The 111,325-nt window shown below is 41.1% G+C and overlaps 1 protein-coding gene across 1 annotated transcript; it reads right to left on the bottom strand.

The window, feature by feature from the left end:
* Positions 1-9,123: 9,123 nt before the first annotated feature.
* On the bottom strand, positions 9,124-66,807 carry vipr1b (vasoactive intestinal peptide receptor 1b). The gene is made up of 13 exons (XM_050056672.1): positions 66,589-66,807; positions 55,833-55,923; positions 50,429-50,539; positions 36,006-36,106; positions 32,487-32,584; positions 27,641-27,773; positions 19,401-19,554; positions 19,190-19,250; positions 19,022-19,094; positions 15,012-15,103; positions 13,619-13,748; positions 13,015-13,056; positions 9,124-10,401 (listed from the first exon to the last, which is right to left on the bottom strand). The coding sequence occupies exons 1-13, from the start codon at positions 66,640-66,642 to the stop codon at positions 10,207-10,209; spliced, it is 1,335 nt and encodes a 444-aa protein (XP_049912629.1). The 5' UTR covers positions 66,643-66,807; the 3' UTR covers positions 9,124-10,206.
* Between the last annotated feature and the right edge of the window lie 44,518 nt (positions 66,808-111,325).

The raw sequence follows: 111,325 nt of genomic DNA, 5'->3' as shown, positions 1-111,325 counted from the left end.
CCCATATAGTGTAACTTTTAATATTGTAGCTGTCTGTTTGTGCACAAATAGCTGAATATTGGGCCTGTTTTCCTGCTGTGTTCACTTACAAAAACAAACCACTGACAACATTAGAAAATTGTAATAACTTAGGGCCAAAACACACTGCGAACACTGCATGTCCAAAAAATACGCCCCTATTATTCTCAATGCACAAACCCACACCGGCAGCAGCTAGTTGGCGCTCCTGGATGTGCTGCGCTGCAGCACTTCATGCCACTGTCCTATTTCCAGCCTTGCCGCCCCCAGAGTTAAATGCATTTTCCCCCACTTGCTCTCTGCTTGTACATACCAACTCCCGTAGCAGCTCTTTTTCTCTGCTCCTATGGCTGCTTGACTCCTCTCCTCACCATTGATGTATAAAGAGCACTCGTTGAGGTTGGAGAAATATTCAGAGCTAAACGACCCACGATCCTGTCATTAGACAATGGCCAAAAGATATTTCTTGGTGAGTCATAGCTCTGGAGATCGGCTCTTCAGGTGAGAAATCAAGTTTACTTAGGGGTTGTCCACACATGATTTTAAGCTAATGCAGCGGTGAAGGAAGTACAGATGTTTTAGTAACAGTAGTAATAACTTTGCATGGTCATCTTTTGACAAGCTGCAGTGCAACACGTCCAATGTCAGTTAATTTGTAAGTCAGTCTCATCCTGTGTTTTGAATTTCAGTGGTAGGCGTGTTTGTTTTACATTTCAGATTGTGCCTTTAAATTATAGTTGACATTTTGTGTCAGTGGTGCTTAAATACTGTTGCAGCAAATCAAACTGTGTAGTTTTGGTAGTCGTCATTTTTTATGATTTTATTCATGTTTTACATGCAAAATTTAAATCTGTGAAATAAGAAGTACCATATAACCCTCACAGAGGTGTAGCAGTGGACAATGTAATGTACAATTTATCTCTCTGACATGTATCGAAGTTAAAGCTAAGTACAAGCAAACTATTTTTTTGAAGTATCTAAATAAATATAATAAATTACTGATTTCTGACTAAATTTTTGTATATGATGTTAAATTGATTGAGTTGAGATCTGAAGCCCCTGAAAAAACTTAATAAGGGCACTGTGACCCGTAGCAGCGCACAATGAAGTGGAAAAAGTACAGTCGTTTATTTGGATAACTCCTCTCTGTGAGCTCGAGAAAGTGCTTCGGACCCTTTGAGCTGTCCGTTACAAATATATTGTTTCTTGAAGAACGTTGTGTGCTGCTTTCTGATGATATTACACATTCATATCTGCTGGAACATCATGCTGTCTGCTTGCATATCATTTGATCAAGTCATCTCTGGAGTGCAAGTGAAATATGAATATTTTTAATGAAAAAGACCTGAACATTATTTTTCTTCACAAACAACAACTTGAGCCTTCAGTGAGCATCTCTTGGAGTAAAATAATAAATGCGTCATCTTGAGGTCATGCCCTTGTCAAGTAGCAGGGAGCACAACTTCAGTTACACAGCACTTTGTGTTAAATGAAGCTGGCACGGTGCTGCAGTGGTTAGCATTGTCGCCTCACAGCAAGAGGGTTTCCAGTTCGAACCATGGGTGGGCGTGCCCGTCTGTGCCGTGCTTGCATGTTCTCCCTGTGTCAGCATGGGTTTTACTCCAGCTTCCTCCCACAGTCCAAAGACATGCAGGTTAATTGGTGGTAAATTGCCCGTAGGTGTGAATGTGAGTGTGAATGGTTGTCTGTCTCTATGTGTCAGCCCTGTGATAGTCTGGTGACCTGTCCAGAGTGTACCCTGCCTCTCACCCAGTGTCAGCTGGGATAGGCTCCAGCCCCCCCACGACCCCCAACAGGGTAAGCAGTTACGGAGAATGAACGTATTAATGAATGGTGACACACAGACGGTACAAAAGGTCTTGACCTACTGATGATGAGATGATTGCATTATTACAAAAGGTATAGACACTTAAAGCTGTGCTTCAAAAGACTTTCTAAAATAGAAATATTAATTCATGTACTACCCAGAACTTCAGAGAGCAAACCTTTTATCCAGTATGGACTAAGGGGATGTAATTCATGCACTCTCCTACCTCTACTCTTAAACCTCTCTATGCAGTCGATCACTCTGCTCTTAGCTTCATAATGACGATGGCTTTAGAACGCACCTTTTCTCTGCTATTCTGTTGCTATGGGAACAACTTTGGTTGCTGTTAACTTCCTGTCAGCTACCATGGAAGCTATAATTATTGTAGGTTCCTTGTTAGCTGCTGCATTAACAAACATCTCAACAGGAAATACAAAGGCACTCATTAAGAATGTTTGTGTTGTCAAGTTAGAAAATGCCTATTATTTGAGAAAGCTGGGTGGCAATGAGAAGAGAACGGCACTGCAATGTATATATTTACAGAGCACTTCTTGGCAAACTACCCGGGTATCTTATATCTTTTTAATTACAGACCAGTTTTACGCTGCACGAGGTTGCAAGACTATTTGTTCCTTGAAAATCATCACATTAAAAGAATACTTCAATTCCCAAATGATCATTTGTATATCAATTACTCAGCCCGTGTTACACCCAACTTGTGAAGAAAACTTTGGTTTTGATTGTTTTCACTTCACGTTACTTGCACGAGTTTGAACACTATATTTTGTGTTGATATGCGCCAATAACCTGTTACAATTCAGTCCAGAGAAGGACCCAATATGCAGATCAACAGACAGGTATGCAGGTTTTAACAAAAGGCGAGCTTTAATGAAGGTGGTTGAAAACATCCAGGACCGAGAGGCAACTCAAAGTCCAAAAAAAAAAACAGAACAAAAAAAAAAAACAAAGTGAAAACCAACCAGGGAAAAACACGATGATCAGGAATGGATGCAGGATGAACACAAGAGGAACCAAACCCAGGATGAACACACAGGTATATATCCACAGAAATCTAATCACCAGGACGAGACACAGCTGGAGTAGGAGGACACAGGGAAAAGTAGTGAAACAGGGATTGGCTGACACCACGGGCGGAGCAGACAAGACTAAATACAAAACAGGTGTGAAGGGAAGACTCAGGGAACAGGCAAGACTTAACGACACAGGTGTGACAGAAAACAAGCAGGAAAACAGACAAAGACAGGAAGTAAAAGCAGGCATGACACATGAGACAATCTATGAAATAAAACAGGAAGCAGATAAACCATGAATTGTTAACAGACTAAACGCAGGATCATGACATAACCTGCATCATATGCATGTGAAATTGCTGAATCAATGAATGAACTTCTGCTGGTAAATCCTCAGCGTCATACGTCCCCAGAGGAACTCAGTGCTGATTGGATATTGTGGCATCAATTGGTTGCTGAAGTTCACATTTTTCAACTCTCACGAATAAGCATATGACACGAAATCGCGCTACTTGCTTCACTGGCACAGCTTAATTTGTGTATTTTGCAGAGATGGGACCAAGTCACACATGTGCAAGTCTCAAGTAAGTCTCAAGTCTTAACCTTCAAGTCTCAAGTAAGTCTCAAGTCTTAACCTTCAAGTCTCAAGTAAGTCCCAAGTCATTTTTTCTTGGGCAAGTCAAGTCAAGTCAAGTCAAGTCAAGTCCTGTAATAGGTCAAGTCAAGTCCAAGTCAAGTCACATTATTATTGTAATTTTACCTGCAGAATCTGATCTGAATAAAGTGAAAAGACAAGATATAAGTAACTGTCAGTAAACATTGACTTCATCACTGCAATGTTTACTTTGCAGGGATGACCCCCATGCGTACGCGCGCGCGCGCACACACACACACACACACACTAACCAAGGCAGCGGCCAAAATCACCCATTTAGCTCATTTAACCCTGTGTTGCTCGTTCATAAAACGTATAGCCGGTCTTGTGATGAACCGTCGGAATGTTCGCCCACGTTTTCTGGGGTTAATGTTAGCAAATAAATTAAAAAACAAGTTCCACCAAACCGAACCACCCCCCCACCCCACCCCCATATCATATCAAGCTAATGTTAGCTAACTACCGACTAACCAGATAATATTAGCTAATTGACAAGCACTTACTGGGCAGAATGGCTCTTCAAATGACGAACAAAGTTTGAAGTTGTCGCCTGGCTGTCCGAGATGTTTATGCCGCATGTCTTGCGCTGTGCTGTTCGTCTTTTGCCGTCATAATGGTAATTCCGAAAGCCAAAGACGATGACTCTCGGTACCCCTCCCGCTGACATGTTGATGCCTATCTGATATAAGAGGGCCTGTTTCTCCAATAAACACGTAAGGTACGTAGAGAGGGCATGACTGATTGACAGGGTAGTGATCCAATCATGACAACGCCATTCTCAGCCTGCGCTCCTACCGGGTAATCGACATTATTTTTTAAATTAATTTATTAATTTTATATTCTAACCGAAAACATGATGTGAATAACACTAAAGTCATTGTGTCTCAAGTCAAGTCAAGTCCCGAGTCTTTAACTTCCAAGTCCGAGTCAAGTCTCAAGTTTTTTATTTTTTGTCAAGTCAAGTCACAAGTCATCAAAACAGCGACTCGAGTCGACTTGAGTCCAAGTCACAATGACTCGAGTCCCCATCTCTGGTATTTTGTGCCCATCACATCCATGGCAATGCTCGACGGGAATTTGCATCTAATCCCATCTTCACATTGACTTAACATTTTATTCACTTGTGCGATTTGTTTTATTCGTTCCCGGTGTGCACACAGCATGATAGAGAGATGAGTGGACACACACACACTCACACAGAGACACAGGCAGACAGAGACAGAGCTCTACATGTGATTTAAACATAAGAAACTTACGAAACGCTTGCCGATTGGGGTGTGTTACCGGTGTGAGCAGCCAGGCGACTGCTGACAGGCAGCTGCACGACAATTCACAAATCAGGGTGCTTCCGCGTCCAGTGTTAACACGGCGTTAGCTGCTGCCTTAATTAATAGTTTGTATCATTGTGTGACTTTTCTGAATCTGAACTAACCTTTTAAAACATCAGTCACACAATGACATTAACCTGATCGAGGAAACAGCAGTCCAGCAACTCCGTCTTCAGCAAGGCAAAATTACTGTTAGTATTGTTAGTGGAGTCTGGCTTTGAAGAGAGCATAGATAAGCTGCACCTTTGGTTCAGTTTCCTGTTGTAAAGGAATGTCTGTTTAGAAAAGTACTGAGCACATGACTGGATAAATGAGACTTTGATTTTAGTGCACTAGTTGTGTGAGCGTTTGTGAACAGATGTGTTGACATAGTTTTGCTGTTGTTTAACAGCCTGTTACTTAAGTTCATAACTGATAACTGATATACAGAAGGTAATTTGTTTAACCTTTTGAAACCTGGAGTGACATCACTTTTCTTGTGCTGCTTTCAGGCACTTTTGTGAGTATTTAAACCTTTGAACCCTGAGCAAAAAAAAAGAAAGAAAGAGATTTAAAACATATTAAATTTTTATAATAAAAAAAAATTGGAAAAAAAGAAAAAACTAGAGAAAAGCTATATTTGTAATTATTATGATTACATATTTAAAATTATGGTACAAAATTATTATAATTTGTAAGCACTTTTTCCACGTCATTTCCTTGTTTGTTTTTTCAAACTTTCTTTCTTTTTTTTTTTTTTTTCTTACTAATTTTCTTGTTTTGAATTTTCTCTTTATTGCTAATTTCTTGCAAATGTTTTGGTCATTTCCTCTTTCATTGCTCACTGCCTTCTTCCTGTGTTTTTGAAAACACATTTTTGAAAGAAATCAAGCCAATTTGTTCAGGTTTCAAAGGGTTAATAGTGCTTTTTATATACACTTATTGCTCCATGTGGGTGCAAATGTCTGCAAAAGCTTGTAAAATGAAATAAGCTAATCCTTCTAATTAATTTAAATCCCTTCTGACTGACACAGAGCAGTGTAAAAATGTGTGTTTTCTATGAACTGATGCTGTCTCTCATGTTGATGTCCTTGGCCTGTTTGTTGTATAATTTGTTGACTGTACCTTTCGTGTGCTTTGTTGTTTTGTATGTATTGTAAAAAGGGCATAAAAGACAATTCATTCTCAATGGCCTTGAAAGCATCTTTGTAGCAACATATGATGTGGAGTTCTTTTTCATAATCTCCATGAAAAAGTGAACTTCTTTTTTCTGTATTTCTAAATAATTAATGTTACACAGTTTGAGTGGAACAATGTGAAAATTTTATGGTGAGTTAAATTTCCTGCCAACACAAGTCTTTACATGCGCTGTATAACAAAATTAACTATGATGAAAGTAACAGTAATAATAATATTAATAGACAAAAGAAGTGGTCTTATGTGAGCAGAAATAAAAACTTAAGATAATAAATACTGACAGTACATTTGTAGCTTCACAATTTTATGCAACAGTGTTACACACATTATACCAACAAACAAATCTTAAATATACACAACACTATATCCAGTTTGCAAATAAACAAATCTATATTACACATGCTTCTATACTGAATACTTATTGTAAGTGCACAATTGGATGATTCTTGATTCAATATCACTTCTTAATATTGTCTCACTGGTACAAAACACCATGCCATGTCACCTTAACACGAGAAGATTACTGTATATTCACCTACACCCGTGACTTGAAAACACTGTATATTTAGATTGTTACTTCAATATGTACATATGTATTTACATTCACCATTATGAGAGGTACAAATTCACACAATTACATTGAACTTTACTGACAACAGAAGACAGGCACAAAACAATGTGGGATAATGAGTCTTGAAGGGAATAGCTTGACATTTTGGGAAATACGCCGACTTGCTCTCTTGCCAAGAATCAGATGAAAAGACTGATACCACTGAGAGTGGTATCAGTCTTTTCATCTGTTTACTAGAAAGTGAATATTTCCAAAAACATTGTACTGCTCCCTTAAGCCTTTATCACAAGCAAAACCTCCCATACACTATGAAGGCCTTTGATGTTCATCAACATTTGCGTGTGTTATTTAAAGGGAAAGTTCACCACCTTTTATGTAGATGTCCAGTCAGTGTTGATGGTAATGAAGTCCACTGGAGCAATAAATTCTTCGATGCGTGCTATATTGACCAAGAAAGACGAGTTCTCAGCAGCAAAATCTGTTGTTCTTCCTGCATCTAGCGCCATCATTAGATGTGACAGGGGTATAGTTCAATCAGGAGACAGAAGAATGAAGTATAGATAATATTTAATACAGAATATGAGCGTAAGATTTAACAGAAGTCTTTTATTTGGCACTTGGACCCCAGAGGGAGATATTTTGGGATAAAGGGACATCTGAGCGACAGCAGGATAAATCCACCCATGGACTTAAGACACTGGTGGAGGTGCTGGCCGATGACTCTGAGGCTGATGACTGCTGAGGCATTTGAGGCTGATGAATCTGTAAAAACTAGGTGGTGATGACTACTACAGCGAGAAAGAACTACAGCAGAGGAAGAACCATATTTAAAATGAGGAGCAGTGAGATGATAGGCTGACAGAGAAGGTGTGAACTGGTTGATTGTGAATCAGCTGATGAGTCAATTGACCTACCCAGACAATGACACGTAGAGATAGTGAGTGAGCATGCGTGCAAGGAGTGGAGGAAACTTAGAGCCTGAGCATGAAGAGTATTGTCTTCCTGACTGAACTTTCACTAGAGCTTCATTTGGAGGCAGAGAAGAACTACAGGTTATTCTAGCTTTGATTTCTCCTCTGACTAGCCGGGAGCCGTGCTCTTGACGCCACTCAAATAAAGAACTTCCTTGTTCTCTGTGCTTGTATTGCAAACTAAGTATGTTTCCAAAAGCAAAATTGGCTTTGGATGAGAATATATTTTGAAGTGTTTTGGCTGACTCTGATATTCAGATGTATTTATTTGAACCAGAGAATCTAGTTGAAAAAATGAGGCTGTGGCTGCAGGAGGATCTGGCTGCTGGAGCCCCATCTAGAACCTGAGCTGCAGAGAGCAAACACCGACTGGCGGTGCCTTTGCTCAAATTGCCCTCTGATGCCAACAGAAACTGAATCACTCCGCTACAATGAATTAAAGCGTGAATAGTTTTTGTTGGATGTTGTCGCCAACGCCGACCCTGAGACAGCCCATGTGTGATTTGACAATGATGCGATCTGACCAGCTGAGTTGCAGGTGACACCATCAGCCGGCCAGTTCACACCACTGCAACCTTTCTCTGCAACGTTCTAAAGCGGTTTTATCTCTGCACGAATCACTGGTCTGAACTGGGCTTAAGACAGTCTTCAGGATCCTGAAGATAAGCTGGAAAAGACAATTAAGCCTAGCAGGGCCGAGATGGCATCCAACCATTGACTATTGTTTCACTTAATTCTGTTTTGGCTAACAAAGTAATGGCAATGGGCATCAGAAGTTTGCATGCAGTGCATCCTGGTACATGTTGGGACTGTCTCCATGGCTCTGCAAACAGGTTAGCTCAGCTTTCTCAGTCAGCATAGCACACACTGAGAAATTCATTGCTTCAGTTGACAACATTTACCATCAACACTAACTGGACATCCACATTAAACGCAAAATTTCCCTTTAATTTCACATGGTGGTCTGTGGCAGTCTGACCCTTTATATCAGCTGCAGGTTGGGATTATGTGTTTTTTTTCACCAGGCAAAGCCGGACCTTCCTCTGTTCCCTCTTGCATTAACATGCAAGTGACTTTCAAGTCCAACCTCATAAGCTGAAAAGCTTAACGATAGCATCGCTGTGACAGGACCAGTCATCCTTGTCACCTTGCTTTGCTTTACATAGCGGCTCTACTGACATGTCAGCTTAAACCTGACAAACCAATAGAGGATTCTGGAAGAGATTCTGACAATTTAGGATCTACTGAAGCAGCACCAAGTCAGCTTCTCTGTACAGGTCTGAGGAGTGTTTTAAGTGTAATGCAGTGCCTTTTATTTAGCTGTTAGCATTTAGCCACAGACTGCTACATAAACAAGCTTGTTTAAATATTCCTTTAAATCCCACATGTTGCAATAAACAGCAATAACATTACTGATATCGGAGCCACAATACGATCAGTATGGCACAACAACATGTTTTTCTGTGTGATGTTTAATGACTCCTTCCACATAAATGTAAACATTCAAGGACTGAATTGCTTTAAGGCATTTCCTCTCCAGAGCAGCCGGTGAAGATTCGACTGAAAGTGTCACTTCAAAACACTGAAACCAGCCACTCGTCAGTGATTGGCACAAAACTGCCACAGTGCCTCAAATAACAGAAAACAAACCTACGACAGGCTCAGAATCACACAAGAGGAGGGGCTGTGCTGATAGAAGGGAAGGCAAAGGGCAATCAGTCTCTGGTGAGAGTGATAGTGCAGAGAAGGGCATTTATACTCCAAACCCATCATTGTGAATCAGCATCACACTGGTCACCCGGTCTGAAGCTGCATTCGTTTGGCATTTATGGAAAAAACTTTTTTCTGTGTTCCTACACACAGTTTGGTTATTTTTAGTTGCATAAAAATGCATTAAAATGTGTTTTTTTTCTATCACCACTCACATTCAAACACTCCCCCATAATGCATTTCTGGTAGTTTTCTTTGCCCGTGGTGTCGCTGCACACTGTAACAATGTAAATAATGTGATTCCCTGTTGAAAAGCATCAGCTCCTTTTCTTCAAACGGCTGTGTCTTCGCACCAGCCTTGTTCATTTGGCACTGCAGGAATCCACTAAGTGATTTTTAATCAGCGCGTAATTACATCTAGTGCGGGGCTGCTGGTGCCATTCACATTTAGATTCCCTCACCTAACCCCATTATTATGTGACATTTTGCCTTGCATCGTGTCTGAGCACACGGGGAGCCTAATAACAACTGACCAAACGATCCGTAATGGTAAAACTCACAAATTCACCTGTACATGTGCACTGAATCATGGAATACAAAAAAAGTGAACAGTTCTCATTTAAATGTGCAAAAGCTGTGTCTGCAAAGCAACGCGCTTGTATCTTTGTCACTTCAACCAATTGTTTTCAAGAAGCGTGGAGATTAAAAGCTGCTTAGAAGCCGTCACACTATTTTCTTATATCTTTTTGTCTGTCGTCTCAACACTTTCCTGCGTTCACATCAGACTCAAGCAGCACTTCCTCCAAGAATGCATTTGCTAATGAGGGAGTGCGTATTTCTTTATTCTAGAGCTCACAGTCTGCCTAATGTTTGGCACCACAGTATTTTTTTTACAGCACGTATTGCTGTTTGTGTGAGTCATATGCTAGACAGGTCATCGTGACAGGAGGCTGAAGCCCGGCGTGTTTTTGGGCTGCATCGCGTCAACATGGTGATCTGGGTGCTGAAGTTGTTGCTGCTGCTGCCGATTGATGGATGTTGGTATTTAGTGTCGGAGCCCATGTATCTCTGCAGGTGCCACCTCCGCCACTTCCTCTTGATCTCTCCTTGGACCTGCAATGGATTAAAACAATATCACTTTAATACAGACCACAATTTTACCATGTAGTCTTGTGTAATTGAAAATACACACTGCATGGGAGGTGAATTGGTGAGCGATCTATGATAATATTAAATCAGGATGTGCTGTTATATCAAACCGATTGTAATTCTTTTTGTATGAGTTCTTTTCTGTCAGTGAAGCAGAATGCCACCTTGTTGGGAGGCTTGGCACCTATGGCGAGGTCCATGCACTTAATGCATGCGAGTAAAAGCACCAGGACACGAGTGTAGATTGCACAATTTTGCTGTTAGTATTTCTGTGTTGCACCTGAGGTGAATAGGTGGTGGCACCCCTGCACACCCCTCAGTGTAGTCTGCCTCTCCATGAGTGGCTTCTGCGTACTTCTCCTAGTTTTGTTTAGTTTAGTTTTGTGTTGGACAGAATATTCTATCTAACCGGTGGTTTTAGATTTTGGATCACAACTCTTTTAAGCTAACCGTGATAGAAAAGTGCTTTAATTCCCCCTTACTGGTATTTATGTTGATTCGACTACTAATGTTTTTTTTTTTCCTCCCAGCAGCTCCAGTCCCTGCTATTTGCTCATTTTGGCTAAATTAGATAAAACATTTGGTTTGGTTTGACTTCACGTCTCTGTCCTTGTTTCAGTAACAAGTCTGTGTGCACTTTTTCTAATTTTCAACTCAATTTAAAATTCTTGAAAAAGTATTTCCTGGGGTGGGATTCCCCCAGGTGGCGTTGTTGGTCCTCCCTACTTTTTCCACTTATTGCCCCCCTATGATTTTTGATTAAATTTGAGTTTGTCTTTGAACACAGGCACATTTCTAGGGTGGCAATCTAAATATATCAGAAGGACCCATTTTCTGCCTAACATATAGCTAGAAGGCCCTCATCCCATGGGTCCCAGTGCAACTGCTCTACCTGCACTGTCTATATTTACGTCCCTGCTTAAAAGGTATATTATGCAGGAATTGTCAGATGCTCTTTGTGAACATAGTGTCTCAAGGTCTTGTTCACAAGTGAGGTTAAAATGGAGCGCGTGATTGACAGGCGGATTGGTGCGGCATCAACAGTAATGAGGGCATTGTGCTGGTCCATTATGGTGAAGAAGTAGCTGAGCTGGAGGACAAAGCTCTTGATTTATCAGGCCGTCTATGCTTTGACCCTACACTATGGTTGTGAGATTGGATAGTGACTGAAAGAATGAGATCACAGATACAAGAGGCCGAAATGAGTTTCCTCTGTTGGGTGGCTGGGCTCAGCCTTAGAGATAGGGTAAGGAGCTCAGACATCCAGAGGAGCTCTAGTGGAGCCACTGCTTCTTCGCGTCAAAAGGGGTCATTTGAGGTGGTTCGGGCATCTGATCATGCCTCCTGGGTGCCTCCTGTTAGCGCTTTTCCAGGCACCTCTAACTGTTAGGAGGCCCAAGGGTAGACCCAGAACACACTAGAAGGATCATACACCTCATCTGGCCTGGAAATGCCTCAGGATCCCCAGGGGGAGCTGGTGTTACTGGGGAGAAGGACGTTTGGAACGCCTCGCTCAGCCTGCTGCCCCCACAACCTCATCCCGAACAAGCTGAAGATAATGGATGGATGGATGTTTGTAACCAGTTGTGCAGCTTTGTCCACTTGGCGTTTTGCCTTGCTATATTTGCTTTTTTTGGCGCTGTGTCTGCGATTTTTCATGGTTTCCTCTTGGATGCCTGCTGCGTACAGTCTGGCAGCTGGATGCTACCTTTTTCTAAAGTTCCCACCTCACCTGTGCGCTGCGCCCAGGAACATCCCAAACATAGCAAAATACGAAGACGATAAGAAAATACAGGCAGATGGCAGAGTGAGAGGGATTTCTTTTGTGTGAGTCTGTACATTGTAAGGAAGGAAACATCCTGCACAGTACACTTTTAATAAATAAATAATAATTATTTCTCTGACTTTCTGTCTCCTTGCAGAATACTTGCCATTGTTATTTTTGTGCCATTGTTTTATTGTAGTTTACATGTACGTGAATACAATGCAATTTCTGCCATATGTCGATATTACATGTCCTGTATTTTTGTCGATACCACTAATATGACAAACAATGAGAAATGATTCCAGGCCTGTAAAGCATTCCTGTGGCTCGAGTAATTTTAAAACCCTACACGCTAGGTTTAACACTTCACAAAGGATACCTGAACATTGCACTGGATTAAAATTCCGGCAGCATCGTGTCAATCCTTGCCATCCAGCCCATCACTGTGATTTAATCTGGCCCAGCACTGGGAACATAACTAACACAGAGAGCCTCTGCAGACATCACCGACGAATAGCTCCCTGCCAAAAAGGCTGTGCTTTTTACAGCCTTCCCACCCTGCAGGCAGAGTGCAGAAAATATGCTGCGGGGAGGTCCAAGGGAGGCGTTGAGCGCTTGGTGACTCATCCTCACAGCTCCATCCACCTTTCAGGACTGTGTGTGAATGTAAGTGGTGCACCGAGGGAGTCAGAAAAACTACAGATAAGCTACATTTTCTGAGAATTACTGTAGACTGTCTCTACATGGAAATCTTTTAAAAGTGTGTTTATACAAAAAGTGTTTACATCACTGTGAGGGGGGGGGGCACCTACCTCTCCGTTGAGGAAGCAGTAAAGAACCGCGACCACAAAGCCCTAAATGGAAAGAAAAACACAGATAAGATAACGGCGTGTGTCATGGGGAACTCTCCAGTTGCATCTGTTTATCTTGTCTTTACAACTATTTGCTCACTGAAGCAAAACGTGACATTCATGAGACATATGAATGGAAAAACAATGCAAAGTGTGTGACGGTTAGTTTACAGTCATAATGAGAAGAATGATGGGAGGAATGTGCTGGAAAAGTTTCCTTGGTTTCCAGGCAGTCTGTAATGCAGCTGTGCTGTCTGGCTGCATTCTCCATCATTCCTCATTATGTGATGAACTGAAATAACACTTGGGGTTTAAAATGGTAACACTGCCACTGAATCAGCCAGCAAAACCCCTGGAGACCTGCCATCATTTCCTGCAAGGCTTCCTTCAATAGAAACACTCACAGGTCGGAGCTGACAGGACGCCAAATCGCTACTTTAAGCACTGAGGAAAGTTTAATTTAAAAATGCAAGAAAAATGTGTCTCGGTGTTGAATGACCTTCATGAAAGGCATCAAATACAAATTCCTCAAAGTAAAATTGTTCCCAAAAACTTGACGTTTTACCTGAAACGACCCCAGAATCAGGTCAAAAACCAGGCGCAGCTCAGTCTTCACTTGCTCTGGGATGAATGCAAACACAATAAAATTGATTCCAAACAGAGGAATCAAAAGCAGCGTTGATTTCGCCAGCCTCCTGAAACGAGAGAGAGAGAAAAAAGGGAAATTTCTCCCTCCGGTGAAACCAATTTTGAATCTGTCTCTATATGTGCCAATAATGAAATGCAACTCAAGAGTACTTTTCATTTTACATTTCAGCTTTGAGGACCGGAGATGGGGAAAAAACACCATTAAAAAGAATCAGTGGGAAAATAGCTCATGCATTATGACCGGCTTATGAGACGCTCTCCATCACAGGAGAAAACACTATATCAAGCACTATATCTCTGTGCAAAGCAGCTGTCAGAGAAAGGCTACTGTGATGAGTATCGCATAAGGCAGGCATTGAATTTCTTTTCTGATGTTGAAAAAGGATTGGTCATCCCTGCATTGCTTTGAGCATTGGAAGTTAAAAGGAGCCACAGACAATAAATGGAATTCACAGCAGGCTGGACCAACAGGACATATATGTGTATCTTAATGTCAGCTTCCTGTGTTGATTTGAGATACTCTTTTACTTTTGTGAATGCAGCTAACTTTCACAGAATGTGGACCCAGGACAGAAACTGTTGAAGTGGTGTAGACTTTCCCCAACGTGTGGAGACAATCCATTCTCATCCAAACTCGTCAAATAACCCGACTTTGTCAGTAGACGTAAACGTCAAAATATGATGCCATAGGTACCCTCCTGCATCTGTTTTGGATGTTCAAGAACAGTGGCTCAAATGAAGCTTGTAAATGCTTTGCCTCTTTTGAAAATACACTTCTATTTTCACAGGAAATGTACATGTTCCATGTATACAGCCTGTTCAAAATGAACTTACAATGTACGTTAAACACTTTATTTAGGTTTAGGCAACAAAAGATCATGGTTAGGTTTAGAAAAAAACATCATGGTTTGGCGTAAAGTGAGTAAAGTAAGTAGTGTTGTCGGACTGTCTCACTCTACAATAGTTGCCGACAGCATCAGAAATATCTGCCAGTTGGTTTGTATCATATCGCCGCAAAGAGTATCTCTGTGTTGGTGCCTGATGCTGCCATCCATTGACAAAGCGGCTGAATTTGAGAAGTTTGGTTGTTGCCAGCGGCGTCAGAAATAGCTGCTGCCTGGTGTGTATCGAACCAGCATGAAAGGTGCCTCTGTGCGTCGGTATCTCACGCAGAGATCACAGAAAAAGCAGTGGTAATTGATGAGTTGGGAGTGAGAACGGGCTGATAGGGATCAATAATGTTTCACCCTATCTGACTTAGTCAATAATACAAATTTAAAGCATGGAAAAAACCATGGAATTATACTTACGAGTACTGATTGGACTCATTTCTTCCAATATCTGGGCAGTTGATCTTCTGGCGAAGTATTCGTATGATGCAGATAAATAGAATAAAGTTCATCTGTGGAGGACAGTATAGCAGTATTTTATAATCTAAATGGGATTTAGTGCCGGTGGTACAGGAAATATCAATCAGAAACATAAAATCTTTCCAAAATGAAATTCCTACATGGATAAAAAGCCCATTTTAAGGTCACTTCCACATGTTTTCAGTGTCTAATCTAAAGGATATGAAGCAATGTTTGAGAAATGCCTCTCATAACAGAAGCTTGATGCCGACTTTAATCTCACTCTGACTGGATTGTGGCGCTGCCCTGTGGGGAAAAGAGCATTTCTAAATTGTTAATTTGTGTTGGACCTCTGAACTGGCAACACATCACAGTCAGAGCTGCTGCGGAGAGAAGAGACAGAGGCATCTGACAGCCAGGCTGCTGATCCTGATCCTAATGTGAAAGAACACAATTAAACCTGCTGTGTCTGCTGCCAAGCAAAGACCCACAAAGCAAGGCATCAGCAGACATCAGTAGAAGAGCGTTATCTCAGAAAATGTTTTCTGCATCCCATAATGTCCTCTTAAAACTCTGGTATTTGGTATAGTCTTTATGTAACTCCCCAAAACTGAACTAGTAAGTAAATTCATAGGCAGGTTCCTAGAAAGGACATTTGATATTAACTATGAGGTGAATGGAGACAATGTTAGAAACAGCACAGTCAATTAATTCTAATTATTTTCCAGTGTAAGACACTTTTAGTGGGCTGGTTCTCAGCACTTTTATATTTTACTCTTTGTTGTACCCTGACTTTTTCTTGCGCACCGCCATCTGCGGCTATCACCAGTGCTGATGATGAGAAGACTGGATCTTTAATGTAGCCTCAAGATCCTAACACACCAAGCCGATGGTCAGCCGTTGGTCAATGTCGGCTTGTTGTTTGTCACCCTAGTTTTGGCGGTGTATCCTGCATCGTTGGCACTATACGGCCCTTGTTGGCTTTTTCCGTCAGATTCAGCATGTTGAATTGGCACTGGAGACGTCTGGTTGGTAGTTCAGCTCAGTTCACAAGAGGAGAAACGTTAATGTGGAAAGCAAATGGCGAAAGACAGGAAGGCGATGATTATGTTTTTTTATCATTAAGCTCTTCAGTAAAGATGATATGGAATTGTGTGTCTCATTTTTCACTGCTGCACAGTACATATCCTTTGTTCTTTTAACATCAGGTTGTATTGTTAATGTGCTAACTGGCTAATTAGCGCCTTAAATCCGTCCTGTTGTTCTTCCAGTTTCCCTTTTTTTAAAAGACAAATACAAACTACTGCAGCCTGCTAGTATGGAGAGTTATTTCCTCTCAAGCAGGTGCAGAACGTATGTGCTTGTTGACCATTAGCTGTAGTCTTTGTGATGTGTTCAAGTGCAACTTCTTGGCCAAGACACAGGCGACATGAAGAAATGTAAGAGTTGGCCTTTGTTACTGCTAGTTCTTTGCTATCGGTTTGGTGTGTCTGGGCCTTAATGATTGATATCAATCACCCTCCACTAGCAAACCTACTTGTAAAACTGATCAGACCCTGGCTAATTAAAAAAAAGCTGAAGCTATATAGAAAGGAAAGTGTTCTGTAATAAAGGAATAATGAGGAAACATTTCCTTTGAATGAAATGGAGCAGTTCTTTCAAAGAAATTATTCGAGGAATCAAAAGCTAATTACACACTTATAGCGGCTATTTAAACTCAATGCCGCTCTCTATTGTCAATATAATTAGTGCCAAATTAAATAGTTCTTTCAAGAAATCACAGACCTGGGGAAAAAAAGCATTCAATAAAGCAGTGCAAAAATGTTGGGCAGAGACGCAGTTCATTTACTTTAAGTACTTTTCCTTCTCACCACTTAACATACTCTACTGCGGCTTCTTGAGTCCTACTTGTTGAAATAATCTTAACCCTCCTTCTGACATCTCTTTGAAAGTGTAGGCTATCTCACTCACGGTGACATACACATACAAACACACAAACACAAACACAAACACACTGCCAATGCAGATTGCTGTCTCTTTTTCTTGTGAGATAAGTAGTTCAATCTGCAGTTTAAAGTTCAGGGGAGTTCAACCTTTTCGCTTTCATATCGGGGCACTAAATATGAAGCTACAGCCAGTTAGCATAGCTTTGCACAAAGACTTGAAATAGGGCCAAGCAGCCAACTTGGTTATATTCTACAATAAAAAAAATCCAAGTTTCTCTTACAGTTAACATCTATGCCTGTAAAAACATGGATGATTCGCACACATTTTATCCCCTGGCGGCACAGATCTACACAATCAGCACAGTTTCAAGGTGGACACCAAAGATTAGTGCCACCAGTTCTATATTTGATCAAATGTCTCCCCTTCTGTTCCTGAGATATGACATTAAGTAATGGCCAGAAAAATGTTTTATGCAGAAAATTATGATGTCACAGTGAAGTTGACCTTCGACCTTTTGGATAGAAAATGTCATCACTTCATCATTTTATCCTGTTAGACATTTGTGTGAAAATTTGCCATAATTAGATTATGAATTCTTGAGTTATGGCCAAAAACATATTTTGTGAGGTCACACTGACCTTGACCTTTGACCTACAACTACCAAATTCCAATCAGTTTATTCTTCAGTCAAAGTGAACATTTGTGCCAAATTTGAAGACGTTCTTAAGATATGGCGTTCAGGAAAGTGAGACAGATTCAAGGTCACAGTGACCCTAACCTTTGACCTATGACCACCAAAATGTAATCAGTTTATCGGTGAGACTAAGGGGATGTATGTACCAAATTTGAAGAAATTCCTTCAAAGTGTTCTTGAGATATCGTGTTCATGCGAATGGAATGGACGGACAACCTGAAAACAAAATGCCTCCAGCTATGGCTATCCCCGGCGCAGAGGCATAAAATATATACATATCCTAATAAATAGTGAGCTTTAAAAGGTGCTGGTAGTCAGATTGTTTTTACCTTTGGACAGAACCAGGCTAGCTGTTTTACCCTGTTTCCAGTCTTTGTGCTAAGCTACGCTAACAAGATACTGAGTGTAGCTTCACATTTACTGCACAAAAATGAGAGGTATTGATCTCCTCATAACTTGTGGCATTAGAGCAGTAGGGATATTTCCAAAAAATGCTTAACTATTGCTTGGGGAGCTTGGCAGAAGGCAGCTTAGCTTAGCATTGAGGCTATAAGCAGGCAGAGACAGCTAGCTTGTTTACCAATATTATCTTGAAAGCTCACCAAGTAACACAGTAGGCTATATGTTGCTTGGTTAATTCGTACACAAACAGAAGAGTTACATGCTATTTTTCTTGGCTAACAGCAGCTGAGCTGTTTTCCCCTTCTGCTGGGCATGCTAAGCTAGGTTAACACAGCTCCGTATTTAACGCACAGATATGAGAGGCACGGGTATTGATCTTCTGATATATATCAGAAGATCAATACCACTTTCATATCTGTGCGTTGGATGAGCAAATAAACTTATTTGGAAAAATGTCACACTAATCCTTCAACATCTGAGGAACATCTAAATGTCAGACTATTTTTCAAGGGTAATTCAAGTGCATCTACAAACACTGCTAAACTTATGTCCACAGATGTTGATGCTGATGTTGAAAATGGAAACTGAAGAAAAAACAGCAATGAAGGTGCTGAAAAATGAGGTAAATGATGACAGGCAAGTCAAACTAATCGATGCTGACTATCCTGCCAACTTTCCAAAGTGAAATGAAAACTTTGAGGTCGTAGGCTACCTCTCAGTTGTGTTGACGTACAGCAAGAATACCAAGGAGATGAGTTCAAAGGAAATCAGATAAATTACACTGCAGATAAGCCTGAGGTGGACTGATAATAACTGACAAATATGTTCCTTCTGTCAGTGGCAATTAGTTTTACTTAAGAAATGTCTGGGTTGAGAGTGTGAACAGCTCTAGGTGCATACATGTTAAAAGAGTAATCTGTAAACTTACCAGGATTGACGCCAAAATAGGGGTTTTAATGATCCACCAGAAGACATCAGTGTTCTCGATTATATCCCAGCACCTGGTGAAGAACGAAACAATATTCACATACAAGATGAAATAAAAGCAAAATCAGACCTAGATTTACACTCTTGAGTTTCCTGGTGTTTTTCTTACCCCACATCATTATAGTAGGCTTTAGTAATGCTCCACGCTGTGATGAAAATTGTTGGACCTCCTAGGGACATAAAAAATACATAAAAGTGTGCACCTGAAGTTATTATTGCATCCCAGCGGCACGGGTCACAACCTGTAGCTTGTCTTCAGCTGAGGTCTCACTCCAAAAGGAGCAGAGACGTATCACAGCAATAAAGGAAGGTGATCTCACCCCAGCCGATCAGAATGTAAGCCCAGAAATACTTCCTCTCGGAGAAGAAAGAGACTGCCAACAATGCGTGAAGATAAAGGCCTTCCACCAGCAGCCAGAAGAAACTGGCCATTATGCAGTACTGGAAGAACACAATCACGACTTTGCAGCCAACCTGGCAATGGGCACAAGACACAAAAGCATGAATCTCACAATGATGTCCTTTGTGGAAACACTATACTGAATACGGACAGTAAAGCCATTACAGTGCAGAATGATGGCAAAATTACATGTAGAAAAGAGAAGAATGCACATATTGATTTTCTCTTTCTTTTGCTTAGGCTGCCTGTGTTTAACCTCTGAAATAAGATGATACATTTTTGCACACACAGATCCATTCGTTTCTATTAGTTTCTATCAAACAAGAACAAATTAACCATGAGAGCAAACTGTCGGCAGCACAAGCTGGCTGACGTGCCTGTGAGCAGTCATTTCACATGTTAATCAGACAAATCCACTTCAGAGCTGTCAGTGAATTAGAAGTGATTGCAGGCTAATAGTGAGGTGGTAATAAAGAGGTTATTCTGCATCACAGACCATAGGCGTCATTTAGGTATGGCGAGGTATGGCAGCTGCCATACCTTGGAATCGGGAGAAAAAAAAGAGAGAGGTTCTGTAGTCATCTTACTTGTGAGTGTCCTTCATATTTGTTGCAAGTGATCAGATGTGATATGTTAGATAGTCCGAGGCGCACTGGCTGGTTGTTTTCATTGTATTGCGCTTAAATAGGTCAATAATATGCTCATCAGTGAATACGAGTGTTACTGAATACGAGTGTTATTGAATCAAATTGTTTGCCACTTTGCTCCTCCGCGAGTTATGAGTTATGTGAGTTATCTGTGTGTTGTAAAAGCATTTTGCTCTGCTGCTGTAGACAGCCTGTCTAAATGATGTCTTGAAGCCTGTCTGATTGTATGTGGGGTTTTTTCCTCATGTCGGCATGTTAAGCTTGTATTTTCGGTCTCTGGAGACACTCCAATAAATTCGCCTATACAGTATTGTACCAAATTGGCCTTTGTTTTACTGTGTTTCATACACCGGACCCCTTGGTTAGCTTCTAGAAATGAGCTTGTAATTAATTTATTTTCTTTATTTTCTATGAAGTTAAACACATGACTAATGATAATTAAACACCCGCTCGCTGTCCGTGGTGCTGAAATATGCGCCGAAATAGGTCTGATGTTTTCACTGCTCTCACCAAGTCGTGCATTACATGCAAACATGAGGTATTATGAATGTGAGAAACAGCTTCATGTCCTTTGAAACAGTTTTCAATAGCATAGTATGTACTTCTGACAGGTCAAAGACCAAAGTGAAGGTTTATATAAGTTCATATTTTTGAAACTCCATCATCAGTAGCTCTGTGACGTCATGTCATATTGCCATACCTTAGCTTTTGCTGAAACGACGCCCCTGATCACAAAGGTAATCATTTTAGTCTAATATCAGCAGCTTTATTCCCTTAAAATATGTCTAATGACAGGAGTATCTCCCGGGGGCCATTAAAATGAAGGAGCATGATGTCAGAAAGGACATTGATTTGAACATGTGAAATGTGCTTCAAGCACAATTTGCTTTCTTGAAGTGTGTGACACATTGAGCATGAAAGTCATTCAAGAATTAATCTGTACCAGAGTCCTGCATCGGGTCAGGTACTCAAGGGTTCCAAGCAGGTGACCCACAAAAAAGGTGATTCGCTGCTGGTATTTTGTAAGGATTGAATATGAAATATTCATTCATTCATTCATTTGGGAGTCTATCCCAGCTGACATAGGGCGAGAAGCGGGGTACACCCTGAACAGGTCCCCAGACTATCACAGGGCTGACACATAGAGACAGACAACCATTCACACTCACATTCACACCTACGGACAATTTAGAGTCACCAATTAACCTGCATGTCTTTGGACTGTTGGAGGAAGCCGGAGTACCCATAGAAAACCCATGCTGACATGGGGAGAACATGCAAACTCTGCACAGAAGGGCTCCTCCCCCCCAAGGCTCGCACCAGAAACCCTCTTGCTGCGAGGCTACAGTCCGATGTGAAATATATTAAAATAAAATGACAATATCAATAATTTAATTTAATGTTTTAACATATTATTCCCCCGACTACTAACTTTGTGTCACTTCTCTTTCTTTTTGCGCTAGCTGCCTAACCAAATTATTTAAACAGTGCATGGTTAAAAGGTGATTTGTGGTGACAGGTCAAGTTGTAAAACTATTGGGCGGGTGACAAGGTGGATGCGATATCCCACGTCACAGTTCTGGTTCGGGAGTGGGTCTTGAAAATCAGACCCATGTAGAACTCTGATCTGTACCACTTATTAATAAGGCAACATTTATAAAGAATATATGAACCTATAGTGGCCATATTATTGGTCAATAAGTCCATTGATAAGAACAACTTTTAGGCCCTTTGGTTTGTCCTCCTGCAGGCAGTGTGACACTTGATTTGTAATTTTACAGTAGCCAGAACTAAAAGTCACTTTTTACAGTAAGAACTTAACATTTACAACTGCGACTTTGATTAAAATATTGACCAGACAGCCAGAGACATTTGCCCTGATGCTGTGCTTATTAATGGGTACTAACAAGTGGTGTAGTGGAGGGTATACACTAGTATACACGGTACACCCATCTCCCTTCCTGGCTGTTTACCTATCAGCCTAAAAGCCATTGGAATATGCAGGAGAGTATTCCCACTTCCTCCCTGGTAACCGACCCATCTACTTAGTATTACACTAACCTCATCAACTACCACCACACCACTGGTAAAAACTAATCTATCAAGTATTAATGAACCAGTAAAGCCATTAATTTCTACTTATGTAAACCTCTGTAAAGGGTAACTTATTAGAAAATGGGACCATCGAATCATTTCAAAAATGCAGAACTTTGGTTTCTTTACCAAACTGTGTTTTATGCATCAGATAATTTGCACTGACAGTTGGTACCGAAGAGATATAAGCGATACAGGCAACATATAATACAAAGTGCAGAGATGTTCCGGCAGATATTGCAGGGAGGGAAAGGACAAGAGAGGAATAACTGAAACAACCACGCAGGATAACACACTCAGATCTATTCTGGTTGGCTGAGAGCACAAAACTTCCATCAGGAAGCATGAATTCATTCAGAATTCAGTTTGCTGCTGCTGAACACTGCGCTGCGAGGCTGCTATTAAACTTGTTACACAACAAGAATGGGTATAAAAGGTTCATTTTCCTAATGGTGTGGGTGGGCTGAGCGTGTGGCTCTCTCACAGGTCCAAGGCTGACACACATTTCATAAGCCACATATAAGCTGTTTTGGGATACTAGTGATCCTACAGGGAGGGCATCACGTAGATAAGAAAAATCAATACTGTGCCCATTGAAAATGACTCCGTGAGAGTGAATGCATTTAGCACTTTAGCAGATATACCAAGATGCGAGACAGAGGATGAACTGCGAGGAGGGAGAAAAGAACATAGTGTGATTAGGAACAAAGTGAAGCACATGACAGATATGGCAGTGTGGATAGCAGGGCAGAGAAGTGAAGGCAACACAAATATGATAAAGACACAAAACAGAGTGGATATGAATGAGGCAACAGCAGGAACAATCCACTGACATTAGAACAGAATCAAGGACAAACAAGCCATGATATTACACTGAGAAAGCCCCACCTCTTGTCTCAACCTGAAGTCCTAAGAATGATGAATGAGTAGGGAGGTGTAATGCCTGAGCTCCTGCAGAGGAGTCGTACTGTTCATGGAAACATGAGCACCATTAATCATCAATGAAGATGGAAGACATGGACGTCAAGCTGCTTCTCAAAGTTTAGTGCACTGATACTTCACTAGGTTGTTGAATCTGGGGTGGGCAGTTTTCTTAAAAGGCAAAAAACACCCTTTCACCAGATGAGTACGGGCATATGCACATGCTTCACACAGTAACCCAGTGTTTCCCATACATACACTGACTCATTTAATTTTATTACACTGTAGAGCTCTCTCTGTTTATCAGACCACAAATGAGACAAGAGTTAGCTACCACACAGTGTGATCCATCCACCTATGAACTGCTTGGGGGAGGGCAGGCAGTGGCTCTGGGGACTGACCTTAAGTTGGCGGCTGTAGCAGCTCGAATTTAGTCGTCACAGTGGGCTATTGGCCAGTGGATCTAACCCAGGCATGCCCAAAGTCTGGCCCGGGGGCCAATTTTAATCGGCCCTCGGCTTGACTTTCAAAATATACCATATGTGGCCCTTTACACAAAAATGGTTAATCAAGCAAGATCACTTCGCATTTTTACCCTTCACCTCACAACGATAGGACTATCATACAGTATGTACACAGACATCAAGTAGTAATAGTTCAATAAAAGATAAAAATGGTTGCATTGTCTCACTTTTTTTTTTTTTTTTTTTTTTTAGGGATGCACCGAATATTCAGTAACCGAATATATTCGGCCGAATATTGCAAAAAAAACACATATTCGGTATTCGGTGGAATAAGTGAAAAGCAAGGCTGAATAATAGCGGCATGTTTTGATAACGCAATCAAACAGCGTGCGGTGGAGTAAAATGTCGGCAGTGTGGCGATATTTTACTCTGTCCGTCACCACACTCACATTTGCAACTAAAAATAGTTTTGTTCGAGCAAAAGAAATGCCGCTTTATTCCAGTCATACCCCGGCTGAAATTATGGTGCAGAGATGCTGGGAGTTCAGATGTGGAGGAGCTGGAAACACAGTCAAATAAGAGCAGACAGGGCTTTTTCAGGAGGGGGGCTTAAAGAGACAAGCACTAAAACAGAGCGTCTCAGACGGAGAGTGAATACAGGTGTCCCAGCACGGACAATATAATGAGTTTTAAACACTTAAACATGTTCTAGGAGAAACCCAAAACAGAAGTATGAACCTGAAAATGAGCACAATAGGTTCCCTTTAAAATATAAGATCTGCACACATCTTCTACTGTTATTAGGACGACTTGCTGAAGCAGGTTATCAGTGTAGTGAGACTTCCTGGTATCAGCTCTGCCTCTCATATATAGCGGGTGAGTTTGCTTGTTGGATCTCATACACCTGGGCCACTGGTGGAAATTTACACATATAAATAAAAAAATTACCTTCCTGTGTTTGTTTTCTGAGATCCACTACTTCTACATGGGGGTAAAGTTCCGGAGAGCTCATTAAAGCAGCTGGCAGTGAAACTGACAGGGATTTGGTCGTCTGTACAAATTGATTCCCACTTGGCATCTTGAGAGGAAGAAAATGGACCCAGGTGGGTTGTCTGAAGCTCTCTGCTACTTTTAATGCATGCAAATCAGTACAAATTGTTCGCTGGAGCTCCATTTCAAAGAGCCTGTCATCAGTGGCATGTGAAGGAATGATGCCTCACACACACTCACACACAGTAACAAACACACACGTACCTTAAATAATGCATTTGTCATATTCTTCCCCACAGCGGTTATATCATGAATTAATCTAATGGGTCACTACGGCAAACATCCAACAGTGGAAGAAGGGTAACGAACCAAGCACACCTACATTCACAAACACAACACGCACACCTATACACACACACTGGAAGCGACAGTAACTGAGCCAACAGTTTTAATGGAGGTATTGCCGGGTTATGATGAGCCTTGCAGCACCAAACCTGTCCCTATAATGTCGTTTCCATCTGACCCATGACAGCAGCTGGCTCCCGTCAACCCAGTACTTCCATTAACACAACAGAGAGTGCGTTAATAAATACCCTCAGAGGCTCCTCTTGTCGTGTGGCCACATTATGTAACATAAAGCTCATGGTCTGTGGTTCAGCGGTATGCAGTGAGGTGGTGGGGGAAAGCTGATGGAAACACATCCAAATATTGTGGTTTGATATAAGTCCAAGCATAAATGGCTTGTAACCCTCACATTATTTAAGGGCAGCCTTGTTCCATGTGTTTAACATCTTCAGCTACTGTTTAATGCAGTTTTGTCTGAGACCCCTTAACACCTTGAATCAAAATGCATCTTCTATCCAGACTGTATCTAGATATGATTTAACCTGGTTACATTTACAACTGCTATTAGCACCAGGTTTGTGTCTCCAGTGTCTTTAATGAGATACAATCACTCTGTCTTGCTAAAACAAACAAATGTTTGTAGCCGTTCTCCACCATTTGCTTAGCCATTGCTCCATGTTAAAGGTCCATGTAACTGAGGAATTCAACTGCTTCATTTATGCTGGTTTTAGTCTTTTCCTTATGTGTTTGATGACTGTATTTCCTGTCTGTAGCGTTTTATTTCTTAACTGTAACTGGTGTGCTCTCTTGGCCAGGTCTCCCATGTCTCTCTCCTACATTTCTCTCCCAGGTCTCTCCCAAAAGAGTCATCCATCTAAAGGGACCTCCTGGTTAAATAAAATGTTAATTAAATGGCTCAGTTGTGGCATGAATTGCCAAGTTCTGCTTGTATACTTTCGTCGAACCAAAGTCAAAGCAGCCACTTTATCCAAGAGTGTCTTGGATATTCGTAAGCTTACTTGCTAGCTTTTCGCTAGTAGCTCAATAACTGACAAAGGCTGCAACTGCACTGGTTTGGAACAGTCTGGATTATATATTTCCACCCATGTAGCTGTTGTATGTGAATTGAAAACACAATTGCATTTGCTATTGTGTTTAATGTGGTCACAATGTGTCTCTGTGGTTTTGCCAATCGGATTACAACCTGTCCTTAATATGTTGTGGTTGCATTCACACTTGTATTTTGATGTTGTCGAAAAGTATCAGAGTCTTATATTAGCATTAGTCATTAGTCATTCAGGTAAACAATTCACTCTGTTATATATATATATATATATATATATGCATAGATAGATATAACGAATCCCCTGCTCTCATCCCCATCCCAATGGGGGTTGGTGGTGCGTCTTCCTCAAGCCCAGGACCTCTTGGGAGTTTGATCGTTCTGCACAGTACCTTAGCTGTTCCTAGGACTGCACCCTTCTGGACAAAGACCTCAAATGTTACCTGGAAGAGGGTGAAGCCACTCCCAGTTTGTGGGCCACAGCCCCCAGTGCTCCAATTACCACTGGCATCACTGTTGCCTTTACTCCCCACATCTTTTCTAGCTCCTCTTTCAGCCCTTGGTATTCTTGAGCAAACTACTTATGTTCTTTCTTCCTGATGTTGCTGTCATTGCTGCCACTGCCTTCTTATATTGTTTCTCCATCAACACAATATCTGGTTGCTTGGAATGGTGTTTAGATATTCAGTAATTGTCTTGCTTTTGTTATCCATTACACACGACTTGAGTTCGACAGTTTAAAAAACCTTTAAAAAAAACCTATGAATGTGATTGGCATTACTGGATTAACCTTCTCTGGGCTCCCATTCACCCACCTTTTCTTCCTCTCCTTGCACAGTTTGTCTATGCTGGAATACTAAAATACGGAATATGTATTATACCGGCACAAAACTGAAATAATTACAGTCTTAAAACTAGACGTTGACACAGGGACTCTCTACGACACAGGGCCTCAAATGATAAATTCTACCCTTGTTATATCTGTAGATATTGTACCTAAGTGCTGCGAACTCCCAAACAAAATTTAAGCACAGCAAACCAGGAACTTTAGGAGCCCCTGGAGTTCTGAGGTTGGTAATCCAGTCTCACTGATTGGCCTCAAAAGTCCAGTATTAGTTGGGCTCTAATAAACAATTCCTACTAATGATGCAAGAGAATATCTACTGATGCAACAGAGCAATAAAGCAGACTCAAAGAGTAATTTAATTCATATCCCTTAGCAATAAAATACCTCACTTGACTCAGTTATTTATGGTCAAAGAGGATACTGAGAATTGTCTCCTGCTTGAGGCTCATATTATGTACTGTAAAACTTTTAAATCATAACTAATTGATAACTTGACTTGATTTTGTCCTTGTATTAATGAGAGTGGTCATTTGACAGAAGCACTCAGGTTCCCTCTTTCTCTGCTGTCAAACATCAGCACTACAGCGATCCATCTTTTCATCCCCATCTGAGCTGAGGAGGTCTCTCATTAATGGTGGTTTAATGTGGATAATAAGCCTATCACTGTCATGTTCACTCACTGAGCCTCTTATGGAGTTTGGCTGGGTTCAAGGACAGCAAGAATTCCCGAGTCTTTCATCTCACAACACCCACAGCAAACGACAGCAGCATCTTGGGTTATTAACTCACAGAGCCTGAAGAGCAGTTGTCCACCTCCCCGACCTCGTAGAGGACAACATCCTTGATGAACACAGCGATGGCCTTCAGGATGAATGACACAAAAAGATGCATGTGGATGTAGTTCCTTGTGCAGTGGAGCTTCCTAAGTACAAGAAGAGATACAAGAATACAGGTCAAGACAAAGAGACACACACAATCGACAGAGGGTCGTCATGCTAATTATCCAATGTCCTTGGAGTAAGGGCTTAAAATGACAACAGATCACAGAGTGACATCACTCATAATTGAGCTCATCAGCTCCTTTTATAACTATGTGGGTGGATCTGCTTCAGCGCACGATGAATGCATTTTCCAGTCATTCACACGCCTCGCCAATAAAATCAAGAGAGGTGGATCTCAAAATGGCTAATCACAAACATTTAGAAATCCTCCTTTGAATTTTTTCTGACTTTCTGATTGCATTATCATACTTGAGACGGTAAAAAGATGAGGGAGAGAGATGAGCGCAAATGTCTGCAGTCGTGTCAAAGCTCCCATTAGCTCAGATAATTTGCTAATGCCGGCGATGCTTGTTCTCAGGGTGGTGAAATATTCAGCTGTGACACAGCACATGCCCAATCACTTAAAAATCCCCTCTGGAATCATTAAAGTTTCATGTGAGCTTATCTCACAGCCAGGAGAGCTTGTTAACACTCTGTCACATCCATTTAAAAATGGCAATATGCAAACTGTGACTATTATTTCATTAAATACTTGTTTTCAGCTGCTACTGCAATGTAAACATCAACATTTCCTTAATATTTTAGATATTAAGAACATTTTTGTGGCTGAATGAAATCAGTCTAACTGGCATATACTGAAGCAGTAGAAAGCTCAGCAGAATGAAAGTGATGAAATACAACAGGTTTAATGATTTGTTTGTATTTTGGGGGTGAATGTGAGATCTAATCTCCAACATGATGCTGGTCGCAGACCACGGACCTTTCATCCACATCTTGTATGCTAATTAAGTAATGGCCATAGGGTCGTACCAAATGTCACTTTTTTACATTCAAAGCTTCTTCTGACGTTTTTTGAATGACAGTTTGAAGGTTTGTCATCATAATCCTCCCTCTGAGGAAGGAGGATCGGGCCCATTGTGTGGGAGAACAACAGGGGTCAACAGACATTTGACGAAGAGAGTCCCTTCTTTGAGAAGAAGCTACGTCTGGGCAGTCAGATGGCAGTACTGGCCCGTAAGGTGGCTAAGCTGACAGCCAATAGCAGGAACCCAAGCTCAGACTCCTCCCTCATCTCTACCACTCTAGCTAAGCTGAGTGCCATGGGGCATTTCATCTTTACTTCTCCTCCAGCAACAACAAGGAGATCGTCTCGTGTCTCAGTGATGGCTGTCAAACTTGATAGAGCAGGTTAAACTGAACAGACAAGAAGGTAGCTGATGGATTCAAGCTTCAATCAACTACAACTGAGGTGGAGAAACTTGTGAAAAGACTAGAGAAGTTCAAGTTAGTCCACCACCCTTCACCTCAAACACCAGCAGCACCTTGAAGGTTCCTGGCACAAAGAGTTCCATCTAAAGCTGCCCTGCCCAACACAGGAGGACCTCATCATTGGACCCTGAAGGTGACACCCAGCTTTCCAGCATCTCCATCAAAAGCTGTCCTGCCCAACAGAAAAGGACCTCAACATGGGAAAAGCCACTGTCCCCAAAAGGCTGTCAGAAGCTAAGATGACCTTCAGCCTCTGGTCAGTCCAGGAGAAAGCCTGTCCTCAGATGACTGGTAAGACATCAGCACTACAGAGGTGTAGAGATAGGCATCAAGACCAAGAAAGCCAACATGCTACACTCCCTCTTGGATGACAGATAAGTACGCTACCCCAAGGATCTTCAATGCCCCCTTCATGCCCTCACAAACCTGCCTCATACATTTGGAGCAATCTGTCTGTAGGTCTTGGAACAGATAGTGGCCAAGAGGATCTTCTCAATGGACTCCTACCATCCTGACTCCATCAAAAAACAGGAGAGGGTGAGGTGTTGCTTTTCTGAAAAGCTCATAGTGCAGGGTGTGGCCACCAGGAAACCCCAAGACTTCATGCTCTCAACAAGCAGCAGCTCTGTCAGTGGATGCTCAAGGTCTGGGGGAGTAAGGAGGCAACATCCCAGTTGGCAAGGTGCATGACAGCTGCTTTTATCACGGAGGGAACAGCTCATCAGCTAATGTCATAATCAGATGGAGAAATAAGTTGACTGATTCATACCTAGGAGACTTAAATGAGGTCTTGTGTTGGCAGATTGTTTGCCAAGAATATAAGATACTATGCACTGGGGTGTTTTGTGCCATTTCATGTCAAGGCCACTGGGATCCATGCCCTTACTGTGCATTCACACCAAAAGCGTCATGAGAGTCATAAGTGGCCGGCAGCCATTCATTTTCAATGTACGCTTGCTACGAAGGGCGTCTGGAGTGTCGACAGCAGCGAGCAGCGCGATGCCAGCGACCAGAGCGTCACTGTGAAGTTGAGAGAAGCTCAACTTTATGCAAATGAGCAGCACCGCCGCCGAAGCAGCAGCGAGCAGCAACCAATTGCAGACCGTGAATATTCTCAAGGCGGGACAGTGAAAGAAAGAAAGAAAGAGATCTTCTGCAGCGCAGCTTGAAAGCCCCGTCCCTTGGCAGCCTTCTGCAAGCCCTTCTGCAAGCCCTGCCAGAGGTGCCAGGCAGCGTGATGCCAGCGACCTGAGCGACCGCTGGCGCTCATGACGCTTTTGGTGTGAATGCACAGTTAGTCAGCCAGGAGGAGACGGACAGCAGGGTTATACTCCACTTGCATCATGCCGGGAAGTTGGGCTTCATGTTGGCAGTAGTGAGAACCCTGGACACCAACACCTTCCATTTGATCACTGGTGTCTGGTAAAAATGGGTCTGGCTTTGTATGTTGTCTAGTTCAGGAGTTATGATTATCTGTGCCACTCCTGTGGACATCAGTACAAGATGTCAGCCAAACAAACCCCATGGGCCAATGCAATCTCTCTAAATGAGAGCGTGCAACAGTGGAGGTGATGTCATGCTGTCCATAGTAAAGCTTATATTTCAACATACGGTAAACGGACTCATACTGTTGCTCTGTACCTCTTATCAGTGGTGTCTTTCAGAAACAGGTGGGACTCTCCACATCCCACCAACACTCATTAATCTCCCTCACTGTAACCCCCTCAGCTCCCATCACCTCCCACTGCCCTGTCATAACTCTCCTTCTGGCTCAAACCTGTGGTTTGCCTTGATTTCACACTTTTCCGTTTTTCTTTTTTTTTTTCTGACCTTGGCGTTCCTTGTTGCAAACAAAACTCTCAGGTAGATACACTTTCACACCTACAGTGGGAAAACATGAAACGAAGCTCTGATCAGTGACTAACTCACACCGTGTGGTAGCAGAGAAACTATTTCGGAGATACATGAAATGCTACCCCCAAAAAGCAATTTCCTGTTTCCCTCCCTCTCCTGTGGAGGTGGGTACACAGCAGAGAATGGACGGCATCACATTACTTTGGCTGTGAATTCAGGGAGATGAAGCGAACACAGAGGACTCATGTAACAAGAGGAAGTGTTTTGCAGCTAGTGTACTTGTGGGCATTTGTGCAGCAGAGCAAAATGAATCTTATACAACTGAGATAGATAAATTACGTACAATACAGAGAATTAGCTACAAGTTGTGCACATACACTGTGTATATTGTCTATTTATTGTCCTTTAGAATGAAGTATTTGCAACTGAAATCTGTTATCTCTGTCATCTTTGAGGAGTTTTCAATCAATCCCTGACCTGTCAAATATCAAACATGAGTCTCTTTAATCCCGCTGTACTTTAATCTCCAAACCGCTGCAGAAATATGCCATCAAAAGATCAAGACACTGAAATGCATGATAGTATTTGTATCTTTCTCCTTGCCTTTCATAGTTTAACAAAAGCCTTGAAGCTGCGCTGATTAGAGATGATCAAATCCCACTTCATGGTGTTTGATGTGTGACACTGAAATGTATATAAACTGTCATGTTGTCCATATGCCCAGCAGGCATATAATGTCAGTGTCAGTGTGCTTTATGATAAGCAGCAGTGACTGCTTTTGTTCTTTTTCTTCTTTATTTCATCCTCTTATCCTTCTTCTAAACAACCGACCACACAAGGCAAAGAAACAAGTTTATCTGTCAGGAGTTATCAAAAAAGTTAAAAGTGTGAATTGTAAACAACTGCTGTCAAGAGTTTTCTTTTTCAGACTTTCTCCACAAACCGCCCACTTTGGGTCAAAATTTGTGCTCCTTCTCAGAGTCTTCACTCAGTCAAATTGGAAAACAGAGACATGATAAACATATTTATAGATTCAATGTGACTTACACTTTCTGTGGACATCATTCTTGCTTCCAAACCAAAGAAAAAAAGATGCTTGATAAACTCCAAATCTTACATTTTCCCCATTTTTCCCCAGTGTCGAAGTAATCCAGTGATAGCCATGTGTACATCAGTTAGTAAATTACATATAAGTACTGCTAATACTGTACTGGCATACCTTTAAAGGTCCCAATTTCGAAAAATATATGCTAAAAAGCTGTAGCACACAGCTGACTAACTGACTCCATAGCAACATACTTCCTGTTTATATCCCCCAAAACACTGTGGGAAACAGGTGCAGGTGGTCAACAGTACAAATTGGAAACTGCTGTCAAGAGTGAAAACATTTCTTTTACTTTTTCAAACTTTCTTGCAAAGTTTTATAAATTGAAAATGATGATGTTCCTGGGGAGGACAACAGCTGAGCTCTGTTGTACAATCGGGTACCATGTGACTGTATTTCTACGTACCTGAAGAGGCAGAGGATCACGATGGCTGTGGTCAGAGATATGAGGGAAACACTGTGGCCAACTGTGTAGCCAATCTTCACTTGCCAGAAAAACTTGCCCTGAAGAAAAAAACAAGTCACAGTGAATGAAACTGACACACATGGTTAGAATATTTTGTATTTGTATATCTAAAATACATCAATTTGTTTTAATGGTTAGTTTGAGAAGTCCTTCTGCTTTATACTGGCCTACAAAAAATGGTCATTCAGAATGCTGCTTCTGGGGTTTTCACAAAAACTAAAATGAGAAAGCATATAACTCCTGTTTTATGTAACCTGCACTGGCCCCCTGCATCTTTTAGGATTGATTTTAAAGTCCTTCTCTTAGGCATTAAATGGCCGTTCCTACTTTTATATCACAGACTCCCTGTCGTTTTATGATCCTCCACAGCTGCTCTTTAAACTGTTCCCAAGGTCCTCACAAAAACCTTTTGGGGGGGGGGGGTGCTACTTTTAGGGACTATTCCCCCAAAATATGGAGCACAAAAGTGTAACTTTTTAATACGGCCTTTAACTAACATCTGTCTGTTTTATGGTTTCTCTTGAATCTTTTATGATTTTCTCTTCTTTTTATTTAATGTCTTTTGTATGGTTACATGATTTTAAACTTATGTTTTTGGTGGTTTTGTGTTTGCTGCTGAATTCTGTGTGCTGCATGCTTATATATAAATAGAGTTTGTTCATTTCATTCATTCGTAGTTGCTAATCTTTTTTCTTGATACCGTATTTTACTGGCCTCAAACGACAACTCATAAACATTCACTGTGATAGGGGGGTTGCAAGTTGACATATTACAGAAAGGGAAAGAGCAAAGGAGGGTCAAACGTAACACCAATGCAAAGGACAGCACCACTTATGTCTTTATCTGTAGAAATTATCATAAAAGTAATGGGAAAAAAAACCTCATACTCTTCTGAAAGTGAGCTAATTCCTGACTCCAGTGACCTTCAAGTGTTTAAAATTGAGATTTCTGCCCCCAAAAAGAATCAATACAACTGGCTCTGCTGACGTACTCCAGGCTCATCCAATATAACAGCACACTGGATTGTTCTTAAGCACACATGGAGCCTTTCAGAGTCTTACTGCCATGTCACTTATGTTTGGTGCTTTATGAAAATGAGATTAAGAGCTCTGCATCCTGTGGCACCCCACGGCATTAAGTATGCAGAAATACAGACATCGAATTCCTTTTAGTGTACTCCACCAGCCAGGTCCCTCCTGACTTCCTATGTGGCATACTGATGAGGCGGCTGCTGTGACTCAGAGAGCAGAGTGCCCACCAAGAAAGCTTTTACCACCCTGTAGCGCACATCCACTCTTCACCCTGCTCCACCTCCATCAGCACAGACAAGATTAGATTTCTCTGCATTAAAAGTAAACTAAATAAAAGCAACATCTGATGTATTCATTCAGTTCCTATCCCTGAAGGCAACATGAATAACCTCTAATGGCTCATAATGCTGATAATAGAGGCAGGAACTACGAGCTGACTCGGCCTTGTCAATGACAAGTTTGTTGTTCTTCATAGATGTGCCTGCTTTGGCAAATAATATTAACTTACTGGTCTATTCATTTTAAATGTAATCAGAATATTGTTGCTTTTTAGGTCATGAACTCTATAAAAAACCTAAAGAAGTAATCAAACATTTTTAATAATAATAATCATAATCAATTTTTTTTATAATTACAGTGGGTCAAAGCTCTGTGCAATGTGAAATGAGTCACTCACTGTACCAACCAGCTGATAATTATCACCTTAATCTGCAGTTCCTCTCAGTCTTTCATCCAAGGCACAGTTAGGGACTAAGTGGTGGACAAAGTGGAGCATATAGCTGCTAAAGAGAGATATATTTCCCTCAGGAGTTGGTCTGGAGAGTGAATATTGGCCAGGAACACGACTCCTACTGAATGCTAATGTTGCATTAAATTGCTGGATGTGTAAATAGCCAACTGTTTGTTTACAAGTTTGCCATATTAACTTAAAAGGTGATAATTAATTAATGTTGTGTTGGCGGATTGTTTCCATTACCCCCAGTTGGCTGAAGAAATTAGGTATTGCGGGTTTAAGTATGGTACAGTATACTTTCAGCTTTCTAGTCGTCTGACCACTCAAAGCGCTTTTTACTCTACGTGTCACATTCACTCATTCACGCACACAGTCATACACTGGTGGCTGAGGCTACCATACATGGTGCCACCTACTACTCAGTTGTTTTGTTTTTTTAACACTCTTGCACACCAATGGAACAGCCATCAGCAACCAGTAAGGGTTCGGCATCTTGCTCAAGGATGCTTTGACATGCGGACTGGGGGAGCGGGGGATCAAACTGCTGATCTTCTGTTTAGTTGACGACCCGCTCTACCTTCTTAGCCACAATCAATGAATTAACATTAGTTAATTAATTAATCAACCATACATAAACATAATGTAAAAATTACAAACCAGGAATTGTGCAATAATTTTCTCTTGGTTAACCAGTGGAGGCACTGCACAGACATTTCTAAAGTCTCACCAAAACCAGTGGTCACGTCAGTCAGTCAAAAAATTTCGGGTTTTTTTTGTACCAACACAGAATATAATATGTTTTTTTTGTATTTTTCACTTTCTTTTTTCCAACACAGAACATTAATTTCAACTTTAGAATTACAACAATATTTAGCAAGTAGAACAAGCTGTGGTTTCCGGCCACCAGATGGCGCTATAGAAATTGGGATTGCTGCTGAGGCTGTCAGACGATAGACTTTATTTATTATTTTATCCACTTTGCTTCAACCGATCACCACCAAAATTTTATCATCTGCTCCTTGTCCCATTATCCACCTTTCCTGAAAATTTCATTAAAATCTGTTCATAACTTTTTGAGTTATTTTGCAGACAAACAAACAAACAGACAAACAGACCAACGCCGGCAAAAACATAACCTCCTTGGCAGAGGTAACTAATGTTAATTAATGACCTTTAGAGGTATTGAGAGGTGCATTGATGGGGAGCAGCTGTGGCTCAGGAGGTAGAGCAGGTTGTCCACTAATTTGAAGATCAGCAGTTTGATCCCGGCTCCTTCAGTCCCCATGTTGAGGCATCTTTGAGCAAGATGCCAAACCCCAACTTGTCGGTAGTCGTAGCGGAAAACACGCTTTGAGTGGTCAGACGACGAGAAAGCTATACAAGTGCAGGTCCAAATACACCATTTCCAACTTTGGAAAGAGCCTGCTTCCAGTCTTGCGATGTCTGTGACAGGCTAGCTCGGCTAAGCTAATAACTAGCTAGCTCCAGCCTTGTATTTAACACACAAAGTTGTGAAACCAACAATAACTAGCTCTTATCCTGATGGACCCAACAACACCCCCCCACAGAGAGAAGAAACATTTCCTAATTCAATTCTTCCTGCCCACTGGCTCTCCACATGGTTTCCCACTGTGCTGCTGAGTTCACTCACAATGGGACCATTGGGTCTCTGCACTGCTGCCGTGTCTTACTCACATCATCGCTGGTGCTGTTGAGATTATATCCACAGTTCATTGCGATGTCAATGGGATGCATCTCAGTCCAGCCGTCTGCTGTGCATGTTTTGGAGAGGTTACCTGGAGATGGAGATGACATAAAAAGGTCACAGCCACCCAGACTGTAGATTTCTCTTTTACCTGCTCACCAAGTTCAATTTGGTCCAATGCTTCATGTACTGCTGTGAGACACACTGTGACATTGTCAGTGACCTCATGTGCTCGGTTGTTGGGTCATCTGCAAAGAAACTGCAAAGCCTCGAACTCCACAAACTGCTGTATGACTCTCTCCAGCTGATGTGAGCTGTTACTGACTTGTGCATTATGTGTGCCTGCAGAAAGGCACTTGGCTGTTACAGATATTGACATTCTGATCCTTCCATTGTCACTCATCCAACCGCAAGTGAAGATTAACATGCTCTTGTTAAGGAATTGTGTACATGACATATAAGGAAATGTCAAGTCAGACCATGATGTATTAAAATTCCTAAACACTAATAAATCAGTGTAAATCTGGTTAAAACAAGCCTGTCTCCTACAATAGACATTCACAATTTCAGTTTTATTTCTTCCTTTATTTCTTTAGGCAATAAAACTACTATAGTTAAGTTTAGCACGGTGGTTTTGATTTAAAATGAATACAGTGTTGTGTGCTTTAATCCTCTGCAGCCTTTTTCTGTATCAACCCTTTGAAACCTGGAGCGACATCACTTCTCTTGTGTTGCATTAAGATGCCTTTTGCAGGTTTTTAAACCTTTGAACATTGAGCAAATTGGTGCAAATTCTTTAAAAAATATGGGGAAAAAGGGAATGAGCAACTTGGTGAGAAATGTCCCACAAATTGCAAAACAAAAATAGATTTAGGAAATTTTATTTAAAAAAAATACTACGGAAAAAAGAAAAAAATCAAGGGAAAACTATATTTATAACTATTATAATTATTATTATTACATTTCAAAATTATTTCCTTGTTTGTTTGTGTTTTTAAACTTTAATTTCTGTCTTTTTTTTTTTACTACTTCTTGTTTTTAATTTTCCATTTTTACTAATTTCTTGCAATTTTTTAGGTCATTTCTTCTTTTGCTGTCCATTGCCCTCCTAACATATTTTTAAAGAGAAATCAAGACAATTATCTCAGGTTTCAAAGTAAGAAATGTCCCACAAATTGCAAAAAAAAAAAAAAAAAAAAATAGATTTAGAAAATTATATTTTTTTTTTTAAAAAAAAGGGAAAAAAACAAAAAGCAGTGGAAGACAATATTTATTATATATTTATAACTTTTATTATTATTATTACATTTTAAAATCATGTTACACAATTATTATGATTTTTAAGCACTCTTTGCAGGCCATTTCCTTGTTTTTTTCTGTTGTTTTTTTACTTTCTTTCTTTTTAAAAAAAAAATATTTTTCTTGTTTTTAATTTTCTTCTTCTTTTTACTAATTTCTTGCTAATTTTTTGAGTCTTCTCTTCTTTCGTTGTTCATTGCCTTCCTAACATGTTTTTAAAAGAATTCAAGCCAATTAGCTGTGGCTGGCAAATAACGGTGCTAACGTCTAAACAGCACTAAACAGTGCTGACAGAGGTAACAGTGTTAACCAGGGGGAAACCTGAGGTTGGGCACTGACGCTGTCCTCATAACAGCAGTAACTGCCATATAAGCACAGTGCAAAGAGGGATACACACATACACCTGACCTTAAAGAGAAACTTGCAGGTTGATTCTTCTTTTAATAAATGTATACTTAATGTTTCCTGGAAATGATCAATGTTTGCTTAATGTTTCAGAACACAAAGTGGCAGAAATTCAAAGGAAAAATCAGATGGTTTCAGCAATGCTCTTAAAAATGCTTTTTTTCACCCACACATCAAATTATACCACATTAGGGGTTTCCCTGACCCTGCCTCAGTGCAACATGCAGTGTAGGTGGTAGTGAGTCTGACCCACTGTAATTGAGTGCTGTGTGTGCCTCAGTAGTATGTGGAAGTTAAATCATGCTTGTGTTGCTCTAGCAGCTAAATTTTTCTTTCAGTCTAACATGCTGCTACTTGTCAGATTATGTTAGTTACCAACACTTTATTATGTTGATTAACAGCTTCCTCATGTCATGTCTGGTTTTCACCACCTACTGTCTTTGAGGCCAAACACAAGCAGCAACATATTCAGATGATTCAGAAAGCAGGCTGTATTGTGATTTTGTTTTGTAGCTGGACTGGCTAAGCATTTTGTGTTTTCTGTCATGCTGAGGTGGGATTTTTGTCCTTTTGTCCGTGCTTTTATTTTAATATTTTCTTTCATTTCTATTCTTACCTGTAAATTTCCAGTCTGTTTTTTTTCATAAGTCCTGGCTCTGTGATGATGAAGGATATAAAACAGGGCCATCTAGAGTCGTGACCTCTCTGGTGGTGACGCTTCCTATTACGTCATTTGTATTGATTCCCTATAATTGCGATTGTGTTTATTCTTAGGCGTGTGCTCGTTATTTGTTGTTGCTGGCTTGGTTTTCTTTTGCTTCTTTTGTGCTCTGTTGTCAATGCATAAATTTAATCAAAAGTTGGTCACAAGATATAAAGACATGATTGTTAAAGTGTTGAACACAGATTATCATTTCTTCCTCCTGTATTAGAAATAACCTCCTGTTTCTCTGCCAAAGACATGAACCTCTGTGTGAGAGGAGCACCAGAAATAGTCTGTCATTAGGCTTATTATTGGGGTTCATTAATGGTTTACTCATTTTGGGAGCATTGGGGTTAACTACAATGTGACTGACAGCCCATTTGCTCTGTGTAAGTGATTAAAATGTTGTTTTCCTGTCATCACTGATGTGGCTGAAATTGAGTGTCACCCTGGGATGATGTTTATGAATTTGCCCTCATCTTCTGTTTTATTTCTCCTCAATCTTTTCTTTTATTAAAGGGAACCTATATTGTTTGTACTTATATTCTATCATGTATATATAATGCTACAGTGTCGCATGTTCATATTAAAAGTGGCCAAAGTTTCAAACAATGAGGTAAACGTATGTAAAAGTAATCCCCATGAGCAAAACCTCAGGCTTTAGACCATTCTGAATACCAACATTTTTTACTCCTTTGGCTACAAGATGACGTCAGATTGTGACAAATGTTTTTATATGGTCTCCTCTAGGCATGCTGATGCAAGTGTTTACATTACGTAAACCACACCCCTACATGTAACGACATGAGGGCACTGTACAATCTTGGGTGCTGATGTAAAATGTTTCCCGATTTCTGATCATATTTCCGCTGAAACATGTCTGGTAGTTGAGATTTGTTTGAAGAAGCTTTTATTTGTGATTTTTAACAGTTGAAAGTGCTGCTATTGGGGCATTGGTGGCTTAGTGGATAGAGCAAGCACGCCATGTACAAGGCTGTTGCCACAGCGGCCCTGGTTCGACTCCAACTCGTGGCCCTTTGCTGCATGTCATTCCCCCTCTCTCTCCCCCCTTCAGGCTTAACTGTCCTGTCAATTAAAGGCAAAAATGCCCCCAAAAAATATCTTTAAAAAAAAAGGAGAAAGTGCTACTATTAACCTCATAGTCATTTCCTCGGTTTCAACGACAGAACAGCGATGCCGAGACACGGAGAACTCACAAACACTGACCAATCAGAGCAGACTGAGTACTTTTGAACATTTAAGCATGTAAACATGTTCTAGTAGAAACCCAAGATACAAATATGAACCTGTAAATGAGCATGATAGGTCCCCTTTGACCGCTGTCATGATTGTGTAAGTTACACACACACACGCACGCACACACACACACACACACACACACACACACACAGTGCAGGAAGGCACAGGCTGAGTGTCATTAAAAACCCTGAATGGAAGCACTGACTCAAGTAGATTTGAAGTCATCTGTCAGACTTATTCATTTGTAGTCAGCGGGGTGAGGTTCAGTCTTTTCAACAGCTTTATTGCTGCACTGCAGAACTGCAGAAAGGGGAAGGACGCACAAGCACCTGAAAGCAGAACAATTTCACCTGGACTCAATGTCGTTTCACAGAAAGAATATTCTGGCAGCTTTAGCAGATTTACACATGCACAAGCTGTGAAAGCCTCATGTTTTGTGTGCAGAACACCATCCTGCCTGCCTTCTCATCCAACCTCTTCAGCTCTGTAAGCTAAGAGATCAACCTGTACTGAACTTTTGAGGGCTGTATCAGTTTTCATATTTGACCCTTTGAATGTGGGCTTGAATGTGTCAAATGATATTTTATGAGAGGACAACACAACAGCTGTACGAACATGAAATGTCCCATGCTGGCAGGAGTAGAGGGCTGTTCCTCACAGGTCGTCTCTGACCTTAATCCCATGTTAATTTGCCATAACCCTAATTTGTCAAATGAAAGTTCCACTGCAAATTACCCTATCGTATTTTGCCGAACATAAAGGTCATGTCATAATATTAGTCTTGTGTGAATCAGTATCTTGTGATTTGGTGTCTTATTTACAGTTTTGTGCACCTTTTTTCTGCCCCTTTCCAGATTGGAAATCACAGAGGCTGCGTTGGCAATAATTAAAGTTTTGACAGCATTTTGAATGCAGTAGGCTCGTATAGCTACAAAGCACGGAGACCCGTTCACAGAAAGAGCAAACTAAAATCCATCGGAAGAGCCAGATTTCAAAAGATGATGAGATGGGTAACATGACAGTGTGTTTTCAGTGGAGTTACAAATGACTGTGCTGGCAGTCTTGACTTATTCCGTGTGAAACCACCGCCCGAAACACAGGCATAATTTCTCATTTCTGTGCTAGTCCCTCAAGTCATAGTCAGACTTTAAGTGTCCTCTTAACCTGGAAATGTCAAATAGTAAAAAAGCTCAGCAGACAACCTGCCGTCAGAGTCAGTGTCTGTGCCTGTGTGGCTACGTGTGAAGAAAGTACAAAAGAAAAGTACGAGGGAGCTAAACTTGGGACAGGAAACTTTAGTTTTTGAAGTTGTGGATTTAGAGAGATTTGTGCAGCCTCAGTCTGTGTCTGTTTATCTCTCCGGTGGAGTTTATGTCGAGCTGTTTCTGTCTCATTATAGTTGCCTTGAGTTTGGAGGTACATTCCTGCAGTATTTGCATGCACTGTCATCCTTGTTAGCAGCGCCATCCTCACAGGAGTTAATACCATCAAACCTGCACCAGTTTGCATTTTATTTTTGCAGGTTTCTAGAAATTCACACAGCACTCCTGCAATAACCTGATACTAGTTTCTCACATTCCATGTATGTTTTAATATACTGGATTAGACCTTCAGGACTACTGTTAAACGAACATGTCTGCATGGTTTTATGTTTGAAATAAATAAATGAAAGACAATTTTAGTTAAACCTGAAATTAAGAGTTAAGAAGAAAATGATTTTTATGGATTGTAAAAGTCTGTCAGCATGCCTTTGTACTATCAGACTGAGAGGTGTTTTTATCAAGTTGTGGCTTCGTTTTACTGCAACTTCGATTTTTTTTGTGTATTTGCTGAATGTGCAAAGTTCTTTTCATAAAACGCAGAGGTGAGCTGAATCAAGGCAAAAGCTATTCCTCCTCATTGAGTTTCTTTATTAAAGGTAAAGCAGTCACACAGAGACGTATTAAAAAAGAAAAAGTCCAAATCGTGTTTTAAATCTAAGAGACAGCTGAGATGTGGCTTGTGCGAAAAGGGCTGCAACTCAATAGGAGGAAAAGGTCACAAATACTTTTTACTTTCAGCGTATCAAAGTGAGAAATTTCATTATAAAATGACATTTGCCTTCGACTGAAGACGCCTACACCACCTAGTTTAAAAGAACAAGGTTATGCGCCTTCATTAAAATCTGGTTTTATGCCAAAATCTATTCTTCTTAATTGTTTTGTTTTTTGTAAAAATGGCGATTCACTCATAACAGCTTTGAAAATCTGACGCTGACGCATAAAGACAGACAACCATTCACACCTATGGGTAATTTAAACCTGCATGTCTTTGGACTGTGGGAGGAAGCCGGAGTACCCGGAGAAACCCCACACTGACATGAGGAGAACATGCAAACTCCACACATCCCGGGGTTCGAACCTCCCACCCTGGGTTTGAACCAGAAACCCTCTTGCTTGCTGTGAGGTGACAATGCTAACCACTACATCACCGTGCCGCCCAGGGATATCCTTGCAAATAATGAAACGTAATGCAGAATGAATGATTCTGTAGGAGTGTGTGTGTTGGTGACCTCAGTTCATGTACGTGGCTAATTTACCGTGTCAGCTTTACATGCTTTAACCACAATTGCTTGTGTGATATAGGTAAGGAAATTTAGTAAAGACTAATTTATAATTCTAAATGTTTTGAATTATTTGGCAAAACCATGATAACTAATGTCCACGGATGTTCATGTAAAATGTATATTTGCTGAGACACTGACAAGTGTTATTAGTACTCACAAACAGCACTATAAATGCAAATTCAAACATGTTGCTTGGACCATTTATCACTGTCAGAACTCATGTCATGGGTTGTTCCACTGTATACTTCTACTGATGATAAAAATGACAACAAGGCAGTTGTCCTGTATTCAGTTCTGCCTCAGTGGGAAAACAAAGATTTCAGGACAGGTCATTTATGTCATTTATTCTCAGGCCAACGAGGAATCAGGCAACAAATTATTTCAACAATAACAACAGGAAAAACTGTTTGTCCGGCACAATGTTACGAGGCTCTCATGGCTCCCAATTAGATGAAAGTATGTCTCCATCTCACAAAGAACTTGCTCTTATTAAAGCCCAAATGGCCTATTATACTGATGTATACCCACAATAAATATGCAAGGGGGGATTCTCTGATGTGCTCTACAGAGGACCTACTGATACTGATGTGTGTCTACTGCAAATCACTGTCACAGAGCAGTTTACTAAAAACTTAAAACCTGATAATCAAGCCTACATTAAGTATGATATAAGACATAAAAGAGTTGTTGGCCATTTTCACTATATCCTAAGTAGGGCTGTTAGCGTTAACACAATGCAATGCGCATGCAATTAACATCTGAAAAATAATGCATCATTTTTTAAAATCATGTTAATCCTGAGCTGCAATTTCGCCACTGCGTGTCTTTCAGAGCTAAAGATGGCTGATGATACTGGTATCATGTGAAACTAGAAGACCTAAAAAATCCAGTGGTACCTTTTCAGGAATGGAGCTAAATAATACTCCAAATTTAGGCAAGATTTTGGTGAGGGAAAAACAGCATGGCCATTTTCGCAGAGGTTCCTTGACCTCTGACCTCAAGATATCTCAATAAAAATGGGTTCTGTTGTTACCCATGAGTCTCCCCTATACAGACATGTCCACTTTATGTTAATCCCATATAGTTTGGGGCACAAACTATGCACTTTTTTGCATGCAAAGTTGCACATTAATGACTAGAAAAACCTGACACACAGTGCTGAGCTGAATCTCAAATTAATCTAATTAAAGTAATTAAAGTTTCCAGCTTTCAGGTGATATATACCACTTCTATGCAGCATATACTGTTGACCTGCTATCTCCCTCAAAAGATCCCCTCTCCGCCTGAAAAAATACAAAAATTGGTCTACAGTTTGTGGGTCTCAGAGAGTTGATTGTGTGCTGCAATTTCGTCTCTTCGACCACACTGTTGTAGCAGTGCAGCAGATTTGGAAGAGATAAATCTCAAAGTCGAGATCATAAAGTAAATGTCTTTGCATCCATTTGATTCCTAATCAGAACACACTGGTAAGAACTGCTTCACCTTATTAACGCAGACTTCAAAGCTTCTGAAATTTTAAACCTGCAATCAAAAAGTGCGAATAATCGCGATTAATAATGGAAATTCAACTATTAGTAGTGATTTTTAAAAATGAATCGTTTGACAATCCTAATTCTAAGGTATATTCAGCAATTCTTCTGCTCAATGTCTGTGGCGGTCCATTCAAAGCGTTCTTACCTAACGTTTTTTCCATCAGCTTTAAGCCAAGACACACCAAACCAACATTAAAGAATTAGCAGTGACAAAGGCCGACTCTTGCATCACCTAACATCACCTGAGTTTTGGCCAAAAAGTTGCACTTGAACATCATTCTGCACTTGTGTGAGAGGACTTAACTCTCCATACCAGCAGACAGTGGTAGCCTGTATTTGTCATTCAAAAACACAAACTGGAAGACATACAGGGCGGATTCATGACGCTAGTTAGCCAGTTAGCATATTAACAATACACTCGATGAAGGATATTTACCGTGCACTAGCAAACAATAAACAATTACAAACCCTTTCTGCCAAAGAGAAAGAGTTTGTTTTGATCTTGCCCTCTAGCTGTTTGTTTACTTTCCTCACTTCTTCTCTCATGCACTGAGCTAAACTGACAAACACAGTGATGATCATTCACTGACAGGCTCCAATGTCTCAAACGTAGATTCAACATGCTGAATAGGTTGCAAAACAGCCAACAAAAGTTGACTAGTGCCAACGGTGCAGGACACACCGCAAAAACTAGATCAACAGAGGCTCACAGATGACCTGGCACTGACCAATGGTCAACAGTCAGCTTGGTGTGTCACGGCCCTAAACTCTACCATGCTGCCACCGGTTCACGTAGAGTTTAAAAACTGCATCCTCAATCTTTGAGGTGTCACATTTCACTGTTTTTAATGCCTGTATGAGTGAAGCAGCACTTCAGCATACATTAGGATGCACAACTGTCTTAGGTGAGATAAAGATTTATTCACACCCACGAATATGCAAAGGTACAGTATGTGGAAGGTTTCAGGATCCAAAAGTGGAAAAGACTGTGGAACTGCAGTCAGAACTTTAGAAACTTTGTCTGAAACTTAATTACAAATTAAATCCAGATTTAAAGCTAATCCTTCTTTTAAATAAGCATACAAATATATATGGTTCAGCATTTAAACACTGATGATGCCACTCTCATTTAATATTAAATAAGGCCTGTTAGCTTAGCTTAGTATAAATACATGGAAAACAGCTCGCCTGGCTTTATTCAAATGTAGTAAAATCTGCCTTTGTGTACCTCTAAGGATAAAGCCCGGCTAGCTGTTTCCAGTCTTTGTCCCGAGCTGACCACACAAAAGGTGATTACAGCAAATCTATGGTATCTATATATGTTTACAGCATGAACTCATTATTTTTTCCCTTGAGAACAAAGTGAAACTAGGAGAACAATGGAAACAGAAGCGACCAAGATTCAGGGGAAATCAGCATGATTAATTAACCAATTTACTGTAACACAAGGTTTAAAAAAGGTGGAGTCTTGAAATAACTGTGAGAGCCAGCAATTATTAACGCAAAGGTATAAAGTATAAGGGAAAAAAGGGCGGACACAGAGAGGGTTATTACACATTTACATTGAAGAATTTGAAACTAATGAGAGGCTCTGCTCTTGAAAACCTGCTGTGAGTGCAAGATTTCTTCCCAAGTTAGTTTCTGACTCAACTCATTAGAGGGTCCAGACAGTATATATTTCACAGTGAGGTGACATCTATATGGTAGTGGAACCGTAAAAAGCCCATCAGCCCCATCTCCAATAGTTATGAATAGTTGGATTATAGCACATCTCTCAGTCAGGGGGAAAGAATAAGCATTGACTGGCTGGGTCACAGAGACAGGAGCAGGTATAGAGCTGGAGGCAAATAGCCCAGAGGTGCTGAAAAGAAGAAATGGATATCCATCAGCAGAGATGTGAAAATGACTCTGGGTGGAGGTAAAAAAAAATTGGATGTGAAGGAGAAGTTTGGGTCAGAAAGCATAACAGAAAGCTGGTACTGATCTGCACTACAGTCGACCCCGCTGTGATGATTATTAACCCAATATTCAGTTCAAGTCAAGTTTACAGTCAGACAGCACAGGACAAAAACCTTTATATATATGGCTGTGATGACCTCTGGCCTTTGCACTCAGCCCCATTTAAACATTAAATCAGCTACAAGGAGTTTTTGTCTGGTTATCAAACAGTTTCAGTTTAAAAATTATGCCTTTATTTGACCCACATTAGCAAACAGGACCATCAGACTGGCTTTTTAATGCCTGTCCTCGGGTTTTAAATTCCCAATGAACTATCTGGTAAAATTTCAGGGAAGGTATTAAAAATTAGACACTGCTCAAGCCTAATTTAAATGCAAAGAGAGTGACTGCACTGATGAATGCATGCATTGCAAATAAACAAGGAAAGGTCCTTTTTATTTGGCAGTGTTCTCACGAGTTAAACCACTTAAATGCTAATCAGATCACATACTTTACTTAGGAGGTGACATGAGGAGGACCAGGTCAACACAATTCACTATGAAGAGCATGTCATTGGTCACTTTCAGCAGGACACTTACACAATTATCCAAAATGTGATGTTGGTCTGAGAGAGGCAGCGCTAAGTAAAAAAAAAAAAGTGACATTTTCAGGAGAATTAATGTTAAAATTACAGCTGTCAAATTTAACACATTAATAACGAGTCAACGCAAATTCCTTTTAACGCCACAATTTCTTAATGCGCGATTAATGCATGTACTTTCTGTGATGATGACCCTCTGCCAACCCCGTAGTTTGGGAAATCAGGAAGTGATGCAGCAGTAACGTGTGGCTGGCAAGCAGAAACAAACCTCCATGAGCAGAAACGGAAAACCAAAGGCATGTTCAGCTTCAAAGCTCGGCCAGATGGTTCTCTCGACAAGACCAGAGTTATTTGAATTTGCTGTTGATAGGAATTAAGTTACCACTGGAGTACATCAAGACGCTTTAAAAAAAAAAGGGGATATTTAGTTAACCTTTACAGGAGTAAAGTTGGACGCTACATTGTGTTTGTATCACTAAGAAATGTCAAAATAATTCAGGTATGTCTTTGTGTTGTTGCTTGTTGGGCTTGAGTTTGCCATGAATCCACTTTTATGTCTGGAACCTCCCGTCTACAACAGGCTTGAGACGCACCCCCGTTGAGGACTTGGCTCAGATTCCAGAGTTACTCTCTTATCCTGAAGCCTCCTTAAGGAATCTAATCCCGTTTGATTCGGCGGGGGGAACCTCTTGCGTCCGCATGCCTTTGCCAACGTCGACCCCAGCAGGACTCGAATTCTGGACCTTCGCATAGAAGACAAATGCTCTGACCACTACACTAGGGAGGGCCTGAGTTTGCCATGGTTCAGCATATATTTTGAGCATGCAGTATCTTTGAGGTTATTCTGGAGAATATTCTGGACAGTATTTGTTGTTGTTTTGGGTTGTTGCAATAACAATAATTATAAATTTGCATAAAGCAAGCGTATTTGTCCACTTCCATGTTGATAAGTATCCCTTTAAGGTACAATTAGAACAAAAGAAATGTCCAATTAATATCGATTTAAGTATGGACAATCATGCGATTAATAACTATTAAATATTTTAATCAATTGACAGCCCCAGTTAAAATGTTAATATGCAGAATAATGAAATCAGTTTAAATGAAAGGCATGACAAGAAGGCAATGTCCAGCTATCATTAACCTAGAAACCGCGTTCTCACAATTGCGTTTTGAAGGCAGAAGCAGACGTAATCTGCTGTGACATCACTAACTGAAAGTTTCTACCCACTGTACAACACAGTGAAGCATTAGATACACTGATTCATAAATGTGGCACCGTGTACGCAGATCACTGGTGATGTCAGGGCCATTTTCATTTCCTTTCATTCATGAAGGCGACAGAGTCATGAATGAAAACGCTTGTGTTACACTGAGCCAGAAAATAATTCCCTGGTTGTTGGGTCAGGTTGCTGAGGCAGCAAAAGTTTTGATAGTCTGAGAGGAGAAGTTGATGTAACCCAACATGCCACATAGTTTGTTTCCATGCCCCCAGGGGCAGCAGCAAGCTTTGAAGCCAATTTAACATAGAGGCAAAATGTGGAATCACAACGTCCAGGTTTGTCACGTGATGTCATGGAGCCCAAGAAGACGTTTTCCCATAGACTTACATTGGGAAAGAGATGTTTGTAAATCAGTTGATACATTTTTTAGCATCACAACCCCCACAAAATGACTCCTTTCACTATCTGGATATGATCAATACAGTCCAATAACGATAAGGTCTGGAAGAGCTGCACGATTAAATCATTTTTATATCCATCAAAGAAGAATGCCAAACTGGAAGTTAGCCACTTGGCTGGTGAAAGTCTCCAGTGCACTTGCTCTATGGGCCCCAAGACATGAAAGATTCTGGTAATTTTATTCTCAGGAAGCCAAACTTTTTTGGCTCCATGCCCCACTGAACAACTTTCAACCAGGGCCCCACGTCCAAAGTTGTATCCAGTGCTGTCGATGAAAACTGTTTGGAAAAGGGCAGGCACTTTCCAAACATACTTGGCAGGTGATTGGATGGATTATCTGTCCGTCACCATCTATCACTGGCTATCTTGAACCAATCAGATCAACCAAAGCAAGTCAGCAGAAGCGTGAAAACAACCTTTCCATTAAGAAAAGCCTTTGGTGCCAATCTTTGCTCTTCATTCAGTGAAGAAAAACTCTTCAGTTTTGACACGACTGATGCTGTTGCAGCATCTGTGCTAACCCACAGTTGCCTCTTCGTGCCAACACAAACACCTAAACCACACCTGTAGCTGCCAGCAGCTCCTCTAATGTCTAACTTGTATTATGATTCAATCCCATACAAAATATTTTATTTTCTGTGCCCTCAGTTTGGATCTGAGTGGGTTATGTTCGCTCAGGGGATGTTCTGTGCTTTGAATCACAGTAGTGCTTCACATAATTGCTTTTAATAATCCCCATGGTCTCAGAACATATGATGAGACATGGTTTTGACCTGCCAACATGTAAGAGTCAAATTACATGAATTACTTTTCTCTGACTGTTATTTCTACGACTGTTGTCTCTTGTCTTATCTCGCCTGTGGGTTAACCTCACTAACTCCAGTTGCAGTGCTTATCAGAATGCACACATCTGATTGGCTGAGTAGCTGTGAGATGATTTAACACATGCAATTGGTCTGTGAGTTTCCTGGTCGCTAAACCAATGCTACAAATGCTGCACAGGTTAAAACAGACACACAGTTATGTCAGTTAGAGCCATGGGTCCGCACCTGAGATGGAGAGGGATGACAGTTTAACAAGGGGGACGTATTTTGGTCAGTTTGCTAATAAGATGTTCCAACACTACCTCCCTCAAATCGCCTACCGTCACAACACAAATGCGAGTTAAGAGTTGACGCAGCAGAGCGACAAACAAGAACACAAGGTTTTAAAGAAAGGGAGGCAAACAGTTGAAATGCAAAAGACATTCAGTGGGACCATTTACAAGATTAAAACATCCTTGGTAATCTAAAATGAGCCAAGAAGAAAATGAAGCCCTGTTAATGAAGCAGAGGAAACTGACGAGGAACATTTTCAAAGCTCCTGGTACAGGGACAAAAGGTGATTCAACAGAACACAAAAATGTTTCTAATGTTTCTCTTCCTTATCTTTGGTTAGTGAATCATCGCTCTCCCTCCCCCCTCTCTGCCTGCGCTTGTTCCAAAATAAAGGTTAAAGGATAAACTGAATTCCTCCTTGTTTGCTTAGACCCTGACTGTAAGCTGCGACTCAGTTTACATGTACATTTTTTAAATCTGGCTCCTGTAAATGCCGCATACTGTTTACAGTAACCTGGATCAACTGTGATCCTGGGTTTGGGGTAGCTGAAGAACTCCCAATATCTGTCTGATTTTTTTTAATGCACCACAGTAGTTCAGAAGGTCAGTGCTATTGTGGATGATTTTTATCCCCCCAGAGCATTGTGGGTAAAGCACTGGTGTAGATTAGGAGGGTGGTCTATTCTTCTCGCTCTTTGCATTGATAGAATATTACACAAATGAAAAAAGTTCTGAAACTCTACGTATCATTCTTGTAAATACCAACGATGTAATAATACTATTTATGAATTAATATTGTTTGCCGTGAGCTTTCTGCAGGGTTTCTAATCATTTTCCGATGTCTGCAGGAGGTAATAGAAAAACCACCGGTTTGATGACGTTAAAATGTCCATTTGTATGCGAGCAACACATTAAACCTTCGCTCTCTACCCAAAGGCTTGACTGTATGCAAATACACTTTTAAATATCAAAATACTCACAGCTATAAAAAATGGGAATAAATGAAAACATATAAATGTGCTGACTGGCCCAGAACTGATAGCAAATGACAGCACAAGGTCCAGCGTTGGCACCTACAGGCTTGTTGGCCTCCAATTAAATTACTCCACTAACACAACATGATTAAATTACAGATATTTTAAATTATGAACATTGTCATTTTCTTGTTCTCAAGCTGGAGTTTGAAATGATTTCACTCTGGAATGTTTATCCAGTTTTGATTAAAGGCAAAGCAGAGAAAATATTCCTCATGCATGTTGTATTTACGTTAAGTGAGGGAAGATGTGTTTACCTTTGTGCTCGTCGCTGAAGTAACTGAAGTAAGTGGGGCAGCTTATTGTAACCACCTCTCCGACTCTGGCTGAAGGCCAACAGGCGATGATGTCCCACATGCCTTGGCAACCTGCCAGGAGGAGACAATACCATTAACATGGCATCACTCACACACACATATACACACATGCAGGCTGCAAGGACAAAATTAGATCATGTGCTTAACATGACACCCAATTACACACACACACACAGTGATTTTTTCAGTTTTAATTCAGGGATAGAAAACTTATTACAGATAGGATGGTTATTGTAGAAATGTGGAACAAAAGTTTATCCATCTTCATTCTCAACGTTATCAAATAAAATTGCATTCCTTCATTTTCACAGATAAAGAGGAACACAAACAATCTCAGGTTTTCATTATCTGCTTTAAATTTGGTTTGAAGACATTCAGGCCCTGTCTGCATGTATATTTTTCTCTACATTTTGGCCTCTCGTCCGCAAGAGTTTACACTAAAACTGATCTGATTTCTTTCTAAAAGGCAGACTTTTCAAAACCAGTTAGTGGGTATTGATGTGGACACTTAAAACGAAGCATTTGGGAGACAATGATGTAGTCAGTTTGTGCATATCAGTTGATGCTTTGTGTGATGAGCATGCACCAGAAACAATAATGGCTGTCGTTTCAACACACATGTATGTGCAAATAAAAAATGAAGCTAAATGAAACTAAAGCCCCGTTTTAACCAAACACTTTGAGTATGGTAGCACCTCTGTAACCAACAGTAACCCTTCAGACATAGTAACTCATCCCAAGCGTTTCCACAGCAAACAGTACTCTTAAATGTGGGCAGGGTTGTTGTCACTCACTGCTCCGTCCAGCACTCATTGTATTTCCTCATTACCGGTGACACAGATGGAAGTCTGCACCTCGTTTATCGTCCACAGAACGAGGCTGCATGCCCACATTTTCAGGACAAAATAAAACAGGCTGCAGTGAGAGCATCTCTCCATGGGATATTTAAAAATAGTGGGTTTGTGCATTTAGTCCTTCGAAGGCAAGCTCAGGGGTTCAGTGTTCTGTAGACTGACATTCCAAGACGAGTGAGGATCGGAATATATGCAGTTCACATAATCCAGTCATAATTAATACATATAAATGCTTGGAAATCCACTTATGCCGTCATATAAAAACTAAAGTAATGGTCAAAGCTGACACATGGAATTTAAGTTGTGCTGATGGATTCACGTCATCAACTCGTGCGTCGAGGAACATTACGAGTAAATGTTTTATTCCGACTGCAGCTGCTGCAGGAGGCAGCAAAACATCCTTTCATTTTATAGTTACAGTTACTAATAAAACTCTCCACAGTATGAACATCCTTTCATTTTATAGTTACAGTTACTAATAAAACTCTCCACAGTATGAACAGTGATTACATGAGCCTCAAAACCAGACACAACTCAGCCCTGAGCAGAGTGACCGTCCTCTATTGACCAATCAACAGATTGCAGTGTGCTCAGCTCCACTTTTTAGTACCAGATCTGTGTGCTAGGTACCCCAACAGAGGGGGGACCAAAAATGGGGATGGTACAGAACGGTTCCATTGGTACCATCCACAACTTTTCACAGTGGAAATGGAAAAAAAGCACATATACCTGAACTGTATACCGTACTGAGAGAAATGCAGCTTAAACTACCAGTTTGTTTAAGTTTTGTCAACACTGCTGATTCTAACTTCTTTACACTTTAACTTAGTGCTGCTGCACCACAACAAATGAAGACATCTGCTGCACCTAATGTTATTTCATCCACCTCAGCGTCTGGGGTTCATAACAGTTTTAGATCAGCAGATGGAGGGATAATTCCAAGAGTCGTATTGTTGTTGAGGAGGTGTGGAAGGAAAACTTTCTCATGTCCAGAGCATCACTCGTATCTTTGAGTTGGCTCCTTTGTCCTCATACTGAAGTGCAATCAGTGGTAATGAAATCTAGTTGTTTTGAATAAGGTGACGTTAGCCTGTGCATTTTACCACCTTTGCAATGAGGGGAGACGACTGAAGAGAGCTAACTGTGGTGAGCATTTGGAAACTTTTTTTGTACTCTAGTGTTTTTGGAGATATTTTGTAAAATGAAGGCCATGTGGGCAGATTTTTTTTTTAAACAGAGGGGGAAAATATCTGTTTTTAAAAATATTCATATGCATGTAGACAGGGCCTCAGTCATTTAGGTCTGTGGTGACTGGTTAGACACAACCTAACAATGTCAACCTCCAAATGAACTCCATAATATACTCTGACATAGCATCTATCGTGGCATCAACACACACATGCCATTAGGAGGACAGTTTTTTGTGCCTATATGTGCAATCACAATAAAAGTCACAGCACTGAGCACAGAATCTGAAATAACAAAAACACAAGTGATGAACCATTTCTGACAGATATTGATCTGAGGTTGAAAAACCGATAAAGGCACAGTTATAAACAATTCAGAGTGCAGACAACTTCTTCAGAACATCTTTGAATCTGTACAATGAACTGTGTGTGTGTGTGTGTGTGTGTGTGTGTGTGTGTAGCGCTACATTAACGCTGCACACCAGAGGACACGAGCTGTCAAGAAATTTTTATGACTGTTCTGTTTCAAGGAAGTCGTGGAATTGCTGGACAATCTCTATATTTAATATGTTGCATAACCGCAGGCGGTGAACGTATGGTTTCTCACAAACGCGCACACTAATTCATTTATTAGAGACGTGACCTGTGAGAGCAGCGCGCACTACCTTCCTGTTGAGGAAGCAGATAGGGAAGTAGAGAGTAATGGCAGAGATAAGGAGGAGAGCTGTTTCCACGCCACAGTTCATGCATATTCACTTAATGTACAGTATGTGCAATGATTTTTTATTAAAATGAGACAAAATGGAGATAGCAAGTTAAATGATGGCCATCTTACTGAGGCGTGTTCATCCAGACTCGAGGTCGGACTCTGTATATACTTTATATATCCACTTACTGCTGCAGACACAGTGGGTGAGCCAGTGTGTGTTCAACTCTAACGTTAATCACTATGACAGACAATGATGTTATCACGTGTTTTTGTGACCTTGCGTGGGAGTATTTAGTTAAAATCCCATCATATGCAAGGTTATCTTCATGCTTTGACCTTACAATGACTGTGTTTACACACACACTAATATTCCACTGTCATTCCAAATATGACAATATTCTAAATTTGATAGCATTTTGTGAGGGATATGCCGATATTTTTCGAGTTTTAGAAGCGATATGTTCACAGCCCATTTAGAATATATGTCTCAGCTAAGGTTTCTACTTCAGTTTGAAACACACAAACTGTTTATGGTCGGCTCTGCACGTTGGACACAAACCAGATAGCCAACAATTTGCAGTGCTGAAGTGGACATGCATTCCAAAGAGAAAATACCCTATTTCTGGTAGGGAGAAGAAACACACCTACTTTAAACATTATAAAAGATCTAGATATCAGCAGGTTTTTGGATATGTGCAATTATCTTAATGCTGGCCTTTTCAAATAGGTGGCTAAAGGAATGAAAGGCTTTACCAAGTAAAGAAGCAAATGACAAGTGGCTTCAGCTGTTCTACTGTTCCATATTTTGACGTGATAAACGACATGTTAGGGCACATTAATCAAAGTATGCACAGCTGCATTTAAACAGGAATATTAGTGGAATATTCATTTTCATTAGCCATAAAAACAGCTTAGTAGAAACATTGTATTTTTTAGAATAAGGGCAAAAAACTGAATGTTTTGTGCATGTAAATGTGTCAAAGTCATGTCCATCATGACAAAGTCCATCCTTACTAGCTTTGATGGCTCTACACACTCACAAAGCTGTTTTTCAATTATTCTGATGCGACACTACACCTGTCAGTGATGACACAAAATGATGATATTTCATAAATGTCCAAAATCTCAATTTATTACTCATCATAGAGCACAGAATGTAAAATATTGATAGTGAAGTTAAAGTCCCCCTCCACTCAAAATATGTTTTTCTTCCATATATATTCCCTCAAATGTCTGACCCTGACTATTCTGACTTGTGTCTGTGCAAAGTCTGTCGCAAGAGAGGTGTTTTCATAATCGTTTACTGAATGTACGCCGGGCAAGCTAGGTTTGGTACATCACTAATATGGAAGCAATCGCTGTCTAATACTAGAGCTCAGAGCGGACTTATGAGTAATCTAAAAATCTCAGCAAGATGGAAGATATCTTTCTATGAACTTTGATTAGACCTCTGGTATATAGTTACGCAATAACAATGTGATAACGTGAACACACTGACATCATAGCAGATATTATTGTATGTATTTACAACCGTTTACGCTGTGTCAGTCACTGCCAGTTATAACCTAACAAGCTAACAAACAACATAAACAAATAAAAGATGCTACATACCATACTGATTCTCAATTTGTCGCCAATTATGGTGCTCAACAGACTCTTTATCTGAGTCTGAATTTGACTGAAACTCAAAAATATTTGACTGAATCTCTCTGGTGCAATGCTCATTCACTCCTTAACATAGCGCAAGCGACGTTGGTGGGTGTGGCGGAGGCCATATCCAGAATTCCTCAGTGGAGGAGATTAAATATCATGTGGGAAAACCATGTTAAACAAGATATTAATCATAGCAGAGTACTTTTTACATGCTTCAAAACATGTCTTGGGTGGAACTTTAATATCTCACCCCTACAACTTTTTTTTCTTTGCTGACATTTTTTGACATTTAGCATCATTAAAAATATGCCGAATTAGCTATTAGCAGTTTGTGTTTGCAGCGTACCTGTGGATATACAGACAGCTTACACTGGATTACTTTGACACTGAAGAAAATTTTAAAATGTGATGAGGCTCAGGCATGTTCTGGAGTTCAGAGGAGCATCTTTTTTCATGATTTCTCCGCAGTCTTTCCACCTTGCTACAGAGTAAATGATTGCATGTCTTTTCTGGAATACTGTATGCGTGAACAAGGGAGTCACCCAAAATCTGTATTGTAATAGAAAATGACAAAAGCGTAATTTGTCCTGCCATAAAAGTTGCAAGAAAACTGGGAGTTGGGATGTGTCAGTCAAGCAAGGTCACACCCACCCAGCCCTGAGTGAAAACACCATCCTTCAACTGACTACATATATGCACTCTTTACTTTGAAGTGAGGCGTGATTGTAAGAGCCATCTAAGGTGAAGTCAGCATAATTCAGCTATTTCTCTGGAGAAACTGCGGCCTGTATTTCAGCCAGCTATAATGATGCTTCATCTATAAACTCCCACACTGTATCACCTTACCTCTCCATTTATTTACTCATGCTGTTTCCCATTTCCGCTAAATAGCCTCCTGCACACCCTAAACAGAGAGAGGAAAATGTGTTTTCGAGAATGACCTGAAGTGACGTTCCCATAGGTGCTATTCTCACAGCGCTCTTTCTCCAGTCTGATGTCGTTCATCACATCGCACATCTGCACCGATGACACCTGTGGAGGAGGCAGAAAGCACATTTAGGTGTCGAGTACTGAATATGCATTTATCACACTGCAATTAGACACTGAAAGAAGTTGTAATTAGTGAGGCTGAGTTCAGCAGACAGGTGACTATTCTACCTCACATTTCCTTTTATCACATTCCCGTAGCTATGGCCTTTTATGTTTTCCGATTAGACTGAACCCCCAGCTAATAATACACAGAAATGTTCTCTATGTCTGAAATCCCTCTTGCCTGGCAAATAGATGCTATCATGCAAATGGATTAGGAAGCGGAGAGGGGAGCCACTGAGTAATCTACCACGATTGTTCATCTGTGTCAACAAAAGCTGAAAAATGCGGGCTGACAGCCACCGGCGCAGAGCCGCTGGGTCAATGAAAATGTGTAAGACGAGCAGCGAGGAGCTTGAGAAGGTCAGCGGAGATGAAGAGAGAGAGAGAGTGTATTCTTGAACTCTCGGTGAAGAGCTTCACCCTGCTACCAAAGCTACAAGACTCAAGGCAGTAAAGGTCACAGTGAGAGGAGCGATAAAGCCAAAAAACACATACCGGTAATATATTAACAACTGTACAATTCATGTTCTGATAATTGGTCCTTATAGATGTCTTTGTGAGAGCCTTCACCACCCCTCTGCTGTCAAACACAAAATGATCCCCATCAATCATCCACAGATGCCCTGTTTAGTCCGGGGTTGAGCTCCCAGTAAACCTCACACAGTTGTAAACAGCAGTCTGTAGCATACTGCTCACCTCAGACAGGACGAACACACCATCATTAATTTAAATAGCACTTCTCTCCTTAAGCATATGCATGGTGGTGAAATGACTCAATGTAATGAGGCAGAATAACCCCAGAAGTACGCTTTGTTTGTCATTTACAACAAGGAGTAAGCACACTATCTACACCGCCTGCTGTGCTTTGGGATGTCTGCTTGTGCAGGAATATTTGAGAGCACACAAACATCAGCACAAAATGGGATTTCTGCAAGGAGCAGATGGTGCAGCACAACGTCAGACACAATATTTGTTTGTGACTCGTCAGAGTGTAACACCAAGTCAGTTCAACTTCAGGGATATCAATCTGTCCATTTAGGAAGCCCAAGTGATTGTGAATCAGTTTCAGCTGCTTTGGTGCAAATGAAAGTGACAACAGGTGCAATGGAGAGGCAAAAAGGGAATGGTTTTACATGTGGTGGCCACAGACAGTCGCTCTCCTCATTCTTCCTGGCTGATTCTTCTCTAGCTTTGTGTTCTGCTAGTGTCCATGTCACTATTGGTAGCATGAGGCGGTACTTGCAGGCTACTGGTGTGCATGTTTCTGACCAAACTGTCAGAAACAGACTCCATGAGGGTGGAATAAGGGGCCTGATGTCCTCTAGTGGGACCTGTGCTCACAGCCCAGCACCGTGCAGCTCGATTGGCATTCACCAGAGAACACCAGAATTGGCAGGTCTGCGACTGACACCCCGTTCTCTTCACAGATGAGAGCAGGTTCACACTGAGCACATGTGACAGGTGTGAAAGAGTCTGGAGACGCCGTGGTGAACGTTATGCTGCCTTTAACATCATCCAGAGTCAGTGATGGTCCTGGGAGGCATATCCTTGGAGGGTCGCACAGACCTCCATGTCAAAGCCAACAGTACCCTGCCTGCTGTTAGGTACCAGGATGAAATGCTCAGAGAGAGACATGCATTTGCAGGTGTTCGTACAGGTGTCCAGAAAACAACAGCATGAAACAACAACGTAGTGTAGCAACTTTGACAAACTGACAGAGAACAGGAGTAAATTAATTGGTATATATACACCTAGGCTGATTAGAGAAAGTGGGAACAGGTGAGGTGGGTGGTGAAGGTCAGGTAACTAGCACTGGAGGGAAAGAGGTTACTGCAGGGCTGGAGTCAGAGTCAGTCACAATACTTTAAATATTGCTAAAACATGTCTGAAGGAGACCTTTAAATCCACACAGGGGCTTTAAAGATTTGGCTCAGTGTAAAGGTAACCGATTCGCTGTGCTGCTGCAGCTACATTAAAGCCAAACAAGCTACTGTTGATTTGTAAGCATTACAAAAACACTACATCAAGGGCAACAGCTACCTGTAGGTTAACAACATTCATGGGAAATATGAAAATGAAGGCACTGCATACAGTACAAAACATGTCACACCTCTATCATTTCTCCCCACAACATTTCTGAGGCTCATTCACTGCCTCACTCACTCACTCACTCTCCCCCCCTGTGGATGAGGTCGTCCTGACACTATCACAATCTACAGAACTTTGCTCACAGGAGTCTTTGCCTGCAACTGATTACAGCACAAAAATCCAACATATCCTGAAGTAATAGCAGCAGCTCTGGCCGGGAGGCAGGAGATTCATCTGCTAACATTATCTGAGCACAGCAACAGGGACGGAGGAGGAAATCTCTTGTTGGCTAGACCCTTTGGTAACCTTATTTTTGATTAGTATGAAATTGATTGTCGGGCAACGTAGCAACAGAGAACTCAAGGGAGGATTTGAGTCAAGAAGCCCCTCAGAGGGAAAGGTAATACTTTGTGATCTCTGTAAACTTAAAACAGAGAATATAATATTCCACATGTACAAACTGGTCTGTAAGTGAGTTTTTAACTGTGTGGAGAGATGAAATGGACGGAAAAATTTCAGTATCATGATTATACTGAGCAAAGTTATAAGAGTTACCAGTATTGTTAAAGATATACTATGCAGAATGTTCCTACTTTTTCCTTTTACTTTACTATTTTGCTTCACTACTCTTAATAACCTTGTTTCCAGTTGCAGCAGGCAGGTGTTTATAGTCGGAGAGCTCTGAGTTAGCGGCTAATGCGAACTAGTGAGCTAGTGGAGCAATGAAGCTAAAGAGATATTTCCCTCAGGGGTTGTTGGACACAAAGTTAAAAGGAGGGTAAATACTGGACTTACATTTCTCAGGTGTCCAGAAACGTGACTCCACATAAATGTTTTCCATGTCTACTGGATTGGAAATGAAGCAAATGTTTGCTAAGATATTAGCTGCATCAACTTTTAGCTTGTTCAGCTGCTCCCTAGTGGCTAAAAGCAACAGCAAGAAAATAGATCCGTGGTTTGGTAGCAGTAATAAAACTCTGGTTGTTTACCTTAGAAGACAGAAAAGATGAATACATTGGATAATAAATAAAATAATGAATAGAAATGAAATGCAATAAATCCACTAAATATGTCATATAGGTCTGTATAGGTAGATTTATATGTATATAGGTTCACTCACATATTGGTAAATATATTCTTGGGATCTTATTGCTAGCTTAATATTTTAGTCATGGCTTCCTAAGACAATTGAATATAAAAGAGCCATCTGTCATATTATATACTCTATGTATTAGGACAGTGCAGTGGTTAGCACTGTAGCATTGTTGCCTCACAACAATAGGGTTCCTGGTTTGAACCCCTGGGGTGGAGGAGCCCTTCTGTGCTGAGCCTGCATGTTCTCCCCATGTCAGCATGGGTTTACTCAGGGTACTCTGGCTTCCTCCAAAAATCCAAAGACATGCAGGTTAATTGGTGACTCTAAATTGTCCGTAGGTGTGAATGTGAGTGTGAATGGTTGTCTGTCTCTATGTGTCAGCCCTGTGATAGTCTGGTGACCTGTCCAGGGTGTACCCTGCCTCTCGCCCAGTGTCAGCTGGGATAGGCTCCAGCCCCCCCTTGACGCCCAACATGATAAGCGGTTATGCAAAATCAATGAATAAATACTGTGCTTTTCCTTTGACAAGTCAAAATGTCTGCCGTAATATAAGACCGAAAAATGCTACTCAAGGTGTTTCTAGTGGGACGTTTAAATTAGGGGTGCTGTGACATAATGTTACTGATACATGGTAAATAAATTAAATTCTTGCTTGGTCTCCCAATGCCATGTGGTTGACTTTTTACTATACATTAAGTGAAACACTTCTTTTATTCGATTTTGCACAGTTATGGTGACAGACTCTTTTTCCACCTCCCTACACTTGTGAATGAATGATTTGAATGATTTTTTTTTTTTTTTTTTAGTGTCATGCCACCTAGTGGCCCATCCCCCACAGGATTATGTGACACCTTTGCAAAACAAAATAACAATATACATTTCATATTTCATTACATAAGTTAAATTTCCAGTCGTGCTGGTCAAGCATTTGATAACAACAGCAACAGAAAACCAATTTACAGAAGTACAAAAGTAAAGTTATACATCTACTGATACAATGTTCCCTTTTTCATGTCCCAAGCTTTCTCCAAATACTTTGCCAGTCCAAATATTTCTTTTTCAAACAGCCAAGTCAGTCGTTGTGAATCATCCGCATTTATCCAATCTACCTTAATCTTTGTATTACTAAACAACTCCTCGCAGATCTTCCAATAAAAAGGACAGCACAAGACAAAATGATACTCACTGTCTACTTCTTTAAGGTCACACATTGGGCAGATTCGACTGTCTTCTTCCAACCCTACATACCTCCCGGTTTCATGAAGTGGCAAAATGCCTGCTCTGATCTGTGCACAGAGTGATCTTTGTTTCTTTGACAGGTTATACAGAACATAATTTTCAGTGAAGTACTCATATTTTATTTCACGGTAGGTACGTAGCTTTGGTTTACTCCAAATCTCATCTGCCCACTGTTGTTGAACCTNCCGAAAAATGCTACTCAAGGTGTTTCTAGTGGGACGTTTAAATTAGGGGTGCTGTGACATAATGTTCCGTTGTATATCCCATTTGAATATTTTTTTTTGCTAATCTATTATCATCCATATTGAGTAACCTATTCCATAATCTGGCAGCCCAAACCTTCCAACGGACTTCACTGGGTATCAAATGGCCCGATAATGTACAGCTACACTCTTAGGATAACTACCATGACCCCAGATCCCAGCCCCGTAGTCCAGGACTGGACAGACACAAGCCTGCAAAAGTTTGGTATATGTAAGGAAACCAATATCTTTGAGTATCTTAATTTTACCAATAACTCCCCCTAATGCTCTACCTGCCGATTCAGAGAGGACTGTTGTGCCTTGAACAAAATTCATGTACTCATCTACATAAAGACCCAAGTATTTCAGTTGTATTCTTAGTGTTAATTTATCTGCGAAAAAGACACACAATAAATAAATCTCAATTTCAAGATGAATTTGGCAAATAGAATTTTTTTTCAGTTTTTCTACAATTATTGCGACAACATCGTTATATAGATAATCATGTAGTACAAATCTGATATATTGTGCCAGTCCTAATTTTAATTTTAAAAAAATCTTAAAATTAAGGCACAGACTGTTTTTTTTTTTTCCAAACTCAAGTTAACTGGCATTTTAATTAAATATGAAACTGGGACGTTGCCATTACCGCAGAAAGCAGGGGTGCTGCTGTTGTTGGCGCTGCAGCACACAAAAATTATCCCCCCACAAAAAACACACGCAACAACTGAGTCAAAAAAGACTGGCACGAAAGAGTCTGGCAATATTTTGGGCAGCCTGGACATTGATGCCCTAATGAGCACCTTCATCAGCGTCACCCCAGAGAGGAAGGCAACATTTGGAGCTCTGTGATGCAGGCGGTGCGCCAATTACTGCATCCGAAATTTCATACAGTGCCTGGGGGAGTGCATGTTTGTTTGTAGATAGGCTATTTTATGCAAAAGTTTTTACAGAGAGGGGGGCCAAAAGACTAAATATACAACTTATTTAAACTTATTGAAACAAGTTTGGGCTGCGTTTCATTCGCTCATTAGTTTATTAGTTCATACATAAGCCTGTATATTGTGACTAGATACACAAAGAGGGAGGCCGATGATGACATAAGAGTTCAGAGTGTGTGATTCATGGGAGGGATCGAATGTGGGGTACATTTACTCATGTATGAAGATACAAGAGATGAGTCGAAGGGTCCTGTCCCAGTGATTTATACTCGCTGTGGCAAATATTAAGTCCCTGCAAGTTAGAGATGCAGAGAACTTACCTATCTGAAATTTGGACAGCCATGGATATTGCTGTAGCAGGCAATGAATCAAATTGTCAATCTCAAACTATGCTGATGATAAGTGGGCCTCTGCAAAGCCTCAGGGACACACACAGTGTCTCCATGAGCAAAACATCACATAAATACCTGCCAACTTTGATACTTTGTTAGCACAGAGCTCATCACGAGGGCCGCCGGGCTTGTTGCTCCAAGTTTTTAGCGATTGTTGTCATTTCAAATGGCCGCCGGTCTTGCTTTGTTTGAGTACAAGATAACGATCAAATAAAAAACGAGGAGAGCTGACAGGAAAATGAAATGAGGAGCTCGTGTCTGTGTGTGGCCACGCAACGCAGAGTAATGTGTTTATCCCCATCCTACACTTCACTGGAGAGCAACATCTACATCCTGCGTGTGCCTCTTCAGCCTCATGTTGTTTCACTCGGGGTTCATTCGGTTTAAAGATTAAATACTTTCCCAGCCAAACAAACATGACAGGACAGAAAAATGCAAGTGTGCAAAATGGAATAAATCGAGTCAGTTGCTCTGGATAATAGCATCTCCCAAATATGTATTAAAGAAAATTGTTGTGTGATATCACTCTCATGTCTGCATGACGCTGAAGCCGTAACAGCTTATCCTAGCAAAAATAAAACAGGAAACCTGTCCAATGTTAAAAAATATGCATACCTGAAGGCTCACTAATTAACACATCATACCTTGTTTCTTTATTGCACACACAGCGAGTTATGTGCTGGAACTATTCCTGTTTGAGTGCTTTGGATTCCAGCTAGAGGCACAGCTCTAGAGAATTCTTGATGAATTGAAGTCGTAGGGGTCTGCGTTTAACAACAGCAACACTATATCAAAAAATCTGTTAACAAGCTTGTACAACTCGAGCATTAGTCTATAATCCAAGCCTCAGTTATACAATTGTATGCTCAGTGTTTCCCAAACACATTACATTACCTTGCTGTCGCACAGATTTCTCCACAGGGAGCTTATCAGTGCTCTCCTCAAAGCCATTGACACAAACAATAATTTCACTTCGTTGAGCACAGGAGCTGCTGCTCTTCTGCTGCCTCGGTTAGTTTGTGTTATTGTGTGACTTCAGTGAATCCAAACTAACCCTTTAAAACACCAAAGTCACACAACAGCACAAACAAATTAGTGATGGGCAAAGCAGTTCTTTAGATGTTACTGAATCACTAGAATCAGTTCATTAAAAAGATTTGTTCAAAAGATTCGTTCACCGAATCGTTCAGTGCTTGGCGGGAGGAGCCCTGACTGTGTACTGCGTAGTCCGACTCACTGAACTGATACACGGCTGAGCTGCTGCTGCGTCTGCCCTGCACTGGTGAGTCTCATTACTGGCCAGCCTAACGTTTTAAGTTTGTTTATCTGGAAACTAAGTCTGTTTAAACAATGGGGAGGTGTGTGATTGTGTTCATGTGGCTTGACTCCTGGCTACATTAGCCGTTAGCTTGGAGAAAACGGTCCCTACGAAAGTGTATCATTGTGCACATCGACACAACACTAAAACAAATGAACTGATTGAGGCAGTGATGGAACAGTTCAGTATGGTAAAATAACTGTTTTTATCAGTGGAGACATTAAAGCATAGATAAGTTTCACTTTCAGTTACGTTATACATAGTAAGGTTTTAGCGAAAAGGCTCGTGTTTTGGGAAGTACTGAATATGCAAATGAGGGTCTAGTGAAAGTTGAATCAGGAAGGGTCAATTTCAGTCATCAGCTGATCCACAATCAACCAGTAGCACAGCAACACACCTTCTCTGTCAGCCTATCATCTCACTGCTCCTCATTTTAAATATGATTCTTTCTCTGCCGTAGTTCTTTCTTGCTGAAGCAGTCGGCAGCCTCAGAGTCATCAGCTACCACCACCAGTGTCTGGACTCCATGGGAGAGACTTATCCTGCTGCTGCTCAGATGTCCCTCGATCACAGAAATCTTCCTCTGATATTCAAGCGCCAAAGACTTCTGTTAAATCTTAATCAGCACAAAGCATCTGCTAATCTGTACACTCATATTCTGTATTAAATATTATCTTGACTTCAATCGTCTGTCTCTCCTGATTGAACTGGATAAATGAGACTCGCATTATACTGCATGAGTTGTGTAACAGTTTGTAAACGGATGTTTTTGAATTTTTGGATTTGTTGTTCACCAGAGAGGCATGGCGCTGCAGTGGTTAGCACTGTCGCCTCACAGCAAGAGTGTTTCTGGTTCAAACCAAGGGTGGGGGGTTCAAACCAGGGGTAGGTGAGCTGCTCGGTGTGGAGTTTGCATGTTCTCCCCATGTCAGCTTGGGTTTTCTCAGGGTACTCCGGCTTCCTCCCAAAATCCAAAGACATGCAGGTTAGGTTATTTGGTGACTCTAAATTATCTGCAAATGTGTTGTCTATGTATCAGCCCTGTGATACTCTGGCGACCTGCCCAGGGTGTACTCCGCCTCTCATCCAGTGTCAGCTGGGATAGGCTCCAGCCCCCCCCCCAAACCCCTAACAGGATAAGCAGTTATGGAAAAATGATGGGGGGGTGAATAATTGATATACAAATTGTCATTTTGGGCCGTGAAGTATTTCTTTAAATGTCATTTTTGTACAGCTTACATTTATTTTGTGTTAACATGTTAAGACTTCTAGCTGACACGGTTACTCAGGTTTTATGGTGCAGCCTTATTTGAAGCTTGCCAGTGATAACAAAGAATTTGCAAGCACTTTTGCACAAACACAACACATAACTCCCAATAAAACTTCTGATTTTGAACTTAAAATGAGCCATGCTAGCTGTTTGCTAATCATGGTAGCTATGATTTTCTGTTTAAAATGTTCATTTGGTTTCTATTTGGTGGTTTAATGTTTAGAAAAAGGCAGGAAAGAGAGGTCTTTCCTGTCCGACCTCCACACTCCTCTCTCCTCTACTCCCATCTGTATTGTGTTAAACACATAACGGCAGCCACTAACATGCTCTTTTAACCACTTATGGGATTTTCTGCGCTGCCCTCAACGTCACATTTCCTCACTAGATATATTGATGGAACATGTCAGATTGTGTTATTGTAAAGCGGTCGCCAAGGACCGTGGAAAGCACAGGAGAGCAGCACACCAGGGGCACACCAGCAAGATGTTTTCCACACTGGTGCCCATAAGAGCCACTAAAATATGTCAACAAATGACGTATCTGGTTGATCTTTTAAAGCCTCGGGGCAGACCAGACATCTGAAAGTTGTCAGAGGTGAGGTGGAAGACATTTTCACACAGTCACTCAAGTGTTCTAAGTCTATTTTGCTTTGAAAGCGCTTCACTCACAGGCATTAAAGGAAATCATAGTGAGAGTCAGATTACTAAAATCCCTCCAAGGACACAACCTGTACCATAATCTGATTTTTTTCCAGCTTCTTAAATTCAGGCTTCTTCTTGATTTTCTGTCACATATTCCTGAAATTGTAACAGAAAAATGTTCATTCCTGATAATTAGCCTGATACTTGGCTGTCAGAGATAAGAAGTTAAATAAATCCCTGTCAGGAGTTGTGTACGGGGAGAGAGGAGCAGCAGCAGAGCACTTCTGACATTTCTTAATGGAGATAAAACATTTCTGGAGAATAAGACATAACTGCGGATGACACCTGCCTAAGCCTAATGACAAAACTGAACTCCCAAGATTACTTAGAGCCATAGATGTTCTCCTGTGCACAGAGTATTCCTTGCAGCAAAGCTCTTCTGCACTGAACGGTGACTGAATGCTCAAAGGCTTCCCCACCAATAATCCAAAACCAGAGAGAGTGATGCAAATATATACTGTAACACTGTGAATTCAATAGCGATAAACATAACATAAATAATTTCCCCTCGGGGATCAATAAAGTATTTCTGATTCTGATTCTGATTCTGAAATGACTGTACATGAACCTCATGGGAGATTAGAGGGAGGCATAACCTTGTTGCTCATGAGATGTGCTTCAATATAATCACCAGATACTAATTCAGCAGGATTAAACTGAAAATATTGCAGCATCACCTTCAGTGATAATATAATTTTCTGACTGAAAAGACTTCTGATGAACCAATTATCCAATTGCCCTTAAAATGAGACCTGTAAGCAGCTCTTTATGGTAATTATTCACATATAAAGTAGGCAAAAAACAGCAGAAAATTATACTTTTTATCACAAAGGGATTGCTGACATCAGACTGCATGTACAAGTGGCTAAACTCAGACAAACACCTGGTATGCAATGACCCTAAAAACTCTTAATCTAACAATCCCAATTTCGATTATGGGATAAGATATTTCTGAGAGAGAAGACATCATGAATTTAAACTGGCTTGTAAAACAATGCCAAATGATATCACTTTAAATACAAAGGGGCTTAACATTTTTTTTTTACGTTGCATCAGTAACTGCAAAAATCAAATTCATATCGACTCATAATACACACAGCAGCACAGCAAGCAGCTGGATCATGATTTCCAAACTCACCTAAATTGGTCTGTATTAAAGGTTTACCGTCCTCCTCCGCCTCCACAGTGTTTAAAGTGGCTTTAATGTCAATACAAAATAGTTTAAGTGAACCGACTCTTCACCACTAACCACACAAGACATTTTCTTTTTAAAATAAAATGTTTTTTTTTAAAAATGATAAAATAAACGGTTACTTACTTTTGGCAGGTATCCGTAGAGCAGCAGCAGAAACAGCAGCTGTGAAGCATCCATTCTGTCTTTAGTTTGTGGACTTTTCTCATGAAAGACTCCTCGATGTCTGCAAAACTCCCCTGATAATATGTAAAGGTGTGTGTGGAAAAGCGAGGCTGTGTGTGTGTTGGTGTGTTCAGATGTGTGAGGAAAGATAAAGCGTCACCGCTGCTCTATCGGACTGCGCTTTTCTCTGTGCGCTCCTCCAGCAGGAGAGCTGCGTCTGTTTGACTGTACCCGCCCCCCCCCCCCCCGCCCATTCACAACTCCTCAGTGTCCCAGGAGGCAGTTTGTTAACAAGGCTGTCAGGCTGCTGGTGCGTGCCAGGCTAATGCGAGGTTAAAGGAGGATGCTGGAAGTAGGAAGACCACTTAGGTTTATTATTAAATGTTGGGAATACGTTTGTGATGTAAGAAAAATAAGTTTCCAACCAAATAAGGTGCAAATTTTAACCGAATTTTCAAAAAATCTGCAAAAGAAAATGCAGGGCTTTGTCAGGAGTTGGTTTATCAAGATGAGCAGTAGGTGGCGCTAATTTTCCAGGTGCCATAGCAGAGGAAGACGCCTAAAGAAGAAGGCCAGATGACTTAGGTCCCGTTTATATGACAACGATTTCAACTTAAAACGGTAAACTTTAGTTGCGTTTTGGCTGATCGTTTATACGACAGCGGCGTTTTGGGTGCCTGAAAACGCAACGTTTTGAAAACAGGTTCCAGAGTGCAATGTTTNCGTTTATATGACAACGATTTCAACTTAAAACGGTAAACTTTAGTTGCGTTTTGGCTGATCGTTTATTACGCATTACGGATCCAGTCACTAGGCATGCGCGAGAAAGTCGACCATCACAACAACAATGGTGGACTCTGTGCTGCTCACCCTGATGATTTTATCAACGCTTCTCCAGCAAAGTGTAGATCTACTGTGGCTACTCCACCTCGTCGCGGTCCTCTCTGCTCCTCTCAAGTCAAGTCAAGTCAAGTCAAGTCAAGTCAAGTCAAACTTTATTTATAAAGCACATTTAAATAAAATTAATATAATATAATCATACACAAATATCATAATAAATAAAACAATAAAGGAAATAGTAAGAGCTCAATTTAAAGGAAATAAGGAAATAAAAGAGTAGAAAGAGTAAAAGTCAACAACAACACTTGAGCACCCGTTCTGGGATGCACAGTGTCGGCCCGCCTGGCCTGACCTCCGCAGTCCTCTCCACTCCTCTCACCCACACTTGAGTACCCCTTCTGGGATACACAGTGTTGGCCCGCCCGGCCTGAACTCCGTGGCCATCCCTGGACAGATGCTCAAGTGTGGGTGAAAGGATTGGAGAGGACTGTGGGGGCCAGGCAGGCCTCAGGCTTTCAGGCTCTTTATATAGGATACCGACCCCTGGTGTGAAGGATATAGTGGCATCTAGTGGAGAGGTTGCAGATTGCAACCGACTTCTCCTGCATGTCAAACGTGTAGAACTATGGCGACCAACTTGAAACCATGAATGGCTCTGTCTAGAGCCAGTGTTTGGTTTGTCTGTTCTGGATTTCTGTAGAAACAACATAGTGGACTCCATGAGAGACGACCAGCTCTGTATGTAGATGGCTTATTCTAAGTTTTACGAAAACACAACGATTCTTCGTTTCCATTGATTATAAACGAATGAAAACATATTTATGATTATCAAATTCCACTTCTGCCAATAGACGCCTCCAAAACCCACACACTGGACCTTTAATTTAAGGAAGGTTACTGATGTTTTCGTGTTGATTCAGTGGACGTTTATATCAAATGCTTCATTAATTTGCTAATCGGTTTTCATTGAACTTTGGTGCAATTTGCTTGCCTCAGCCAAGCATAAAATTTGTTTTTAGCCTTTCCAGCCAGTTTTTAATACTCATATTGATAATGCAGGTAAAATCAGACGGATGTAAACACACTTTGGCCCCAGTCACACAGAAAGTGTTTTAGCAGTTAATTGTTTTAATGAGAATCTAAGCTTTTTGCTCACTCTTTTTGTGTTGCTATGTGCCTCGCGTTTCTGCACTCTAGGCGTCTGGCATTTTTGCCAGAGCACTCTGAACTCCTCAAACTGAACAAACTTCAACTCAGTGCTGAAAATCACCCTTTGTCAATTTTCTGAATTCTTGTATTCAACAGTTTGGAGATATGATGTTAAAGATATGAACAACAATGATATCAGAAGGCGAGAGCTACAGACAGACTTCTGGGTGTCCAGTTGTGCTGTAGAATAAAGTGGGAATAAAGCTGCATGATTTGAGAAGCAAGCAGCGGGAAATATACAACGAGGCATCAACTCCACAGCTGCTTGCTTTGATAAAAAGTCCATTACCCAAATTGCACCTGTGCATCCTCTTGTGATTGCTAATGCATAAAGATGAGAAAGGGTTTTACGAATGAGATGTCAAGCAAATCCATATCAGTCATCAACAAAACAACAAAGCAGAGAGACGAAGACAGAGTTTGTGTCCATCCCTTTAACTGCTCATCTCAGTTTAGTTAGACGTGAAGTTGAGAGAGGTAGTGACAGAGGTCACGTTGGCTTTTTGGGGTCAAAGGGAGGGATGCAAAATGATCTAAAGACCCTTGCAGCACCTTTACAACCCATCTGTCCCCTGCATCACACCCCCCTCATCCATTCCAGATTACTGGCTACAGCATCAGACGTCCATCTCCTCCATCTTCTTCTTTGGCCACAGTCCCACACCATGCTCGTGCTGTCAGTGTCACTGCTGATCGACCGCCACTCACAGCTGACCGGACCTCACAGCACAGCTTCATCCTCAGTCTCTGTGACAGGCTGAGCTCACCCTGCGAGGCATTTCTCGGCATGAGCCCGCCCATTAATATTGATGGAAAATATGCTTTGCACGAGCCAAAACAACAACAACATGTTTCATTTCATCTTTTTATTTATTTATTTTGTGAGATCACAGTCTATGTTTGTTGTTTGGCTTCACTTCATGGTCCAAATCTGATTTGAATGCTATCACGCTGTCCACATGTATCTGTGTGCACTGCACATGCTGTATGTTAGGGTGAGCATACTGTACATATAACCATTGGAAAAAATATAACAATACATGCTGAAAAATGTACATACTGCACAATGTACATGTGTTGAAATAATATGACACGCAATATATAACTTAATCCATGCGTTCAGATGACATGTCTGCACCTTTTAAACACATTTTTCGCCACACTTGTCCTTTACTCCTCCTTGGATCAAACACAACTTGTATAAAATGATATATTAACATGTACAGTAAACAGGGTCTTGTATAACTTGATTTGTGAGTTCTTGTAAAGCACCTGTCCTGTTAAACGTCTACATATTGTGTATGTGACGCTATGAACTGACATACCTCTCTCCTTTCAGATGGATAACAAAGAGCAGCCTTTTTGTCGGAGGAGAGCATTTTCTAAGTCGTTACATGATTAGTTGCATTTGAGACCTTTGAAGCCAGGAGGGTGATGTATTAACAGACTACCATGAAAAATTCAAGGATCCAAATGAAGGATTTTTTTTACCTCAATAAGGTCAAGAGTTTTTCGGTACTGAATGAGTCTGGAGCTACCTGTGTCAGGATAATAAAAATAATAAATAACTTCATTTGTATAGCACCTTTCAGAACAGAGTTACAAAGTGATGTACAAGAGAAACAATACTGGGATAAGATAGAATAAAAAGAAGAAGAAAAAAAGAAGTCACTGAGTTTGTCTGCCTGAGATCTTCAGGCAGGGAGTTAAAGCTCGGTCACCTGTGGTGACAAATCGAGATTTTGGAGCCATTAGGAGAGCCTTGCAGGAGGATCTCAGGCAGCGATCAGGCTCATGGGGAATTCACCGGCACGAGCCTAATCATTCAAGTCTTTAAAGACAGGCAGAAAAATCGAATAATCAATTTTAAAGCTCACAGGTAACCAGTGATGTTGTGACGTGATCAGTGATGTGTCCACACTGAAGAGGCAATGGATGAGAAAGAATTAACCAGCTCATATAATACAACATTGATTAATAGCAGGATAAACTGTTCCTCTAGGTCTCAGAGAATGCCGTTACACTTTCAACGGGCACTGTGTAGGAATTTCTCCCATCTAGTGTTGAGATCGTATATTACATTCAAACACTGTTTCAAACGCGTATTGCAACAACGGTAGCCGCTGTGTACCAAAAAGCTATGATAACATTGATGAAACCATGTCATCCGATATATGGAGTATTCATTCAGGCTCCTACACAGACACACGCGACGCGAGTTGACAAACCCCTTCCTCACCATGCTGGCTGTGTTTACAGTGTAGGACTGTTGGGCCAGGTGTAAATCAAAACAAACCAATCACGTCTTGTCTTTTGACAACTGACGAGTGGCTCAACCTCACACACCTCATCCCTCTCCTCGCAACACTGCGTCGCTAACAGCTGTTAGCGACCAGCAACGCTAACAGCCCTAACAGCGCTAACAGTGGCTAACAGCTGTTAGCAGCGCCGCTAACAGCTGTTAGCCGCTGTTAGCTGTTAGCCGCTGTTAGCTGTGATTCTCCTTCAGCAGCTCTCTCCACCTGGGAAAGGCTACCCCGATGTTGACCCTCGTTTTTTGAAATCGCCGGTCACGTTGCGTTTTTGCCTTTTTTCAAATGCACCAGTACTTATGACTAGCCTGCTTGCTGCTGCTTTTCATCACTCTACCTGCAGGCGGAAACCGGAAACCGACAAGTGAAACGTGAAAGGTGATTCCGTATTTCTCAAGTATGTCCCTGTACGTACCTGTATTTTCAAGATGGCGCACGTACATGATGAGACACCGGTCGCAATGTAAATGTAAATGAGAATTTCGGAGCTTACGGACATACTTAGATATGCTGATGGAGGTAAATACACACGTGCTAGGACACACTTTTGACTGCAAAATTTGTTTGTCTCAAAGAACAACTGAAATTGTTACACATAGTGCCTTATTGTTAATACTGTTTTTCTTTTTCCAAACACTGTTTGCAGGGTCAAAAGTGATGATGTCATGTACCTATTTGTTACCATGTAAGATTAATAACTACAATATGGCAAACGGTGGTGTTTAAGCCACCTATGTTAATCCATATATTGATGTAAAACCATGTCTCACAATATATTCCATCAATTAAATAGACATATTATGTTTCCATACCTGTCCAGGAGGAAGAGAGCCGATTCAAGATTGGTTTTGAATCCATCAAAATCCCATAATTTTCTTAATCCTCTCGCCAAGGGTGAATCATGTTTTCAGCCGTGCTCTGTCACTGTCCCCTTCAGTTTTTTGCCTGCCTCTTTGCTAATCCTGCCCCTGTGTCAGCCATAATCACAAAATATAATGTCAAATATAAAATTCTCTGAAGAAAAATCTCCTGCTTCCTTTTAACTGGCCAACATACTGCTCTCTGTGAAACTGTAAAATGCCCTTTTGAATATTAACAAGATCTAAAGTCTGTGTGTTGTCAGACCTGGGGACAGGCATTAAGGGCGTTTTCATGTTAGGTACTAATGGTTTTTACTGTTTAACTTTTACTATTGCCCCCCTTCACTCCTCCTATTGCTCAGCTTTTGCATTTGTAATGTTATGCCGTACCTGGGTTTACCTGCATCATCATCTGTTGTGCTACAGTGTAGAAAAGGGTGCTGCAGACAGACATTGCTGCCCCAAGAATCAGTAGGAACCAGTAGGGCAGTGAAACAAAGCTCTGCCCCTTACCGGAGAAAGAGCTGCTGCTGTCAGGCGCGGAGCTCCCCACCTCCCGCTAAAGCTTAGACTGCAGGTTGAAGGTGGCATCAGGCTTCACTGCTGTCTAAAATAATGGCATTAGTATTAAATTGAGATTGTTTCATAGTTTCAAGTTATAAACTCTTTGTTGTCACGTTAAATAGCATTCCACTGTAGTGTTTTGGTACAACTGATGTACGAGTTCACGAGTGAGAGCATGAGATGGAATCGGCGGTTTGGTGCGGCTTCTGCAGTGATGGGGGCGCTGCGCCTGTCCATCATGGTGAAGAGGGAGCTGAGCCAGAAGGCGAAGCTTTCAATTTACTGGTCCATCTACGTCCCAACCCTCACCTATGGTCATGAGCTCTGGGTAGTGACCAAAAGAATGCGATCGCGGATACAAGCGGTGGAAATGAGTTTCCTCCAAAGGGTGGCTGGGCTCAGCCTTAGAGATAGGGTGAGGAGCTGGAGGGAGCTTGAAAGGGGTCAGTTGACGTGGTTCGGGCATCTGACCAGGATGCCTCCTGGGCACCTCCTGCTGGAGGTGTCCCGGGCACGTCCCGCTGGTAGGAGGCCCTGGGGCAGACCCAGAACACGCTGGAGGGATTACATGTCTCGTCTGGGCTGGGAACACCTTGAGGTCCCCCAGGAGGAGCTGGAAAGCATTGCTGAGGAGAGCGATGTCTGGGGTGCTTTACTTGGCCTGCTGCCCCCGCGACCCGGCCCCCGGATAAGCGGATTAAAATGGATGGATGGAATAACCTTACAGAAACTGTGAATCTTCTCACTGATGGTCTGATGGCTTCAGCATTAAATTGAGACTGTTTCATAGCCTGTTAAAACTCCTTGAAGTTGCTTTAGTTTAAACATTTCTTTTGCGCTTCAATCATTTCTGTCTTTAGCATAATATAGCATGTCTGTGTTCAAAGGTGCCTTGAAACAACTCCAAATCCATCAACACATTACATCCTCTGTATCTAACATGTAGAAATACATAAGCAAGATATAATTTAACAAGCAGCCAGCCAACAGGGGATATTACTGACCATTAATAGCTAACGTTAGCTTAGCCCTGGTGAGCGACTACATGCAGCACTACTGTCTACAACTCAAGCTACAGGTGGCTAGCTGGTAGCTGCGAAGACACAACATTTAAATAAGACAACTTTTGAGTTCCTGGAAGGTGCAAATTACTACTTTTAATTGGTTTTGTGGACTATTGCCTCGAGTTTGGCATTTTGCTTATTTTGGCATCTTGTTTATTTTGGAGCCAGAAGTGACCATATTTGGACAACAGAGTGGAGAACACACACTGTTACACATCTATCCTGATTGACAGGTCACCATCAACTTGTCAATCACAAGACAGCAAACCCTAAAGCAGTGGTTACCAACTGGTGCAGCTACAGGGTCCAGATTTCTCCTTCGTCAGTAATTCAAAGTCCACACAGTTTGATATATTCAGTGTCATACTTCCGTTTGGCCGTGTCTCAAGCTAGCTTGCTGTCTCTGATAAGTAGATGTCTGTTATTCTCTCACTCTACAGCAGGAAATGGCACTTCAAAATAAAAGCTGTGTGCTGGAAATTCACTGTATTTAAAAATAAAGTATGTCACTTGCGGTCCATTCGGAATAGACCCGCGACCCACTTTTGGACCACTAGCAACCGGTTGGCAACCACTGCCCTAAGGCATACAATGCTTTATCGTCTATTTAACTCCAAAGGGTACTATAATTTTAAGAATGCACATCATGCTGTATATAAGGAGACTTGAAACCAGCCATTGAGACCATTAACTCTTTAGATAAGAAGTATGTTTGCCCCCTGTTGGCCGTTTGAAAAAATGCAGATTTAAGGCACTTGGGCAGTAGTTTCACTTTTCAGACCCAGAGAATTCTACTTCTAATTCTAAATCGCATTTCCACACCATAGACGGTATATAAATATGTACGACATGAAAGCTCCCCAAAAGTGAAGCCGAAACATCTCGTTCACCCCCTGCTGGCTGGCTGCAGTATAGGTCATAATGCCCGTCCCCTCCATGTAAGTGGATGGGACATGGGCCAAACTAAAAACTTGAGGACACGTCAAATAAAGTTTTCCAAACATGGTTTCTGTCATTTAAGATTTTTTAATTATACTGCTGTATGTTCAAGTGTTTATTTTTCTATTAAGTTTGGTTTTAATTAGCCATTTAATGCTATAAAACAGGGACTTAACTACATGACTGACAACTGTGTGAGCCAGTAGGTGGGCTTGCATTCAGCGGTGTTGCTCGCACTTGGTCGTACAGGTGTATGGGCGGGAAACTTGATCCCACGAACTCTGGCTCAGAATGACATCACCAGAGATGGCAGCGGCTGTATTCAGGATATTTTAGCTTCACCTCTGTACTTCTGTGGGGGTAAGTGGAGATGTGTCATCCATCTACAGTCTATGCTCAATACCTCTTGTTCCTGTGCCTGTGCCTAGCTAACACGTTTCTGAATCTGTGAACTAAAAGAACATTTTAATGCTCATAAAGAAGCCCTAGTGTTTGTACTAAACCATTTCGAGCTGCCATGTCTTGACCACTTCAGATTTATTGTACATTCACTTTCATAAAGTGTGTGCTGTAGAAAAGTAAAAAGTGGTGCAAGTGGGATTTATGTAAATCCTTTGCATGATAATCTTGATTCCATCTCTTTCAATTTTGATGATAATCTGTGAACTTCTTATCAAATATTAAATACCCCTCCTTTTTTTCCTCATTTCATCTTTGCCTGCCAGTTACTATCTGAGCAAGTCAGCCATATTAATGTGTGAGAGGGGTTTTGTAGGCATGATAATGAAAACCAAATGTAATATAAAACATTAATGAACGTGTTAAGGTTTTTACTCTCAAAGCGGGAGCCACATTTCATCTATTTGTGTGTCCCAAACAATAAAGCGGAACAATTTAACAGTGACACCGGGGTTGCAATATGTGTGACGTCATTATAACCCCTAGTTATTATGTCCTCACAATGCTTTCCAGGTAATCCTCCCACCTCTGTGGCTGTTGTTTATCATCTGAGGCACCGAGCAGCATCTCTTCTCAGCCTCCATTAAAAAAAAAAGCCTTAACCTAAGGTGAAGGCGAGAGCATTAGTATGTGTATTATTGTGTTGTGTGTGTGTGTGTGTGTGTGTGTGTGTGTGAGAGTGACATTGTCAGCTTGTAATTCAAATATGCAGGCAGGACGTTCGCCAACTGAGCCAGGTCACAGTGAATAGAGGAGGAAATTGGAAGTGAGTTTCCACACCTGCGTTTTTGGCCATCACACATGCATTTTACATTAGAAACATATGCTCATATTTTACATCACTTATATGTGTGTGTAGGCCTATATGTCCTACCTTTATCTGTGTTATATACCTCGATCTATACTATTGTTTTAAATCATTCCAAGTTAAACATTTAAGTGCTACACCTGCATTTTGTTTTGCAATCCTGTGTTGTATTATGACAACAATGCTGAACCTTGAAACCCTGAAACATTCCTTTGTTATCTGTGAACAATGAGAACAAATGAGTATGCCGTTATTCATTCAGATCAAGTGCATTTATTGGGTCTGAATGGGAAGTCTGCAGCCAGAGTTTTCATTATTGTTCAGCTACACAGCAGAGACGCAAAGGAGGGCAGCGACAGCAACACAACCTGAGAGATGACAGATGATGAGCTTTGAATCAGCATGGTTGAGAGCTACAACATTGAGAAGAAAACCCTGATTTTTCATTTGGAGATGTAGTTTGATGCCTCTCCAGGTATTGCGTAGATAACTACTACTGTCAATCGCATCTCCATTCATCTGGCTCTTTGTCTCATTTGTACCGCAGGCACTTGTGCAGGCTGGGAATCTAAAAAGAGAAAGAGGAGGAAGGATACGAATCGTGTGAGTGGCTTGCTGCCCTCAGGCTTGATTTTTAATGTCATCAATCCAAAGATCAAAGAAAACACTCCACACTGTCTTTGGCAAATTGTTGAATCAATATGGTTTTATCTGAGCTGCTGCAGTCAAGAGGGCAAACTAAACAGCCACTTCCTGCACCCTTATGCATTAAAGCAACAGCTCCAGTGGCAAAGTTCCCCCCTTGGGGGAAAACACAACCTGGTGATGTACAAAAACAAATATGCTAGCATTTCCCAAAAAGAAGTACGTTACATAAAGGGTTTTCTCCCTGCTGTATTGCATATAGACTGTATGTCTCAGCTTTTGTTTGGTTTACAAAAGAGATTCACTTCCATACACATGACTCCAGGCGGTTGGCTTTGCAGAAAGTTTTTTGCATATCAGTAATGGAGGTACGTGTTTACGTGTGAGTGCCAGACATCAATTTCCAGCCCTCAGCGCGGTCTGGAGGCTTAGGATAAGCTCTCTTTGCTTAAGGGCTCCACATGTCTTGAAGGGTAGTTTGCACTTTGGCTTCTGTGCTGTTTGCAGTGGAGATGTGCCAAACATGGCTGCAAGCTGCTGGAAGAAGCGAGAGGTGAAAACATGATAAACATGGTGCATCATAATGGAAGTACAGTGGGGTGACAGCAGTCATAGTGACAGCCAACTTGATTTTCTCTGTGGTGAGGTATGGAGGAGCAGCCTGCCAGCTGTGGTACAGCCACTCAGCTGTCGTTCTTTATATTCTAGCTGTACATTCTCATTTATGTTTGTCTCTGCATGCACCAAACACAGCCAAAATGGTGGAACGTAACCAAGTAAGTACTGTACGTAAATACAAATATGATGTATGTGCATCTCAGTTGAGTATAACGTTATAACTCATTTAAGGGTGACATATTATTATTATCATTTATTTATTTTTATTATCATCATTAAGTTCTGTTCTGTTCTTGTCTTTATGTTTACATAATGTTTTGCATTGATTTACCTGTCGAAATTAACAATAAACAAAGTAAAAAAACAACAAAAAGAAACAGCTAACAGTCTGGTTAGTTCAGAAAATTACATCACTTTACTGTAATGCTGCCTTTAAAGCCAGGAGAAGACAGCACTTATGATATTAAGATATTCTAAGACAATACTTAATCTCATGTCACGGTACTGATATAACTATATAAACTAAGAACAAAAAGTAAGGAAAGTTGTGTTTGGTAGATTATTTTTTGTTGTAACAATGCTTCTTGGTAATAAATCTTCTACCATTGGAAGCCTGTTTATTTCCCTTTTAAATGGTGCCACATTTGTAAGGAACATGCATTTGTGGGATGAGCAGCAGAGCTGAGTATGTGGGTTGCGCCCATGAAAAATTTGCCAAACCTTTTCTGCCATTACCAAACAGCTTTCAAATTTATATCGTAATGATTTCTTTCCATTAGTGTGACTATTACTCTGACAGAAACCATTTTGCCTTTATACCCAGTCAACATTTGTATGTGGGGCCCATGTGGGTAGTAAATGGGCTGAAAATGGGCTGTATATAGGATTGTTCACAGGTTCCATAATGGCCCCATGCCATTTGCCAATAAGGCTGGGTTTACCTAAGCGAGCCCCAGATAAGGTGCCCATTTTGGTTTCATACACGGTTGCGATCCATGTAGCCCCTGCATAACCCATTTGGAACCCACCCTTGTGGGCAATTGGCAGGGGGTCAATATGGAACTCGCGGACAGTCCCATGTAGGGCCCATTTTACAGCCCATTTGCTACCCACATGGGCCCCACCTACAAATGCTGACTGGGTATTGGTGATTGATTAGTACTTAGGATTTAGTGACATCTAGTGGTGAGGTTGCAGAACTAAAAGTTCTCCCATGGGCCAAGGGTGTAATGAGGCCAAAGTGAAACTGTGAATGGCCCTATCTTGAGCCAGTGTTTGGTTTGTAAGTTCTGGGCTCCCCTGTTCTGTATGTAGATATAAAAAGCTCATTGTAAGGTAACAAAACACAATGATTCTTTGTTTCAGGTGATTATACACATATTATAAACTATCTCTGCCAATAGATGCCCCTAAATCCTACACACTGGAGTCCACGCAAGACTTTTACTTGCAATGAAGTATATTACAGTTGTTGCTTTTAATCAAGTAAAGGATCTAAATACTTCTTCCAACACTTTTTTCTCAAAGGTGACGCCGGTGTAAAGCGACAACACAGACAAACACAAAAGACAATGACTTGATAAAGCAATCTGAGCCTGAATAGTGGAATGACTGCAGCATCTCTTCAAGGACAAACAGAGGGCCTCTTTTCACTTGTTTGATTTACCCTCATAGAGTACTTGGCAATCATGAAGCCATTAACAGACTGCTGCTGCTGGAGGAAAGAAAGTGTGATCTTTATGTTGTTGTTTTTTGTCACTGAGTTACGGCTGACATCAGTAGTAAGTGACCCAATACAAAGACAGGCAGAGATTGATCTGCAATCCGCACAAGATGCTTTAAAATGCCCAACCACTGTCCTGACAAGATAAAAGTATCTGTCACTTGGTTGAGGATTTGAAAATGATGGTGGGAGCGAAGCGACTGTAGCCTTCCAAAGTCACTGTCACTGTATCCTCCTCCACCAAAACTCATCTGTTCCTCCAGGTACTTCTGTGTCCATCTTTGACAAAGCACTGCTCTTCACTCACACCTCCCAGAGGGGAAATTAGCTTGGCTGAACGTTATTTCACATGGAGACCTCACCTTTGCTCCAGTGTAATCATTGTGTTTCTGGAGTGTAAAACGGTTATGGCCTTGAAATGTAATTGGAGGACCTGCGGTGTCACAATGTCTGGAGAGTAAAGAAAAAGATGTTTGGAGGACCTGCGGTGTCACAATGTCTGTAGAGTAAAAAAAGAAAGAAAGATGTGTGGCAGACAAAAACATTACTGATGCCCTAAATCCTTGTAGCTAAGGATTTATAGTATACAGTACCTCACAAATTAATTAAAGTTAAATCTGACAGAGGTGTTACAGTTAGGGGTGAAATTATTGCAGCTCCATCTGATCAATCTCTAAATCCATAGACCCATCTCTAGTGTTTATGTGGCTCCAGGTCCAACATGTTCCCATTGCAAACTTGTCCAATATGGCAGCTTAGTCAGTGGCCCTAACCTTCAAATTATGGTGCTCTAGGTACCCCTCTTGCATCAGTTTTGGACGCTCAGGGATGGCGTGTTAATTGCTACCACTTACAGGCATAGAGACTTTTCATAGAGAGCTCTGTGTTCACAGGAAACTGGGCTTTGTCACCAAAACTTTTTTAGGCAACAAAACGACTTGGTTAGGTCTATCAGAGTGAACAACCTTGTCATGTGATGTATGTATTGTATGTCACGTGACATTAACTACGTCAAAGTCAAAGTGCCTTTATTGTCATTATATTGAGAACAGAACAACAAAATTAAAAGTGCTGCTCTGTTAGGTGCCAGATTCACATACCTCATCTCAGATCATACATACATAGATAAATAAATAAATAGATAAAGCCAATCAATAAAACAAAAATATTGCACATGGAAAAGAAGAGTCAGTTATTTGTATTGCACGGAAGGAGCATTAGTGGTGTGTGGTGTGTGTGTTATGAGTCCGTTCAGGGTGCGTATTGCTGTCGGAAAAAAGCTGTGATTGAATCTGGTAGTCCGGGTTTTGAGTGATCTGTAGCACCTCCCAGAGGGCTGAAGGTGGAACAGATGGTGACCAGGATGCTTACAGTCTGTGATGATGGTTGAGGCTCTGCTGAGGTAGCGGCTACTGGCAATGTCATTTACATAACAGTAAAAAAAAAAAAAAAAAAAAAAAGGTTTCAATGTTTCACACGGGACACAAACAGTGGTCTCCTGAGTTAAAGTCCTGTGTTTGTTTGACCCTTACATCACCACTCCTTCCCTCTCACTCTACTCAAACTTTCTCCCTCTTTATACAAATTGAGCAAAGCATTAGTTCAGGCAGGACACAATGTCAAGCTCAGCTCACATCCCAGCTACATCAGCTAATCTCAAGTAGCCCAATCAACTGATGGAGCAGCTGATTGATGAAGGGAGTCAGCTGATAGATTACATGATTCCTTTCTATGCAACCAATTGGCAAATCTCATTCAGGGCGCCCTATTTAAACTGCTCTGGCATGCCTACTGTTGCTGCTTCCTCTGCAAGCTGCTTTGCAACCCGCCTCCACCCCAGCTCCTCCTTTCCATGCTGTGTCTGACTTATCAGTGTCATTTCTGTTTGTCATTGATGCTGCTCTGTTCTGTTCCCGGAGGTCTTTGCTTCTGCTCTCTTTGCCTTAGGCTTTCATGTAGACGCATGGAAGGGCAGGGAGGTTTGATCTCTCTGCCTCAGGCTTTCCTTGTTTGCGCATGGAAGGGCAGAGAGGTGTGCTCTCTCTACCTTAGGCTTTGTAGAGACTTGTTCCACCAATATTTTTTATACACAAACAAAATCATCTTTTCTCTCAACTGTTGCTCAATAATGTAACAACAGTTCTTCATGTTTCTCTCCTGCAACTTAATTGGATGCTGTCAGATTGGTTCAGATTGGAAGGGTCTACTTTCTGGGAATGAATAGTGTTAATGTGAGTTGATTCAGGAAATGAAAGGAGATTAATTTATTTGTAGCACACTTTTTAAATAACATACTTTTTCATTATTGGGCTTGGGGGAAGAAATCAAGTATTTTTAAGTCACAAGTGACTCTGCTCCATGTTGCCCTTCTCTTTTAATAACCAGTAATTCAGGTGCAGCTCAGTGTGTGCACTAACAGGAAGATCTTTACTGCACACATTCTGAAAGGACACCCGAAGAGCTGCCTCGGCAATCAAAATGAAATTGGTCCATTTCTAAAAGTCGGCTCTGCAGAATAAGAGTCATTTTGCTGAAAGTCTTTGTTAAACAGCTTTCAGTTGTCAGAGCCATGACAGTTAAAATGGAAACACTGCAGTCCAGTGTCTAGTTATGTCACATCTGTGTGAGCAGCTTTTGATTCTTCCAATCACCTGCCAAATACAAAAACCTTAAAATTATATACGCTCATAATCCTTTACAACATAATGAAATACTGGCACGATAACAACAGTGCGGTATGTGTCTGTGTCCAGGTTTTAGAGTTGGAAAGTTGCCACAGCTGTAAAAACTGTCGCTGAATTTGATGAAGTGAGTATCTTGCTGCACAATCAGATAGTCTCTTTAAGCACTGATATGAACTGTGACACCTGTTTGCTGTGGGTCAGCTCTACCGGTGAGTAACATTTATTTTAAACCGCAGGGAGTCAACAGAGCCGTCTGGAAGCAGCAGGACAGCAGAGCTCAGAGACAGTCTTCATGAAATATACAGTTAAAGGATTTCTGGACTTGAACAATAAATCTTGATCTGGCCCGAGTGTTTGCTCCTGACACCTGAAGAAGAGTTGATTTAACACGCAGGTATTGGCATTTTGAGAGCATCTCAATCAGTCAGTGTTGGTCTAATTTAGTTCAACTAAAACTGGGGGTTTGTCTTGTTTGATTGATTTAGACTGAAGCTGAACTGAAGACATCAATGCAGAAAAAACTGTACGCAAAGACATCCAAGCTGAAGGCTCTACATTCATATCTGGGGGGCCACTAATACTGGGGAGTGCAGTTGCTGTAACCTAATTAGAGCCATGAATAGGGTTGGGCCTCTTGATGATGCCTTCGTCCAAGTATGTAGCTGTCATCATCTATCAGTCATTGAGCACTGAGTCACACATCATGCATTGCTTGCTTAAAAAGTAACAATTCTGACACATATACCTGATGAACTGTAGGCCACCAGATGGGAGAATTGGTAACCTTTTAAGTGACCAAGTTTTTTCTCCACCATCATGAAGATTTCCCACTGTCACTGATCAATATCCGCTCACATCTGCTGGACTGACTGCTTTGTCTTTTTAAGAAAAAATCACTGGTAACATTATATAAATATCCTGGCAGGGGGGTCAAAAATGACAAAGCAGCATTCTGGGTAATTTATTAATACTTAAAATGACAGAAACATCACATGCAATAGTGCATCTCACTACGGCTGCCCCTTAAAGTTGGAGATTTGAATCATCAGTTGGAGACTCCTCAGTTGACTGAGACTGCTTCAAGTCGATCAGTTTTGGTTTTTTTGGGGGTTTTTTGCTAGTCAGTGTGCTGTGCAATGTACTTCTCGGGACGTTTTGGTCCCCAAATTTTGCTGTGGAGTGAGCGCTCTTGACTTTCTTGTTACTCTTAGTATAGATCAGTGGTTCCCAACTGGCGGGTCGCAGTCCAAAAGTGGGTCATGGGTCCAGTCTGAATGGACCACAAGTGACTCATGAACATGTCAAGTTTGTAAAAAAAAACACTTTATTTTAGAGCACAGTGAATTTGCCGCTCAGAGCTTTTATTTTGAAGTGCCGTTTCCTGCTGTAGAGTGAATGACTAATGGACAGCTCCTTGACAGAGAGAGCAAACTATCTTGACGACATAGCCAAATGCAAGTATTAAGGCCCATTTATGCTCCCTTTACGTACGAAAATGTATATGTCCGTTTCAAACGATGTTACCGTCACTGCCCACATACTTCCATGCGTCCTTTACGTTGGCATGGATGTTAACCAATATATCCACCAGGGGGCAGCCCAGAGTCAAAAGTTTATGACAACAACAAACTCAAAAACAAACATGGCGACTGTGGAGGAGATATTGATAATGTATCTCTTGCATAAAAGACAAAAACAGAGGGACCCCAGTCGGAGGGCTTTATGGAAACGTGCAGAAATATGGAGGAAATGAACGCGGAGCACGGACAGAAGGCTCCGTCCATATCTGGATCCGTATTTAACGTTGAGCATAAATGGGCCTTTATGCTTAATATATTAAACTGTGTGGACCTTGAACTAATGACTAAGGAGAAATCTGGACCCCATGGCTGGACCAGTTGGGAACCGCTTTTTTTAGACACCTGCAGATGCAACCGAAGTTGTCGAAATCCGGTGCTTGGTCAGTGCCTTCCAGCATCAGACAACAACAGAAAAGAGCTGTCCTTTCACGTCAGCATGATACATGACTGGTCACCATTATTTGTTAACGGCACCTAGTCGCGTCAGGGGGAAACGCAACGGGACATCAACAGAAGTGATTGCTAAGAGTGTGAAGCCAAACCTTGTTCTTATTTTTCTAAACCTAACCACGTGCTTTTGTTGCCTAAACCCAACCATGTGTATGTGTTGGCAAAACGTAACCACGTTTGTTGTTGAAGGAAAAAAAAGGTCCATTTTGCGGTGTTGTATGAATGTATACATTAATTTTGAAATAGACTGTATGTAATCTGCCTCTCGCCCGATGTCAGCTGGGATAGGCTCCAGCCCCCCCGTGACCCTCAAGAGGATGAAGCGGTTAGAAAATGAATGAATGAATGAATGAATGTATGTAATCTGCACATCTCCTGGGAAAATGGAAGTGTATTTCGAAAACAGACAATACATGTAACAGGCGTCCCGGAACGTCAACAACCAATCCCCCAGGGTACCTTGCACTTCGCATTGACGTGAAAAGTCCATATGACCAAACATCAATATGTGACGAAGTTGTAGTGAGAATGTGTTGGCGTATGCAAAGCAGTGGCACAGAAGAGGGGGAAGCTTTCCATTGTAAGGCACCAAAGTAACATTATCTTCTCTCCTCTGCTTCAAAGTGGTGAATTTACAGCTCATAAATACTTTATACAATACTGGCTTTGTTTGATATCTAGAGTCGGGCAAAAATGTTGCACATTTCCAATCCATTGTTAGCACTGTTAGCTTGTTTACGATATTACACGAATGCTGCTGTTACACTGAACGTCCCACTGAGCCCTGTTCAAACTTTAAAACCTTACATGAAGTACACACACACAGACACCCAGTTCGTGTGGTTGACTAAATGCATTTTTTTGCATCTTCACCCAAAAAGGTAGACATAGCCACCCCCTAGCCACAAGTAGCTCACATGGCTGTAGATTCGTAGTCTTGTTTATGTGCCTTTCCTCTTCAGTTAACTGTTTGTGAATGCTCTAAGAATATGATTATTGTTGTTTATTATGACTAAAACAAAAGAGATTTCATCTGAGTCAACATCCAACTATTAACATAATCCTGCTCATCATAATATTGGGTCACAATCATTTCCCTTCAAGACATGTTGAAAAGAGATAAAATGGTCTGATGTAGCCTCCATCTCTCAGCAGCCCATCATCAGTCATGCACAGCCTCCAGGAGCAAATCATCAGCACGAACTCTGAGTTTTTATGGAGTGATGGCGTCCAGTCAGTCGGTAACAGAAAGCATTACAAGTCAGAGGGAGAATAAGTAGAAGCGCTTTTGTGCAGCTTCAAACTGGAGCACAGGACTTTGTCACGTGTTTTTGGGATTGTTTGCCGCCTCTTCAGAGTGAATTAGCTCTGAAAGCACATATCTGCTTCCACAGAATGGAGCATGAGTAGCATGATATGTTCTGTCTTACCGGATAATATTCCATTATTTTAAAGTCAAGTGATTTTCTGTTTTGAGCAGAGATGACACAATATGCTTATGGGATTGTCTGGTAGAATTACATCACTGCTGGGAGTAGCGGGCCATCGCAGGCTGTCCGGGGAAACAAACAAACTAAATATATAAATAAAAACTAGTCACAATTTCAACTGCAGGCGTGTTGAGCCTCGGCCACAGACAGCTGGTGTGAGCTAAAGGCTCAGGGAATACATTTACACAGAGACATTTATACTCTCTGAACTGAAAATGAACCTTGGCCAAGTTTGCCTGTGGCTTCAGTACTGTCAGTCTCAGTTTTGATCCTGGGAATCAATACAGTTCACAGGCAGTAGCTCAGTGATTTAAAATAATGTTTATGTATACTCATTAACTCAGGAGACTACAATCAAAGAGGAGCTGTCATACACTAGCAACATGTCCAATGTGTTTCCCTGCCTGGTGCATGCTGGGAGAAGCTTCACAATGCTAAGGCAGTGTGTTTGAAGTGTGTAATCGGGCGCTGGGGTGGGCACTATAGCAACCGATTGAAATTGCAAACTTTGAATGGGCATATCTCATGCCCCGTATGAGATGCCTCTCCTCATGAGGAACAAATTTGCCTCATAACTTCCGGTTATATAGATTTTCTGCTATTTTGAATTTTTTGAAAAACACTTCAAATCAATCCCTTCCTAGGAAGTTTGACCGATCTGCATGAAACTCGGTGAACATAATCTAGGGGCCAATATCTAAATTTCCCTCTTCGCAAAAGTTGGAAAACTTACTAAAACTGAGCTTCTATAAGGCAATGAATATTGCGGAGGGCGTGGCTCATCACATAAAGGTGTATAACATCTCAAGGGTTTCACCCATCACCACGCAACTTTGTAGGCATATGACCACACATAATCTGAGGGGACCCCTCCATTATTGACCCCATCAAACAAAATGGGGGCGCTAGAGAGCTAATTTCTTATCTAGGCCGAACCGCCATATCGATCTTTACTAAACTTGGTAGATATGTAGAACAGGACGCCTCAAGGTGACGGGAGACATTTAACTCTAATTGGCAACTGGGTGGCGCTATAACAACAGAAAAATGCTTAAAAATGGCTAAAATGCGACCGATCGCTGTGGCTCCCCCTGTGGCCGAATGTTGTTGTTTTTTTCCCCCTAATTTTTGGTATGACTAAGTCGTGGTATGGTATGCTGCTGCAACAAGGGCTAGCCGCAACTTTCCCATGTGAACTACCAGTGCGCCCCACTTTTAAGTCAATACAGCATTTCAACATTTTAACTATCTGCCTTTCAACGTGCTACCTCAACTACTAATGTACAGTTTTAGCCCACTAACTAACCCACTATTGGCAATGGTACTACTGTACTTTCAATAAAGCAATCGTACTATCAAATTCACAAAAACTCTGTCTGAATACATTGCTCTTCTTAATGGGTTCAGTTGTACGTGGGCAACTATGCCCTCAATGGGTATGGACTAGTTGTTTGTTAATCAACAATTAGACATGACATGTTCATTTGCTGTATGAAATAATTTGGTTTTAAACTATATTAGTGATCAAGTATAATATAATTAATGCCTCTGTCACAAAGACAACTGATACACATAAAAAGGGTGTTATTTATGTGTATCACTTGACTTTATTTACACATTATCCATGTGTTATAGCACATGTGAATGACCATTGAACATGTAGAAAATAAGCGTGAGTATAAGCTGAAAATCGCTGTGCTTCAGTATTTTTTAATGCTACTATTTCAACATAACAAGACAATCCAAGAAAACAAAAGGTTATTTCCTCTTATTAGGCTATTTGTGTCCAGAGAGAAGCCACAAGCAGAATCACAGGGCAGCGGCAGGAGTAAGACAAAACCTGAGGTTTTACCGAAGTTTTCAGGCAAGGCAAAGTACAGACCGTTCCAGGAGTCAAAACCAAAAATCAAGATTATCAGGCAGAGGTACGGAGGCATCAGACAAAGGTGCAAACCAGGTAAGCAGGCACAAGTCAAAATCCACCAAGGCAATACAAAGTAGGCAGAAGCACAAACTACGATCTGGCAACAACGAAGGCAAACTGGCTGGTATACCCTACTGAAAGGTAAACGAGCAGACGGACAACAGTTGTGTGGCAGACTGGGCAGGCAGGTCACTGATAGGCTGACAGTCAGGGAGAGCCAATGGGTGTGGACGGTGTACTGGTGGGAAAAGCTGTCAGGTGCTGACTGGAGAATGAGCAGAGGGGTGTGTGCATGACAGTTTATAATGTTTATCAAAGATCAGGGGTGGTATTCACACACGCTCTGAGAATACTCCCAGAGAGCTCCTTACTTACCACCTCGTAACTAAATTTCTAGCAAGGAGTCCTAGCTTAGGAGTGATTTAGGGAAATCCTCAGAGCTGGGCAAGGAAAGGACAGAAACTTTTACCTTAGTGAAGAGGTGTTATTCAAATATCGTAGTGTTATATTGTTATAGTGTTGGGTGGGAGATGTGAGCGCATCTCAAATGCGATCGACCACAAACATCCCTGCACCATCTAATCGGTAGAATTTCATTAACTCACTGTCAACTCTCCGACCTCTTTATCTGTCTGCCATTTTCTCCTCTGCTGAAGAAACTTTGGAACCTCTCAAAGGTCATCATCTCCACTCCTGACAGTTTTTCACCGTAGGAGTTCTCTTAAGAGCTAAGATGCTCTGTGAATAACCTTTATCTTTACAATGGCATAGTCTTAACTTTGAGGGGAAAGTCTTGGAAAACGTCAGAATTCTAATAATTTTCTTAGAAGATTTTCACAAGGAGAAACTCTTTGTACCAGGAAGCTTCATGGAGACAGCTCCAGAAGTGCAATGCCAGCATGCATACTTAGATGGTGTCTTGACAACAGTAAAAATTGATTTAAGCTGAAAGCCTGTTTATATCTGGTATTAACATGCATTTGGTGATCTGAACACAAGTGGACAGGCGAGACACATTTTTGTTTATACCTGTATCTATAATCCATCTCCACGCTGACCACTTGTGTTCAGATTTAATTCCTGCCTGTGCCACTTATCTTAGAAGGTTAAAGGGACGAGCACACTGTTATGATGCCCACACTCTTCCTAGCATGCTCACTATTCACCTCAGCCGTTGTGTTTGTACAGATGGAGGTATCACCGTCAGCAGAATTCAACACGTCTCCTTCCATAGGACAAAACAATGATTGGTCACACAACACTTTACCAACTCATTATAAAATGGGAAAGTTCAGGGTCAGGGACACATGATGACGCTTTGGTGTTTACACCACAAAAGATATGTGGTCAAATATGCCCCAAACCACCTCGCTAAGTGGTTTCAGTGATCGGATCACAATGCTTTTTGGTGGTCATTTACACTCATATTTAGTGCTGTCCAATTGTGTTGGATTACTCAAGACGCACGTTAATACCAGGTACAAACAGGCTCAAGGAGCAACCATTATTGATCAATGCATCAGACTGTAGGCTTCAATCAGGGTCTAACACAGGTAGAAATTGATTGTGTCTTGACTATGTTACAACCAGCGACATGGCAACAGGCTACAAGTCATTTCCAATTGTAGCTACAAACTGAATCCCAACACTTGTTGCTGCAGATGGAAGTGACATGCTACATATCAAAGATGAGCTGGCCTCAACTTTTTCAGCGCTCCAATGACGTGGTGAAATGTCAATCAAGCGTATGTTTTTTTTTCTAGTTGTGGTGCTGTGTTTTTTAGCTGATGCTATGCTAGCTTTTTGTGCATTGCGGTACACAAGAGAATGCAATGGGGAGGAAGTGTGATGTTAAAATGGGGCTCAGACATTGACATTCAAAAGCAAAGATATTTTTCTGACCAAATACAAATTTAAGATGACGTTCTGTCGAGGTGCTTTGTGGCGAGTAGCAGACACTCAAAAGCCTGTGGTGGTGTAACTCCATTGCTTGTGCTAAACTTCAAAGGTGACTTATCAATAATGGTCATGCTGTTGTGTTGTCACTCGTAGTGTCGACACAGGATAAGAAATAACATCAGATCAGTGCTCATCATTATCAGAAGCCTGGGAAAAAGGCTGAAATTAGGTGTGATCAAATGAACCAGACATTCATTTTTCAAGTTCTACACAATTATCTCATGATCTCAAGAAAACAGTCATTTTCTCATGATAAATTATTCATTATATTAAGAAAACGTCCTTTTGTTTTCTCATAATAATGGTTTATTATCTCATTATCTGAAGATAACAAAACTTGTTTTCTGAGATAACAAACAAATTAACTTGTGATCTCTAGAAAACTGCATTAAAAACAATTGTAAACATGACTGTCCTCAGCCTCTGTATACAAGTAAATGTTACTTTTGAACATTAATATGTGATAAATTCACATTATACTGTATGGGCACATGTTTCAGACAAGTGAAACATAAGAAATCACATGTGACATAATCAGAATTTCACATGTAATATCACTTGGCCTGGAAGTGCAACTAACTTTTTTTTTTTCTTGATTATTTTGTTCGTAGTTTTTACAATAAAAAGCCTATTACAAGTTTTTAAACTTTAAGGTGATGTCATGAAATCATGTCTTGTTTTGCCCCAAACCCCCAAAACATTCAATCAACCATCACATATGACAAGTAAAGCAGCAAATCTTCCCATCTAAGAAGCTGGAGCCAAAGAATATTTGCCATTTGTGCTTCAAAATGGATTCAAAATTTTCTAAAGCTCCACATCACTCTACATAAATATGGTTTGCATTCAGCTGAGTCAAAGGGCTGATACCAAGGTGCTTAGTTAGATGTGTTCACTGCATATAAAAGTTAATTAATTGCTAAACAGATGCAATTCTATAATACCAAGGTTTCACCATATTAACGTTAGTTGAGTGAACTGAATAAGAGTCTGCTGGGTTGTTGACTGAGACCTCGACAGCATGTTATTGTAATTAGAGAGACTGGATTAAAGGCTCCATCTGATTCAGTGCATAAACTCACCTCTAAATTATTCCAGCTCCACCCGAGAGCAGCACACTCCACCTCATCTGTCTAACTCCAGCAGAGAAAATCAATGCTTAAAAAAAAAAAAAAATCTATTTCTTGATTAGGGCACTCACCATCGAGTTGTTGACATTTACATGCTTCTATGAACAGTTCAGAGCCGGTTGGTTAAGAAAGCAAAGACAAAGTAAAGTCAAGGCATTGTGGAAAATATACAGCGTAACTAGTTTAATAAGTAAATGTCAGGCTGTGAAGACGCAGTGGCTCTCTGACACTTGTATCCTCATATTATGCAAAGCACTGTTTGGTGCTGTGCAGCCCCAGTGATCACACATACTGGTCTTTCATCTTTATACCAGTGGGATTACATCATAGATCAATATTGTTTCAGTGCCAAAGAACACAGTGCTTCTTTAAACCTTCCTTCTGGGCCACGTCCAGACAAACACCAGCTCAGTGGGCAGAAGAAAATGTTGAAGGTGTGTTGATGGATTCATGTCGTCAACTCATGCACTGAGTAATATTACAAGTAACATTCCACCTTAAAAGTCGCTGGCAGTCGGCCCAGGAAATTAAATTTTTTTTCTCCGACTCCAGCTGCTGCAAGAGGCAGCAAAACATCCTTTCATTTTATAGTTACAGTTTACTAATATATGTAAAACTCTCCACGGTATAAGCAGCGGTTACATGAGCCTCAAAACCAGCCACAACTCAGCTCTGAGCAGAGTGACCGTCCTCTATTGACCAATCAACAGACTGCAGTGTTCACAGCTCCTCCTTTTAGAACCAGATCTGTGTGCCAGGTACCCCAACAGAGGGGGGACCTAAAATGGGGACAGTAAGGAACAGTTTCATTGGTACCATCCACAACTTTTCACAGTGGAAACAATAAAAAAAAGCGTACCACACTGAACTGAACCTTACTGTACTGCTTGGTGGAAACCTAGCTTAAGACTGCTGCCAGGCTGTAGACCAACAAATAACAAAACCTATTGTTTTTTCATGAGACACTGCAACATTTCCAACAATGATTGTAAAAAAGATAATGTACATAGCTACTGTGACATCAACCAGTGGTTTCTGGACTCCTGTTTTGAAGCCTCAAGCTCAGCATTTCAGCTGTTGCCATCTTAGTTTTTTGAGATCTGGGCGAAATTCATCCCTGTACAGTTGTCATGAAGGGTGAAATTAGCTAAAGAGACCAAACACCTTGGGGTTGTCTTTATAATCGGGCTGTTACCATGTTTATTTCTGCTGTAAAGTTGGGCATTTTAACATGGGGGTCTGTGGGGATTGACACACTTTTAGAGCCAGCCTCAAGTGGCCATTAGAGAAACTGCAGTTTTTGGCACTTGTGTTCTCTTCAATTTTCAACCTGGGAGGCTTCATGGCCAAAATATGATCTTTCCCTAATCATATGAGTTAAGGGGGAGTAGTAGGTGCAAGGCTATGAAAAAACAGCTTACAAGAAGAAAAAAGTAACACCTGCACACTTATTTCACGCCACAAAAGTTTAATTGAGACAAAGTTTCGATCCTACTTGGATGTTTGATCTGCTGACCTGCACACCTCACCTCATCTGTCTTTTTCTAACCATAACCAAGTGGTTTTTGTGCCTAAACATAACCACACATTACCCATAGCTTTATTGAAATGTTAAGTTGTAACATATCAGCTACATAACAACATACAAATGATACACATCCTTGGTTTGTAGAAACGTACAATGGCGACATTAATTCTGGTGACTGCGCTACAGCAAACACCCCGCTGCTTTCTGGTCTTTTCCTCTCCACATGTGTCACAACCTTTATTCGTTATCTTCAACTGAACTTTGTTTCATTATTTCACAAAGTGTAAAACTTAATTGAAATGCCTCTGACGCACATCTACCACTTGCTTTCAATCCAGCACACCTTTCCAAAAACCGTCTGCAAGTCAGATTAATTTAATTGAAACTCAGAGGTGTCCGTGCGTCAGTCTCTGCATTTATTTCAAAAGGCACCCTCGCCACAGGCAACCTGCCCAGCGGCCAGCAGCCAGCAGCAGCATCTGAATAAAAAGCATCAGAGACATTGCTTCACCATGACCAACCTACAGCCAAACCTACACGCAGAATATTGATGCAAATTTATGATTCCATGTGAACAAACTCACCATGTAATGAGTTTTGTGGGCATATGTATTTTTATTTTATGACACCATCTCTCCGTGTGTTTGATGTATTTATGCCGTCGCCTCGCAGTACACAGCCGAGCATGCAGAGTGGGACAGAATATTAACTTGCTCAGCTTTAGCTCTAAATGAAACTGCTATTTATCAACACACAACCAGAACTCATATAAAAGTCATGTGCACCTTCGCCAGGCACTGAGAACTGTGGAATAAATTTCTTTTCACAACCTCCTGCTGACACAACAGGTGTCCAGCAGGATCCAGTTTACCAAAGTACATGGAGATACTTGCATTCAAAAAATTTTTCTTTGTGCACACAGATAGTTGTGGGCCAGGCTGCTGAATTAGCACACGGCTACCTGTCACTTCAATTGTGGTCAGACAAGAAGATGTGCACTTACTGACTTAACAGCTTCTGGACCGCCGTGTATGTTGGCACTCATCATTGATTCTTGTTTTTACAAAGTGTAAATGGTCTTGATGAATATTTATAGGGTTTTAAATAACTTCTTGGCTGGAAGTACCTGACATCATTCAGTAAATTACCTCGCTTAACCTTAACCCATAATTTCCAAGCATCTAACCTTACAGAGGATAAAAATAGAAAATAACGAAACACGTTTATTATAGAAGTTATATAGAACCATAAAAATACCAGCTGTGCTCAAATGCACAAAACAATCTCAGACTTGGGGATCACCTGGTAAAGCATGTACCATTACAGCTCACTCCTTTTCGCAGCAGCACCATTTGCTGCACGTCATCCCCTCTCTCCTCCCTGCCTTTCCTGTCTCTCTTCAGCTTTTGCTATTGAATAAAGGCAAATGCTAAAAAAATATCTTGCCTATGATTACATAAAGAAGGATCTTGTCTCCGTGTGAATAATGCTGTCTGTCAGAAGCACAGGCAGGAAGAGTGTGAACAAAAAAGCACAGTATCGAACTTCGATGGTGAAGTTTATGATTGATATCTCGTCTTCTACAACAGTTAACTTGGTTTCTTTTAACCTTGATCACAATCTTTCCATAACCTTTCCAGTCACTTTTCCCCCATAAACTTAAGCCTGGTATACACTGTGCAATTTCGGACTGCCGTGGTGATATCTTTGGTTGTGGTTCTAAAACGGTAGTCCTACATCGCACAGTTAGAGAGGTTCAAGGATGGTCTCAGGGCTGCTGTGAAACTGCACCCACCTAGGGCAACAAAAAAGTTCTTCTTGGATGCGTCAGTATAATGGACAACCAAGGATGGCAGAGGAGATACCCGCACACTAATATCACTGGGCTGGGCAGCCACAAAAAAGCTTCACAAACTGAGATCGATGCAAAAAAAAAATAATAAAAAAGTGAACAAAAACGGCAACACTGATGATAGTCAAGGACTGAACTCTGAACTTTTTGTGCACGGATGTTCTAAATAAATTGCCTTTTTTTTTTGCATTGATCTCAGCTAGTAAACCTTTTGGTGTATCTCCTCTGCCGTCCTTTCAGAGGTTCAAGGATGGCAGTTGTCACGGTCTTGCAATCAAAGACTCCCAGGATAAAACTCTAACAGTGTCAGAAATTTGGGATGACCATCTCACTCTGTGACCACTAATACGACCTGCGTCTACTAACCAACCAATGGAAATGTAGCATGAAATGATGCACTGGCACTGAACCCAAACAAATAGATGGATAGCAGCTCACCTTGGATGGCGAAGGCATAACCCACCCTACTCTCCCTCTGATTGGCCAGTACTCCTTGCCGCCATTGGTTGGATTGGTCGGGTTCATGCATCAGGAGTGAGACTTGCTAAGTAGGACGGTTCATGCCTCAGCTATCCTACGCACCACCCCTCCCGCTGCCCCACTCAGACTTTCGCCACCTTAACTTTCGTCCTTGTCCTGCCATGTTTCCCCCTGATGCCAGTGGGCGCGTTTAACTAAAACGGTAAACGGCTGCGTATCATGCCGATGTTTAGGAACACCTTTTTTCGTCGGTATCTGACACCACAAGTCGCTGCCCAAGCGCCGCATTTCGACTACTTTGGAGTAAGACTGGGCTCCCCTCTCCTACGTTAGCCAGTCAAAATTTGCCAAGATCTCCTTCAGCCATTCATGTTGCTACCGCCAAACTCTGTTCTCCTCTTTGCTCCTGTCAGCTGTCGTTTTAGGCAGAATCATCGAATCCAAAGCCCAGGACCAGCTCATCAAAAGCCCACTGCTCTTCACATCCAGATCCGCAGCTCCCTCTTCATCTCATCTCATCACCACCACCAGCTTCTTGACTCCACGGGGGAGATGTGTCATACATCATATGACATCATGATGGGGTCTAATCACCAAAGACTTCTCACATTTCTTATACTTATGTGCACATATAAATAGATATTCTTTTCTCTCGGAATGAGTCTCTCCTGATTGAACTACCATAAATGCTTGTTCCGATATAGGGGCCCATAGTTCTTGAAATAGGGGCCCACATCGCTGTACAATTGACCTAAGTGTCCAACATCTGCTGCCAGCTTCAATCACAGCAATAATTTTCTATAACAGAACAAATGACACAATTATGTACGTTTACCTCAGGCTGTGCTCCACAGTACACCCTCATCAAAAGGACCACAGGATCAGCCCTATGTCATGCCTGTTAGAGCACCCGGGGGAGAAACCTCCCACACAATTGCTGCTAACAGTGTCATTTACCCTTTACACACCACACACCACACACCACACACCACACACAGTGGGTTAGCTAAGGAACTACACATTACATTAAAATTGAACCTTTCAAAGTGGGAAATACACATGCCTTTGAGGTGGGTTTCGCCTGCCACAATTATGTTGTGACTTGAATGCTGATGACGTTAACCAGGAAATTATAAATCCAGCTGCTGCTGATTAGTGCAGTCTCGTTTTGGGCATGTCACACAAACAATACAATGTCCTGCCTAATTCACTGGAACAATTCCTTTCTTATTGGAGAGACTGTCTGCGAGATAGGCAGCAGAACCAATGACACGAGTTTAAAGTAAACAGAGCAGCTATCCATATATATTTCTTAATCCTGTATTAATTGGCTAAGCATGGACAACATCATATCAGTGTCTACCGTTTAAGCCAGGTACTGCCGTCAGTCCCCCAGAATCAAAAGGCACAGGAAAAATCAATAACTCCAGTGGCGGCAGCATCAACAGACCGTAATGCAACACAGCCAGAGGACATAGTGTATTCATGAGTGTAAGAACTGCACCTCTGAAGTGTAAAATCTCACTCGTCTCTTGCCTGTTGAGCTAAAACCTGTAACACACAGCAGAAGGCAACAAGCCAGTGTCCTTTATTGGAGGTTGACGACAAAGGAGATATGATGAAGGCTGGCTGAGAGTGGGAGTAAATTGAGACACTACATCATTTAATGACTGAATGTACTAGCACAGATTGGTGATACCGAACAGCGGATCCAAAAGTGTGTCTTTCATTTAAACTCATTTTATTGTTCCTCTCAAACTTTGCTCCTCCTCGATAAATTAAATTTTAAATGAAGTGGAGGGATCTTTAACAACACAAACCTTTGTAAAATATATTTGTCACCTCAGGCTCTTGGTACCTGAGGGGGCTGACTCAGCATCTGCTGTGGATTAATTTAGTCTGTCAGATGGGTTTCAGAGGCCACTGGCTGCTTTTCAACAGCATTACATACAGCTCCAAATGTCGCATTCGCAAGGTGAAAGAGGGAAGATCCAAAGAGCTTTTACACTAATTGGTGGCTTTATGAGTGCGACAGAGAGAGTGGGCAGTCCTCCTTAAACAGCCTCTGACGAGCCTCCTGGCAAAACATCCCTCCACAGGGCGCCAGCTGCCCGACTTTGATTGTAGCCAGAAATAACCCTGAACGTGACTGGCTTGTCCTCAGTTTCCTTCAGTGAACATCCTGTCTGGAAACCCAAGTGGGAGGTGAGGGTCAGTTCAAATGTGAATATTTGATTGATGGGTAAGGCTGGTGATAATATGTTCATGAAAAGACAACACTTGTGTCACTAGCTCTGACTGTGGCTCCTAGCCTCAAACCTAGTAAAAAACAGATCTAAAGAGCAGGTCACAAATAGATTCTTTCTTTTTTAACTCAATCATTTTATAAAACAGATACTCAAACAATACTCATTTGGTGCTCTAGTGAGTATTACCAACCGCATCACCGGACAAAAACTTCAACACTGGACCCCAGATCATGCTCAATGCTTGGGCAGATTAGAATACAATGGGCCCCTAGGCACATATTGCAAAGCTCACACCACCTCTTTCAGACTATGCTGTGTTTTTACCTCTTTTTTTGATGTTGTTTTGTGTCTCTTTGTAGTCGTCATGCATCTCTTTGTGGTTTTGTGTCTCTTTAAGGACATTTTGTGTCTCTTTGTGGTTGCTTTGCATCACTTTATGGTCTTTTTGTGTCTCTTTCTGGTCAGTATGTGTGAAATTGAGTGACATTTTGTAGATAAAGGCCAGGGGAGGCCCTGACACTTTGGGCCCCTGGGCCTGTGCCCGATCAACCCAGTCTGACTCCGAAGTCGTCGAAATGTGGCGCCTGGGCAGTGACTTGTGGCATCAGACACCAACGAAAAAGCCATCCTTTAATGTTGGCATGATACGTGGCCGGTTACTGTCATAGTTTAATGGCGCCTGGCGGCGGCGGGGGAAACACGGCGAGTAGAGTGGGTGGGAGGGAACACCAACTTGCACCTGGAAGAGCGGTGTTTGTGTCTTGTAAGATTATAAAGCCAAACCCTGTTCTTTTTTCCAAAATGCAACCATGTGTTTTTGTTGTTGAAGTAAAAACATCAATTTGCATTGTTGTACCGATGTAGTGCATTTATTTTAAAAGAGACTGAATGTAAACTGGAAAAAGTGTATTTTGAAAGAAGACAATGTATGTAACAACCAGAACTTGACACGGCGTCCCAGAACCGTGACTATCACCGCGTGAACTTCAGCCTGTTACATACATTGTGTCTTTTCAAAATACGCTTCCATTTTCACAGGAAATGTACAGTTTGCATACAGTCTCTTTCAAAATAAATGCACTACCTCGGTACAACACTGCAAATTACCGTTCTTTTCCTTCAACAACAAACGCACATGGATACACTTAGCCAACATGTGCGTGGTTCGGTTCAGGATGATATAACGGTTTGGTTTTATATTCATACAGAAAATGAACACCGGCCTACCAGGTTAAAGTCTGGTGGTTGGACCCACCCACCCTAGTTGGACTTTTTGCCTCTTTAAGACACATTGTTGTCTAGCCACATTTCCCCGTGACACCATCTTCAATCCACTATTGCTAGTGTATCCCAGCACCAGGCTACGTATTATGCCGATGTGAAAGGATGGCTTTTTTTGTCCATGTCTGACATGAAAGTTACTGCCTAAGCACTGGTATTCAATGACTTTGGAATGAGACCAGGTTGAAAAATCATGATGAGGTCTCTGGTTAACACAAAGGTGACTGCTAACAAGTGGCTAAATGAGACTATGGAGACTGAAGAGGACATTAACATCATCTATTCACTCGTCCACCGTTAGTGTTGGTGTCATTAAAGTCATATGACAGTGGTGTAGTTCGTTATAGCATGTTAACTTTTTACTTGGAGCATTTGTATTCACTCATAAATCATGAGGGGTTTTTTGTGAAGTTTGCTGAATAAAACATGTAAGTGTCATCTTTTGTTTGCCACAGAGTAGGGAAGCACACTATTGGATTTTTTTGCCGATATCCAATATGCCAATATGTAACAACTCATTTGACTGATAACCGATACTGATATCAATATATCCACTTTTTTTCCCTACCTAATTATAGTGATCATCAAGTCGCCTCTGTAGTGGAATTAACATCATATTATGCATGCATACTTGCACTTACTCGTGATGGCCCACCAGCAGATGGAGACATGAAATTCAATACTTTTCAATGAATGTAATAATTATTCATTGTGGACATTAAGAAAAAGCCGTACTGATGACGTACTGGTATTATCATCATTTTGGCCGACTCCAGTATTTCATATTAAAGCCAATATTAGTCAATACTGATGATGTGATATTGTCCTGCATCCCCGCCACAGAGCTTATTTTGTTAAAGTTTGTAGTAACATTTGTAACCCAAAAGCAGTCTCAAAAGACAGAATGAAGTTCAGTGAGTTTATTTGCAGAGCTGGTTGCTTGCAGACGGCAGATTGGACAAGGCAGAGTCGATGAAGAGTGTAGAAAGGGCAGGCTGAAGCAAAATGGCAGAGAGCAGGCAGATTGAGCAGGCAGAATGGTTTCCTCTTTCTGAGTCCTCTCAGAACTGGTTGCAGAAGAGTGCTGGCATGAGGAGTAGACACTGGTGAAATCTGAACACAAGGAAAGATCACATTAGAAAATCTAGCTGATAACACTTAAGAAAATATTCAGACTATAAATAGTCTTAGAGCGGCCAACAATATCTACCACTGGAGCAGACAGGATAATCTGGCAAACAGCAGAGGTGAAGCTTGGGCTCTTGTACTGAGGTTGATGAGGAGGAGATGAGTTGCAGGTGTGAAGTTCTGCCCAGTGCTTGACTGCAGTAGCCGCGCCCTCCAGAGACAGACACATACACACACAGAGACAGAGAGGGGAGAGAGGGGAGGAGGAGGGAAACACTAGGAAAAGATGAAAACACTAAATCACAGCCAGAACTGTGACAAATTTTCTGCAGTAATCCAAAATCCAATGGAAAAATTCCATTGGATTTTTGTGGAGGGATCATTCCTGCCGCACTCTCTAAGAAAACTATAGAATAACAGCAGCCTCATCCTTGAAATTAAAGATATTTGTGTCTGTTGAGGAGGAAGTTAACACCAGCTGAATGGTGGCCTTCACATTTTTTAAACTTTTTTTGAAACTGAATAAAAACTGAATTGCATTGAACTTTGTCACTGTTAACTGACGGTGAAAAGCACTGATAATTGAAACGTGGTCTGTTTATCCGGGGAAATATTCTTCTTTGACATAGAAAAGAACGGAAATCAAGAGACTTTTCATTCATTTATCTGTGCAGATGAATTGTACTTCTCTCTCCAATCTCAGTTTTTGACCTTCATGTGCCATTTATAAGATTATTAGTATGACTGTCATACTCCGCGCTAACATTCGTCACAGAAAATAACCACTGGCAGCTCATACTGGACAAAATGTAGAGTTTTATAGCATGGCAGATTGTATTTCTGGATTTATAGCAGAATGTGTCACCCTGCCCGGATCTACTTTCTGACTCTACCCACTCTGTGGACATGAAGGAGATGTCTTTTTAGGCTTGTCTCAGTGAAAGATGACTAATAGGATGCAGGAGGAGGGACCCTGCTTCACACAGGGGATTATCTGTGGTGCTAACATGATTATTCACTAAATCACTGTGCAATGATATTGTCAGTTCTCAAGTCAACACGCATGAAAAGAACACAGCAATGTGTTTACAACAGGATGATATGGACCAGTGGAGTCGAAAATAAACCAGAGGAATGTTTTAGATTGACTGGAGTCAGTCCGAGAGAACAAAAACATTGTCGTCAATAGCAGAGACATGTTAGAAATGTAAAGATTTTATTTACTATTTCACACTGAGAGCAGGGAAGAAATAAAAAGCCAAAAGTAGCATGAGCTAAAGAGGATGAAATAACTCTTTCCCAATGCAGCTCAACAGCCTTGAAATATACACCTCATAATGAGGTAGGTTTAATTCTTTATTGATACGGTCAGAGAGGTGATCTCTGAGGTATTTTTTGAGTTTGTGAATTCAATTACTAGAAAAAGGGTTCCTGACATGTTGTCTACCCTTAAGTTGTAGTCAGTTTTTAGCACGAGCATTATACTGCATTATATTGTTTGGAGTATTTCTGAGGTCATGCCTCTATTGCAGTTTTTAAATTGTATTGCTTTAAAGGGGACAGTTCACCCCCCCAATTTTTTTTCCTCTTACCTGTAGTGCTATTTATCAGTTTAGATTGTTTTAGTGTGAGCTGCCTACTGTTGGAGATATCGCCTGTAGAGATGTCTGCCTTCTCTATAATGTAAAAAATATATATAATGGACGTAGATGGCACTCAGATTGTGATGCTTAAAATACAAAAAAAGAGAGGAAAAAAGCAGTTTCATGTATGAACTAAACTAAACACAAAAAGTATGGAAATTTGTGTTTGGTTGATTATTTCTTTGTTGTAACAATGCTTCTTGGTAATAAATCTTATGCCGTTGGAAAGCCTGTTTATTTCCCTTTTAAATAGTGCCACATTTGTAAGGAACATGCATTTGTGGGATGAGCAGCAGAGCTGAGTATGTGGGTTGCGCCCATGAAAAATTTGCCAAATTTTCTCTGCCAATGCCAAACAGATTTTTATTGCTGTTGCTATTGTCTCTTGTTTTGAGCTTCTGGTAGCCCCAGGTGCCTGATTGGTACCTCATTGGAGGCAATCTCAATACAGAGAGATATCGAGATGAAATTCTGCAACCACTGGCAATCCCGTATCTCCACAGTCTGTGACCGAACTCTATCCTCCAAGATGACAACGCTCGTCCCAACAGAGCGGGGTTTATCAGAGACTACCTCCAGAATTTGGGAGTGGAGAGGATGGAATGGCCTGCCAGCAATCCTGACCTCAACCCCATTGAACACTTGTGGGATCAACTTGGGAGTCCTGTTCGTGCCAGAGTGACCAACACAACCACGTTGGCTGACTTGTGACAAATGCTGGTTGAAGAATGGGATGCCATCCCACAGCAGTGTGTGACCAGGCTGGTGACCAACGTGTGGCTGTGTATGGTTCTTCCACACGCTACTGAGGCTTGTGTCTGTTAAATGAATAAATTGTTAAATTGCCAATATGTCTTGTTTCTTCAGACTTCAATCGTTCAACACGAGTCAACAGCAGAAATAATCTACCAAACACAACTTTCCTTACTTTTTGTGCTTAGTTTATTTACTTTATATACACCCACCGACTACATCACTGCACAGAAGAAGGTGTACATCTACTGCTAGCTCACCTGGCACCACTGAGCTAGCTAACGTTAGCTTAGCCAAAGGGGGACACCATAATTTTTTAAATCTCACCTTCAAGTGGTAACCGCAAATTTAACAAAGCAGACTTAAACACTGACAGTGTGATTGTAATTAAACATTGATTAATGAACATTTTGAAACTTGAAATAAAGACATGACCTCAGCGTCCTCAACAGTTTCACCCAGTTGGAAAAGATGCAAACTACTTGACAACATTCAGTGTATCAGAATAGGATTTCTCCTGCTGCAAATCTGATCCAATCTATCGCCACAAAAATGTCACATCTTGGCAGCGGTCGATTTCACTTGAGTACCAGCGTCCTGCCATTGCAATCCACGTAAATATACGACACATGGCATGAATATTTTCCTTGCTGTTTCATTTTCATGAAAATTGGTTGTTGATTTCCAATAGCTCTCCCTCAGCAGAGGCAGCAGCTTACATTTCCTACTTTCCCACTCCCCTTTTAAACTTGAAGTCAGACTGTGTTGTTTTTCTGGCGGTGTCCCTGCAGCTGACCACCATTACAAACTTTATTTCTCTCTCGGTCTGTACTTAAAGAGAAAAAAGTCTCTTAAAAAGTCTGTAACACTAGATTTGAGAGAGACAGATTTAGAGCTTTAGTCACAGAGACAGGGGAGCAAAGAGAAAGAGAAACTGAATAATTTGTGTTTTTTCTGCTACGGCGGTTCTCAACCATGTGCCGCTGAGATTTCAGTCCAGCCAAAAAGCAGCTGATTGGGTGTCTAATGGTTTAGAAGAAGTCTGAGTGTGGAGTGTCTCTTTCAACATTTAAACTAATTAAACTGGGGTGCAGCCATGACATCCCAGTCTCACTTCAGCCTCGGAGCATGACTGTGTGTCATCTCACTCACTTTGACTGTTTCCATTCCTCATCATGAGCCAGTAAAGCAGAAATAAACGAGTCACTTTTTAAAAAAGTTAAGTTTCTCCATGTTCGTTTTTTGTTTTTGCACTAAAGATTTATAACCTGTTGTTGCTACTTTACGTCAGAGTTCCCAAAAACAATTTATCACTGAAGATATGTGAAAAAGGCTTTAGTGTAAGCTGGTAGTAGATGCACACTTCCTCCTGCGCACTGATACAGTCGGCGGGTGTAGTTCGGTAGAAAGAAAATAGTTACCACATGAAACTGCTCACAACAAGGTCTGTGGATTATGAAGAGTAACCAGGTTATGATTTCTGGAAAGACACATTGCTGTTAGGTTTTTCAAATGTATTTTGTTAATGCTTTCAGCACCACAAGGCCCAGTGCCATCTAGTTTGATTAATTCACTAACACTTAGCACTACAGGTAAGAAGAAAATATGTATTTGCTTTAACCATTTATTTATCTCGTCTGCTAACTATTTTAATCTCTGTTAGCTTGCATACAGCTAGAAACTTTACACATGATAGGTATGTTATTAGCTGACTCCAGTTTCCTCAATGAGCTAATCTGATTTGTCTAACAGGATTTTGTTTCCGGGAGCATGGAGAAGGCTTTGAAACAATGTAGGCCTTCATGTAGGGAAATAAAACTAACCGAAAGTTGGTGTGCTTGAAACTTCATTAAATAAAATATTCTTGTAATTCATAATTTATAAAGGAATTAAGTTAAATACTTTAGAAATGGAATTTCTTGTAATTTGTTTGGATTCAGTATTTCATATTTTAATTTATTTATTTTCTATTTTTAATTTATTTATTTTAATTTATTTGTTATTTATTTATTGTATTCATTAACTATCTTTATATTGAATATTATTGGCTTATTCTTAATTCTATATATATGTAGGCCCATTGCATCTCTTTATGTATGAATTTATTAATCAATAAGTAGTGTTATTTGACCTCAGCATTTCTACAATCCTGCTACTGTCATGTGTTTTTTTTTTTAATGTATTTTCTATGTAGAGTATTCAAGAAAACTGAAGAGTAAAAGAAAGAGTTGACTTTTCTTTGATGCACAGATGACCTCATATCTCTATTTATCTCCCCCTCTTCTTGCTTATGTCTCAGAGGGAAGCCTACAGGCCGTTCATTGATGTCCTTTCCAAGTGATAATTCTTAACAAGCCTATTTAATTAAGTTGACAAAGGAACATGCTAGGTGAAGCCACCAAACCAGCTGTCAGGAGATAACTGGAATTTTAGATTCAAAGGCTGTTTTTACTCCCAGAAGTCTCATCAAGTCTGTAACCCTGAACATTTGTATTATGTACCTTGTATAATTCATTCCCTTCATTTTCAAGAGGAGCTCAGGTCCAACATAAATCAACCCTGTGTGCTTTTCCTTTGAGAGTCCTTCATCTGTGCAATCGCAACTGCAACAGAGGACCAGAGGACCAGGACTCAATTAACATGGGAGACTGTGGGTGGATGTGATGAGAGGAGGCGGTAACGTGTGAGACAGGGAAGTCACTGAGGTTAAATGTCAACATGGATTTACATTAAAGTGTTCGAGGAAGATACTATTGTATCACAATGATCTCTCTGTACAGGTTAATGTGACGTTTAAATTTTGACAGCATACACTGTTGAGTTGAATTCTCTACTAGCTTTTATTCACTCACAGATGTATTTACACTGGATTAAAGAATTGGCTCCTTTCCTCTTCGCTCTTTCAGTTATTTAATTTATTAATTTTTTTTTCGCTGGATGAAAAGAAATTGTTAATGAAGATAAGTCATCTGCACAAACATCTTCAAACAGTTTATTTAAGCTTTTCAATTTGTGTGGATGCTTTGACTTATCACCCGAATGATCATTAAACAGGTCCGACCAGATAGTATCACACTGAATACATCATGTTGTCATTGTGTTATTATGTTTTTAGTCATCTAGCCACAAAAATGAAAAACCAGTAGATTACAAATGCATCACATTCTTCACATTCCCCTGATATAAAAGAAATTCAGCCCCTCTGAAAGTATGAGTCAAATTATATGCACTGTCCTCTCTAACACAGATGATGGTGGATAATGCAGTTTCATTTATTTCACTGTGTGTGATGACGTCAAATAAAAGCACTCTGCCAAGACTCAACTGAAGTTTATCATGGGTCATGTTTGTAGTGACAGTTTGGGACATGTCCAGCTGTGTTTGTAGCAACAGTTCGCCACACATCTAGCTGTGTTTGTAGCGACAGTTTGGGACATGTCCAGCTGTGTTTGTAGCGACAGTTTGGGACACTTCCAGTTGTGTTTGTAGCGTCAGTTTGGGACACTTCCAGTCATGTTTGTAGTGACAGTTTGGGACATGTCCAGCTGTGTTTGTAGCAACAGTTCACCACACATCTAGCTGTGTTTGTAGCGACAGTTAGGGACACTTCCAGCAGTGTTTGTAGCGACAGTTAGGGACACTTCCAGCAGTGTTTGTAGCGACAGTTTGGGACATGTCCAGCCATGTTTGTAGCGACAGTTTGGGACACTTCCAGCAGTGTTTGTAGCGACAGTTTGGGACACTTCCAGCCATGTTTGTAGTGACAGTTTGGGACATGTCCAGCTGTGTTTGTAGCAACAGTTCGCCACACATCTAGCTGTGTTTGTAGCGACAGTTCGGGACACTTCCAGCAGTGTTTGTAGCGACAGTTAGGGACACTTCCAGCAGTGTTTGTAGCGACAGTTTGGGACACTTCCAGGTGTGTTTGTAGTGACAGTTTGGGACACTTCCAGCTGTGTTTGTAGCAACAGTTCGCCACACATCTAGCTGTGTTTGTAGCGACAGTTAGGGACACTTCCAGCAGTGTTTGTAGCAACAGTTTGGGACACTTCCAGGTGTGTTTGTAGCGACAGTTCTGGACACTTCCAGCTGTGTTTGTAGCAACAGTTCTGGACACTTCCAGCCATGTTTGTAGTGACAGTTTGGGACATGTCCAGCTGTGTTTGTAGCAACAGTTCGCCACACATCTAGCAGTGTTTGTAGCGGCAGTTTGGGACACTTCCAGCAGTGTTTGTAGCGACAGTTTGGGACACTTCCAGTTGTGTATGTAGCGACAGTTTGGGACACTTCCAGTTGTGTTTGTAGCGTCAGTTTGGGACACTTCCAGCCATGTTTGTAGCGACAGTTTGGGACATGTCCAGCCATGTTTGTAGCGACAGTTTGGGACATGTCCAGCCAGGTTTGTAGCGACAGTTTGGGACATGTCCAGCCATGTTTGTAGCAACAGTTTGGGACATGTCCAGCAGTGTTTGTAGCGACAGTTCGGGACATGTCCAGCCATGTTTGTAGCAACAGTTTGGGACATGTCCAGCTGTGTTTGTAGCAACGGTTCGGGACACGTCCAGTCATGTTTGCAGCGACAGTTCGGGATACGTCTCTCCATGTTTGTAGCGACAACACAGGACACATCCAGCTGTTTTATAGCAACAATTCGGGGCACGTCGTCCAGCTGTGTTTGTAGTGACAGTTCAGGATATGTCCAGCGGTTTTGTAGCAACAATTTGGGATACGTCCAGCCATGTTTGTAGCAATAGTTCGCCGCACATCTAGCCATGTTTGTAGCAACAGTTTAGGACACGTCCAGCTGTTTTATAGCAACAATTCGGGGCACGTCGTCCAGCTGTGTTTGTAATGACAGTTCAGGATATGTCCAGCGGTTTTGTAGCAACAATTTGGGACACGTCCAGCCGTGTTTGTAACAATAGTTCGCCGCACATCTAGCCAGGTTTGTAGCAACAGTTTGGGACATGTTCAGCCGTATTTGTAACGACAGTTCGGGTCACGTACTGCTGTGTTTATAGAGACAAAAGCGGGCATCATTCAACAACAGTTCAGGATACGTCTAGCTTTGTTTGTAGCAACAGTTACAGACATGTCCAGTTGCGTTTGTGATGACAAAAGCGGGCATTTTCTAGAAATAGTTTGGGACACTTCCAGCCATGTTTGTAACTGGTTTGAAACTGGTTTGAAAGAACATACAATGCCAACACTGATTCTGGCAATTAAGTTGGTGAGCATTGACGTCATCAAGTGGGCACCAAGCTACATCCTTTTCTTATCAAGAACAATAACAGCTTGCTCCAAACACAACCCTACAGTATGTGCTCAGTCTCAACAGATGCAACACATAACCCAAATACCTCATGTGCAGATATTTCTGGTGCAATGCTAAACAAACTTATATAAACGATATTACGACATATAAACAGTCTTTCCTCTGCGTATTTCAACATTGCACAATGGCTGTGTATATCATTTATTGTCTCAATGACTTGAGCCTTCAGCCTGTCTACAAGAACAAACTCCTCAGTGTAACTGTGGATAATTAATCAATGAAACCTTCACTATCAGTGCACAGATTTATTCAAAGTCCTGCTGTGTCTGTGCCATATGTGTGTCAGTGTCGTCTGTTAGCCATCAACAAGGGTGTAACCAGGATGTAAAGCAACAGTAGAGTTGACTCTGGGGTACTATGCAGCCCTTTCTGCTGTTAATTCAGAGTGCATATTTGGGTGTGAAATTTGCACAAATGCCTTTAATATTCCTGTCATATCGATTGTGTCTTTGTGGAAAAATGCTGAAATAAATATTAAAAAATAATTTCCTGTAATTTGCCTCAACCTGAAAGAATTCCTAGATTGTTAGAGGATGATTCATGGAGCAACACACAACACCTTCACTGTAAAGAGTTTATTATTCGCTCTTGTGCCTGCTGGCCCCGAAAAAAAATTCTCAGAGCCAAGTTGAACAAAGGAAGGAAATCATACTCAATGCTTGAAGTCTGTTCCAAGAACTGAGACTCACACTAATCACAGAAAACTTGTATAGCCTTTGTGTGCGCAAATGAATTCATGGCATGCAAAGCTCGGCGAAGGTAAATACTGTGTAATTAATATACTCTGATTACTGAATGTGGTCGCCGGCCGCTAGGTCTGAGTGTGACATTGTTTCTTCCTGCTCCTTCAGGCTGACAATGCAGCGCATGGGATTTGTTATTCAGAAATGTAAATATTTGCAGAGTGAAAGAGGCTTATATTAGCTTTCGCTGCTTTGAAAAATCTGCGGTTTAAATATACCCAAAATATGCACACTCCAGTTCACAGACCTCTTTACTTACTACTCTTGTATTCTTATTTCAAGTGTGATATCTCTGGAGATTAAAACGAAAACTGTATTGTCACTGCTGCAAATTGCCATCTGTAATAAAGCTTCTAAGTGTGGTTCCACTGGTGGTTAAATGAGACATTACTGTGTCATATACACTTAAATCAGATGCATTAAGGGAAAGTGATGTGGGAGAGAAAGTGCATTTTGTTTGTGAGGGCTGAGATTAAGTGCTGTGTGAAGCAGACTCTCATGAATGCATTATTCAGTGGCTGTCTCACCACTTAAACGTATCCAAGGATGGGATCCTGCATTTGAACTCAAGTTAAGGTAGCAAACACAAATACACAGCCCAAGTTTTTCACCTTTTTGCTGATTAAATGAGCTTTTTATCCACGGCATGGCTATTTGAATAGTGAGGTCAGTCGTTCAGTGGGTCCACTTTGGTCCAGACTGAAATATCTTAATAGCTACTGGATGGTTTGCTATGAAATGTGGTAAGGGAGACTGGGGATGGTTGTAACTGGTCCCGACTGGTCCAGGCATAGGGTCCAGATTTCTCCCAAGTCATCAGTTGAAAGTACACACAGTTTATTATATTCAGTGTCAAACTTGTGTGTGGCCATGTCATTGAGCTAGTTTTCTGTCTCAGTCAAGGAGCTGTCCATTAGTCAGTCACTCTACAGCAGGAAACGTCACTTTAAATTAACAGCTCTGTGCCAGAAATACACTATACTTCAATACAAAGTGTTTTTTACAGAGTTTGCAAGTTGCTTAAGGTCCATTCAGAATGGACCCCTGACCCACTAGTTTAAGAGCCCTCACTCCACGGCAAAACCTGGTGACCAAATCATCCCCAGAAGTTCACTGCGCAGCAGAAAGACTGGCAAACAAACTTTAAGTAATCTCAGTCAACAGAAAGGTCCCTGACTGACAATTCAAATCTCTGACTTTCAAGGAGCAGCCCCAGAGCGCACTGGCTTAAAAAGCTCCAAGATACACACAGAAATGTCAAAAATGTTCTCACCACCCCCGCTCTCCTCTACTGATACCCGTGTTCCCCATAGGATGAACTGTTTTGACTTTGTTGCTTCCCTGACTTTTCCTTTTGCACCAGCAGGTCAGAGATTTTACTTGTGAAATATGTAGTGCAGCAAGGCAGGACCTGCACACAGAGAACTAAAGAGAGATTCAGACTAAGGTCTAGATTTTAAATGTTCCTATTTGATACATCGCAGGCCTGTACAGACAGTGAAAACATGTGCACAAAAGCCAAACATCTCAGTTCGTGTTGTACTTTCCTCAGTGCAAAATGAGGCGTGCATGATGAGCAGACCAGGTGCACCTCGTCAACAATCTAGAGTTTGATTGAACACACATGAAGCCAATCGCCAGCAGGTCATTACAGACACAGCAGAACAGCATGACTCCATAGCACTGACACACATACTGATGTATAGAAGTGTTAGCTTTTGCACTGCGGAAGGGACCCGCTGGTGCAGAGACACAATAAGATCTTCACAGAGCACAGCATATCTAATTTTTCATTCAGGCCACCAGAGTGTAGCGTTTATAGGTAGAGGACATAAAATTTAATCATTTATTGATCCACATTTCCACCACATTTCTCTTGTTGCTTCCTTTTGTCTCGCCTTCTTAGATACTGTCTAAGAAGATGAAGATGTTAGACATTCCTAACACACCCACTATGACTTCATTAAAATCATTACATCATTTATTACAGTGTGAGGTTCTCTCCAGGGTTCAGTACACAAATGCCCGACTGTCACAAATATTCCCAGACACCAGTGACACTTGCAATAGGTGCAAACAGTCACCTGCTGATCATACTCACATGCTCTGTTCCTGCCCAAATTTAACTCATTTTTGACATCAAATATTTAACACAATTGGGACAGTTTTTGGCGTGAACCTTAACCCTGATCCTCTTAAGGCCTTGTTTGGAGGCCCACCACCTACAGCACCGAACCTCATCTTGTTTAAGTGGAAGTACACTTTTCCACCCTCACACAAAAGCTGGCTTAAGGAGATCCTAAACCACCTCGAACTTGAAAAGATTAGGTTTTCCCAGGAGATCCTAAACCACCTCGAACTTGAAAAGATTAGGTTTTCCCTTGGAGACACTGGTAAATCCTTCGACAAGACCTGGAAGCCCTTTATTTTATTTTATTTTAATTTGTTTTATTTCATTTTATTTTTTATTTTGTTTTGTTTTATTTTATTGTATTGTATTTTAATTCATTTTATGTTATCTTATTTGTTTTATATTGTTTTATTTTATTTTATTCATTTGTTTATTTATCTTTAATGTTATTTTATTATTTATTCTATTTTGTTTATTTATTTTCCTTATCTTATTACTATTATCATTTTCTATGTGTGTCTGATGTTTGATTTCAACATTTATTTTATTATTATCACTTTGGAAGGGGTATGTGGATATGGGAGATTAGGGTACGAATTAACAATATGGGTTCGGTTCATGTTCTAAATATTGTAGGTTTGGTATATCAACCAGAGACCAGCTCACTCTGACATCTTTAATATGTCATTGTATACTGCCCATAAATCTGGTAAAAAAAATTAAAAAAATGAATAAACAGATTTGTGGGGAAAAAATGGAAATTAGCATGATCAATAAGGGATAAGACAAATATTGTTAGTTTATATTTTTCTCTTGACTATGAAACAGAGAAAGCAGCAGTGTGTTAATCTGTTTATTACAGAGCATTTAGCCGATCCCATGACTGTAGTTAGTCTTGTATTCAGTGTATTTATTTATTCATTGACTCAGCTGAACTGAGGACTTCCCTGATCAGGATGCTGCATAAACTTTACATTCCTACAGTAAACAGACCCAGATTACTCACTCACCAGGTGGCACGTCTCTCACTAAAACAAACTGAACATACAAACCAACACCTTCATCTCAAAATGTTCATTCTGAACACGTAATCTTTCACAAACAATCACTCCCCCTCCTTTTCTTTCACCGGAACACGGAGCACAAGATGCAGCCCGGCCATTCCACTGCACAGATGTTGTGTTACAGGCAGCGTATTTGGTCACAGACATGCTTTATAATTAAAGACCTGGGAGGCCGTCCCTGCGTATACTCTAGTGGTCCAAGCAGCATCCACTCCTCTGAAGGAGATCCTGCCCAGAGGCCAGTCAGACTGCCGGTGCACCGGGCACAGCTAAAACTAGACATTCAAAGATGATAAATTATCAAAGTGGCAGGCTGTTGAAGTTCGGCTGTGGAAACTCTCTTCCTTTGGTTTGTATTCAAGTCAGGGACGTTGATGACTTTAATTTGAGTGGCTTTTTCGGCACGTCTGCACCAGTGGTTTCAAAGCCTGCAGAAACAGACTTAGAGTAGAGGGGGCCGTCATTACACAATAATCATGCAGCCTATAAAAGATAAATCACCGTGTTATGGATGAAGGCTTATCCAAATATCAGCTGGAGCAATGCCAAGCTTCCTTTTAAATAACATGTTGGCATCAGTGCGTCATTAAGTATTTAGTGGTATAGATAAATGATAACAAATTCACATACAGAAAGATAATTACAGCTTAATGGAGTAGGTCAGTAAATGTTTCATGACATAACAACGGGTATGACTTTAAGCCCACCAGAGGACTTGTGTTGTATCACTTATAGATTAACATGATCATATCATCTGACAGAATGATACCACCAGACATACTGTGCCTTGACCCCAACTCACCCCCAGTTTGTGCCTCTATTGTATCAGTGTATAATTGGGCAAAAGAGGTAACTCCACCACATTTCAGAGGGAAATATCGAAGATTTCCTTGTAAATGGTAAATGAACTGCACTTGTATAGCTCCTTTCTACTCTTCCGACCACTCAAAGTGCTTTCACACTACATGTCACATTCACCCATTCACACACTGGGAGCCAAGGCTAACACAGATAGTGCCACCTGCTACTCAGTAACCATTCACATGCTCTTAAACATCAATGGAACAGCCATCAGGAGTAATTTGGGGTTCGGCATCTTGCTCAAGGATGCTTTGACATGCACACTAGAGGAGCTGGGGATCAAACCACCGATCTTCCGATTCGTGGCTGACCCAACTTGTCTGCATGTATATGACAGCTGGAATGACGTGCAGGGTTGACCTCCATCCTGCAAAATATTGATTGTCCTATAT

Source organism: Epinephelus moara, chromosome 11 (genome assembly GCF_006386435.1).
Source record: "Epinephelus moara isolate mb chromosome 11, YSFRI_EMoa_1.0, whole genome shotgun sequence".
Taxonomy (NCBI): Eukaryota; Metazoa; Chordata; class Actinopteri; order Perciformes; family Serranidae; genus Epinephelus; species Epinephelus moara.
Note: the sequence above shows the minus strand (reverse complement) of the source record. Positions and strands in the feature narration are given on the sequence as shown.

Bases quoted from the DNA above. Each gene is read 5' to 3' on its own strand.
- vipr1b (XM_050056672.1), bottom strand. From the start codon at position 66,642: ATGGATGCTTCACAGCTGCTGTTTCTGCTGCTGCTCTACGGATACCTG. The intron at 55,924-66,588 runs GTAAGTAACCGT...CCTCCTCCACAG, and splicing joins TCTACGGATACCTGCCAAAA to GTGTCATCGGTGCAGATGTG. The intron at 50,540-55,832 runs GTCATTCTCGAA...TCCTCCTGGCAG, and splicing joins CTATGGGAACGTCACTTCAG to GTTGCCAAGGCATGTGGGAC.